Source organism: Schistocerca nitens, chromosome 5 (assembly GCF_023898315.1).
Source record: "Schistocerca nitens isolate TAMUIC-IGC-003100 chromosome 5, iqSchNite1.1, whole genome shotgun sequence".
NCBI lineage: Eukaryota > Metazoa > Arthropoda > Insecta > Orthoptera > Acrididae > Schistocerca > Schistocerca nitens.
In genome coordinates, this window is record NC_064618.1 from 473196916 (window position 1) to 473341094 (window position 144179).

The 144179-nt window shown below is 44.7% G+C and overlaps 1 pseudogene; it reads right to left on the minus strand.

Moving 5' to 3' along the window:
* Positions 1–3851: 3851 nt before the first annotated feature.
* LOC126261460 (5S ribosomal RNA) lies at positions 3852–3969 on the minus strand (annotated as a pseudogene).
* Positions 3970–144179: the final 140210 nt, after the last annotated feature.

Below are 144179 nucleotides of genomic sequence, written 5' to 3' on the forward strand. Positions count from 1 at the left end.
GTAGAATCATTTTTGGGAGTATAGCCTGCAACTTATCGTGCGGGACAATACAGACTAGCACAAATAAAAGTGTCCCGGACGAGTGGATACGAATGGAGGTGATGTATGCATATAACCACACCCCTTGACGCCACGTGCACGTCCGCCACGTGATCGACACCGGTCACAGCGTAGTGCACACTGTGTAAGTGCTAAGGACACGATGGTACTCACAGTGGAGCAGCAGGTGTTCGTTGTAGAAAGTTACGTGACAACAACGTCGTGGGAACGGTGTGGTCGTTTGTTTCCTGAGATGTGTAATGGTGTTAAAGGGCCAGCAAAGAGCGGTATGCAACGCTTAGTCCGAAAATGTCAGATACGATCTATTTGGAACAAGTCTGTAAAACATTCCGAAACGTTTCCGCACATCAGAAAATGTGGTTGCAGTTCTCCAGAAAATGCTTCAGAGTCCTACCTGTCGCAGGAGGCCGGCGTACCGCGTCGGTCATGCGGACGAATTCTCCACGTCGACCTGCACATGCTAAGAAAGCGCTAAGTGTGGAAGCATATAAGCACATTTACACCATTCTGTACTGTACGGTTCGGGCACGATGACTGCATTAGCATAACAACGCACCCTGTCATAGGCAATGCTTTGTGCACAATAACATTCCTGAAATGGACTGTCATTCTCGACCTGACCGTGATAACAGCGCTGGGCTGACTCGTACGTCGACTTTGTTCCAGCCCCCAGAGTCTAACAAGACTACCTTCTATGGTTTCGGTACTCGAGTAAGAATGGGGTGCCAGATAGTGTATGTCGGGTCTGATGGTAAAGTGTTAAACCACCTGTCTCGAAATCGAGAGTTCGCGCGATCGAATCTCCGACAGACCAAGGAAATTTTGAGTCTTCCTGTAATGTAGCCTTCAGCTGTCGACGATGTGGGAAGTAACCAGCAGCGTCACTGCATGCAGATTCCCTTTCTCTATTTGGATAACAGCTATGAAACTTCCTGGCAGATTAAAACTGTGTACCGGACCGAGACTCGAACTCGGGACCTTCGCAGAAGAGCTTCTGTGAAGTTTGAAATGTAGGAGACGAGTTACTGGTGGAATTAAAGCTGTGAGGACAGGTCGTGAGTCGTGCTTGGGTAGCTCAGTTGGTAGAGCACTTTCCTTCAAAGGTCCCGAGTTCGAGTCTCGGCCGGCACACAGTTTTAATCTACCAGAAAGTTTCATATCAACGCACACTCCGCTGCAGAGAGAAATTCTCATTCTGGATAACAGCTAGATCGGGGACACGCAAGTAGCCGAAGTGGCGTCCATTCGAATGGCTTTCATCCGGACACTGGAACGTCATAGTTATTAATGACGACTACTATACTATATCGTTTTAAATCGAAACAGGGGGAGGTGTGCCATTACATGCGTTGAAGAGACAACGATGTTGTATTGATTTTATCTCGTTACATTTATTGTTTCTGCAGTCAAGTTGTTTCATTTGCGTCTCAATACTTTATATATATAATGTAAAATGAATATATATATATATATATATATATATATATATATATATATATATATATATATATATATATATATAATGTAAAATGAATGGATGAAAATGGGAAAGAAATGGCTTTAAATATTTTTGTTATTTACTCTTTCAGTACGAACTTTGCTGGAGAACCCTTTTTTTTACGTGTGGTAATAAAAATTCGTTTAGACAAAATTAAGCACATTTAAAATTACGTGAACTTTAGCAACCCTCTCATGCTGATAAATTCAAACTAACTGATTAATAACATTTATGACTGAAAATTATTTAAATTAAATTTTTTACGTATTTCGGCGTTGGCACACGTTTTCTAAATGCAGTGGGTTTTTAAATATTTACTGAATTCTTTCCCGGCGTTAGCTATGGAACACAAGACTGTCTCTGTTAGCATAAAATGGTTAAATATTGCCAAGCCGACCTGAACGTTTAATTATCGTTGACAAAACACACTTCACTATACGTTGAAGTTATTTGCTTTAGAAATTGAAAGAACCAACAGATTAACAACTTCTACGTTAATTATCCGCCTATGAATGGACAAATGTAAAACCAGTAATAAATTCAGTCAGCCTCAGGATCGCTGTAAAAGAAAAATATTTCGTAATTCACTGCTAATTTTACCTGTTCCCGATTTACAGGTTTGGTTAATTTTATAGCGGAACAATTTTTTAAATGTGCCGCCGCTGCAAATCGTTCGGTCGCGGCACAGCCCAGCAACACCAACGATAATCGCTAAAAGTGCTGAAAATTATTTAAAGAAATATTATAGATGACATGGGCAAGCTAATTTACATTAGCAATACACAATTTTGATAATTTATAATGTATTTAGACCACAACAATAATTAAAATTACACACCTTTATAATTTCTCCTCTAATGGCGGCTAAAGACAGATACAGACAAAAGAAGTCTACTCATGCATATAATGCTGCGTCACAGGTTCCTCTCTCTCTCAGCTCTCGAGGAAGACGACAAAGAATGCACATTATGTAGTGCTATTTATACTTTTGCTGATTAGTAATATCTCTTTGTAATCTTACAACATTATTTTCCTCTGTGGCTATATTTTATATTTTTTCATCGCAGATATTAACAAAATGGCTCTGAGCACTATGGGACTCAACTGCTGAGGTCATTAGTCCCCTAGAACTTAGAACTAGTTAAACCTAACTAACCTAAGGACATCACACACATCCATGCCCGAGGCAGGATTCGAACCTGCGACCGTAGCGGTCTCGCGGTTCCAGACTGCAGCGCCACAACCGCGCGGCCACTTCGGCCGGCAGATATTAACATATTTCGTAATTACATTATGAGTATAGAAATATTAGAATCATAAATACATAGATAATATTATTACAGAAAATATTACAATAATAACCAACGTCCTTTATACAAAATTAAATAATATTTTTTGTTTAACATTTACAGTACATACGAATTGCTTCATAGCGGCGTACCTAGTACAATTAAACATCATTTCAGTTTATTAACAGTGTGTGCTGCCAGGGAACGTTACAATACGTACCGCCTCTCAGAAAATGGTTCCCGGACCTAATGCTGAATAAGGAGCTGCGTGGACATCGTTCTCGCTCTGGGCTTCCTCTAAGTTTGAACTTCTGGAGCTCCTGTTATTGCCGTCTTACGTGCGCCCTAGGTTTACACTGTACTGCACCAGACAGCTACGAGGTGCGGCTCTCTTTGACGATTCTCGTGACAGGCCCACGTGTTTTATAGAGGACTGCGCAGTCGAAGCCAATCTGAGGTGCCCGCGGCCGGAGTGTAGGGATGGCTGTATACGGGATGCGAGTCACGCGCAAAGGGGGCACAGACGCGCTTGCGCAGTCGGGCCGCTCGAGGCAGAAGCCGCTCCGTGTCTCGTCGCGTTGCCTCGCCGTGCTTCACGTCCCGCCTCGCGGAGCGTTGGCAGCTATTGTCACCGCAAGCAGGCAGCCAGGATCGAAACACCACTGCCGTCATGGGCACACCACCTCCCACGACGTCCTCAATGCCCCTACACTGCTGGATTCCATGCTACAGCAGGACAAAAATGTCCAATCGAGACACTTGTATTTCACTCGTTTGCGTACAGTAACTGAATAAAAAACTAAAAACCAAACTCCGTCTGAACAGGCCATGAAGGTCCAACGGTACCGACCGGCCGCCGTCTCATCCTCACACCGCGTCGCTGGATGCGGGTATGGAGCGGCATGCGGCCAGCACACCGCTATCCCGGCCCCATGTCATTTTACGAGACCGGAGCCGCTGCTCCTCAATCAAGTAGCTTCTCAGAGGGTTGAGTGCACCTCGCGTGCCAACAGCGCTCGGCAGAGCGGATGGTCACCCATCCAAGTGATAGCCCAGTCCAACAGCGCTTAACTTCGGTGATCTGACGGGAACCGGTGTTACCACTGCGGCAAGACCGTTTACCGTAGTATCTGAATAAGGCTGGTTCAAACCGCTTCGGTTGAATCTTCAGATTGAGTTCCATAACAGACTTGTATGTGACAGCAGGAACATACGAGGGCGCACCCAAAAGATACCGACCTTATTTTTTAAAATTTATGTCTTCTGGTTTCGAATTAAATCGGGTGATGCTGAGGGTATTAGATTAGGAAATCAGACGCTTAAAGTAGTAAATGAGTTTTGCTATTTGGGGAGCAAAATAACTGATGATGGTCGAAGTAGAGAGGATATAAAATGTAGACTGGCAATGGCAAGGAAGGCGTTTCTGAAGAAGAGAAATTTGTTAACATCGAGTATAGATTTAAGTGTCAGGAAGTCTTTTCTGAAGGTATTTGTATGGAGTGTAGCCATGTACGGAAGTGAAACGTGGAAGATAAATAGTTTAGACAAAAAGGAAATCGAAGCTTTCGAAATGTGGTGCTACAGAAGGATGCTGAAGATTAGATGGGTAGATCACATAACTAATCAGAAGGTATTGAGTAGAATTAGAGAAAAAAAATTGTGGCGCAACTTGATTAGAAGAAGGGATCGGTTGGTAGGACATATTCTAAGGCATCAAGGTTTTACCAATTTGGAATTGGAGGGCAGCACGGAGGGTAAAAATCGCAGAGGGAGACCAAGAGCTGAATACGCTAAACAGATTCAGAAGGATGTAGGTTGCAGTAGGTACTGGGAGATGAAGAAGCTTGCACAGGATAGAGTAGCATGGAGAGCTGCATCAAACCAGTCTCTGTACTGAAGACCACAACAACATCATCTGGTTGGGTACTCTGGCGGCGTGCTGCGGTATTGTGGCGCGAGGATTTTAGCGTGCACGAAAGCTGCAGACACGTGTCTGCAAACAAACAAAAACAAATTTCGTAACTTCCCATTTTTGAAGACTCATCTTCGTAGTGCCCCGTAGATCGGCACAGACTCGGATTGAAAAAGTATGGGGAATAAAAACACTCTAAGACAAAAGAAAGTGAAGCACCACGAAAGAGTAGATGTTATGGACATGTACAGGCAAAAAAGAAATGATTACAATTTCAGAAAAATAGGATGACTGATTCAAGTTAAAAGCTCCACACATTGAGCAAGTCAGTAACCCGTTGGTCCATCTCCGTCCCTTATGCAAGCAGTTATTCGCTTGGCATTGATTGATACAGTTGTTCTCCTGAGAGATGTCGTGCCAAATTTAGTCAAAATGGTGCGTTAGGTCGTCAAAACCCCAAGCTGGTTGAAGAGCACTGTCCGTAATGCTCCAAACGTTCTCAGTTCCGACGATTTTGCTCGCCAAAGTAGCGTTTGGCGAACACGAAAACGTACAGTAGAAACTCTCTCCGTGTGCGTGTGGGAATTGTGTTGCTGAAATGCAAGCCCATGGTGGCTTGCCATGAAGGGCCACAAAAGGGGGCGTAGAATATCGTAGCTGCACTGCTGTGCTGAAGGGTGTGGCGGATGACAACCAAAGTGGTCCTGCTGTAAGAGGGATGGCAGCCCAGAGCATCACTCCTGGTTGTCGAGCCTTATGGATGGCGAGAGTGAGGTTGATATCCCACTGCTGTTTAGGGAGTCTACAGACACGTCTTCCTTCAGAAATCTCATTGACTGGAGCAGAATTGTCATCAGTGGTTAATCCAGCTTAGAACTGAGCACCGATGACCAGTAAAGATGTGTCTGAAGATGCCACAGACAGCGGTGGCATACCAATCTGGCTTTCAACCGCTATATGGCCCGACAGCCAGGATTGATTGTGTGGAGTGCCTTTTGCTTTCACAGCAGGACGTCTTTTGTTGGCATCTGTGGAGCCCATACTTCGCAGCAGTGCGTCGACGATAGTCTACGCCCCGTTTTGTTGCCGTGCATGGCAAGCCATCCTGGACTTACATTTCAACAAGATAATGCCCGCTCGCACACGGCGAGAGTTTCTGTTGCGTTTCTTCGTGCTTGCCGAACGCTACCTCGGTCTGCAACGTCGTCGGATGTCTCGCCAATTGACAACGTTTGGTACATTTTGGTCATGGTCCCCCAGCCATCTCGGGATTTTGACAAGCTAAGGCGCCAGTTGCACACAATTTGCAAGGTAATTATCAGGAGGATATCCAGCAACTCCGTTAATGCCAAGGCGAATAACTGGATGCTTAAGGGCCAGAAGTGGACGAACGCGTTACTGACTTGCACAGTTTGTGAAACTCTTTCTCTTGAATCTTCTTCTTTCTTGGCTCTACAGCTCGTGATGAGACTTGGCCTCTTCTACAATTTCCTTCCATTCCTCTCGGTCCTTTGCCAATACTCTCCAGTTTCTATAGCTCATCTTCCTAAGATCTTCGATTACTCCATCTTCCCATCTGGCTCTTGGTCGACCACGTCCTCTATGCCCTCCTGGCTTTCCTTGTAATATTCTTTTTAGTACCTCTGTATCATTCATGCGAGCCACATGTCCCGCCCACCTCAGTCTGGATGATTTAACTATCCTTCTGATGGGTTGGTCTTTTTATATGATATACAACTCATGGTTGTGTCTCCTCCTCCATCTTCCTCTTTCACAAAAAAATGGTTCAAATGGCTCTGAGCACTATGGGACTCAACTGCTTAGGTCATTAGTCCCCTAGAACTTAGAACTAGTTAAACCTAACTAACCTAAGGACATCACAAACATCCATGCCCGAGGCAGGATTCGAACCTGCGACCGTAGCGGTCTTGCGGTTCCAGACTGCAGCGCCTTTAACCGCACGGCCACTTCGGCCGGCCTCTTTCACAGATTGGGCCGATAATTCGTCTAAGTACCTTTCTTTCAAATGCTTCTAGTGTTTCAATATCTTTCAAAATGGTTCCAATGGCTCTGAGCCTTATGGGACTTAACATCTGTGGTCATCGGTCCCCTAGAACTTAGAACTACTTAAACCTAACTAACCTAGGGACATCACACACATCCATGCCCGAGGCAGGATTCGAACCTGCGACCGTAGCAGTCGCGCGGTTCCGGACTGAGCGCCTAGAACCGCGAGACCACCGTGGCCGGCTTCAATATCTTTGTTAATGTCCAGACTTCAGAGGCATTTGTAAGCACTGGTCGTATAAGTGATTTACACGTAGTTAATTTCGTGGTACGAGTCAGGAGCCTTGAGATAGAAGTCTTGTTAGGGCAAAATAGGCTATGTTGGCTAGTACTAATCTCTGCTTAATTTCATAGGAGGTATCACTTGGATGTGTAACTGTCGAGCCCTGGTACTTCAAATGTTCAACTCTCTCAAATGTATAATTGCCCTGCATTTGGCATATTTTCTCTGCTTTTCCAGCTGCCATATATTTTGCTTTTTTTTTCATTAATAATTAACCCCACGTTCCTACTGGCCTGTTCAAGAGCTGTAAATGTCTCTTCCGTTGCTTTTTGGGTTCTTGCTATTATGTCTATGTAGGCCAGTATTTGCACTGATTTATAGAAGATCGTTCCCCTATTCAGAAGGTTTGCGTTTCTCATCACCTTCTCCAGGGCGGCATTAAAGAGAAAGCATGCCAGTGCATCCCCTTATCGCACTCCATTTTTAATACTTAATGTATTGGACCTCATTCCTCCTATTCTTACAGTACCTTGTGTTTCGCTCATTGTCATTCTCACCAGCCTCTTGAATAAACCATCCAAATTTTCCGAAACTGTAATCATTTGTTTGTTTGTAGTCTGTACATTCTGTACACGTACATCACATCTACCTGTTTCCGTCCCATTGGGATAATTCCTTCGTGGTGCAGCGTATTCTTTCTGTTTGCTTTCTTTTGTCTTAGAGAGTATTACGTGTTCTTTACAGCTGAATAAAAAAAAAAAGCCATATGCCTCAACTAACAGAAACTGAAGAAAAGCGTAATTCTGGATTTGAACAACCGTCCTCCAGAATGCGAGCCCATCGTTTTAATCAGCTGTGCCACCTCCCTCGGTTGGTGTTGAGGAGACAATAGTTCGGCATCGCATTACCCAGTAATTGGCTGTAAGGATGCTACGACGCAGCTCCTCCGTGCTACCAGCACCGCGTGAAGCGATCACGATTCCGGCGTGGCGTAGGCAAGCAGTCGGTATTCTGATGGCGCAGGGTGACGCCAGAGGCAGGTGGCGCCGTGCGATTGTTCTGCGTTTCCTGTTGCTCACACACACACACACACACACACACACACACACACAGCTTCTCCTCCGCCTCTTCCGCCGCCGCCGACGCGTCATGGACCGGCGATCGATGATGTCATCGTGCGCCGCCGGAAGGTGTTTAACGTGGAGGCAGTCCCAGCCGGAGCATGCGATGAGCTTCTCTGTCGTTTACCTTGCCCTTTCTCTGTCAGCACCTTAGGACAGACAATAACGTCACGAGGAAAAATTGAGGCTACCTCCACGTAACGGGAAAGTATTTTTCTAAAACCTGGTAGGCCATATATGTTACTGCTGTGTCTAAACTGTGTTGTTTAATATAGATCACTGTGATAGAGTGCTTTTCTAAAATAGTGTTTTTAAGCACTATATATATTTCGCAGTAAAACTTGCAAGGCCAGTTGTAAGTAGGCTGTTTAGGTTTTTATGTTGGTAACGCCATGTAGCGCTCTATATGAAAATCACTGACTGTGCTATGTGCAGTCTGTGGCTGGTTTACATTGTTGGAATTTGCTATTGTAGTGTTGGGCAGTTGGCTGTTAACAGCGCGTAGCGTTGCGCAGTTAGAGGTGAGCCGCCAGCAGTGATGGATGTGGGGAGTGAGATGGCGGAGTTTTGAGAGTGGACGATCTGGACGTGTGTCCATCAGAAAGAGTAAATTTATAAGACTGGATGTCATGAACTGATACATATATATATATATATATATATATATATATATATATATATATATATATATATATATATATATAATTTTTGAACACTATTAAGGTAAATACATCGTTTGTTCTCTATCAAAATCTTTCATTTGCGAACTATGCCTATCAGTAGCTAGTGCCTTCAGAAGTTAGAATCTTTTATTTAGCTGGCAGTATTGGCGCTCGCTGTATTGCAGTAGTTCGAGTAACGAAGATTTTTGTGAGGTAAGTGATTCATGAAAGTTATAGGTTATTGTTAGTCACGGCCATTCTTTTGTAGGGATTGTTGACAGTCAGATTGCGTTGCGCTAAAAATATTGTGTGTCAGTTTAGTATTGATCAGAATAAGTAAAGAGAGTAACGTTAGGAGCCGAAGAGTTTCATGGACCACGACCTTACATCCCGGAAGGTTTACCAGAAGATAAAGAGAGTAATGTCTGAGTACATTCAGTTTTGCTCAGCTGTTTGAAAAGCAAATAACGTAAGAGGTTTACCAGCACAGTAATTCATTAATTTTTCTAAGGGGATGTTTCACAGTACACTAGGAAGATGACAGAATAAACTGCAGTTACACGACTCTACTGCCCGATTAATCGGAACTGATGATGAGTATTACTAAACGCATAGCTCTGTTCATGGTTGTACAGGTTGCCTATCTAATGGGTGGAAGAGGCAACAGATATTTCATTTTAAGCATCTACATCTACTCCGCGAGCCACCTAATGGTGTCTGACCGAGCGTGCAATCGGCACCGTTATCTGATCCCTACAACCCTGTTCCATTCGCGAATAGTGCATGGGGAGAATGATTGTCGGTAAGCCTATGTATTGGCTCTAATTTCTCGAATTTTCTCCTCGTGGCCAATACGCGAGATGTATGTGGGGGAAGTAGTAAGTTGTCCGACTCCACCTGAAAAGCGGTGTACCGAAATTTCAATAGTAAATCTCTCCGTTATGCATAACGCCTCTCTTGTAACGACTGCCAGAGGAGTTTGTTTAGCATCTCCGTATTGCTCTCTCGCCAGCTAAACGATCCCGTGACGAAACGCGCCGCTCTTCGTTGGATCTTCTCTGTCTCCTCTATCAGCCCTACCTGATATGGGTCCCAGTGAGATGAACAATACTCAAGAATCGGGCGAACATGTGTGCCTTATAAGCCACTTGTCTCTTGGATGAGTTACATTTCCTTAAAATTCTTCCGATTAATCAGAGTCTCGTGTCTGCTTTTCCCACTATCTGTTTTGTGTGGTCATTCCACTTAAGGTCGCTCTGGATAGTCACGCCTGATATTGTACGGCAGACGCTGTCTCCAGCTGTTTGTCACCAATAGTGTAGCTGTATACAAGTGGATTTCTTTTCCTATCTCTTATGTAATTACTGACCGAATTTAAAAGTTAAAAATGCTGTCATAATATACGCACTTAGAGGTATAACTTTACGTTTAAGGTTTAACACAGTAAGACACATATTACAGCTAGAAACTTTGTATTTGTCGTGAGGCAGGGTAATTCACGACGCGCAGATTAGCCAGACTATATTCATCCAGTATTTGAGAAAGAGAGAACTCAGCGACTTCCAAGAGACTTTAAACTTAATTTGAAACATTTCCTAAAATCTTTCCCGCTTACATATTTAACGTCAAATATCTAATACATTAACTCATTTGCAAAGTAATCAGAAGTTTGAAGCTGTTTCATTCTTGGGAGTTAAAACTCTACTTATTAATGCTTCGGAATTAGTTATCCCTTAGATTAGCTGAAGGAAAAACAGAAAAAAGTAAGCTCGAAACTGAATATTTACCTTTGAATGTTGAAGTTAATTACACAGATAACTTTAAAAGTTACAAGCTTTTAATTATATAACTAGCTGCACTCCGCGGTATTACCCGCAGTCAAACAGTTATTTACAACGAAATGTGAAAGCCGAAAGTCACTATCGCAAAAGTTGTACTTCCAGGTATTGAGGCGCGAGCCATTTGCAACAAAGCAAATCGCGTGACATAGGGAATAATATCAAATTCTGAGACGTTGAGAGAAGCTGAAAGAATACTTGCTGCTCGCATCTCACTCACGTAAGGAAAAAATAATTACGTGAGTTAGCAGAGAATTACACAATTTACAAGGAAATAATTTCACGACTATTTGCGGCATACCTAGCACGCAATAGATCGTAACTGTCGTGGTGTGTGTATTTATCATAATCAAATCCATATTCACTAAAATTCTACCACGTTCTACATGTAAAGGCGTGACGTCTCTCTGTCGTACAACATTTAAATGACACCGTCGTTATGAGTCTTCAAGCGTTTCAGAAACTATAAGGTACGCCTTCAAGCTCAGCGGCTACAATGCAAAGGACCTGTATCGAATTATGGATTAATTCTTTGAGGATTGTATAAACAATGCATTTGTTACACTGAATCGTATTATTTAGTACATGAACCTATTAAACAGTAAAAGCATTTTCGAAAATACGATTCAGTTCGAAAATAAAAGAGTAAATAGCTCTTTCTAAGAGTAATTATTGGACGCGTTATATTCCTCAAATCAATAAATGTCTTGTACTACACATTTGTAAAAGTAGCCTATGTTTTAATACCGAGTATAAGCTAACTCCATTCCAAGTTTCTTCCAAATCGTACCAACTGTTTCAGCGCGAAAGAGCAACAAACATACTTAACAGACATATTCACATACAAACGTTCGCATTTACACTGAAGCGCCAAATAAACTGTTATACCGACGCGTATTCAAATACAGAGATATGTAAACAGGCATAAGATGGCACTGCGGTCGGCAACACCTGTATAAGAGAACAGGTGTCTGGCACAGTTGTTACATCGGTTACTGCTACAATGGCAGTTTATCAAGATTTCAATGAGTTTGAACGTGGTGTTATAGTCGACGTGCGAGTCATGGGACACAGCATCTCCTAGGTAGCGATGAAGTGGGGATTTTCCCGTACGATGTAGCGATGAAGTGCAGATTTTCCCGTGCGAACATTTCACAAGTGTACCGTGAATATCAGGAATCCGGTAAAACATCGAATCTCCGACATCGGTGCGGCCTGAAAAAGATCGTGCAAGAACGGGGTCTTTGATGACTGAAGAGAATCGTTAAACGTGACAAAAGAGCAACCCTTCAGCAGTTTGCTACAGATTTCAATACTGGGCCATCGACAAGTGTCAGCGAGCAATTCATTCAGCGAAACATCATCGATGTGTGCTTTCGGAGCTGAAGACCCACTCGTGTACCATTGATGACTGCACGACACAAAGCTTTACGCCTCACCTGGGCCCGTCAACACCGACAGTGGACTGTTGATGATTGGAAACATGTTGCCTGGTCGACGAATCTCGTTTCAAATTGCATCGAGCGGATGGCCGTGTACGGGTACGGAAACTACCTCATAAATCCATAAACCTTGCATGTTAGCAGCGGATTGTTCAGACTGGTGGAGGCCGTGTAATGGTGTATGGGGTGTGTAGTTGGAGTGATATGAGACCCGTGATATGTCTAGATACGACTCTGAGAGGTGACACGTACGTAAGCATCCTGTCTGATCACCAGCATCCATTTACGTCCTTTGTGGATTCCGACGGACTCGAGCAATTCCAGCAGGACAGTGCGACACCACACACGTCCAGAATTGCTAAAGAGTGGTTTCCAGGAACACTATTCTGAGTTTAAACACTTCCAACGGCCACCAAACTCCCCAGACGAGAACATCGTATGTGACATGCGATACGAGAGATCGTATGTGACATGCCTTGCAACGTGATGTTCAGAAGAGATCTCTACCCGCTCGTACTCTTACGGATTTATGGACAGCCCTGCACGATTCATGCTGTAATTTCCCTCCAGCACTACTTCAGACATTAGTCGAGTTCATGCCACGTCGTGTTACGGCTTTTCCGCGTGCTCACGGGGACCCTACACTATATTAGGCAGGTGTATCAGTTTATTTAGCTCTTTAGTGTATAATGTATATGGGATTGCATGGGTTACCGCGGCTCAAGTCAGTTGACACGAAACTTTTATGGGTATGGAACCGTGCCGCACTGTAAACAACTATAACCGAAGAGAGCAACTTTTCGATCACGGTTGGGGCGTCCTTCTTCTTGGTCGTCCTTTTATTACATTAATTTTCTGCAATAAAAATCTTTTCTGATTATGAAGCTAAGCCATCCCTCTGTCACTGACGAGACATATCAGGGAAAAGTGAAACAATTCGGCTGGTCCGTAGTTCAGGTTGAGTCGCCACTGGGTCTGTGGATTGCTGCGCTTTAGATGCGAATATCGGGCGTTCGTGTATGCAAAGCCTCGAAGCAGCATAACAAAGACACCAAAAGAATCGATTATGAAATTTTCCCTCCGCTTGTTCCTCATTTATTCTTATGCAAGACCAACTCTGGCCAACAAACTTTCTGAAAAACTGACGATGACCAGTTTCTGCTAGCACTGTGAAAAAAAAAAGAAAGAAGTAAAAAAGAGGGAGCGAACGAAAAACTGACAAAAACAAATTGCGAGTGATTTTTCGCACTTTGCGCAGTCCGAATATGAATGTGAATACAGAGCAGTTGAGGGTTGTAACGGACATTGAACAGGCGGAGCGATAGAGGGAAAGGGATTGGGGTGTATGTGAAAGAGAGGGGGAGACGTGTGGGAGAAGCTCTGCGGTCGAGCGTCCTTTCACGCTCAATTACTGCCTATGCCGAAGCTACTGCTGCATGAGATGAAAGTTTAAAATTGAAATGTATTTCAAATAGTGAAATATTCACGCGCGTATCTGTATGGAGGTGCAAGCGACGACAATATTAACCCAACGTGCTCTGCGGATTACATTCGCTGATGGGGTACAGACGTGTTCTGTGAACATAGAGTCTAGGCTTGTGACAGGTACCACAGTTCTCAGTGGCGATTGATAGGGAGGGGTAGTTACTCGTGGAGAATATACGAAATGAATTTCAAGTAATCATCATCAGATACTGTCGATAACTTTCTTCGACAGTTTATATACGTCACTGTCGATCAAATAACGATGCTAGCAGGAAAAATGTGTTGAAAGTTACGAAAAATCGAAAAAATCATTCCCTATAAAATGTTCAAATGTGTGCGAAATAGTATGGGACTTGACTGCTAGGGCCATCAGTCCCTAAGCTTACACAGTACTTAACCTAAATTATCCTAAGGACGAACACACACACCCATGCCCGAGGGAGGACTCGAACCTCCGCCGGGACCAGCCCCACAGTCCATGACTGCAGCGCCTAAGACCGCTCGGCTAATTCCGCGGCATTTTCCTATACTAACAAGAGAACCTCCCCATCGCAACCCCCTAAGATTTAGTGATAAGTTGGTTAAAAACTGAAAATGGACCAGGCACGAAAACAGCAAGAACGTGTACTGAACTGTGGAAAACAGGAGAAAAATAGAAGAAATATGTGTAATATCGAGAGCGGTTAACCGTCATCGTGTCGTAGTTATGTAGTCATGGTTTTGGACGGCGACGGGGGAGATACGTGTTCAGAGCTCACTCGGGCCCATTTTTTTCCCCAAAAATTCCGATCATTGACGTGTCTTTTCGCTGAATTCAAATCTGTGTACGTGTGGTGACGTAGTGTCATTTTGCAACAGCGACATGTAATGAAGGGACCCCCAGCCGTACGTACGTCCTATTTGTTCTGCACAGATCCCACAAGTTATGCCTCCTGCGTTCTGTTTTGGAAGTTTTGAGTCTCGAATTCCTTCGTTGTAACATAGTTCACAACCGTTTAATTGTTGTTTTCATTTCTGTGAGAGGTCTATGTGGCATCGGGCCTGCGCTCACTATTCATCACATTTCCTTGTGGCGGTATTCTTACCACATGACTCATATTGTGTGATGAATAGTGAGAGCAGGCGAGATGCCGCATAGACCTCTCAGAGAAATGAAAACGTGTGTGATATACGTTACAACGAAGGAATTAGAGAGTCAAATCTTGAAAAACGGAAGGCAAGAGGCACAACGTGTCGTATCTGAGTTGAACAAACAGGAGGTACGTACGTCTGGGGGTCCCTTCGTAACACGTTGCTCTTGCAAACTGACATCACGCCGCGACACACACACAGATCTGAATACAGCGAACAGACACACGTCAATGATAGGAAAGAAAGTTCGCAATTTTGTGGAAAAAAAAGAGACCGAGAGAGATTGGAACCGGGTCTTCCCCGTTGCAAAAAAATGGTTCAAATGGCTCTGAGCACTATGGGACTTAACATCTGAGGTCATCAGTCCCCTAGAACTTAGAACTACTTAAACCTTACTAACCTAAGGACATCACACACATCCATGCCCGAGGCAGGATTCGAACCTGCGACCGTAGCGGTCGCGCGGTTCCAGAATGTAGCGCCTAGAACCGATCGGCCACTCCGGCCGGCTCCCCGTTGCAGTTCGACACCATGGCCACACAACCAGGACACGATGAAGGTTAACCGTGCACGATATTGCAAATTTTCAGTTCAGGCTGTTCACTGTTCCTATTTGTCTTCTTTTTTCTAAAGTTTAAAAAAGCCTTCTTTCTATTTTCGTGCTTGATGTGTGTTCCGTCTTTGGCGGGCCATCCAATGAGCCAAAGTACCACTAAATCTGAGGGGGGTACGATGGGGAGATTCCATTGTAAGTTTTATCGAATGGCTTGTCATTGGTGCTGCATTCTAACAATGCCGAGGATTCTAGTTTGCATATGTGCTTTGCCCTAAATTTGCTTACGTGTCTTGCACTGGCGATAAAATTCATCACGACATAAATTTAGTAGATGAAGTTGATACCGAGGTATTACGTTTGAATTTTGAGAGATTATAGTGTTAGTGATTTATTTGTCACGGTCATCGACGATCAAATGGCACTCAGGAGTCCTGTTGCGCACCCTCTGTTTTGAATCTGCGGGCAGTGACTGTGCTGAATTGGTTTAGAGGTGAACGGTGTTTGCAACATTCATTCAAGCGGACAACCATGCACGGACGACGAGTACGTACTCTGTGGAACAGGTTCAGCATTTGAATGGGGTCACATTCTCGGCCCGTGGGAAGATGGATGGGCGCATCGATTGATTGCTGCTCACGATGGGTATAATGTGTCGGTGATGCGTTGCTGCTTTCCCACAGCTGTAGGCCAGGTTCTGGACGTCCAGGCCAAGATCGACGCAGTCTCCGAGCAGCAGTTGCCGACAGAACATTATTCAGGGGTGAAATCCGGGAACATGTTGCACCTGGCGTGCGAGAACCGTCTGCTTGCAGCAGGATTGAGATCACGAATGCCTGTAGCCACTGACACCGCCAAGCAAGGCTGCTGTGGTGCCGTGAAAGAGGAGACTGAAGAATGTAATGACGCTCTGTTGTCTTCAGTGATGAGAGTAGGTTCAGTGTGTATGCGAGTGATGCACGTACACGTGCATGAAGTAGACTTCGTGACCTGCCTATTCCTGAGTGGATTCGCCCGTGACACGGAGATCCAACCGCATACCTCCTGGTGTGAGGGGCCATCAGTTACAACTGACCGTCACATTTGGTGTTTCTGCAGGGTAAAGTAACTAGTGTCATCTACATTGCTCATAGTATTACCCCCGTGCTATGGACATTTCTTCGACAGCAAGGTGATGTGATTTTTCAGCAAGACAATGCACGTCAACTTGTGGCTACTGCGACACAACATGTACAACGACTGCCCTGGCCAGCGAGAGCACCAGATTTCTCGCAAGCTGAACACGTATGGGAGATGGTGAAGCTGTAACTTACTCGTTCTCCAAGGCCTGCAAGAATCATTGCCGAACTGCAACAAAAGGCACAAGATTCTTGGGATCGTCGATTGCAGAATGCACTTCGTCAACTTTATGATAGCTTTCATGCGAGAATACACGCCTGCATTGGCGCCAGAGCAAGTAAACTGAGTATTAATGCTGCCGTTCGGACGACTTTTATTATGACACGCGTTTTTAATTTGGTCTGAATTTGTTATCATATACAACGGAAATGATCAATTACATGGCACTTCGTTTGTCAATAAAATGTTCTTGAGAGGGTCGCATTTTTTCCCGGCAGTGTAGAGTTTTGTGTCGTTTTCCAGGGTTACAATTCGAACTGGAACCGAACTCGGCTGGTCCCGGCGGAGGTTCGAGTCCTCCCTCGGGCATGGGTGTGTGTGTGTGTTTGTCCTTAGGATAATTTAGGTTAAGTAATGTGTAAGCTTAGGGACTGATTACCTTAGCAGTTAAGTCCCATAAGATTAAAAAAAAACGAACTTTTCGCGTAAATACGTAGGAACTGACATTTTCATTTCACCACTTAATGTGCTTGTGTATCAGATATTTACTCCGCGGTTCTCGCCGGAGCGTTGGGGTCCGTATAGGTCGATACACGTTGGTTCTAGATAGACTGCGTATGAAAGCGAGGATAGAAGTGTAGAGAGAGAGAGAGAGAGAGTCGTCGAAGGCAAAACCGCACGGGGTGCGCACAAACGGAATATCGTACGCGCGCCACTGATTCGCAGCGCAAATTGTGGCATGAATGATGGAGCAGGCGGCTCGCGTATCGCCTGCGTCAAGCCGCTCTCAGCCCTATCAGTCAGTCAGTCAGTCAGACGAAGGGCGGCCGAGCAAGCGGACCGGTAATGGCGCCTTCCGCGCCCGCAGCTGATTGGTTGCCAGCTCGCTCCTGGCGCGGCGGTTGGCGGAACGCCACTCTGCTCCGCCGAGGTTATAGACGCCACGCGCGCGGGAACACTCGCGTGTAAACTGGCACCCGTTGCCACGCAAGCGTTTCCTGTATTTTGGAACACGTATTATGTTCGAGTATAATGACTTTTCTGGAGACTAGAAATCTACTCTGTAGGAATCAGTATGGGTTTCGAAAAAGACGATCGTGTGAAACCCACGAGACTCAGAGGGCCATAGACACGGGTTCCCAGGTAGATGCCGTGTTTCTTGACTTCCACAAGGCGTTCGTTACAATTCCCACAGTCGTCTAATGAACAAAGTAAGAGCACATGGACTATCAGACCAATTGTGTGACTGGATTGAAGAGTTCCTAGATAACAGAACGCAGCATGTCATTTTCAATGGAGAGAAGTCTTCCGAAGTAAGAGTGATTTCAGGTGTGCCGCAGGGGAGTGTCGTAGGCCCGTTGCTATTCACAATATACATAAATGACCTTGTGGATGACATCGGAAGTTCACTGAAGCTTTTTGCGGACGATGCTGTGGTATATCGAGAGGTTGTAACAATGGAAAATTGTACTGAAATGCAGGAGGATCTGCAACGAATTGACGCATGGTGCAGGGAATGGCAATTGAATCTCAATGTAGACAAGTGTAATGTGCTGCGAATACATAGAAAGATAGATCCCTTATCATTTAGCTACAAAATAGCAGGTCAGCAATTGGAAGCAGTTAATTCCATAAATTATCAGGGAGTACGCATTAGGAGTGATTTAAAATGGAATGATCATATAAAGTTGATCGTCGGTAAAGCAGATGCCACACTGAGATTCATTGGAAGAATCCTAAGGAAATGCAATCCGGAAACAAAGGAAGTAGGCTACAGTACGCTTGTTCACCCATTGCTTGAATACTGCTCAGCAGTGTGTGATCCGTACTAGATGGGGTTGATAGAAGAGATAGAGAAGATCCAACGGAGAGCAGCGCGCTTCGTTACAGGTTCATTTAGTAATCGCGAAAGCGTTACGGAGATGATAGATAAACTCCAGTGGAAGACTGCAGGAGAGACTCTCAGTAGCTCGGTATGGGCTTTTGTTGAAGTTTCGAGAACATACCTTTACCGAGGAGTCAAGCAGTATATTGCTCCCACCTACGCATATCTCGCGAAGAGACCATGAGGATAAAATCAGAGAGATTAGAGCCCACATAGAGGCATACCGACAATGCTTCTTTCCACGAACAATACGAGACTGGAATAGAAGGGAGAACCGATAGAGGTACTCAAGGTACCCTCCGCGACACAGCGTCGGTGGCTTGCGGAATATGGATGCAGATGTAGATGTAGATGTAGATGTAGATGTAGATGTAGTGGAGGCTCGTCTCCCCGTAAGGACAAGACATCTTCCAAGTGAGAACTGCTCATGTCAGAAAATAAGTGAAATAGTGCAGTACTCAGAAAACTCAATATTAATCACAAAAGAATCATGAAACCATGCCATTGAAATGGCAAAGAATAGATCTTTGCCAATTATAGACTCAATGCTACATCCAAAAATACGTATCGCTCTACTGTTGTGATGAAATATACAATCATTTAATTGATAGTGTAGCGTATATTAGCGCATTACAGCATGCTCTAAACAGATTCTTGTCCAAAATTACTAAAAAAGTAAAAAGGAATAGAAATAACCATCGTTACCTGAAGATGTGCTGACATTCCGATAAACATCTTTCTTCATGCAGACGCTGCCACCTACTGGGAGAAAGCAGGAATGGAAAAAAGTGATGCATGCATAGCACATAGTGTAATGTACGTTGAAGTGACGAAAGTCATGGGATAACTCCTGGGAAAAAGCAGGAACGGAAAGAAGTGATGCACGCAAAGCACATAGTGTAATGTACGTTGAAGTGACGAAAGTCATGGGATAACTCCTAATATTATGTCGAACCTCCTTTTGCCCGGCGTCGTGCAGAAACTGGACGTGGCGCGGACTCAACAAGTCCCTTGCAGAAATATTGAGCCTTTCTGGCTCTACAGCCGTCCACAATTGCGGAATATTGCCGGTACGATTTTGTGCACGAACTTACCTTTCGATTGTGCCCCATAAATGTTCGATGGGATTCATGTCGGACGGTCTAGGTGACCGAATGATTCAGTCGAATTGTCCAGAATGTTCTTCAAACCAATCAGTGACCTGACGTATTGTCGTCCATAAAAACTCCATTGTCGTTTGGGCACATTAAGTCCATGAATAACAATTTCCAGTCGGCGATCGCTTCACCTGTACCAGAGGACGCGGTCCACTCCATGTAAACACCATTAAGGAGCCACCACCAGCTTGTACAGTTCTTTGTTGACAATCTGGGTCTTTGGCTTCGTGGGGTTTGCGCCACACTCGCACCCCACCATCAGCTTTTACCAACTGCAATCTGAACTCATCTGACCAACTCACGGTTTCCAGTCGTCTGGCGACCAACCGATATGGTCACGAGACCAGGAGAGACGCTGCAGGCGATGTCGTGCTGTTACCAAAGGCAGTCGCGTCGGTCGTCTGCTGCCATAGCCCATTAATGCCAAATTTCACCTCTCTGACTTACCGGATAACGTCCTTGTACGTCTCCTATTGATTTCTGCAGTTATTTCACGCAGTGTTGCTTGTCTGTTAGCACCGCGAACTCTACACAAACGCCGCTGCTCTCTATCGTTAAATGAAGGCCCTCGGCCACTGCATTGTCCTTCATGAGAGGTAAACGTCTGAAATCTGGTATTCTCGGCACACTGTTGACATCATGGATTCTAAACATTCTGCGTGGTGTCTGTTTGTTCTATATCGTGTCTCCCTACAACTTTCGCGCAACGACGCTCTGAGCGTGTTTTTTAGGGAATTGACTAGTTTGAACCTGGGACCTGTTGCTGGTAAGGAGACGCCAGACCACACATGACATGTAGAATTCAGAAGAGTTCAGAGAGACTAGCGATGATATAACCAAATGCTTAATGATTTCAGCGTCAGCTCCACTGTACTCCCTGTAAAAGAATCTTAATACTAACTAAATTTAGTGGAAGGGATTCAAGGCTTTCCTATTTTTAGTTAGCTGGTAAAATAACGTCGAAAAAGCAGTTAAGTTTACCATTGGAAATTTTATTCTACTCACAAAACATTGTTTATAAATTGCACTATTGATAAAAGGAAATGTTTTAATACAGGGTGGTAAAAACCGACTGCGTTCAACAAAAATGTGAACGAATATTCCCTGAATGGGTTTCCAAGTTCTACAATGAATCGAAGGATGACCTATGCCATATCACATCTATAATCTAGGTTTAAATTAAGTTTCACTAGAGAGAAAACTATCAAAATGGTCTACAGTGACCCTCAATTATCTTGAATTACTTATCTAACTTGTAATTACAGTGGCTGATGTGGCTTCTCAATAACTATATAACAGAAAAATCATCGCGTTTCAGATTTTTACTTCAAGTGGCAAATGTGAACACCATGAGCTTTAATTGACGACCGACACTAGTTTTACGTAAAGGGGATGTAACAGATGAGACTTCTGCAGTTCTGAGTGAAGCCTTATGCGCTCAAAAATGCGGCATCGCGTGCGTTCATTACCTTGTCGGTGTTCGTCAGGGGGCGGCGGCCGGCGCAGCTCCGTCCAGCTCGCCCTCTCGGAAGCAACTCTCTAGCAACTCTCCCCTAACTTCTCCTTACTATAATTTACCGAAGTTGGTTTAAAAAAAAAACTATCTGGCTGTGTTTTCATCTGACCAATCAGGGTCTCAATGTTAACCTGTAAGCTCCGCCTACAAAAATTCTGTCTATCCAATGATAAATGTTATACTTTTCATGGTGGGGCAATGTTTTTAAAGTTTGCAACGTAACAGAGACGCGAAAAAGTCTCACGCTAAAACTTGCAGCTGGTGTGGTCCTTTTAGCGTTATCGTAAGATCTATACTGTTCTTCTGGAGGGCTCTAGCTTTTAACATGGGCTGGGGGGGTGGTCCTAACGTAACAGAGACGCGTAAAAATCTCACACTAAAACTTGCGGGTGGTGTAGCCCTTTTTGTGTTATCGTAAGATCTATACTGTTCTTCTGGAGGGCTCTAGCTTTTAACATGGGCTGGGGGGTGGTCCTAACGTAACAGAGACGCGAAAAAGTCTCACGCTAAAAACTTGCGGGTGGTGTGGTCCTAGCAGTTAGCGGGCGACGTGGGTGTCCGTCCGTCCCTTATCGTAGGGCCTTCCAGCTTAACACGGTTCTGTTCTCGGCTTCTGTTCTCGTTTCTCCCCTCGGAACTGCGTCTGTCCCACGGTGGGAAGGTATGACATGCATTTAGACATTCTTGTGTTAGTCTGTGGTATTTCATTTGCTCACTCGTTACTCGTATTACTTTGGTTAATTTAATGTCACGATTTATTCGGAGCTATGTGACATACTACTGGATTTGCTTATCATGTCAGGGTTTTCATGGAAGGTGTTGGATTTGCCTGACACCTTACAGGATCTAAGAATACTGAATTCCCTAACGGTTTCCGAAATGAATTTCCGTCGTGCGGCCATAATCACGTCGGAAACCTTTTCGCATGAATCACCTGACTACACATGACAGCTCCGCCAATACATTGCCCTTCTATATCTTGTATACGAGGTCCTCCCGTCGGCTGTATATGTGCTTATCGCTGGCCCACGACTTTTCATGCAATTATGTCAGAATCATGCACAGCGAGACTAGTATATACCCAGAGCTATGAAAATATAAAATTTGGGTGCAGCACATATGTTACATAAGACTAAGGAGGTCAGCTGAAGATATTCCGTAAGAAATACGTATTGATGCGAAACTCTTGCTTTTGCCATACATACCTCCACAGCCTCGAGGAGGCGTTCCGCGGCACACGGCGCAAGCGCAGTCCGCCTCATAACTCCGCGCGCCGACGCGGTGATAGGCCAAATGGAATAGCACTAATTTCACGAGCGGGCGGCCGCCACACGATAAGCACTCATCGCACGGCCGTCGACTGCTGTTTACTACCGCCGGCCCCCGCCAAAGCCCGCACCAGCCCGAGGCGTAAAGCCGTCGGGGCGCGTAGACGCCGGGCGGGAACTTAATTTTATTACGACGTGTAACGTGCCCGCCGCTAACAGTAATGGGATTTGCTGCTTTGTGGTGTGTTTGGCTGCGCCGCCCAGGGCGGATTAATATTAATAATCCGCTAACGGTCCCGGGTATCACCTGTCGTAAATAGGCAGTCGTGTGGTCCACGGAGAGCGCTCACCGCGCCCTTACGAGCGATTACCGAGACAGTGTGGTGCTGGTAGGCCGCCTTATGGCGGAGCTCCTAATTTATAACTCTATTCTCCTGGCCCAGCTGCTGTCAGACACGCCCCCATCGTTGCTTGGTACATAAACGACCGCACTGACATTCCCACTACGAAATTTACTCGTTCATCTCCTGCACTGAGCTGCAACAGCTTATCCCGTACCACCGACTCCTGTCTTTTCCACATACTAGCTCATTCAGGCGCGGATGCGTTATTCAAAACGTGTTTCATATCGGCCTCTTTGTTGAGGAAATGGGGATAAAGTTGTAGCATACGGCCTTACAAGATAGTATTGCCGTTGTTCAGTATCTAATATATTTTCAGTTTAGATTGTCCATTGTAACATATCATTTCTTTGCCACTTGTATGTGCTAGCCCTATCCGTAATTGCAGTCCCTCCAGTCAGTTTCCTGTTACTGGGGTAAGGGTTTTATTCGGGCTAAAGAAGGTGGCCACGGCGTTCCATAATCCTCCTAAACGGGTTGTGGTCAGAGCTTACATGTCTGTGATACAGAGAGAGAAATTTTCCAATAATGGCCCGTGTTTCAAACATCCGTTCCAGAAAAAGATCTTGTAAGTCCAGCCATAAGGAAACATTTTACAGAAGTGCTGTAAGCAGGAGCTAAAAATGGCGTATGATAACGTCCATATTCTGCTGCTGATTCTCACTGACTAAGATGCCTAGTGTCTAAATAATTCCGTTGAGTGTGTTGGGGGCCCTCGTGAAGTCGGGGAATCATATGGCAGACTTTGTGCAGTTGAGGTGCCAAGTCATGGACACTCTGGGACAGAGTTTCTTTTTGAAAATGGTCACGATTTTGGAAGTCTGGAGCTAGAGGCTGTTCATGACCAAAGATGTACAAACAATTCGAAATTAATTTAATACTTATGGACAATTTACTGTTTTTCATAGCAAGTGTTGTAGATTATTTGACGTGGACTTGTGCAGCAGAGCTCGGAGCTGTCTGCTAGCAGGAAGTGGTGTTGCATAGAAGTGAAAGACTTGGCTAGGCTATACATATGAAGCAGTGTGTGTGTGTGTGTGTGTGTGTGTGTGTGTGTGTGTGTGTGTGTGTGTGTGTGGATCTCCTCCTAAACCCACATATCGATTTCAGCCAAGTTTTGCACAAATACAGCAGAAATTACGGGTATCAGCACTGGCACTTTTTAACCTCCTGCCTACAATAGAAGCTGAGATATGAGAAACAAATGTTTTTTCAGCCCCTGCTATATAGGCTGCCCTGCGAAACTGATGTGCTACGCCAAAAGTAGTACGGGCTAGCCTAAAAGATCTACCTCGCAGGGCCACCTACATGTTAGAGGCAAAAAAATTATTTCAAGACCTTAATGTGTAAACAGCCCAGCATGACAAGCATGTTGTGGCAGTGGTATTACCCCACTTTATCGAACTGTTTTGCATGTCTTTTTGTGTGGATGTGCATGGCTGGGGGAAGCTTAAGATAGATGGAGGAGGGAACGAACAGAGAGAGGGAGCAGGATGGGATTGGTATGGAGAGATGAGGACAAGAGCGGATGGACAGAGAGAGGGGAGATGAAGGGGAGGGTCAGAAAGAGCGGGGACAGGGGAAGAGGAGGAGGAAAGGAGATGGATAGAGAGGGGAGGAGGATATAATTGGGTGAAGAAGGAGATGAATGGCGCAGAGGCAGGGAGAATGAGGATTTGTAGGCAGATGACGGCAGGAGGAGATGGGTAATGAGAGGCAGGCAGGAGAAGGTTAGAGAGATGAAGATACAGAAAGAGTGGGAGGAGGAGATTATTGAGGACAGGGGAAGAAGGAGATGAATAGGACAGAGGCATAGAGAAGGAGGGAGTGTAGGCAGATGACGGCAGTAGGAGATGGGTAATCGGAGGCAAGCAGGAGGACAAGGTTAGAGAGATGAAGAGGAAGAGGTAGAAAGAGGGGGAGGAGAAGATGGATAGAGTGAGCGAGGAGGAGTAGGGCAGACAGGTGTGCAAGGAGGGTGTGGCCAGACAGGGGGGCGAGAAGGAGATGGGCAGAGGGTAAAGATGAATATTAATGGATGAGGAAAGGAGGAGGTGTTCAGAAAAAGGGGGAGATGGATGTAGATAGGGTGGGAGGAGGAGGAAATTGACCAAGAGTGAGTGGAGGGACTGATTTGTGCAATACACGTGGGTGAAGCCACGGAGGAAAAAGGCAAGTTGACACCAATAATTTTAATTAGTTTCTGTGCGGATTTCAGTACATTCTTAGTAGGTGTGTCACCTGCAATTGTTCTGTTACGTTACTCGGGGAAGGATTCTAACATCCTTGGTCTACGAATGTGACCACTCCACGCGAATTTCTGTAAGTCATACTGCCCCACTGCGCACTTGTAGACCCGATTTCCGCCATGGAAACGGCTTATCGTCCAGTCCATAGTTGGTCACTTTCCCGCCTGAATCTCCGTGCACTGCGGTCTGCTGTATTTATGATATGTCATTTTCACACAAATTTCCCCGTCAGTTGTCACTCTTATACTGTTTTACTACTAATTAGGTTCTTGTTGATACTTCCCATATTTTCATTAATGTTTAGGCAGTCTGGATGGGTTGTGCCTGTACATTCTAACAACCCTACCACAACAAAGGTCAAAAATTAATTATTACTGTAGTGTTTCTCACGATGCTAAATGTTGCATTTTCGGGCAACAACAAAATTATATTATGTGGCAGGTGTCATTAGACCACAGTTAATAAAGTCGTTTCTTCAAATAATGGATAAACTAGGCACTCATCTTTTCGTGTTTCCCACGCTGGTCTCGTTGTGAACTCATGGCTCAGTCGTCGAAAATCTAGGTAGTGATGATTCTAAGCTCGGATGCAAAGAGGCCTAGGTGTTATTCTGCGATATTCAAAAGTTTTATACATGTGTTTCAGCGAGCATTCTTGAAGATTAAACTTTTACAAGATAGGACAATGGTGACGTAAAAATCTAATCAGCACTCCGAATTTAAGTTACACTTCTTTTTTATTACTTTTGTTACAAAATCACGTAACTCGTTCCAAAACATCACTTCACAATATAAAACATACTTGAAAATATCTTCCTCACTGTTAAAGTTCACATTTCATAAACTGACTACAATTTGCGTCTTTTTAACATGACGACCAAAGCTTGACTCTCTAATAACCGCTTACATGCCCAAAAATCAGAGTTACAAGTATGTCAAAGATTATAGTGACAAAAAAAAGAATACACCTAAGAATAATATCATTGCAATATATACATATCGATGTATCAAAGTACCTCTACATTAATGAAATCAAATCTGCATATTGTCACAGAAATATGTTAACTATTTTATAGAAACACAGTAGAATGTTGCTGGTATCGAGAGGTTGAGGTGAGGTGCCGTAATGGTTACGTAATTCAAGTACCATTACAACCTATAATGGTTAACCGTTTATGTTCGGCCTACTGTTGTTCGTTTTCATTGACTGCGTATTTTAGCCCATTATTGGCTTTTATCGCGTTAGGTTGGGAGGATATTGTTAGACGGCTCTTATAGTTAAAAGAATTAGGTACCCATGAGGAACCGTGGATGCATACTTTCCGTTTACCTGACAATCCGCTAACTGCGACGTTTACTCATAGACAAGGTATGTTCGGTCCAGTCCATGTCGCAAATTTAATGTCATGATTCACCATGTAAATAATTTCCTCTGTTTCTCAGTATATAAAAAAAAAAATGGCTCTGAGCACTATGCGACTTAACTTCTGAGGTCATCAGTCGCCTAGAACTTAGAAATAATTAAACCTACCTAACCTAAGGACATCACACACATCCATGCGCGAGGCAAGATTCGAACCTGCGACCGTAGCGGTCTCTCGGTTCCAGACTGTAGCGCCTAGAACCGCACGGCCACTCCGGCCGGCGTTTCTCAGTATCGATTGTATCTATAAATCGGAAGCAAACGCTTTTTGTGACCTGGTGATGTGGCTTCGTAGGCTACGAAACCGGTCCGAAAAGTGGTTAATATTCAAGATGTCTACTTATGGCTGCGGTTGACCCTTATACAAGATAGTGTGTAAAATTTAACTGTCTGGAGAAATTGGAGGATTTTGTGAGGCAGCAACAGTTTATTTCAGTAGTTCGCCGACAGACAGCGGAAGTGGAGCCTGCCCTTTCGGTGGGACTCGTGAACAAGCGCGTGATGCTGCAGCGGGATGGCGCCAGAGTGGAGCGGCTATCTTTGCCCACATCATAATTAATTACCCGCGCCGGCCGTACACGCCGCCACAATCAGTCATTTGCCGCAGAGATCGCCCCTCTCCCCTCCCCCTCCCCCTCCCCCACCCACCGTGCCCGCACCTCCTACACCACCGCCGGATCACCAGTCCCTAATTACGACAGCGCTGACAACGAACGGCGCAACACTACACTACAGCACACCACACCGCACCGGGCAGTACGTTGCAGTGGCTGGCATCACCCTCACCAGGGAGCAAGCTGACCCGCCAGTTTTCTCGCTGGAATCTGCGAAATAAAAACACACCCTCCCATGCAGCTGACGCGCGAGACAATGATGGGAGCTGTCAGTCATACCGCGCCGCGCGATAGCGCTATCGAAACTGAGGCGTATCTGCAGCGCACGTTGGCAAACAGGTGCGATCGAAACCCTCTCCCCTGCTGTCACGTGGCAGCCCGATGAATGAACTGTCACCACCTCGACAGTGCTCTTCTTTTCAGATGCGCTGCACTGATATCGTGTGTTTCCAAGCGAGAACATTTGAGTGCCACTACAGACTTACGATTACGGCGTAATGCACGTACCATTAACACGTGTCGGCAAGGACATAGTGTGTAAATGATAAACATTTATAACGTACTGCAGTGGTGTGGTGCAAGTCTAAACGAACAGTTTGATGTAAGACACTTGTGGTCTATCGAGGGAAAAAAACCTGGAATTTGCGCGGCGTAAGCTTTTTTTTATATTCATTCGACCTCTTACATCACCGGCTTAGTCGTACTCTTACATACTGTAAAACTGACGTTTCTGTAAATTTTATCTCACAATTTTGTGAACTTTAACAGCGTAAAATTAATAGTTAGATCGATTTGTTTCTCTGGCCTTGTTACTACACTTAATGCGCCAAAAAACTGGTATAGGCATGCGTATTCAAATACTGAGATGTGTAAACAGGCAGAATACGGAACCTATATAACACAACCAGTGTCTGGCGATTTGTTGTTAGATTGGTTACTGCTGCTACAATGGCAGGTTATCAAGATTTAAGTGACTTTGAACGTGGTGTTATAGTCGGCGCAAGAGCGATGGGACACAGCAACTTCGAGGTAGCGATGAAGTGGGGATTTTCCCGTACGGTCATTTCACGAGTATAGCGTGAATATCACAAATCTGGTAAAACATCAAATCTCCGACATCGCTGTGGCTGGAAAAAGATCCTGCAAGAACTGAACCAACGACGATTGAAGAGAATCATTCAATGCGACAAAAGTGCAATCCTTCGGCAAATTGCTGCAGATTTTAACCCTGGGACATCAACAAGTGTCAGCTTCGAACCAGTCGACGAAACATCACCGACATGGGCTTCCGGACGTGGAGGCGCACTCGTGTGCCCTTGATGACTGCACGACACGAAGTTTTACGCCTCGCATGGGCCCGTCGGCACCGAAATTGGACTGTTGATGACTGGAAGCATGTTGCCTGGTCGGACGAGTCTAGTTTCAAATCGTATCGATCGGATGGAAGTGTACGGGTAAGGAGACAACCTCATGAATCCATGGATCCTGCATGTCAGCAGGGGACTGTCCCAGCTGGTGGAGGTTCTGTTTAACTTGTGCAGTTGGAGTGGTATAGGATCAAATGGTTCAAATGGCTCTGAGCACTATCGGACTCGACTTCTGAGGTCATCAATCCCCTAGAACTTAGAACTATTTAAACCTAACTAACCTAAGGACATCACACACATCCATGCCCGAGACAGGATTCGAACCTGCGACCGTAGCGGTCGCGCGGTTCCTGACGGAAGCGCCTAGAACCGCTCGGCCACCACGGCCGGCAGATATAGGATCCCTGGTACGTCTAAATAGCACTATGACAGAGTAAAAGACGACTGTGTTCTAGGGGTTAATTTTAAATCGAATTGGGAACGTAATTAGCTTTTGCGTAACATGTTCGAAAGTCTTTTCCATTTATTGCCCTCACAGGAAATGTTAACTTACTATTGTTAACCAAAGCCGGTGACATAAAGGAACAGAGGATATTAAAAATCTCGCACAGGACGCATGCGCTGTATCGTATCTTCGATTGCCTTTGTAGTCCAGTTTGAAATTTTTTCCCGGCCTGATGGACCGCATATGGGTTATAGCAAATTGCTCGTCTCGACTTTCTGTACAACACCGCGCCAGGTTCTTTTATCGTTTACACCGTGTATAGTAGTGCTACACTGCTTGACCGTTGCTAAGGAACAGAAACATTGTTGGACAGGAATAATCACAGGCAATGATGGACGACATGAAACACAGTACATACGTAATAGAGATGGGGTGGTATATTTACAACGAAAAATGCTACAGATTTCATCACATGGCAAAGCAGGACAGCAGACATAAATAATGTTCGTGTTTGACACAGCGCAGGCTCTCAATATAAAGGTCGAAATCGGTCTCTTAGTAAGGAATATGCCCTTCCCGGGCACCATTCCATATTTTGCACCTGTTATTCACGCTGGCTACCAAACTGTCAAAATGCTCTCTACACCAACATTCTCGACGATGGCGTGGTTGGATTCATTTAACAGGCTTCCGAGCGTACAAGCCAGCCTGATTTAACTGCCGCGAAATGGTTCTGTCATCGACACCTATACGGGTAGCGGTGGCAAGGTCTGCAGCGATCTGCCTAGGAATGAGATGTCTCTCCGGTTCGCCCTTGATCTGCATATCGACCCTCTCAAAGTGTGGTGGTCCGTCTACAACCACCAGCTACTTTCGGATTGCTGTCCCCACCTTCAGCGGCCCTTTTAATCGTGGGATGACACTTTTGGACACAGCCATTATTGTGGCCGCAGTAGTGACTCCTTGGTCGGCTTCGCACCGCCCAGCTGCTCGTCCACGATCGTAAGCACTCAAATAATGTCTTCCAGACACGCTGCCTGCCATACCATACGGAATGTCGCACTAATTATTTTCACAACTTCCGTCAAACACCGTACTGCGTGAACTGTCAAATTCATACAGACTGTACATGGACAAGCTTCGTTGCAGTTAACGTGCCCCGTCTTCTACATTTCCTTTTACTATCACTGGTCGTATGTTCCGTACCAATTGTCGGCTCTCCCTTAGCAAGTGGCAGTTATTCCTTAGCAGGTGTCAGTTGTTTCTTAGCAGGTGTCAGTTGTTCCTTTAGCAATTGTCAAGCAGTGTATATTTTTCTGACTGCACGCTGGACGCGATTGATCTCGCCATTTTAATGAAGACTAGACGACAGGCAGCTGTAGGTAAATCAACAATGATCTAAATTAAGAGCTTGAGAACAAAATAAGAGAAGAGAAAAGTGGTTTATGAATCACACACATTAAAACAGACAAATGCACTGTTACTCGTATTTTCAATGAAACTAGAAAGTTAAACGTTTGCCAAAGTATCTGAGCGTGCTTGGACTGAGTGTAACATTAACTGTGAATTAATTCTGCTATATGGACCCATGAATACAGTTTTATGTCTATCTGGCAAATGGTATGTTACAGAAAGGCAGAATTTCGTTTCTAAGAGATAACAGTGGTTTTGATTTACTAGTGTATCCGTCTTTGGAGAGTGCTCTTGCTCCGAAACTATATACTGAATTAATGAATAACAACTCCACACTGTAGTTTCAGTTGTCTGAGACTGCACACGTCTGTGCAAGTTGCGTTTGCATATGTGTGTGTGTGTGTGTGTGTGTGGGTGTGTGTGTGTTCGTGTGTGTATGTGTGTCTATTGGTGACAAAGGCTTTAATGGAAATTGTGTGAATCTTTTTTTGTTGTACCTATGGCAACTCAGCATCTCCGCTATATGGTAAGTAGCAACTTTCCTTCTTTAATATTGTTAATTCCATCCTGGATTTTCAATTGTTTGATTAAAATAAAATTCCGGTGGATTCAAAAGTGACGTAGGATAAATGAGCATGTCACTGTATGAAAATTGTACATTGTTCTATGTTTCAAGTAATTTGTACACATCGCTTGCTTTCATCATAAATAGATCTCCGAGTGGTACTAAATGTTATTATTTTTACGTAAAGAAAAGTATTATGTTCCCAAGTAAAGAAAAGTACGAGGTGTGGCTAGAAAAAAAACGGACTAGTACTGGTGAAACAATAAAACGAATGCAATAAGGCTGAAAGTCGCGTGGCCTGTCACGTGACTCTCGCTCCGCCTACTGCTCGAGTTTCATCTGCCTCCTGCACTCAGTCTGCCCGTGGCGTCTGTTTTAAGTAGTTGACGTTTTGTCTGTGCGTCGGAAAATGTCGAGTGTACAGAAAGAACAGCGTGTTAACATCAAATTTTGTTTCAAACTAGGAAAATCTGCAAGTGAGACGTTTGTAATGTTACAACAAGTGTTCGGCGATGATTGTTTATCGCGAACACAAGTGTTTGAGTGGTTTAAACGATTTAAAGATGGCCGCGAAGACACCAGTGATGACACTCGCACTGGCAGACCATTGTCAGCAAAAACTGATGCAAACATTGAAAAAATCGGTAAACTTGTTCGACAAGATCGCCGTTTAACAATCAGAGCAGTGTCTGAGTTAACAGGAGTTGACAAGGAAAGTGTCGAACAAGTTTACCGATTTTTTCAATGTTTGCATCAGTTTTTGCTGACAATGGTCTGCCAGTGCGAGTGTCATCACTGGTGTCTTCGCGGCCATCTTTAAATCGTTTAAACCACTCAAACACTTGTGTTCGCGATAAACAATCATCGCCGTACACTTGTTGTAACATTACAAACGTTTCACTTGCAGATTTTCCTAGTTTGAAACAAAATTTGATGTTAACACGCTGTTCTTTCTGTACACTCGACATTTTCCGACGCACAGACAAAACGTCAACTACTTAAAACAGACGCCACGGGCAGACTGAGTGCAGGAGGCAGATGAAACTCGAGCAGTAGGCGGAGCGAGAGTCACGTGACAGGCCACGCGACTTTCAGCCTTATTGCATTCGTTTTATTGTTTCACCAGTACTAGTCCGGTTTTTTTCTAGCCACACCTCGTATTATGTTCCCAATAACCTTCAAGTCTTTATTTACGAAATTAGTGAATTTAGTCATGACACTTTTGTTGCCTATGTCTGCGGTCACTTTCAGAACTCCGATTAATGATCAAATTAGCTAATTTAATAATAGAACCTTGAATGGCCGGTGTATCACTAAAAAAAATAAAAGCAGTGAATGGTTGGAGGAGTATGAATGTGAACAGTGGCGTATTCAAGTTTACAAAGATAATGACAAGTTTTTATTCATCCTTTTGTAACCACAATCGAGCTGATAAATCTTACAAAAAAGATGAAAAATGACAAACACAAGTCAGAAAATGGACGGTGTTTGACTGGCAAAGCATTCATTGGGGTGGAAACTATAGAAATTCTCCCCCGAATTAATCCCTTTTACAACGCAATCAGACTTTGTTTACATGAATCCACTGTGAAGCCTAATTCTATTCAAATGGAATTAACTACAAGCATGTACACCACAAACTAGGGCTGCCGGAGAACATGGAGCTGTGAAAATCATTTAACAACCCTACACCGGTGCAGCAGTTCTACTTTACCCTTTCACCTTGATTCAGGCGGCAATAGAAAACGGCACGCTGTGGGCGAGGAGCAGCGCGCTGCGGCAGCTGTAATCTTCTAACACATCCATGAAAATTTGCAAACTACGCAGACTGGCGTTCTGATTATTGGAACGCGACGAACTTCCATGTCAGAGCCCTGAAATCTCGGCAGATTTCAGTGTGAGGTGCACCCGTTCGCTGGTCTGGCCAAACCAATTTTACTCACTGGCATGACAGTGCGTGTTAGAATTGTCAGCGTCGGACGGCCAATTCAGGACGAATAAGTTCACTCTCGTGCCACACTATATGTCCGAGATAATATGCAGTTGCACTGTCGGTAAAGTTGGGAACTGCCACTGGCTCATAGCCATCACAAGTTGCAGAGCAGAAGTCTCACCCAGTAGGGGAAGACCTGAAGCTCTCCACCTGGGGAGGGGCCAGCAGACGAGGGAGACAAAGAATGACCACCACTTTCCACCAGGCCTCGGTACGGGAGCCGAATTAAAAAAAAAAAAAATCCTCTGTTCATTGAATCTCCCCTCTTGACTGTTCTGTTGGCCTGGTAGCCAGTCCAGGTACAGTACGGGCCTCATATGCAAGACACACATCCCCACACATTCTGTCAACAATTGGAGGGAAAAGAAAGGAAGATTCGAGTTTAAGGTCCCGTCAAGGACGTGGTCATTAGAAATTAAGCTCAATCTTAGTTGAGAAAGGGTTATGAAGTAAAATGGTTGTGCATTTTCAAAGGTGCCATTCTGGAGTCCACCTTAAGTGATGCAGGGAAATCATTGACGGCCAGACGGAGGCCGAACACCTGTCCTCGCAGTGGCAGCACTGTGTGTTTCTTGATCGAGGTAAATTGTTGATCTAGCTATAATAACCTCGTCATCAAGACGTGTTAAACGCCATTAATTCTCTCCTTTTTAAATTTGCGAAAAGTGCCTCTGTAAATTGTGTTGTTAGGTGCCATACTCAGCGGGTGGCAAATAAACTCGAGATTAACTTCCACCATCCTATGAACGGATTGCCATCACCGTATGTTATTTCTCTGGTCAGCTCATGCTGTTACTATGGCTGCTGCAGGGAATTATCAAACACGTGAGAACCAAGATCTGAATTGATAACACAGTGTTATCAATTGTACATTTGTCAGTTACGAATAAGTTAATTATCTTGATCCACAGGTAAAGTAGGTATCGCATATTCGAAACTATGATTGGGTTCACCTACCTGACAGGCAGTTCGACAATAGTACTGTGTCTGTACTTCTTACTCTTCCTCACGAGTCATGGACATTCACACAATGGGTAGTCGAAGGACATGAAAGGAAGTCAATAACTGCGGCGGGACTGAGGGAAGGTTGTGATCTATGCCCCATGTTATTCGGTCTGTTGACAGAGCCAGTGGTGTAGGAAATAAAGGTGAAATTTGGAAAGAGATTTAAAGATCAGGGAGAAGAAATAAAAACAAGGCTCATGACTCTCCGTACATGTAAAAGGACTTGGAAAAACGCTTTGAACGATGGCGTCGTAATAAAAGGTTTGAAAAGGAAAGTAATAGAAGGGCATTGGGGGGTGATCGGATTATGCCAGGGTAATTATATCTGGAAGTGAGACATTTAAAATGGAGGTAATCGGATTAGAAAATGAGATTATTAAAATAGTATACGTGTTTTCGTATTTGAACAGCAAAAACCTGACGGCAGCATAAGTAAAAAGGATATAAAATGTCGAATGACCAATACAAGAAGAGATTTCCTAAAGAAGAGAAATATTTTCACTTTTAATATAAATTTAAGCTTTATGAAGTCTTTTCTGAATGTATTTTCCTGGAGTGTGGCCTTCTGCGGAAGCGAAATGTGGACGAGAAACAGTCCAGACAACAAGAGAATAGAAGCTTATGACATATTGTGTTACTGAATAATGCTGAAGATGACATCGGTATAGCGAATACCTGATGAAGAAATATTGAATTGGGAAGAAAATAGCTTTTATTACACAAATTTGATAAAAATGTGTACTTTAATAGAAAACACCCTGAGACGTGAAGGAAACATCAGTTTGCTTATAAAGTGAAGTGTGGTGCGATACAAATTGTAGAAGGAGATGAAGGTTTGAACACAAAAAGTACATTCAAATGAAAGTAGGCTGCAGTAGGTAGGCTGATGTCGAACAGTTCATCTACCTTACCTTATACACATGCTGTGTAAAGAAATACACTGTCACATACAATAGGCATTCATGTTTTTTTCTGGAACTTATCGACGAAGAATTAAATTAAAAGTAGTTGCCGTCTCCTGGTTCTGACGAAGGTTTTTGGATGTTTCCCTTGGCCACATGCCGAAAATGGAAATCCCGTAATAAATTTTCCCATCTGGAACAGCCTTTCCCCACTAATAATTCGCCTTGTACTTGGCTATTAGTCCCTGACTCTCTCAACCTTTCTGAGACTATTACGACTGAGTACAATCAGATATTAACTTGTACCCCCTTTCCCGTGCCCCATTAACGTCTAACTAAACTTCAGAATGGAAAAAAAAATTTCTCTGAACATTTTCATGTTTAAAACGACGAAAGATAAATAATATTTCGTTTATTTTGGTGTGTTATTAAACCACGAACTAATGAGTCAAGAAGACAATTGATACTACTTGTTTCTAATAACCATTTTTTACTAAATGATTAAGCAAGTTCTACTTATAATTCCTTCTCAGAAAAGAAAGGTAACTGTCCATTTGAGGGCAGTCACTTCTTACAAAACATACTTCTTGTGCACCATCCATTTCGCTACCGACATTTACTTCACTAACGCCTGCAACCCCATTTCAAATCAAGTGTTAAAATGTCTCCATTGTACTTAGTTCTACTGTTTGAAAATCACATGATTGCTGAACTCGTTACCTCTTAGCTGCTTTGTGTTTGCCCAGTGACACTAATGATAATAGTAATAATAATAGTAATAATAATAATGCAGTGTAGGTCCTACAGCCGCTGAGTTGCATACTAAAAGTTCTTTTGTGCTGTCAGTTAATTCCTTTATTTTCACGAAGTGAATAATGAAGCAGTTTATGGTCTATTGCTGGAATTACGTACAGCTCGGAGAAGGCATTTTTATGAGATATTTAAGCATGTGTGATGTACATGTCTCAATTTTACTGTCATAGAAGCGTGTTACAAAGTACAAAAACGTGTGTAGTGGATGGCCTGTGTAAGGAAGATGTTTTTCATACAGTCGTTTCACAGGCTGTCACCTCCATCACGCTACGTGCCGCGTTAACATTAGATTTGAAACGAAAAAGTAATTATTAGTGGCTTATACAGGGCGCACCAAGAAATTGGCGACAGACTTCGAGGTGTTGTAGAGGGTGTTCTGAGGAACAACTCTAGTAACCCATACCCGGAAACGCCTTCCAACGACGCTACAGATCGTCGAAGTTACAGGCACCGGCGCTAGCCATTAGGCCACTCATTCGACAGCAAACGTGACAATGTGCGCTGATGGACCATAGGCAGCACGCCTCTCAATGTTGTTATTCAGTGATCACGACCGAGTGCCAAGTTCGCCTGTGGAGGAGATGGAGCTGGCTGGTACTTAGACAGGCGATGCTGAGTTGCCTTGATGGATGACTGTTTCGGACACGGCTTTCCATCTGAAGTTTATGTTCTCCTGTATACCGAAAAACATTGGAAATTTTAGAGGTTACAAGATAAAAATAAGCTACGGTTGGAAACGGACCGTCGCATTCATTGGAAAAAGGTCCATTCTACGCAGCAGGTAGCTCCATCGTCTCCACTTGCGATCGTGGCAAGAAGTCGTGGTCACAGAATAACAAACACCATTGGGAGATTTTCCGCCAACAGTCCGTCAGGGAACGAAGTCACGTCAGCTGCGAAGGTGTGGCGCCTTTAACTTCGAGTCCGCAGCTAGTGGTTTAGTGGCTAGCGTTGCCACCTCTGGATCACGAGGTTCCGGGTTTGATTCCCTGACGGGTCGGGCATTTTCTCCACTTGGGGACTGGGTGTTTGTGTCGTCCGCATCATTTCATCATCATTTGTGAAAGTGGTGAGTCTGGACTGTGTAAGGATTGGGAATTTGTACAGGTGCCTATAACCGCACTGTTGAGCGCCCCACAAACCAAATATCATCATCATCATCATCATATAACTTCGACGCTCTCTAGTGTCGCTGGATGACGTTTCCAAACACGGGTTCCTATCCTCGATTTGAAATGATAATTAAATCAAGACCCTAAGCTGTCGACAGGCGTTGGTATACATAAACGGGGACAGTTGAAAATGTGTGCCCCGACCGGGACTCGAACACGGGATCTACTGCTTACATGGCAGATGCTCTATCCATCTGAGCCACCGAGGGCACAGTGGATAGTGCGACTGTCGGGATTTATCCCTTGCACGCTCTCCGTGAACCCACATTCCCAACTTAATGTCCACACGTTACATTCGTAGTGCCCCTGCCCATTACACTCATTACTCACGGTAGACAATCTTACCGAGTCCCATAAGAGTTCGGCCAGTGCGTGTGCATCCAGCACAGAACAAGAACGTCAATGGCCAGTTAGCCTTAAGTATATGACATGTCCGAAAGAACAGATACGATCTTCATATAGTTAAAGCTAACCGGCCAATGACCTCCTCCTTCGGTGCTGGATGCACACGCATTGCCCGAAATCTTATGGGACTCCGTAAGATTGTCTCGAGTATATATCAACGCCTGTCGACAACTTAGGCTCCTGACTAAATTATCATTTCATTCTAAGAGAGCTGATGTTCATGTTCGGACATGTCCGAAAGAACAGATAACATCTTCATATATCCTCGATTTGTTCCTCAAGAAACTCTCGACAACCGCTCGAACTTTGTGGCAACATTACTGGGTCGCTCTGTATAATCAGCATTGCAGTCTTACGAAATACCAGTGTTGGTTTAAATTGGTTTAAAGGTAATGATTTATTTTAGCGACCGAAACACAATTGATCGTTTTCGTTTGTCCTTTCAGAAAATTACATTTTACCCCTCAAGGAGTAATTAGCTCCTTAAATCCTTTGTTCAACAGAAAGCACATGGTAGACTTGTGTCGAAAAATGCATCAAACTATTCTTCAGACAGATGACTACGTCGAAAGCAACACGGCTTCTACTCTCTCGAAAGAGCGCATAATCATCCAAGTGGAGGCCACTCGGGAGAGCACGATTTCCCTTGTTCTTCCCTTACAGCTTGGTTAGCTTTGCTACTGGCCAGACGATGCCCGACGAAGCTGCAAACTACCTGTTTTATCTCCTGCAAGTTGGCACCCTCAGAAGTAGCGGTTGCTTTCCAGGCTGCAGACGCCGAACAACTCGCAGTGAAGCGTTCGGGATGAACATTCCCCTGGCGAACGCAGCTGTTAATTAGCGGCGAGACCTGCACTGGATTCCTGACGACGCGCCGAGCGGCGTCGTAATTATTCACGCGTCGCGACGCAGCGCGTCGGTGTGTGCTGTGGCTAGGCGAAGAGAGGAGAGGAGAAGTTAGGAGGTGAGAGGAGAGGATAGGGCAGAGTGGGAGAGAACGCCGCCCCCAGGGATGCCAGCTGACACGGACACGCGCCACCTGCCGACATCTGTCTGCGGGGCAGGTCTGTCAGCGCGTGGCGTGGCCAGCCTGATGTCTGTGCAGTCCCCTCAGGGTGACCACCCCACTGGGGGAATCCCCGCCAGCGTGTCGTGCCCGTCTGGCTGCAGCAGTTAGCCGACGCGAATTACGGCGGGCGCGATTTCCTGCAGGGAAAGATCAGTGTGCTTCGTCTACGCATAAACGGCAGTTTCTTTCACTTGTTGTATGAACATTTATACTTCTTTTTAATTATTCTTCACACATAATTTATATGACCACTTGTGGCTTGCTGTAGCGAATGTTAAACAAACAAATTTTCTTATCTACTTACGTTGGAATTCCTTTGTCATGCAAACCTTCCCACTCCTTAATTACTTTTTTTTAAACTTTGCCTTCAACTTCTTCATTATTCATGCCAATTTCTTCTATATCTTCGTGCGCTCTTCTTCATTTTTCCTGATCTTATTCCCTGTCCTCACGAGGACGGTTTGTTAAGCTGCATTTGCCAGTGTTGATGGTACAGAGTGGCTAGATACCCTTACTGTCGCCACCCCATCTCCCCTGGGACAGAATTTGAGTACTCCAGTTGCTTGCGTCTAGTGTTATCTCATATGAAAGTGTGAGAACTTTTACGAAATGTTTGCGAGTCGTGTGACTGAGGCGAGACATGGGTGCCAGCCTGGTATTCACCTAGTCGGATGCAGAAAACCGGAAGAGAACCACTTCCAGGCTAGCCCGCACACCGCCCTTCATTGTTAACCACCGAGCGAATTCGATCTGGGGCTGGGGCACCTCCCGGAATCCCGGAAGCGGCTTGCTAACGCAAGCCGCTATCCAGACTGCTTCAACAAAAAAGAAAAGAAGATTAAAAGGAGGGTCCTGCCTCCATGAGGCGGACATGGGCAACAGTGCGCGTGGACGCAAGGATTTGTTGTAGGCAGCTGTGGCTCCTCCAAGATCGGTGGTAGATCTTGCACCGACCAGCACGAGAGAAAAAAACTGGCTGTGTCCGAATGGGACTCGCGCTCTCAAGCCTCCTTACACACTTTATCTTTATAGACAGATCATCCATCCCGTGAGACGAAAACACATTTACTATCGCTACATGATAAACCAAAATCTAACGTTGAAAATTTGAGTTTTGCTATAAATATTGTTTATTCTTAAGTAACAGATGGAAGGATAAATACGGAGAATAAAAATGTTGTGTACATTACGCAGCCCTTTATATATCGTCATTCATTTACTAGACCGTTCACCATTTCCCGTTTTAGCGGAATCTAGTAAGACACTGATCGCATGTGTAAAGAAATCGATCGTTATGACTAAACGCCCGGTAGGCATGCAACACAGTCAATGGACAAGTAACGCTGATACAGTCTGAAGTGACCAAAGCTGTGTAATATTTCTGGCTTATTCAGCCATCATATTAGGCTCCAGGAAGCTAATCTCAGGGCAGTGGAGATGCAAGAAGCATAGAGATGACGCAAAGTGGGATGAGGTACCGGTGACAGATGTTAGATTCGGTATCATTCCCGTGAGAAAGCCCGCCTGCATGATGCTGCTGCTGTGATTGGCTGCTGTGTTCGGCGGTAGGGCGCCAAAACGTTAAACTTTAGTTGCTATTATTAATGAAACCTGCCATACAAATTACTTCATTTTTTAAATAAACATCTCTCAACAGCCAGCTATCAATCACTCATTTCAAAATTATTAAAATCAAAGTATTACTAAAACAAAAGACTGACGATATTACTGCCGATGCACTTCGGTGGCGTTCGGGTCACGCCTTGCTGGCTTGGCGCGTGAATTGTCTTGGGCAGTCCGGCTCTCCAGTTCTGACCGTTCCAGTATACAGACATGTTGTCTGTTACAGCAGTATTTGTTCCGTGTAATTTTATTTACTACAGTTCCGACTGTCGCTAGGTACAGACATGTTGCCTGTAATAGTAGTATTTGATTCATGTAATTAGATTCTCCAGTTCTGACGGTTCCAGTAGACAGACATGTTGTCTGTGGCAGGATGTATTTCATGTTATTTTAGCCAGATATAATGACTGTGGAAAGATATGTTGAATACGTTGTGATCAAGAATAGTTTCTCGTGTCTATATCAATAAAAACGCGAGTGGGATTCCAAATGAGTTATAGTTTACTCGTAGCAGCAGTTCCTTGCGAAGGTAATTTGAGCCTCAAGAAAAAGAATCCACGACCTGCGTGCTGTTTTCTGCGCTGGGGACATCATCATCATGAAGACAGCAGGTTAGTGAAGTGTACAAGAACTTACGTATTCCACACAGGGCAGTGGAAACAACTAGGCACCTCACGTGTACTGCATGCACAGTACAAATGTGCTCAGTGACACGTCATCTGCAGTAATGCAGAGGAGGTAAAGAAGGATGAAAGTATTAACACTATCTCAGTTTTATTCCTTTTTCTTGCCGTAGCTGCTAGGAAAACTACACTAGCCTACGCTTACTTATGGTAGTCTACGGAACCCCACTGTAGTTTTACAACTCTAACTTGTAAGTATCAGCCAAGCGTTCAGTCAGCGTGATCACGGTGTAAGACTTTCTGTTGCTGTCAGAAAATGCCGTGCAGTGAAACATTCTCTGGCGGCGTAGTCAGGAAAGAACGCACCAGGACTACAGTAATGCCCTCACAGGTTAAGACGCTGACGAAAATAGAGTCTGTCACACACTTCTGGCAGGATCTTCTCTGGAAGCCGAACTACGGTAAGCGGAGGGGCGGCGTCGCAGAGATTGTGGCGCAGCCCGGCGCCAGCGTGCTCCTTTAATTAGCTGGACCGCTCAGTGGGGAGGTCTGTGCAGCAGTATTTCCGGCCGCAGGCAGTCGGCTTATTGTGATTGCTACGGTTATGGCGAACAAAGGGCCAGAAGAAGAGCGGCTACCCAGCTAAGCGTAAGTTACAACCAATTAGAGCGAGAGCGCGTCAGCACAGCCGCCCGCCATTAACTGGGATAACGAAATTCCCCGAGGGGTAATTTGTTCCGTGTTTGGGGATGCGGCCGCTCGCTCCATAAAACGCCGGCCTGTCTGCCAGTGTCGCTCAGCTACGTCTCCTCTCGTCTCGGTGCCGCGGGGGTGGGTGCGACACCCCGGCTCAGACCCACAGTGCCTGCCTGCCTGCCTTCGATCGGGCTGATCCGCCGCTAGCGCCCCGAGCGCCAGCAGTTGAGTCGAAATATGTGCACATTGTCACTCTGTGCGGTAGATTCCCGTAGTAAATACAAAGGAACACACCTCTCCCCACCTCCTCTCTCCCCCCCCCCCCCACACACACACAGTCATATCGTTAACGAACAAGTGGTAATTGTACACAAGAAGTACATGCTTTGTACTTGCAAGCGAAACTACTCGCAAGTTGGAACTACCTGGTAGATTCAAACTGTGTTTTGGACTGGGACTCTAACCTGCGACCTTTGTCTTTCGCGGGCAGGTACTCTTCCAATTGAGTTATTCAAGAGGTACTCAACATCCGTAAGAGGCCTTCGTGAAAGCAGGCCTGTGATTGGCTCGGGGCCAACGAGACATTCGGGCCCTGCAACAAAATTGTGACGTCACAATTCGCGAACGCACGGCTCCGTGCAGGGCCCACGGGAAATCGACGTTCAATTAGAAAGATACCCACCAGAGGTCTTAATTTCCTAGTGTGATATCGACAACTTGCATAGATTTAAACACGCAGTCAAGAATTATTAAACTCGTCTGAAATAATTATTCGCTCCCCGCCCGAGACGGCTTCTGGCACTCGTCAAACCAGCAGTGTCACGTTCTATGACGTACGCGCCATGACCTGTCTTCCACGTAGGCCTCGGAGTCAGTGTAAGAGTGGGAAATAGACAAATGAGGTATGAAACTGACCACCGTGAGATCAAGCTTTTCGAATAATATTTAATTGCTTGGAAGTAATCACTACAATTAAGGAAAACTTAGTTATCTGAGGTTGTTGTTGTTGTGGTCTTCAGTCCTGAGACTGGTTTGATGCAGCTCTCCATGCTACTCTATCCTGTGAAAGCTTCTTCATCTCCCAGTACCTACTGCAGCCTACATCCTACTGAATCTGCTTAGTGTATTCATCTCTTGGTCTCCCTCTACGATTTTTACCCTCCACGCTGCCCTCCAATGCTAAATTTGTGATCCCTTGATGCCTCAAAGCATGTCCTACCAACCGATCCCTTCTTCTAGTCAAGTTGTGCGACAAACTTCTCTTCTCCCCAATCCTATTCAATACGTTCTCATTAGTTACGTGATCTACCCACCTTATCTTCAGCATTCTTCTGTAGCACCACATTTCGAAAGCTTCTATTCTCTTCTTGTCCAAACTGGTTATCGTCCATGTTTCACTTCCATACATGGCTACACTCCATACAAATACTTTCAGAAACGACTTCCTGACACTTAAATCTATACTCGATGTTAACAAATTTCTCTTCATCAGAAAAGCTTTCGTTGCCATTACCAGTCTACATTTTATATCCTCTCTACTTCGACCATCATCAGTTATTTTGCTCCCCGAATAGCAAAACTCCATTACTACTTTAAGTGTCTCATTTCCTAATCTAATCCCCTCAGCATCACCCGATTTAATTTGACTACATTCCATTATCCTCGTTTTGCTTTTGCTGATGTTCATCTTATATCCTCCTTTCAAGACACTGTCCATTCCATTCAACTGCTCTTCCAAGTCCTTTGCTGTCTCTGACAGAATTACAATGTCATCGGCGAACGTCAAAGTTTTTACTTCTTCTCCATGAATTTTAATACCTACTCCGAATTTTCTTTTGTTTCCTTTACTGCTTGCTCAATATACAGATTGAATAACATCGGGGAGAGGCTACAACCCTGTCTCACTCCCTTCCCAACCACTGCTTCCCTTTCATGCCCCTCGACTCTTATAACTGCCATCTGGTTTCTGTACAAATTGTAAATAGCCTTTCGCTCCCTGTATTTTACCCCTGCCACCTTCAGAATTTGAAAGAGAGTATTCCAGTTAACGTTGTCAAAAGCTTTCTCTAAGTCTACAAATGCTAGAAACGTAGGTTTGCCTTTCCTTAATCTTTCTTCTAAGATAAGTCGTAAGGTTAGTATTGCCTCACGTGTTCCAACATTTCTACGGAATCCAAACTGATCTTCCCCGAGGTCCGCTTCTACCAGTTTTTCCATTCGTCTGTAAAGAATTCACGTTAGTATTTTGGAGCTAAGGTAAAATCTGAGGCAAAATCGAAATATTTCTCGAACAGTTGTAAATGAAGTGACCGTGCGGTTCTAGGCACTTCAGTCTGGAACCGCTTGACCGCTACGGTCGCAGGTTCGAATCCTGCTTCTGGAATGGATGTGTGTGTATTAACACAGTTTCACAAAACATTGGACTGATTTTTTTTTTCAAATTTTTTCCTTGGAAGTGTTAGTTTGCAAGAAATCGCGCTGTGGCGTCCATTTCACGAATTTTGGTTCAACGATTGTATCGGCGACGTATTCCTACAAATATTCTGCTAGCTGTGTAGTGGACTTCTTTGGCCTTGCCTTTGATATTCGTCCTGATGAGCTTGCTTGCCAGTGTGGCTCGTGTTATCGCATCACCGCAGCCTCGTAGACACGCCGTTCCTGACGAGGCCGCAGCACACCGAATACAAAGCAGGAGTCCCATTCACGTAACACAGGGACACGATAGGAAGGGAGACGTAATTCTCGCGGTCGGGCCGTATCCTCATCTGAGCGCTACCGCGTCGCGTCGCGACGCCGTAGCTGAAGTCTCGGCGTAGGCAAACACTGTCTGTACGCGTGTCGCAGCTTTGATAGCGCCTGGTGCGAGCGCAGCCCCGGTGCACCAGCCTCGGCTATCGCAGCACGCTGCCTCGCAGGTGTTTGCCGCGCGCCCTTATTCCGTATTAAAACTTGGTTGTTTCGGCAGTTCCGCGCTGCTCTCGCTTATCCCGCGATTCATAATTAATTCGCCTCCTCGGGGAAACTTCGCAGGCCGCCTCAGTTTTGCCGTGAAGGGCTCTTCTGCCGGCAGACTCGCGGCCGTTTAATGTTGGCCGCCTCCCCGTTCCTCTGCCCCGCCTCTCTTCCTTGTTAACTCTTCTCAGTTACGCCGGGAAGCTGTCTCATAATTTAAACATTCCTCCGACGAAACAATACGCCGTTCTGATTGGCCGTCCGACTGAACGCCTAAAGGAAGACCGCCGCGCTTAACACCGCGGGCCCGCGAGGCGACGAGAATTCCAGCTAGCTCCCAAGTTTCTCTGCTATCGCACGCTCCCCATATTATTCCACGAGACGGCGTCTTAAATAATTTGTGCTCCTTATCCGCTCCTTTATTGAGTGTTCCCAGCTACTGTTGGAATTTTTGCCTGGCTCACGTGCGTTCTCCAATCTCTTCACCACGATCGCGAATTTCGATGCTTTTAATTGTGTAGCATCTCGTTGTCTCTCGGAGTACTGAACTAATACAAAGTTCTCGGGTTTCTGGGCGAGCGAGTTCGTCGAAATAGCGCAATGTTTCGATGAGGGTCACTACCTCATTTTCTGGCCAAGTGCTGAGACAGCGTTTTGGTTACTCTTCTACAGGGTGATATTCTTCACCGTGTACAAACTTAGGGTGATCGATCGACGAAGGGATACTGACCAAAAATGTCTAACGATCTTATGTCCGGAAATACATGGTGTCCATGCTAGAGACCATTTATTCAATCATTCATTGTTACAGAGATTGCGGTCTAATAAGCGCGACACCGTGCAGCCGCAGTTACAGTACGTATTGAAAATGGTTTCCGTGTGCCTCAACGCAAGCGTTTACGCGCCGCGCCGTACCTGCAGTCATAGACTGTGCGTCTGGTCCCGGCGGAGGTTCGAGTCCTCCCTCGGGCATGGCTGTGTGTGTTTGTCCTTACAAGGGAACCTCCCCATCGCACCCCCCTCAGATTTAGTTATAAGCTGGCACAGTGAGTAGATCTTGAAAAACTGAACACAGATCGATCGAGAAAACAGGAAGAAGTAGTGTGGAACTATGAAATAATAAGCAAAATATACAAACTGAGTAGTCCATGCGCAAGATATGCAATATCAAGGATTGTATGAGTTCAACAGCGCTGTGGTCCCGTGGTTAGCGTGAGCAACTGCGGAACGTGAGGTCATTGGTTCAAGTCTTTCCTCGAGTGAAAAATTTACGTTCTTTATTTTCGCAAAGTTATGATCTGTCCGTTCGATCATTGACGTCTCTGTTCACTGTAATAAGTTTAGTGTCTGTGTTTTGCGACCGCACCGCAAAACCGTGCGATTATTAGACGAAAGGACGTGCCTCTCCAATGGGAACCGAAAACATTTGATCGCAAGGTGATAGGTCAACCGATTCCTCCACAGGAAAACACGTCTGATATATTTCATACGACACTGGTGACGGCATGTGCGTCACATGACAGGAATATGTTGTCGACCCACCTAACTTGTACACTTGGCGAATGGGTAAAAACATTCTTCTGCCTCGCCCGATTTAGGTTTTCTTGTGGATGTGATAATCACTCCCAAGAAAGTGAGGAAAACATAAGAGTTTGTCACATAAACTGAAAATAAAAAATTAAAATTTTCGCTCGAGGGAAGACTTCACCCAAGGACCTCTCGTTCAGAAGTTGCTCACGCTAACCACGGGACCACAGCGCTCTTGAGTTCATACTATCCTTGATATTGCATATCTTACACATGAACTACTCAGTTTGTATATTTTGCTTATTTTTTCATAGTTCCACACGACTTCTTCCTCTTTTCTCGATTGATCTGTGTTCAGTTTTTCAAGGCCTATCCACTGTGCCAGCTTATAACTAAATCTGAGGGGGGTGCGATGGGGAGGTTCCCTTGTTAGGATAATTTAGATTAAGTAGTGTGTAAGCTAAGGGACTGATGACCTTAGCAGTTAAGTCCCATAAGATTTCACACACATTTGAACATTTTTAAGCGCCGTAGCATCTTTTGTCTCACACATTCAGATCGGCCGGGCTGCATCCGAACATGAATCGCTCCTCGAGTGTCTCCACATCTGGAATGAGCTCTGCATACACGATACGTTTGAGGTGGCTCCGTAACCAGAAATCGCATGGGTTGAGATCCGGCGGACGAGCAGGCCATGCAACTCGACCTCCTCGTCCGATCCATCGACCAGGAAGACACGATGGAGATGCCTCTTGACGTTAACGGCGAAGAGGGTTGGAGTACCATCGTGTGTCAGCCACATCGCCCTTCGAATCATCAATGGCACTTCTTCCAGGAGGGAAGGCGAAGTCACCCACAAGAACTCCCAAGTCTGTTAGGTGACGCGGAAAGAAGACTGGTCCAAAAATACGATGATCAATTATCCTGGCCCACATATTCCGACTGCACCTACGCTGATGATTCGCTGTCACCATACTATCCCACAGATGACTGTTATGAAAGTTGTTGATACCACTCCGCATAAATGATGATGACGATGATGTTTGGATTGTGGGGTGCTCAACTACGCGGTCATCAGCGCCCGTACAAAGTCCCAACCTTTTCTCAGTCCAGTCTTCCACTTGCATGAATGATGATGAAATGATGAGGACAACACAATCACCCAGTCATCTCGAGGCAGGTGAAAATCCCTGACACCGCCGGGAATCGAACCCGGGACCCCGTGCTCGAGAAGCGAGAACGCGACAGCGAGACCGCGAGCTGCGGACACACCGCGTAAAGGTGGCCGCATTTGTAAGATGGCTGACAGAAATACCGTAATCGTGGTTGCCTGGTGAACAAACCAACAAATTGCTCCCGATGTGGAAGGTCTGTCACCAGTAAGCCCTGCATATAATGTGATAAGGGTAGTAACAATTGTCATGGAGAATGTTCCACACGGTCGTTTAGCTTACCCTGCAGTGGTATTCCAACTGCTTGGTACTGACACGGCAGTCTCCTTCCACAGTGTTAATCACACTTTCCTCCAAGTCTGGTGTCCGAAAGTTTTCGGCATGTCCTTCATGATTTCCTGCTTCTTGAAACGTCCCTGTCTCAGATAAACGTCGAAACGCTGTTGCAGACACTGAATGCTGTGGTTCTTGTGGGCGGAAACGTTTGGTAAGTTCCTGTGGAACCAAACTGCAGAGGTCGTCGGTCCCTAGGCTTAAACACTACTTAAACTAACTTCAACTAATTCACGCTAAGGACAACACACACACCCATGCCCGAGGGAGGACTCGAACGTCCGACGGGGATGCCGCACGGACCGGGGCAATGCGCTTGAGACCGCACGGCTACCCCACGCGGCTACTCGCCTGAGATACGTCTTCTGATACAATCTTGCTGCCCGCCACCCGTTGGCATTAGCCTTTGCGTAAGTGAACACCATGTCGGCAGGCTCTCGATTCGAATACGGAACCATTGTGTATAACGCTGTATCACATCTACTACAAGGTGAGTCAGCAAGAGAAGTGAATCTGTCACGACACTACCAACTACTATGGCAGGAGAGGGCGCTAGGACGTATGAAGAGCAGTACCACCCTCTAGGAGGAAACAATGGATAATGTAACAGTGGCTGTATGGTACAGTGCATATTAGACCGCAGTATGTGTAACAATGTATGATTTAATAAATGGTTTCTACCATGGAAACCATGCATTTCTGGACATAAGCTCATTAGACCTTTATGTTCCGTATCCTCACATCGGTCAATCCCTAGAGTTTGTATACGGCGGAGAAAATCACCCTGTATAAACATAAAAAACATTTCAGTGACGAGAAAGGCCTGTATATGGCTTTAGAGAACAAGACCGAAGCCCGATTGCACTACTATCACTTGGTCAACTAAAGGGAGAATGAAGGGATGTAGCCGCTTGCGTATCTAAGAAAAAATGAGAAGAGTCAGTGAGGTGTAAGCGATGCACCCTGATCGGTCACTATGCTGGCTGAAGGCAAAAAAATGTCGCTGGCCCCGACGGAGTGGCCGTTCTCGTACGGAACGTACAGACAAGCTAGATTTATCGTTCGTAGAAGAATGATGGGAACGAGGTTACGAGGGACGATGCCGTGAACAGTTCCAACAAAAACATCAAACTCTGAAGCCAAATCGCGAGTATATCTTCGAACATTTATATTGTCAAGGTAAGCTGTCATCTACGACTTCGTTAACATGGCCGTGGCACGTAAATTCAATGATTCCTCTCAGCCATTGCGGAGCTAGTGCCACCAGTTAACAACAGTCCTTTTTCGTCCTCTGCTGACATGCTGCTTACTGCAGGGGCATAGAGAAAATTTTCCCCGCCCGTGTTTCCCCTGTGACTTGTACCTCTCAGGTACTAAAAGCTTTTGGACGCTGGACCTGCTTTGTATAACAGTAGTTGCCTGATAGTTGCGTTGTAAACATGCAGCCTTCACAGTTGTGTTGTACACACGCGCTACTTGCGTTTGTGAGTTCACAACGCAACCGGCAACTGGTAACACAGTGTACTGCAAAAGCAGTTCGTTTGAAAACGCCTAGCGTACAAAGGTAGCGCTGCAGGTCGCAGAAACACCTGCCAGCGACATTTCTGCCCTACACGAGCTGGTGCTGCGCCGCCCACGCGGGACGGACAAGTCCGGACGCCGTGGGCCGCGGGCAGTGGGCAGTGGGCTGTCCGTATATGCGGACCCATGGGGGCGGCGTCGCCCACGGCAGCTGCTGCAGGATGCCCTAAACGGTGCAGTGCCGGCTTCACTTTCGATGGCACGTATTTACGTCTGCACCGGAAGCCTCAGCTAAATAAGTGTGGCGCGTGAGAAGCGTGTACGACCATGTAAACAATCCGACTGTGCCTTCATCGTTTAACGTGCCGTTAGTGGCAAACGTTTAACTTCTCTGTTAGGAGTGCTGCTCGTGTGTTCTTGACTCGCAGGCGTTGTTTTATCGCTAGGAGGACATAGAGCGAACGTTCCAGAACAGTAAGCCGAATGGCATCGCTGAAGAAGGTCAGGATCAGTTTCGGCCGAGTTCATAGTGACAGCTTTTTTGTGTGATTGTCGGTTTTGCAATGGCTGATTTTCGTCAACAGCGTGCGGCGGTGAAATTCTGCTTTCTGCTCCGAAAATATCTAACAAAAACTCTTGAAATGTGAAAGTCGGCTTACAGGACGATGTTATGGGGAAAACTCAAGTATCAGAGTGGTTTTTCCACTTCAAAATGGTAGTTTGTCAATTGATGGAAAACCTCGTTCTGGTCGTCCTCCCACGGTCAGAACACATGAAAATAGTAGAAACATTCGTTCAATCAGCCACGAAGTTCAACGACGGACCGTTGAAGAAATTGTGGAGCTGTCGCGAGTGACTCGGAGTTCAGTGCGGCGAACGATGACAGAAAATTTGCGAATGAAAAGGGTGGTAAATTCGTGCCACGACTGCTGACTGCCGAAACAAAACCTTGATGACTGTTCAAAACAAAGCTTTACGCCTCGCCTGGGCCTGTCAGTACCGACATTGGACTGTTGGTGACTGGAAACATGTTGCCTGGTCGGACGAGTCTTGTTTCCAATCGTATTGAGGGGATTGACGCGTACGGGTATGGAGACAACCTCATCAATCCAAGGACCATGTATATTATCAGGGGACTGTTCAAGCTGGCGGAGGCTCTGTAATGGAGTGGGGAGTGTGCAGTTGGAGTGATATGAGACCCCTGATACGTCTAGATACGACTGTGGCAGGTGGCACGTACGTAAACCATCCTGTCTGATCACCTGCATCCATTCATGTCCATTGTGCGTTCCGACAGACTTGGGCAATTCCAGCAGGACAACGCGACACCTCACAAGTTCAGAATTGCTACAGAGTGGCTCCAGGAACACCTTTCTGAGTTTAAACACGTCCGCTGCCCATCAAACTGCCTAGACGAGAACATTATTGAGCATATCTGGAATGCCTTGCACCTTGTTGTTCGGAAGAGACCTCCACCCTCTCGTAATCTCACGTATTTATGGACGCCCTGCACGATCCATGGTCTCAGTTCCCGCCAGCATTACTTCCGCCTTTAGTCGACTCCAACCCACCTCGTGTTGCGGCACTTCTGGGCGCTCGCGGGGGCCCTACACTATATTAGGCAGGTGTACCTTGTAACGCCGGAGGGGAGGTTGCAACCTGTTTCTTTGGCTCTTCATTGTAGTTTCACACACTTCATCACATGTGAAACCTGATATTGACTACTAGTGCACTGTTTCGTTCTAGTTTGAATGGTTAATATTTGTTTTCCTAATCCAGAATACATGTTTATATTTAATGAGTCAAATTTCGGGCCCTTGCGTTGCTAAGATTGCGGTACAGTCCGTCCTTTCGACCTGCATCCGCACGTGAAGCTTTGAATAATCGATAGTCAAAGTTACCGGTTGTTCACGAGTGTAAGTAGGACCGAGACAGGTGATTCGAAAGCCATATGGTATGACATCCCCCTATTTAGGTTGCACTTCTTAGAAGAAATGAAATGAAATGTCGTGTGGCTAGGGCCTCCCGTCGGGTAGACCGTTCGCCTGGTGCAAGTCTTTCGATTTGACTCCACTTCGGCGACTTGCGCGTCGATGGGGATGAAATGATGATGATCAGGACAACTCAGCACCCAGTCCCTGAGCGGAGAAAATCTCCGACCCAGCCGGGAATCGAACCCGGGCCCTTAGGATTGACATTGTCATGCTGACCACTCAGCTACCGGGGGCGGACTTCTTAGAAGAATTGATGGGTAGCTGCAGTGCGCCACCACAAGGTATCGTAATAGTTACTACTTTAGGCCCGTATTCGAGGAGACAATAATTCAAATTCGCATTCGACCATTGTAACAAGCCAGTTTCAATAAAAGGCCAAACCACCTTATTAAATTTTAACTACAGATGTATGTCAAATTGTGCAATTTTAAAAGTGTAGAGGCTCATATTAAACAGATTTTATATCGTGCTTACGTCAGTTTGTTTCACTGATGTACTAGGTACGATATGATGTTATCTGCAGAGGCATAGCTGCACCACTAAGTGGACTACACGTATAAATTAACAATTTTGCGTCCACACGTCAACACGTGACCTGTTGCCGAGGGGAAAACAAGCATTAACCGCTTGCTCTTTCCACATGTACTTGGATGTACTACCCAGCCTAAAATCAAGCTGCTACTGGTAGCTGTAATAATTATTATCCTGCAGATGACATAAATAATGATGTAATGATGTTCAGTACACCGTTCTCAGCCACTAGTAGAAATATTTGCACTTATACCCGTTACACCCTACACTTACTTTACGTCAATAATAACATTTATTGGAAATGATGTAATAATGTAAATAACATCAAGTTTACAGTTATGTTTCTACAGATATCGAACGTAAGATGTAATGCACAAAATATGACATTTTCGTACAAATAGTTTTTTACAAATGAAATTATCGACACCAAACGGTAACAGATAGTTAATAACGTGCATTAGGTTCGTTTACATCAGACTATTTCTTTAAATGTTTTAAGGTTAACAGCGGTTTTTCAGCCCTAACTGGCCTGTATCTACATCTTCATCTATATGGATATTCCGCAATCCACCGTAAGGTGTGTGGAGGAGCATACATCGTACAACTACTTGTCGTTTCCCCTCCTGTTCCATTCGCAAATAGAGCTAGGGAAAAACGACTGTCTGTACGCCTCCGTATGAGCCCTAATTTCTCGTATCTTTCATACGCGCGATGTGTGTTGGCGGTAGTAGAATCATTCGTGAGTCAGCTTCAACTGCTGGTTCTCTAAATTTTCTCAATAGTGTTTCTCGAAAAGAACGCCGCCTTCTCTCCAGGGATTCCCATTGGAGTTCCCGAAGCATCCCCGCAACACTTAAGTTTTGATCTAATCTACCGGTAAAAAAACTTGCAGTCCTCCTCTGAATTTCTTCGATGTCTTCCTTCAATCCGATCTGGTATAGATCCCAAACACTCGAGCAGTGCTCAAGAATAGGTCGCACCAGCGTCCTATATGCGGTCTCCTTTACAGGTGAACCACTCTTTCCTAAAATCCTCCCAATAAACCGAAGTCGACCATTTGCCTACCCTACCACAGTTTTCACTTGTTCGTTCCACCTCATATCGCTTTGCAATGTTACGCCCTGATATGTAAACGACTTGACTGTGTCAAGCTGGACACTAGTAATACTGTATCCGAACATTACAGGTTTGTTCTCCCTACCCATCAGCAATAACTTACATTTTCCCACATTTAGGGCTAGCTGCTATTCATCACTCCAACTGGGAGTTTTGTCTAAGTCGTCTTGTGTATTCCTACAGTGAATCGACTTCGACACCTTACCGTACACCACGGCATGGTCAGCAAACAACCGCAGACTGCTACCCACCTTGTCCGCTAAATCATTTGTTGATATAGAGAGCAACAGCTGTCCTATCATACTACCCTGTGGCCCTCCTGACGATATATTTGTCTCTAATGAACAGTCACCGTCGGGGACAACATACTGATTTCTATTATTTACGAAGTTTTCAAGCCACTCACATATCTGTGAACTTAGTCCATATATTCCTCCGCCCCCGCCCTATTGTGCTTCGTTTCTGATGACCTCGTCGTCGATGAGACGTTTTTTTTTTATTTATTTATTACTTCTGCATTCTTGAACGATTCCATTCATTCAGGGTGAGGGCTGCTTAACGATGCGGAAAAGACAAATAACGAAAATTTACGGAATTGCAGTGCTTGGCATTAATTGCCAGTTGGTAGCTTTCACACGAGGCTAGAGATTTACGTAAATGAGACGGTCTGCTGTCACAAGCGTCTCCCGACTACAGTTCGCTGTAGATGCCAGCACCATCGCTTAGCCTTCCAAACGTACGTCGCACACGCGGGGCTCTCGCTGCAGACTGCAAGCAGGCCCTGGCGTGTCTCGCAGCTGAGTGGCTGGCCTGGGTGGTAAGGTAAGTCTCGCACGGCCAGAGTTTGGGGACTCGGCCACTTGTAGCAGGCGGCGCACCTGTCGCAGCCAAGTTGCCGGCGGGAGGGCACAATGGTCGGCTCCGCTCCTACAAACTAGCTTTATTTCAGCGCCGCCGCCGGCGTGGCGCTCCGCCCAGAAAGGGAACCGGTAAACTCCTCGGCGGAGCCAACACGCCGCACACTCAGCTCGCTCCCACACGCCCGCCGCCCTAACTCCGACAGAGGGGAAGCCAATTCTGCCGTAGTGAAGGCTCCAGATTTCCTGGGCGACGCGGCCTCCCTTCTGCTAGGACCCGAACGTAAACCTTCTCCTCTTAATTTCTACATCTACATTCATACTCCGCAAGCCACCCAACGGTGTGTGGCGGAGGGCACTTTACGTGCCACTGTCATTACCTCCCTTTCCTGTTCCAGTCGCGTATGGTTCGCGGGAAGAACGTCTGCCGGAAAGCCTCCGTGCGCGCTCGAATCTCTCTAATTTTACATTCGTGATCTCCTCGGGAGGTATAAGTAGGGGGAAGCAATATATTCGATACCTCATCCAGAAACGCACCCTCTCGAAACCTGGACAGCAAGCTACACCGCGATGCAGAGCGCCTCTCTTGCACAGTCTGCCACTTGAGTTTGCTAAACATCTCCGTAACGCTATCACGCTTACCAAATAACTCTGTGACGAAAAGCGCCGCTCTTCTTTGGATCTTCTCTATCTCCTCCGTCAACCCGATCTGGTACGGATCCCACACTCATGAGCAATACTCAAGTATAGGTCGAACGAGTGTTTTGTAAGCCACCTCCTTTGTTGATGGACTACATTTTCTAAGGACTCTCCCAATGAATCTCAACCTGGTACCCGCCTTACCAACAATTAGTTTTATATGATCATTCCACTTCAAATCGTTCCGCACGCATACTCCCAGATATTTTACAGAAGTAACTGCTACTAATTTGCGGTTAGTAGCGGCATCATGCTGTACCCAGCTCACCTTATTTTTATTTGACAATCGATTTCGGCCATAACCTGATTATCCTCGGGCCATTTGATAAAAAAAAAACTGTGTTAGGTATATACCGTAACTGGCCCAGCATCTCATAAAACGTTCTTCAAGTGGTCGATGCGGTTTGACCAATGGATGTCACGTGGTTGGACCCGTCAGTATGTGTCGAGGCTGGCAGCAGTCTATGGGGAACAATAGTCTACGGACGACCGACGGGATCGCCAGGGTATGGTAAGCGCAAGTTTCCACACAGCATAAGTTGTTGGGACCCAACTGACCTTGATGGTCATATTGGGGTGGAAGCAATGAAAGTGGCAAACGAGAGACTGGCAGCAGTCTACAGTTGAAAGTACACGACACTAGAAGCAAAAAATTCTGAGTAAACATGGGCTCAAAAACGCATACGTTAAGAGCTATGAGCACTTTTTCATCTTCTATACCGTGTAACAAATCTCTTCTAATGCAGCCTCTGTACTATCCACATCTTGGGAGGAGTTAGTGTGAAAAAAAAAAGACAAAGTAAACATGGCTCTAAAGGGCGTATCTTAAAAACTATGATTAGTTGTTCAGTAAAACAGATGTTTTGCAGTAGGGGAGATGAGCAAGTGCTCGAAGCTCTTAAAGTATGCAGAGGTATGCAGGTATGCACTTGGGAGCCCATGTTTACTAGACTTTCTTTCTTCTTTTGGTCCATACTATCACCGCTGAAAGTCTCTAGGTGGAGTACTGGTTCACTTATATGTATATATTTGTACGCGGGCAAATCTGTGGGCAAAAACGTAATGCAGAAAAAATATTTGTCTTTCATTTATTTGGTGGATGTAAATTTGTCTGCTTTCCACATGTGTACCTACTTAGGAAGAAAAAGAGGAGACAGCTAGCATTCGTATAATAAAATCGGAGGTAGCAGTAACAATCTATCGGGAACGTTGCTCTGCGTACGTGTGCACTTCAGGTCGCATACAGTGACGTTGACTTTGAGGCTGAGAGTAGGAAGGTCATTACAGTGAAACGCAAGGTCCAAATCGGATGTCTCTCGTTCGACAAATCAGCCGCCACTACCAGCTCCCCTCCGTCGTCAGCTCTAATTCGACAAACAAGGTTACCACTAATTTAACGCCAACGACGCGAACGGGGCAGGAGGGGGAAATCAGAGGGTGCGCAATGCGCGGCGCGGAATTTTTTAATAAGCTGCCACTGGATCCGGCCTGTTAACGGAGGGAGGGAGGGGCGCGGAGTTACCGCGCAGTCACTCAGCGTAATCAGATGTAAATGTTTTCCGCTGCGGCCGTGATGGCCGGGTCGCCATCTGTTTAGCACCGGCAGGACCGCATTACGGCACTCAACCTTTCCTCGCAACCGCCGCCAGCACCGCACTGCTAATGCTATTATGCAATAATTGTTCGAGAATAACCATTGTCTGCCGGCCTGCAAGCCACCATTTTAATGAAATGAAACATTCCGCCCTTTTTTTTACCGATCTTCTGGTACAGCGCTACTGTACCCTTTCTCTTTTTTCATCTCTCTTTTTTTTACGGGGCGTTTCAGTGCACCCTGCATCCACGCTCACACTCATCCAGTGGCACATTTCTTACTTCCCCATCCCCCTCTTCTCTCTCTCTCTCTCTCTCTCTCTCTCTCTCTCTCTCTCTCTCTCCCCCCCTCTTCTCCTCCCACCTCCCACCTCCCTCCCTCTCTCTCGTCAACGACCGGCATCAGCTTCCCTTTGATCGTCGTGCGCGTGATGACATTACGGAGGCTTAAATTACGTTGCGGCGGGCGTCCTTCTATGTTTTTGTTAAATAATACTAAACCCATTATGCACTACGCAATTAGACCTGCAATGAATTATAAATCGACTACGACCGTCCCTTGACAGATGTGCTTCTCCCTTCTCGATGCTCAAGTCAATCGCATTACGGCGAAATTCCTCCCCGGAGTAGGCGAACGCACCAGCGAGCTCCAGAAAAAAAGTACACAGATGGCTCTCGTGACACATTTATAACGTACTTAGTGAATTACATCTACCGAGACACAAAGAAATCAAGGACATTAGCTGCCATGGGCATTGATTTACGTATATCAATGGGACAAGTTGAAATTTGTACCGGGCCGGGATCGAACCCGGGCGTCCTGCTTTCTAGGCGGATGTACTCACCACTACGCCATTCGGACGTAAGTGTGATCACCACCGCGCAGACTGCCCCTAGCACGCCTCCCGTCAGATCAAAATTCTCAACTTGTACCACACACTATCCTGCTCATTAGCCCCATTACTCGCAGCTTCCCGCCTATGCCTTTAAGAGTTCGAGCTTAGTGTGTATCTGCATTGATGGAGTCATTGGCCGTCATCTTCTTTAGTATGGTGTACTTTCGGGCATGTTCGAAGGAACAGACACCATACATGTAACTGCATTTATGTCTAAGCGATAGTAATGCACGTAACAGTTTGATAGGAAGAGCAGAAAAGGCAGGAGATCAATTGTCTCACATTATTCTATATACGCATTACAAATTTATTCTCCTTTGGTCTTTAAAGAACAACAAAATGAACTGGGTTGTCGTGCCTGACTCTAGCAAGATATTAAACACGGACAAGCTCTCTCTTTGTCTTCTTTCTGTACTGAGCGTTAAATTCGGTCTAGTAAGAGGTCCGCTGTACTCAAGTTTTGCCAAATTTATTTTATTGAACTCCGTGGTCAGATGCTCGTGCCCCAACTGTTGGCGCAGCCGTCTCTGTGTACCGTGTTTTCTGGGATGGAAGGTGAGGGACCAGGCCAACATTTGCCTAAACGAGCGTGGGAAACCGCCTAAAAAACGCGGACAGACTGGCCGATGCACCAGCCATGATTGTTAATCTGCCACGTGGATTCGATTCCAGTTTAGCTCACCTCATTGCCTTAGAAGCTAGCGCCCTGCTCGTTACTCTACACGAGTAGGTAAACATGATTAAGCTCCAAGGCCTCAAAATAGTGGCGGCATTAAGTTCATTTTAAATAAAGTAGTTGGCGTTTGACACCTAGCGGGTTGACTGGTACCACCAGTAATACAGCAGTAGGAACCTCACATTGTGGACTCCCCCTGTGTTACCGCATTGTGGGCGCCAACAGGAGCCTTTTCTGGACGAGCAAATTTCGCGAATTTCAAGAAAAAGCTAAGTCCAGCCTTGATTAAAACTGGAAACAGATTTTTGACACGCTACATAGCATAAAAGTCTATACCATTCGCTAGATAGAAAGTTCAAATGTCATAATCGGTAGGAGTTAAGTATCGATGATACTGAAAAAACAAAAAGATTTTCAGTTGCTTATTAACAGCAAACGTAGTTCGATACGCAATTTTGGATAGATCCATTGCCAAGCGACGTATGTTGCTATCAACTAAATAAAGTTCTTTTCGTGGTGCTACTGCTGAACATTAGATGCGTAGAGCGTGTAACCAATGAGGACGTACTGAATAGAACTGGGGAGAAAAGAAATTTGTGGTGCAGATTGACTAAAATAAGGGATCGATTGATAGGACACACTCTGAGACCTCAATGGGACGACAGTGTGTGTGTGTGTGTGTGTGTGTGTGTGTGTGTGTGTGTGTGTGTGTGTGTGTGCGGGGGAGTAAATCTTATAGAGTAAGACCTAGTCATGAATGTAATAAGCAGGTTCAAATGGATGTAGGTCGCAATAGTTATTCGGTTCAAATTTTTCAAATGGCTCTGAGCACTATGCGACTTAACTTCTGAGGTCATCAGTCGCCTAGAACTTAGAACTAATTAAACCTAACTAACCTAAGGACATCACACACATCCATGCCCGAGGCAGGATTCGAACCTGCGACCGTAGCGGTCGCTCGGTTCCAGACTGCAGCGCCTAGAACCGCACGGCCACTCCGGCCGGTAACAGTTCTTCGGAGAAGAGGCTTGTACAGAACAGACTAGCATGGAGAGAAACATGAAACCAGTCTTCAAACTGCAGACCACGGCAACTCCAACATTTGTTATTTAATATAGATACAACGTGATAGTTTGAAACTGTCTTCCGGCCAGAAAAATTTTACGTGTTTCAAGAACTTTTAACATCTTCAGCTGTAATGAAAACTAAAAACGGACTTTTGACAATCTTAGAGACGCTATAGAGGTCAATATCGTACGTGGATTTCAAAATTTTTACGGAGTCTTTGTAGAAGACAGAGACTTTGAAATGAATTTCTATCGCCGCGGAGTAAATCAGACTGTCCTTTGCGGTTAGTTGACGTAGGCTTCCGAAATCGAAGTTGCTACTCCTTCCTGACCTGACTCATCCGACCCATGTGAGTTGTCCTACAAAGCAGAATCTTTGTAGCACAGATACTGATTCTGAAGACTGTCAAGCCGATTGATCAGCTAAGGAAGTGGGTTATACATGACTCCAGATCCACAGTTCCGTAATCAGGCGACAGGTCTACCCGACGGGAGGCCCTAGCCACACGACATTTCCATTTTACCAGGAATGTAGACTTGACCTTGCAAATCGCCGACTGTTTCTTGTTGCCTACAAAAATGAAGGGTTGTATGACATTTTTCCGTGGAAGACGATACAAGGTTGTTTAGTTCCGTGTTTGGGAATGATTTATATCTTTATTTCCACCAACAGCTTTCCTTCTCGAGATGCCACTCGCAACAGTGCTAATAGTTTTGTTTATTATAGTAATAGTAGTAGTAGTCGTAGTAGCAGTAGTAGTTTACGCTGTTCTAAAAACACTAAGTGCAGTAGATGATAAAGATAACTGTAAATTAAATCAACACACATTGAAATAACGAAGACCTGTGGCTCTTTTTCTGTCACGGTAAAGGAAAACCCGACTGAGATGTGGCAAAGGATGCCATTGTGTAATTATTCGTACCGATGTGTATAGACAGTCCCTTAAATGTACCAGCGATAGTTATTCCAGCTATGATAGGAGGAAAAATAGTATGATAGCTACTGTAAGCTTAGGCCAATATTCATAATAGGTTCAAATGGTTCAAATGGCTCTGAGAACTATGGCACTTAACATCTGAGGTCATCAGTCCCCTAGCCCTTAGAACTACTTAAACCTAACTAACTTAAGGACATCACACACATCCATGCCCGAAGCAGGATTCGAACCTGCGACGTAGCAGTCGTGCGGTTCCGGACTGAAGCGCCTAGAACCGCTTGGCCACCGCGGCCGGCCATTTCATAATAGGAAAAAAAAAATTAAAAAAATAGATTACCATAAACGTTCACGTAACGTAATTTTATATGTGACGTTCCATTGTTGTCATCAAGAAAGTTGTCTAGAATGAATGAATGAATGAAATAAAATCTTCCCCAACCCTTCTTACGTTTGATTACTGTTTTGTTGGAAACTGGACTGTACGGATGCAGTTGCAACTGGATGTAATGTGTACCTCGGATAGTTGTTGACCGTATGCAGCGCAACGTGGGCTATGTTTTTAACCTTTATTATCACGTCATTTAGATTGCGCTTAATGAAAGAGTTTATAGATTCGGGGGTTTCTATTTTTTAATAGATCTAACGCATTGACGACAGTGTTTATTGCACCACCACTACTCATTTGATGTGAGTTATGTATCCACGCAGAGGTAAACCGAAAAATTTGCTACATGCTGATGGTTATCACTGTTTTGCCAACGAGGGAGCATTACGGAAATATTGGAAAATATTTAATGGCACGTGACTGAAGAAAGACATTGGGTATGTATGAAAAATCTTGTTTTTAATATTTAAAATTGTTTCAAACTATTTTCAAGTCAGTGTCTCGCAGCTTTACAGCTTGCCCTTTGCTGGTAGTGTTCTTCGTGTGCGATATGGGGTAGTTAGGCCTGATACGGGGGAAACTTACGAGAATCAATCAGAACAAGACAAAAGTAAGAGAACTGGCTTTGTAGCGTGCTCTCGTGAACAAGACGTTCTGCCCGCCAAATATTCCCTTGAGTAAATAATACCGTGGACTTTCAGTAAGTAATGAAGAACATGTTTTTCTGAAAGCAGGGTGGCTTATTTCAGGATTCCAGTACACCATGCTATTCCCGATTCTTTCGACTACAAAATCCTTTTATTAAACATAATGTCCGTTCAATGTGACGGCCTTACACTATGTTACTGGAGAGGTCCTGTATGCCAGCATGGTACCATACTATTGGTCGACGTCGGCGCCAACGTCATCTGCATCAGTAAACTCCCCATCATCGACGTAGTGCATCTCGGGGAGTGCATCCTTCATTGGGCCAAACAGCTGGAAGCTCTTTATGGTCTTCTGTTAGGGGGCGAGGAAGCCAGCGGGCACACATATTTGAGTATCCCAATTGACGGCCGCTTTTCTCAGCACTACCAACAGAGACGTCCAGTTGAGCAGCGACGTGTTTAATTGTGATCCGTAGTTCACCTCGAATGAGTGTGTCCGCACGTTCCAACACTGCACGAGTAACAGCTGTGTGCGGCCGGCCGGCACGCGAGAGGTCGGACATATTTGCACAACCTTGTACCGACGGTGATAGATGCCTCGCCCAACGACTCACCGTGCTTTTGTGCACTGCCAGGTGTCCACAGACATTCTTCAAACACATATCTACGATACTCTGGTATTTCTCCAAGAGAAATTAACTTATAGTCTCTGCTTGAACGCACCTCCGCCATTTTGAAGGCTAGTCTACGTATAGCACCACAACCTATCGGACATTTATGAAAATATAGGGGCTGAGGCGGGAAAATCCCACCATGCCCCACAACAAATTCGACATTTGACAACCAAAAAGGTCCAGAAATAAAAAGTATTGTCTTACTTCTTAAACACCCTTCGCGCATTATTAACCGATTTTTGATGAGGAACACCTCTAAAACCTCAGATCCTCCCTTCAGAGCCGACTACCCTGCGAGGGCTGCCAGCTGACTCCCGATTTCCCGAGGTACCAAACACGCGTCACAAAATTATTTCGACATTTAGACCTTTTGGCCAGTCAGACTTTAGGGCGGAATGTCGGCACTTCAATTGACCATTTCCTGCTGTTAGGCATAGTACTTGCTGTTAGGTGCTAATGTCTGCCAACCCTGTCAGAAGATTCGTTTCGGAAATATGCTAAGTGTCCTGTGAAAATCATTCGCCTTGGTAACAGCATGCTGCGGCCACACCACCACCATGTAGCCGAATTAAGGGAAGCCCAGCCCATTATTTGCAGGCTAGAGAACAGGACCCTTCCCCCGTAACTGAAAAACCAGCACTGGCTTTCACAGTTACGACAAACGGTAGCCGTCAGACTCGGATGGGAATGATATGTTATAGTCCGAACTTCAACTTTTGAGTCAACATCTTTAAGAACGTATTCTCTCTGGAAAAATCCTACAGATTCCTCTCGCCGTCACACTTGGTTTCGGAGTTCTGGATCCTGATACGGAACATAAAACGAGACTCGTACATATATGTATAACGCAGACCGGCCACTATTACAATTTTATGTCCACCGCTCCGCTTTCTTGCGGGCTAAATGGCTTCTAAATTCAGCTGGGAGTAGCAATAACCTCCTTGCCTTCTTCCTGTAAACTATAAACGCCTCGAACTACTTGTTCTCACGAGGGAGGGATGGAAGGAAGCTATGAAATCTGGGCGCTCGCCGAATGGAAGAAGAATGTGGCTGGCGCGTTCGCCGAGACGACGGACAGTAAAAACTGGCGCGGTACGGCCGCCCGCCCTCCGCGTCCAAGTTTTACCGGCGCAGTTTCTCTGTTGACTCGCCGATTGAGTGATTGGCTGAGTCGTTCAATCAGTCGACGCTCCGTCCCGCTTGGTGGGAAAATTCTATCTTTGCTCCGGTTACGGGCGACGAATGCTGTCTGTGCAGCTTTGGCTCCTCCTTTCGTCCGATTTTCTTTCGTGCCGCGTGTGTTGTCTTCTATCGTCCGTGTTTATTAACTTTGTAGACTATGCTGCCCACGATCTGGAATTATGGTGAAGTCAGCAGTATCGCGAAGGACCAGGACGTTATGTGTGAAACAGTTTGTCAAAAATGGTTCAAATGGCTCTGAGCACTATGGGACTCAACTGCTGTGGTCATTAGTCCCCTAGAACTTAGAACTACTTAAAGCTAACTAACCTAAGGACATCACAAACATCCATGCCCGAGGCAGGATTCGAACCTGCGACCGTAGCAGTCGCACGGTTCCGGACTGTGCGCCTAGAACCGCGAGACCACCGCGGCCGGCAACAGTTTGTCACACCTCGACATTTCAAAGTAATCGTACTATAACTTGATTATGCAGTGTATACAGTGTGTAACAAAAAGGTAAGACAAAAATTTCAGTAAACTTTCCTCACGTATAGAGGCTGAAAATATGTTATACGGACACGGGTCCAGAAACGTTTTCTTTTCGTGTTGGAGCTCTGTTTCTACAACTCTTCAACACATTAATTATGGGAAACACACAGGAAAAGAATCTATCAGCACGTTATGAAACACTTTCCTAAAAAAATGTTCAAAATGCCCTCCATTAACAGGGCTGCATGCATTAATCCGCCGTCGCATTGACTCCCTGAAGCTCTGGGTGGATTTGGATCTCGAGAGCGTCGAGGCCAAGGAATTGGTCCACTTCTCCCTTTCCACGTGCCACGGAATGTGTTATTTAGAAGCCTACGAACATCAACACCGAAATGAGGAGCAGCTCCACCGTGCATGAAGTACATGTTTTGTCGCACATGTAAACTATTAGCCAGGAAAGAAAGTGTCTCCGACAAGTCTGTGCGGAATAACATGAGGCCCTAAGAAACAGTTGCAAACAATGGCGGCCCCAACTTTTACAGAAAATCTTTGTTGATGACATGGCTGCACAATTTCATGAGGATTCTGGAAAAGCCATAAGCGCTGCTTGTAAATATTTACGATGGGATCACGCTGAAACGAAACCTCGTCCGTGAACGCAATATTCGGACTAAAGTCAGGACTGACACATTACTGCATGAACCATTCGCAGAATTTCGTGTCAGAAAACATTTCTTGTGATGCTGGTATGTTCTATTTCTGTGTGATTTCCATGATTAGGGTTATAAGCAGGAGAAATAGAAAATAAACTCTAACATGAAAATAAATCGTTTCCGGACCCATGTCCTTGTAACACCTTTTCTTCCTCTAGGTGCGAGTAATGTTTCCTGAAACTTTGGCCGCACCTTTTTCTTACATCCTCTGTATCTGGTTGATGCTTCAAGTTAATACGTCCTGAAAGACGACATCAATACATTTTACTTATTTTAAGTATACAGTATAGTAGGAAGCGTGCACGATCGCACTTTGTTAGTGATCTGGGGGTGTGGCAGCAGCAAGGGTTGTAACTCAACTGGGCATCGAGTCGAACTGGGTTTGGATGAGAGATGTGGTTACGAAAATCGATACCTCTACAACTCAGTGGCAGAATTCTTCATTTGTAGTGACTTGCGAGTGGTACCATGCAAGTGTCTCGACACCTCAAGACCAGATGCTTTCAGTGGGTTACAGATCTGCAGAATGTTCTGACCAGAGCAACAGTCGATCAGTCTCGATATCGAGGTACGTCAGCACAGCACAGGCAGCATTCGGTCTTGCGTTATCTTGTTAAAAGGTAATGTCAGGGAGACCACGAAGACAAAGCTCAGTCACTGGTAAAAAACGTCAGAGATATAGTGGGTGCTATCCAAATTACTGAATATCAGAAACTGTGTTGATTTTGTTTACCCAAGGGCATCCTATACCATCCACGCCAGGTCCTTTGTCCGGGAGACTGCGACGAAGGCAGTCCGACAACGTTCGGGAAGTGCACAAAGTTACACTTCTCAACATTAAGAGTTGTCGACAGCTTTTTCAACAGGTTGATATTTTATCGATGTAACTGGATATTACAACGACCTTTGCTGTATAAAATTTCCTCGTAGACAACTGCGTTATACGTGAAAAGCTTACGATTACAATCTATAGCATGTAACTTCATTGACCTGTTACTTGTACAATAATGATGATATTACACCGCCCTGTGACACACCACATAGTATTTCAAGGGCTGTAAATGACTCGCTTTCCAGGACAGCGTGCGGCGTCCTACAAGCTAAGATTTGTTTCGATCCACTTAGAAGCTTACTTTGATATCCTGTGGCGACGTTATTTTATCTCCACCAAGTAGCGACGAGATTATTCTTCCAGCACGGAGGTGGAATCGATTAGTCGCTTCGATAAGGAACACAGCGTAACAATAGTGCGCCGCAACAGCAGAAAGCGCGAGAAGGCCTCAAATGGGCAAGCCCTTTGGCTCTCGGCCGCTTTAAATAAGCGCGCACCGCGTCCGGAAAACAGTTCCCGTACTTCATGAAGCATGCCTTTAACGTGCCATTACAGTACACGATGTCCATAAGGTCCAGCTATCATTTTAAAAGATCGTAACTTGGGAACTACTGGAGAGCGTAGTGGTTTGTTGTAAAACGTTTAGCAGCTCTCAAAGTTTTTTTTTTCTGTTACGGCAGACTTTCCTTCTGTGCCCATCTCATCGCTTGTAGAACAACATGGCGATATTCGAGTTCTGCCCTTGTGTGGGTCAGCATTACAGCGTCAACATTTCTGATTATTTCTTTCATCTGTGGGCGAGTGGTAGCGATGTCACTAACTGGTGTTGTGTACACGCGATCCTTGACGTACCCCACAGAAAGAAGTTTTATGGTGCGGCACCGAGAGAGTGCCGGGGACCATCCACCTCTCAGGAAATATATCAAATTCATCACATCCCACGCGTTAAGAGGTTAATGCGAGGGTACACAATTATGCTGGGAGATGATGGACAGCTCCAGATCTTCGACCTGTGGTAGCAGAAATTGTTCCAGAATGCTAAGATGAGCCGGCCGGTGTGGCCGTGCTGCTCTAGGCGCTTCAGTCTGGAACCGCGTGACCGCTACAGTCGCAGGTTCGAATCCTGCCTCGGGCATGGATGTGTGTGATGTCCTTAGGTTAGTTAGGTTTAAGTAGTTCTAAGTTCTAGGGGACTGATGACTTCAGATGTTAAGTCCAATAGAGCTCAGAGCCATTTTGAACCATGTGAAAGGTCCAGTTCCCCTTAGAAAAATTAATGAATGGCGCTGCTTAAACTGACACACAGTAATTTTAGCGCAAAGCAATCTGACTTTCAATAATCCCTACAAAAGAATGGCCGTGACTAACAATAACCTATGTTGTTGTTGTTGTGGTCTTCAGTCCTGAGACTGGTTTGATGCAGCTCTCCATGCTACTCTATCCTGTGAAAGCTTCTTCATCTCCCAGTACCTACTGCAACCTACATCCTTCTGAATCTGCTTAGTGTATTGATCTCTTGGTCTCCCTCTACGATTTTTACCCTCCACGCTGCCCTCCAATGATAAATTTGTGATCTCTTGATGCCTCAAAACATGTCCTACCAACCGATCCCTTCTTCTAGTCAAGTTGAGCCACAAACTTCTCTTCTCCCCAATCCTATTCAATACCTCCTCATTAGTTACGTGATCTACCCACCTTATCTTCTTCTGTAGCACCACATTTCGAAAGCTTCTATTCTCTTCTTGTCCAAACTGGTTATCGTCCATGTTTCACTTCCATACATGGCTACACTCCATACAAATACTTTCAGAAACGACTTCCTGACACTTAAATCTATACTCGATGTTAACAAATTTCTCTTCTTCAGAAAAGCTTTCGTTGCCATTACCAGTCTACATTTTATATCCTCTCTACTTCGACCATCATCAGTTATTTTGCTCCCCGAATAGCAAAACTCCTTTACTACTTTAAGTGTCTCATTTCCTAATCTAATCCCCTCAGCATCACCCGATTTAATTTGACTACATTCCATTATCCTCGTTTTGTTTTTGTTGATGTTCATCTTATATCCTCCTTTCAAGACACTGTCCATTCCGTTCAACTGCTCTTCCAAGTCCTTTGCTGTCTCTGACAGAATTACAATGTCATCGGCGAACGTCAAAGTTTTTACTTCTTCTCCATGAATTTTAATACCTACTCCGAATTTTCTTTTGTTTCCTTTACTGCTTGCTCAATATACAGATTGAATAACATCGGGGAGAGGCTACAACCCTGTCTCACTCCCTTCCCAACCACTGCTTCCCTTTCATGCCCCTCGACTCTTATAACTGCCATCTGGTTTCTGTACAAATTGTAAATAGCCTTTCGCTCCCTGTATTTTACCCCTGCCACCTTCAGAATTTGAAAGAGAGTATTCCAGTTAACGTTGTCAAAAGCTTTCTCTAAGTCTACAAATGCTAGAAACGTAGGTTTGCCTTTCCTTAATCTTTCTTCTAAGATAAGTCGTAAGGTTAGTATTGTCTCACATGTTCCAACATTTCTACGGAATCCAAACTGATCTTCCCCGAGGTCCGCTTCTACCAGTTTTTCCATTCGTCTGTAAAGAATTCGCGTTAGTATTTTGCAGCTGTGACTTATTAAACTGATAGTTCGGTAATTTTCACATCTGTCAGCACCTGCTTTCTTTGGTATTGGAATTATTATATTCTTCTTGAAGTCTGTGGGTATTTCGCCTGTCTCATACATCTTGCTCACCAGATGGTAGAGTTTTGTCATGACTGGCTCTCCCAAGGCCATCAGTAGTTCTAATGGAATGTTGTCTACTCCCGGGGCCTTGTTTCGACTCAGGTCTTTCAGTGCTCTGTCAAACTCTTCACGCAGTATCGTATCTCCCATTTCATCTTCATCTACATCCTCTTCCATTTCCATAATACTGTCCTCAAGTACATCGCCCTTGTATAAACCCTCTATATACTCCTTCCACCTTTCTGCCTTCCCATCTTTGCTTAGAACTGGGTTGCCATCTGAGCTCTTGATATTCATACAAGTGGTTCTCTTCTCTCCAAAGGTCTCTTTAATTTTCCTGTAGGCAGTATCTATCTTACCCCTAGTGAGACAAGCCTCTACATCCTTACATTTGTCCTCTAGCCATCCCTGCTTAGCCATTCTGCACTTTCTGTCGATCTCATTTTTGAGACGTTTGTATTCCCTTTTGCCTGCTTCATTTACTGCATTTTTATATTTTCTCCTTTCATCAATTAAATTCAATATTTCTTCTGTTACCCAAGGATTTCTATTAGCCCTCGTCTTTTTACCTACTGGATCCTCTGCTGCCTTCACTACTTCATCCCTCAGAGCTACCCATTCTTCTTCTACTGTATTTCTTTCCCCCATTCCTGTCAATTGTTCCCTTATGCTCTCCCTGAAACTCTCTACAACCTCTGGTTTTTTCAGTTTATCCAGGTCCCATCTCCTTAAATTCCCATCTTTTTGCAGTTTCTTCAGTTTCTATCTGCAGTTCATAACCAATAGATTGTGGTCAGAATCCACATCTGCCCCTGGAAATGTCTTACAATTTAAAACCTGGTTCCTAAATCTCTGTCTTACCATTATATAATCTATCTGATACCTATTAGTATCTCCAGGATTCTTCCAGGTATACAACCTTCTTTTATGATTCTTGAACCAAGTGTTAGCTATGATTAAGTTATGCTCTGTGCAAAATTCTACAAGGCGGCTTCCTCTTTCATTTCTTCCCCCCAATCCATATTCACCTACTATGTTTCCTTCTCTCCCTTTTCCTACTGACGAATTCCAGTCACCCATGACTATTAAATTTTCGTCTCCCTTCACTACCTGAATAATTTCTTTTATCTCGTCATACATTTCATCAATTTCTTCATCATCTGCAGAGCTAGTTGGCGTATAAACTTGTACTACTGTAGTAGGCATGGGCTTTGTGTCTATCTTGGCCACAATAATGCGTTCACTATGCTGTTTGTAGTAGCTAACCCGCACTCCTATTTTTTTATTCATTATTAAACCTACTCCTGCATTACCCCTATTTGATTTTGTATTTATAACCCTGTAATCACCTGACCAAAAGTCTTGTTCCTCCTGCCACCGAACTTCACTAATTCCCACTATATCTAACTTTAACCTATCCATTTCCCTTTTTAAATTTTCTAACCTACCTGCCCGATTAAGGGATCTGACATTCCACGCTCCGATCCGTAGAATGCCAGTTTTCTTTCTCCTGATAACGACGTCCTCTTGAGTAGTCCCCGCCCGGAGATCCGAATGGGGGACTATTTTACCTCCGGAATATTTTACCCAAGAGGACGCCATCATCATTTAATCGTACAGTAAAGCTGCATGTCCTCGGGAAAAATTACGGCTGTAGTTTCCCCTTGCTTTCAGCCGTTCGCAGTACCAGCACAGCAAGGCCGTTTTGGTTAATGTTACAAGGCCAGATCAGTCAATCATCCAGACTGTTGCCCCTGCAACTACTGAAAAGGCTGCTGCCCCTCATCAGGAACCACATGTTTGTCTGGCCTCTCAACAGATACCCATCCGTTGTGGTTGCACCTACGGTACGGCCATCTGTATCGCTGAGGCACGCAAGCCTCCCCACCAACGGCAAGGTCCATGGTTCATAACCTATACCTTTCATGAATCACTTACCTCACAAAAATCTTCGTTACTCAAACTACTGCAATACAGCGTGCGCCGATACTGCCAGCTGAATAAAAGATTCAAACTACTGAAGGCACTAACTACTGGTAGGCATAGTTCGCAAATGATAGATTTTGATAGAGAACAAACAATGTATTTACCTTAATAGTGTTCAAAAGTCATATATACATATATATCAGTTCGTGACATCCAGTCTTACAAATTTTACTGTCTCTGATGGGCACACGTCCAGATCATCCGCTCTCAAAACTGCGCCATCTCTCTCCCCACAACCACTGCTGGCGGCTCACCTCCAACTGCGCAACGCTAGACGCTGTTAACAGCCAACTGCCCAACGCTACAATAGTATATCTCCAACAATGCAAGTCCGCAGCTCGTGGTCGTGCAGTAGCGTTCTCGCTTCCCACGCCCGGGTTCTCGGGTTCGATTCCCGGCGGGGTCAGGGATTTTCTCTGCCTCGTGATGACTGGGTGTTGTGTGATGTTCTTAGGTTAGTTAGGTTTACGTAGTTCTAAGTTCTAGGGGACTGATGACCATAGATGTTAAGTCCCATAGTGCTCAGAGCCATTTGAACCATTTTCCAACAATGCAAACCAACCATAGCCTTCACACAGCGCAGTCAGTGATTTTCATATAGAGCGCTACGTGGCGTTACCAACATAAAAACGTAAACAGCCTACTTACACATGCTAAGCTGAACATTTCACGTTATGGTTTTCTCTGTGAAGAAAAATGGACCTGTTACCCAATCGTGAATTATTCTACACCAAATATTAAGTAGGGGGCTATCACGGAGGTTTTACGTGTGTTGTGCGGATTTCTGGAGCCCAACATCCTAGTGTTCGGGCGATTCGCATGTCCAGCAATATGGAGCATTGATTCATCTGAAGACAGGCACTATTTCGGGTAGTCAAGGTCAGCATCTTCGGAGACCAGCAAGGAACACGTGAATGCATAGAGCAGATGACGATCGTTTGGCAGCAATGGTTGGACATTTTGTACGGAAAAAGGCGCAATCCCGTATGTAAAACTTCATGCCTTCTTGCCTCCTGCAATTCGCTTGATGCACTGCCTTCTGGGGCATGCGTTGAACTTCAGCTTGCGCTCTGTCAACACGTGCTTAAGATACAGGGGAACGTCCACTTTGAGGGAAGTCTTTGACATGTCCTGTCTCTTTAAAGTTTTTGAATCACCTCTTTATGCTTATTTTTGTCGTTGGTGCACTCCCATACTGGCGTCGCTAATTCTGTAGTACAGTTGTACAGATTTCGATTCTTTGTACCAGACGAAACATTGCGCCTTCTCTTGGTCTGTTGCCATTTTAATGCACTCCATGTCGTATCTGAAACAAAGGACAAACGAAAAAAAACTTTGAGAGCTGCTAAACGTTTTACAAGAAACCACGATTCTCTGTCTGTAATAGTTTCCAAGTTACGATTTTGTCAAGTGGTAGCGGTACTATATAGATGCATTGTATCGTGCTGATTACTTTGTTTTGGACTTGGATTTCAGTTTGAATACGTCGGGGGACTATTCGTTTATTTCTTACGACTGACCTGACATACGTTTTGGAATTTATCAGCTTGCAGCTTCCTTGGTGAATTCGCAGATTGCCGCTTCCCAGCTTGTGCCGCTTATGAACATCTTGCGCACCAAATTGAACTTTACTCTGAGCACTATAGTGCGCATCAGGAACAGCTTGGGTTTGTATCCAGAGGGATACAAAGGAATTTATTTTCTTTTAAAGGCTTCGGCGTATTAGTGGACGAAAGGCTGTTCAAAAGTGTTGCGACAACGAATGAACTTGGTTTCCTCTATCCGCATAAATCGTGAATCGGCCGGCCGGAGTAGCCGAGCGGTTCAAGGCGCTACAATCTGGAACCGCGCGACCGTTACGGTCGCAGGTTCGAATGCCTCGGGCATGGATGTGTGTGATGTCCTTAGGTTAGTTACGTTTAAGTAGTTCTAAGTTCTAGGGGACTGATGACCTCAGCAGTTAAGTCCCATAGTGCTCAGAGCCATTTGAACCAAATCGTGAATCAAGGCGGAGAGTCAGTTTCCTCATGACACATATATTCGGAACCCATGATGATTTCGGTTTGTCTTATGCTAAAAATGAGCGGGTCTGTTTCAGATTCACAAAAATTCGATATTCGCTATCAGTTTGTGGATCGCACAGATCCAGTAGGTAGCGTACGTATTGATGGTCGACGTACCCTTTGTAGTTCATAGAACGGAGGAACCCAACCCGGTTGCTGAAAGGTTTAATTTTAATTGAGTTTAGTTAAGTAGCTGGGTAAGGGATTATATTCACTCACATTTTTTCATCTGAGCTTTACGTTTTGCTTGGGCGCTTAATTGTGTAACAGAGTCACGGCTGCCGGAAAAATAAGCGTACAATTAGCGTAACGTAATAACACGTGCCGGAGACGGGAACCAGTGTTGCGCTGAAGTTCCCTCTCCGGAAGAGTTACGCCGAGACCGAGAAGTGGCCACTGCTCCGCAGCCGACAGTTTTTCCCGAAGAACCAAAGCAGTCTGCAGGGACGGAAAAGGCCTGTTAAAGCTTGTTTTCTCAGTTTCGTTCCGTATTCCACTCGCCTTTTCGCGGAATTGCATTGCGGCCGCGAGAATGCTTTCGCCAGTTGTTCTAAACAGTACTTGTTGTCCTATGTTTTTAATTAACTCTTTATTAAAAAAAGAGGAGGAGGCTCCCGTGTCCGTCCGCAATTAATTTTGTCAATTTGCATTTTAATTTGGATTCAAATGAGGTGACGGGCGGCGGTAGTTTCGGCGACCGCCGTACGCTGCGCGCACTTAAGAGGGAAGCGTAAAACGGAAGCGCCTCTATAAAGAAAATTACAATGATTCGCAAATGGTCTATCAGTGACAGTATTAACGGTGGGAGTTCCACGGCGCCAACTTTATTTCGACGGCCGCCGCCGAGAGAGCGCTGGAGAAAGGGTGAGTGGAGGGGAAAGAAATTATGGTCCGGTCTTCGGAACTGAAATGAAATTGTGTGGTGTCCGCGTTCCCTTTGGATTATTATTAATATATTTTCCTTCTTTCTGGCACCATTAAGAGGGAAATGTGCAGTGTTTGGCGGCGGCCCTTACGTGAGGCATATATAAAAATGATAGGTATAACCAGGAAGGTGCACTAGGGAGGGAAGCGGCTAAGCCGTTTTCTAATTGGCGGCGAGGGAGATGGGAAGAGAGAGACGGAGATATAGGCCGTGCAATTAGTTCCAATTGCGTCGTCAGTCAGCGGCAGCAAGCAGACTTACGTCTCTTTTTTGGACTGCACGGGAGGTAGGGGGATGGAGGGGTGGATTTCCGCTGCTCCCCCTCCCCACACATCCCCTCCTCCCCCCCCTCTCCCACCATGCTGTGTTTTCGTTTCTCCTCCGTGCGCCGTTTGCACCAAACTGTCACACGTCTGGGGGACGCGGCGTCGCTCATTTCTTTCCTTCCTCGTCCCGCCGAAAAGCAAAAGATTGCTGCTTCAGCCCTCCCGGGGAATTACACCCTACGCACCAGTCCGTATCTGATTCCTACTGCAAGGACGATCTGCAGGCCCTTGCGACACTGAGCGCTATCTCTGTATTAGCAGGCTTACGGCAAGAAGCGTGAAGGGTACGCTGTTACCACATTGTATGTTTGGGAGACTGGCTGCAGGAAAAGGCACAGTGGAGCAACTTCTGAAACTCATTAATGTCATCAGAGGACTCTGTGGAGTAGCGGTCAAGCCATTAGGCCGCCATTCAAGAGGAGCGGTTTCAAATACTAGTCTAGTCCACCATCATCAGCTTTAGCGTGGCCATGATCGTTCTTGCCCGGTGTGCCTATGACCATTCTTTCCAGAAGACTTTACCATTTATGCACTGACGGAAAACAAATCGCAACACCAAGAAGGAGTTGTGTGACGTAAATGAAACTTGGTAGGCGTGTTTCTACCCCAGATCACGTAAGAAACAGATGGCCCGATCGCTTGGTCCAGCAGGCAACCCTTGTCAGGGGACGGTCACCAGGCGGCAACAGCGTCACACCCTTACTTGTAGAATCAACCACTAGATGGCACTCTGTTCTGTGAAATATGTGGCAACATCGGCCGAACGCGTGCAGCTTTCCACTATTTGGCGTCTGTGAAGTACAGCTGTTTCTGACATACCGGTGGTAGTGGATCGAGTCGTCATGCCGAGAGCCTACGAGTATATCAGCTGTGGAATGAGTAGAAGAAATCCTGAACTAAAAATGTTCAGATTTCCCGTCAAAGATAAAGAAAGGTTATGCGAGTGGATTTTAAATTCAGGTAAATCAATAAATTAGTTACGAGTAAGAATTAATAAAGAGTCCTAAGCATTCGATCCCATCTAAATTTTGTCGATCTTATATTATGATATAACGTGGCAGCCCGTCCTGTACAAGAATCATATCATATAATTTTTAAATGAAATCTTTGCTGCGATTTGGACTTTTTTAAACTGTTTATTCACTTCACTAGCGTAATTTTGGCTGTAGAGTGTGCAATGTGAAAACTGAAACCAATATAAGATATGGATAACAAAATGCAAAGCATAGTGTGGTAACATTTGGTAAACAATTTAAGAAGCATTACCTTACAAGACCTTTCCCTTGGTGCTTGAAAATGGCCCTAGAGCTGAAATCGCAACAGTGAAATAAATGAATAATAGCCGTCATCTAGCTACTAGGTCATCGGTCCCTCTAAATCCTGGTGTAACAAAGAGGAAATAGACGGCATGGAAGGCGTGTGTAAAAACTATGCGACTGCTGTACAGTCTGCATTTAAACAGTAACTCACGAGAAATATTTGTGTGTTACTTTTCATTTATTTCATTTCGCATATGATTGTGAGAAGTATCCCTACAGTAGAAATAAACTTGGTTTGTAGAATTACAGGAGCTAATCTACATCCTTCGACTGAAAACTCTGGAAAAACCATAGCCGATCATGGTCTACAGTCAGCTGTGTGACGAATGCATTTCGCGCGCAGCGCTCTAGCCGAACACAAATCAGCGTCATTTGTCACTGAAGATAGAGCGTTGCCAATTCCGCGACATGGACAGATCAGTTAGCATTATAGCGTCACCTGCGACATCTGTTGACCGACGGGAAAACTATTTTTATGGTTGCCTGTTCCGCTGTAAGAACGGTCAATCTGTTTCTTAAGTGATCTGGGGTTTCTACATCTGAAAGATGATGTCTGTAACGGTTTCAGCCAGTCGCACAAGAGTGGCGTTAGTAGCGCCGCTATGACGATGCAGACTAGGTTTGGTTTAAATATACGTTGTGACGGTGGTCAGCGTTAGTTACATCTACATCTACATACATACTGCGCAATCCACCATACAGTACGTGGCGGAGGGTACCTCGTACCACAACTAGCATCTTCTCTCCCTGTTCCACTCCCAAACAGAACGAGGGAAAAATGACTGCCTATATGCCTCTGTACGAGCCCTAATCTCTCTTATCTTATCTTTGTAGTCTTTCCGCGAAATATAAGTTGGCGGCAGTAAAATTGTACTGCAGTCAGCCTCAAATGCTGGTTCTCTAAATTTCCTCAGTAGCGATTCACGAAACGAAAGCCTCCTTTCCTCTAGAGACTCCCACCCGAGTTCCTGAAGCATTTCCGCAACACTCGCGTGATGATCAAACCTACCAGTAACAAATCTAGCAGCCCGCCTCTGAATTGCTTCTGTGCCCTCCCTCAATCCAATCTGATAGGGATTACCTTTGAGATCCGACGTGGTGGATTGATGTTAGTCAAGAAGGCCTTTCAGACGACAAAGACGCAATTATCAACACCCAACTGAGGTTGAATGAGGTCGTGTAATGCTGCTACAAGAAGCTGGATTTTCCTTCTACGATACTGCAGAAAGTCTTGGCAGGAATGTAGCCACCGTGCATGACTGCTGGCAGTGGTGGTCTCGAGAATGTACAGTTACGAGAAGACGGGGCTCCGGAAGATCACGAGGCACTACCGAGAGGGAAGACCGTCGTGTTCGGCGTATGGCTCTGCCGCATCGAACTGCATCTGCAGCAGCAATCTGAGCAGCAACTGGCACCGCAGTGACACAACGAACTGTTACAAATCGATTACTTCAAGGACAGCTCCGAGCCACACGTCATGTAGCGAGCATTTCACCTACCCCAAACTAAAGCCATTCGCGCCTTCAGTGGTATGAAGCGTGAGCTGATTGGAGGGCACGATGGAGGTCTGTTGTGTTTTATGATGAAAGATGGTTCTGCTTCAGCGCCAGTGATCGCCGTGTGTTGATTGTAAGGAGGCGAGCTTAGGGCCTGCAAAAACCTACCTGCGTGCTAGACGAACTGGACCTACACCTCGACTTAGCATCTAGGGTGCAATTTCTTATGACAGGAAAAGCTCGTGGTTATCCCACATAAATCTGTGCATCAGTCTGGTGATTCGACCTGCTGTGGTGCCATTCATGAATAGCATTCCAAGGCGTCTTTTCCAACATAATAACGCTCTCCCACATATCGCTGTTGTAGCCCAACATAGTTTAGAGAGTGTCGACATTTTGCCTTGGTCTCCTAGATCACCAGATCTGTCTCCTTTCGAGTACATATGGGACAACATCGAACGACAACTCCAGCGTCAGCCAGAAACAGCATTAACCGTCCCTATGTTGACCAACTAAGTGCAACAGGCATGGTGCTCCATATCCAGCACCTGTACACGGTGCATGTACGTTTGCATGCTTACATTCAACATTCTGGTACTTAACACTGGCTACTAATGTGCCAGCATTTCACAGTTGCAATGGCTTATCTCGCTCCTACATTAACCTGTGATCATGTAATGTCAATCACTTAAAGATGTTCCTAGACAAATGTATTCCCAACATGCGATTGCATTAATTATTATATGGTGTCTAATTTCTTCTGTCGATGTATATTCGGAGATGGAGAGATTTATACAAGATAGAGTAGCATGGACAGCTGCATCAGACCAATATTCGGACCGTGTATTACGCGGCACAGAGCTAGGTAATGGAGGATCAGACACAACTGCGAACGGGATAAGATCTGCAAGAACCCAAATATTGTAGAACTGATAACAAACGAACGGCTTGAGAACGCTGACCATGTCGTTGAAATCCGTGGATTTTATTTCCCGCGGAATAAAACCACTAGGTAGACCAAATAAAAGATTCTATAATGACTTGCAGCAGATCAACATAGAAAGTGACTGGCGGCAAACAAGTGGAAGTAGAATCTAGCAGATGAGTAGCCGTGTAGATGAGAGCGGATCAGTAGGTCCGATCGTGTAAAATGAAGCAAAGTAAGTTAGCGGAAAAGTGTCGCCTTAAGTTCCAAAATTGGAGCGCAGACATCTTCACATCTTGAGTGCCGCCTCTTCGACTCTCTTCACTAGGCGAGATGCTGTGTAACTTGTTCAAGTACGTGTGGCTGTTTACGGAAGTCAGTATGAATTGTAATTAAGTTTCGTAGTATTTCACTAGCCCCTTATCTTTCTTTTTAAACAGATTGTCTGTTGATATCGTGCCTGGCGGTAAAAGCGTATAAAATAGATCATATATGCATTGACTGTATAAATTACATAGTTTCACTATTACAGTTTCGGGTTTAAGGCCATTATCAAGTGGGACATTGCAAAAGATTGTGCTTTAGCACATGTGAAACTTCAAAAATCCTCCAATGTCGTCGTATGTCAACCTTTTAACTGTAAGAATACAGAAACATCAAACGCGCGCGAGGCTATGTACATCTAATATGTCACCAGTGTTTACATCCTTAAGCAGATGCCAAAAAACTACTGTTCCTAAACACTGTTTAAATGGGAATTATTTATTATTTTTGTCACATGGTGACTCGGTAATAACAAGAGTTCGATCACTTATGTGGACGTAGTCTGAAATGTAGAGATGTACACACAGTTGAACAGTTGTTAAGGCTTTCGTGGCCACTTGTTGACAATCTGTCTGTTGGCTTCTGTCTCAGGTTCTTCGGCCGATGTTTGTGTGACAATTTTTCTTTCACCAGCACTAGTGGCCAGTATTTTCAAAGCTTCACTCTCCATTACTGGTGTTGAAGGAGAGTCAAATTTTCAAATGTGTGTGAAATCTTATGGGACTTAACTGCTAAAGTCATCAGTCCCTAAGCTTACACACTGCTTAACCTCAATTATCCTAAGGACAAACACACACACCCATGCCCGAGGGAGGACTCGGACCTCCGCCGGGATCAGCCGCACAGTCCATGACTTCAGCGCCCTAGACCGCTCGGCTAATCCCGCGCGGCTGAAGTAGAGTCCACCTCGCGATCGCGGACTGTATGTACCAGGCGCACCAACGTGCAAGGGCTTTTCTCTTGTCATTTCCGCTGCCGTTCTCCCCTTGGTATTTGCAATGGTCGTCCTCTGCAGCTGGGGTATCCGTTATCCGCCCGCATCTCGTGGTCGTGCGGTAGCGTTCTCGCTTCCCACGCCCTGGTTCCCGGGTTCGATTCCCGGCAGGGTCAGGGATTTTCTCTGCCTCGTGATGGCTGGGTGTTGTGTGCTGTCCTTAGGTTAGTTAGGTTTAAGTAGTTCTAAGTTCTAGGGGACTTATGACCACAGCAGTTGAGTCCCATAGTGCTTAGAGCCATTTGAACCATTTTATCCGTTATCCGTTCACCTTGAGGCTTTCTTCTTTATTGTTGAAGATCAAAGAACGTCTCTGATCGGTAAAAGAGAAAAGGGATCCACTTGCAACGTCGGGATGATACCGAATACCATGTACACGTGTAATAGTCTATGTTGGAATGAATGGCCGATGATTCAGCACCAGGATCACCGAAATAAGCGGCATTGCAGATTGGGGCAGATAGAGAAAACAGGCATGACGGAGCGTGCGCTGTGTGAGACCAACTACAAAGTGAAATTCGCCGACATGGAAGTTCTTGCTGTAGAGAGCTATTGCACCCGCTTGCTCAGGGAAGATACAGAAATACACAAAGATGACAATAACTTCAGCAAGAAAGAAGAAAGCCTCAAGGTGAACCGATCCCGTATTCCAGCGCTGCAGAGATCGACGGTTACAGGTAGCAAGGGGAGAACTGCAGAGGAAATGACCAAGGAAAAGCCCTTGGACGTTGGTGCAGCAGGTACATATAATTTGTGGCCGCGAACTCGACTCCAGGCCACCACCAGCAATGAAGGGAGAAGTTTTGCCAGTGCCAACTCACTCCTATTGGCGAAACGTCAGACAAAAATATCAGACAAACGTCGGCAGGAGAACTCAAGACCGAATCCAACAGGTAATTTGCGATACTGTAAATAATCACATATAATCCACAGCTCCAATTCGGGAACAAAGCAAAGAACTTATGTATTCGTATGTGTTACCAGTGCTAACGAAGCAAGAGTAATGTAATATTTTTGGCTTAGTCAGCCATCATATTAGGCCCCAAGAAGCTGTTCCCAGAGCAGTGGAGATGTAAGAAGTATATAGATGACGAAATGTGGTGTGAGGTACCTGTGACAGATGGTAGATTCGGTACCATTCCCGTAAGAAAGACCGCCTGCATAAAGCTACTACTCTGTAATTGGCTGCTGTGTTCGGAGCAAGGGCGCCAAAACGTTGAAGTATAGTTATTATTATTAGGTAAACTACTCATTGGAATGACTTCACTTTTTAATATAAATATCTCTCAACAGCTGACTATCAGTCAGTCATTTTAGAATTATTAAAAACAATTTAAATCAAAAACAAAAGACTGCAGACGAAGCACTTCGGAAGCGTTCGGGCCACGCTTTTTCTGATATGGCGCGCGAAGTGTTTCGGGCTGTTCGTCACTCTGGATTAGGCAGTCGAGAAGAACAGACATGTTGTCTGTCGCAGGATGTGTTTGGCAGTATTCAGTATTAAAAGATTCACTCCGGTAGTCATGAGGCACAGACACGTGCCACAAATAAAGATACATTTTCGTAAACATTGTGTTCGATCATGTACTTTGCTGTGTCAGAAGGTGTTGTATTAAGATCATGTAGTCTTGTCGTGTGGCTATATTAAAATACACGAGTGGCATCCCAAAGAAGTGACACATTATTTCAGAATAGAACCCAGCTAAAAGTCAGTTTCAGCCTCAAGATACAGAACCTACGACCTGTGTGCTGTTTTCTGCGCTCGGGACATCAACTTGAAGACAGCAGGTTAGTGAACTATAACAGAACCTTCGTATTCCACACAGTGCAGCGGAAACATCTAGGCGCCTCACGTGTACTGTATGCACAGAACAAATGTGCTCAGTGACACGTTGAAACCGTCCCTTAGAAAAATTTTATAAATGACAGTACTCCACGTTATTTGGTTTTCAAACAGCTGAGCAAAACTGAATGTGCTCAGACATTACTCTCTTTACTTATTCTTATCAATACTAAACTGACACACAATATTTTTAGCGCAACGCAATCTGACTGTCAACAATCCCTACAAAAGAATGGCCGTGACTAACAATAACCTATAACTTTCATGAATCACTTACCTCACAAAAATCTTCGTTACTCGAACTACTGCAATACAGCGAGCGCCAATACTGCCAGCTAAATAAAAGGTTCTAACTTCTGAAGGCACTAACTACTGATAGGCATAGTTAGCAAATGAAAGATTTTGATAGAGAAAAAAACAATGTATTTACCTTAATAGTGTTCAAAAGTAATAATATATATATATATATATATATCAGTTCATGACATCCAGTCTTATAAATTTACTCTTTCTGATGGACACACGTCCAGATCATCCGCTCTCAAAACTCCGCCATCTCACTCCCCACATCCATCACTGCTGGCGGCTCACCTCCAACTGCGCAATAGAGTTGTGGCGATTCGTGAATGAGTCGTTCATTTGAACGACTCTAAATAAAGAACCGTAAGAATCGAATCGTGATACGGACGAATCGTCGTTCAAAAGAATCGTAAGAACGATTGCGTGTTTCCGAGTCGTGACGATTCCAAATTCCAACGATTCATCGATTCTTAGTACGCTATGCTTCGAAGGTAACTTCCAAATCATGCCGAGTCGTGCCGAATGATTACGACCGCCAGATGGCAGTCAAGTGGAGGATGCGTGTGAACAAAGGAAGCCATTTTGCACCATCTTTCGCACAAATCGACTCCTCTTCCCTGGCATACTGAAATAAAACAATAGATGCAATCAAATAAAACGTCACCTTTCATTAATTAAGCCATTACACGTATAAATCGAGAATCACACTTGTAATGTCATAGCCGGCTGGGGTGGCCGATCGGTTCTAGGCGCTACAGTCTGGAACCGCGCGACCGCTACGGTCGCAGGTTCGAATCCTGCCTCGGGCATGGATGTGTGTGATGTCCTTAGGTTAGTTAGGTTTAAGTAGTTCTAAGTTCTAGGGGACTGATGACCTTAGAAGTTAAGTCCCATAGTGCTCAGAGCCATTTTTGTAATGTCATACGCATGTTTACTCATAAATAAACTATTTCTGGCATATCTTATCATGACACAGTTCGATTCTAACCCCATTGACAATTTCAGACATGTCCTGCCATCTGAGAGTAAGATGTAGAACTTTTTGCATTCCGTAAGGATCGTGCCATCGCAGGCTAGAATGAATCTCGAACGAATCGTAGGAATCGATTCGCAATGTGAGATTGAATCGTAGGAATCGAATCAGGAAAAAGAATCGTGTTGCCCAACTCTACTGCGCAACGCTACGCGCTGTTCACATCCAACTGCCCAACACAACAGCAAATATTCCAACATTGCAAACCAGCCACTGACTTCACACAGCACAGTCAGTGATTTCCATACAGAGCGCTACGTGACGTTACCAACATAAAAACCTCAACAGCCTACTTACAACGTCATCTGCAGTAACGCAGAGGAGGTAAAGGAGGATGATCGTTATTAACACCAACAACCAATACATTCTTCCTTTCTTGCCGCAGCAAGAATGCACGAGTGTCCAACACGCTGACTCCAGAGGGGAACAGGCGCGAGGCACTTCCCCAGCGGCCTGCGCCGTCAGTTAGCGGTCGGCTCGGCCCCCCACGCCTACGGAACGCACTGCGTAACGCCGGTTTAATTATCCGGAGTTGGTACTTTTCTCGCTGAGAGGCGCGCTGTGTGCGTGCGTGCGTGTGTGTTTATGACTCGGGAGGCGGACGGCGGCAGTTGTGAAGTTTTGCGGCGCGGCGCGGCGCCCCTCTTGTGTGGCGGCGGTTGAGTTGGAGAGGCTCTGTCTGGAGGGCGCGCGAGTGGCGCAGAGGGGCGAAGCCGAGTTTCAGTTTTAGTTTCGCCCACAGAGCGCGGCGGCGCCGGCGGCGTTTGCCAGCAGCGCCAAAGCCGTGGCTGCCCTGAATGCTCTTATTGTCGCCGCCGCTGCCGTCGTAGCTCATCTTCGGCTGCCGCCTCGTGCGTCTCGCACTGCTGCGGGAGCCACGGAGAGCTTTCTGCAGCCCTGGAGCCGCAGCCAGAATCTACGGAAACCGCAGCACATTTATCTGGAGGGATTCAAAATGTTACAGGCGACAAAGCACTGATCAGCTTAGGGGACGTCCATCAGTTGCGTAAGCTCAACATGGGACGAGGGACAAAGGAGAAAGTCTGGCAGAATCTCACCAAATCTCATTACAGGGGTGGGGGTGGGGGGGGGCAAAGATTTTTAATTCAGAGAATTTACAAAAATGGTTAAAATGGCTCTGAGCACTATGGGCCATCAGTCCCCTAGAACTTAGAACTACTTAAACCTAAGTAACCTAAGGACATCACAAACATCCATTGCCGAGGCAGGATTCGAACCTGAGGCCGTAGCGGTCGCGCAGTTCCAGGCTGTAGCGCCGAGAACCGCTCGGCCACTCCGGCCGGCAGAGAATTTACACTGATGAGCCAAAACATTATGGCCACCTGCTTAATAGCTTGTTTGACCGTCTTCGGAATGAAATACATCACTGACTCTCTATATCAGGGATCCGACATTTTATTGGTAGGATTGTGGAGGTATGTGGCAGTAGATGTCTACTCACAGACCATGTAATTCGCGTAAATAGCGGGCCACTGATTTACGTACGCGGTGATGGCGCGCGATGTCGACGCAGAGGGTTACATAGTGTAAGTAGGCTGTTTAGGTTTTTATGTTGGTAACGCCACGTAGCGCTCTGTATGAAAATCACTGACTGTGCTGTGTGCAGTCTGTGGCTGATTTGCATTTTTGGAATATTTGCTATTGTAGTGTTGGGCAGTTGGATGTGAACAATGCGTAGCATTGCGCAGATGGAGGTGAGCCGCCACCAGCGGTGGATGTGGGGAGAGAGATGGCAGAATTATTTTGAGAGCGGACGATCTAGACGTGTGTCTGTCAGAAAAAAGAAATTTGACAGACTGGATGTCATGAACTGATATACACTCCTGGAAATGGAAAAAAGAACACATTGACACCGGTGTGTCAGACCCACCATACTTGCTCCGGACACTGCGAGAGGGCTGTACAAGCAATGATCACACGCACGGCATAGCGGACACACCAGGAACCGCGGTGTTGGCCGTCGAATGGCGCTAGCTGCGCAGCATTTGTGCACCGCCGCCGTCAGTGTCAGCCAGTTTGCCGTGGCATACGGAGCTCCATCGCAGTCTTTAACACTGGTAGCATGCCGCGACAGCGTGGACGTGAACCGTATGTGCAGTTGACGGACTTTGAGCGAGGGCGTATAGTGGGCATGCGGGAGGCCGGGTGGACGTACCGCCGAATTGCTCAACACGTGGGGCGTGAGGTCTCCACAGTACATCGATGTTGTCGCCAGTGGTCGGCGGAAGGTGCACGTGCCCGTCGACCTGGGACCGGACCGCAGCGACGCACGGATGCACGCCAAGACCGTAGGATCCTACGCAGTGCCGTAGGGGACCGCACCGCCACTTCCCAGCAAATTAGGGACACTGTTGCTCCTGGGGTATCGGCGAGGACCATTCGCAACCGTCTCCATGAAGCTGGGCTACGGTCCCGCACACCGTTAGGCCGTCTTCCGCTCACGCCCCAACATCGTGCAGCCCGCCTCCAGTGGTGTCGCGACAGGCGTGAATGGAGGGACGAATGGAGACGTGTCGTCTTCAGCGATGAGAGTCGCTTCTGCCTTGGGGCCAATGATGGTCGTATGCGTGTTTGGCGCCGTGCAGGTGAGCGCCACAATCAGGACTGCATACGACCGAGGCACACAGGGCCAACACCCGGCATCATGGTGTGGGGAGCGATCTCCTACACTGGCCGTACACCACTGGTGATCGTCGAGGGGACACTGAATAGTGCACGGTACATCCAAACCGTCATCGAACCCATCGTTCTACCATTCCTAGACCGGCAAGGGAACTTGCTGTTCCAACAGGACAATGCACGTCCGCATGTATCCCGTGCCACCCAACGTGCTCTAGAAGGTGTAAGTCAACTACCCTGGCCAGCAAGATCTCCGGATCTGTCCCCCATTGAGCATGTTTGGGACTGGATGAAGCGTCGTCTCACGCGGTCTGCACGTCCAGCACGAACGCTGGTCCAACTGAGGCGCCAGGTGGAAATGGCATGGCAAGCCGTTCCACAGGACTACATCCAGTATCTCTACGATCGTCTCCATGGGAGAATAGCAGCCTGCATTGCTGCGAAAGGTAGATATACACTGTACTAGTGCCGACATTGTGCATGCTCTGTTGCCTGTGTCTATGTGCCTGTGGTTCTGTCAGTGTGATCATGTGATGTATCTGACCCCAGGAATGTGTCAATAAAGTTTCCCCTTCCTGGGACAATGAATTCACGGTGTACTTATTTCAATTTCCAGGAGTGTATATATGACTTTTGAACACTATTAAGCCGGCGGGGGTTCAAGTCCACCCTCGGGCATGGGTGTGTGTGTTTGTCCTTAGGATAATTTAGGTTGAAGTGTGCAAGCTTAGTGAATGATGACCTTAGCAGTTAAGTCCCATAAGATTTCACACAGATTTGAACAACACTATTAAGGTAAATACATTGTTTGTTCTCTACCAAAATCTTTCATTCGCTAACTATGCCTGTCAGTAGTTAGTGCCTTCAGTAGTTAGAATCTTTTATTTAGCTGGCGGTACTGGCGCTCGCTGTATTGCAGTAGTTCGAGTAACGATGTTTTTTGTGAGGTAAATGAGTCATGAAAGGTATATTTTATTGTTAGTCACGGCCATTCATTTGTAGGGATTATTGAAAGCCAGATTGCGTTGCCCTAAAAATATTGTGTGTCAGTTTAGTGATGATCAGAATAAGTAAAGAGAGAAGTGTCTGAGTACGTTCACTTTTGCTCAGCTGTTTGAAAATCAAATAACGCAAGAGGTTTACCAGCACAGTAATTCATAAATTTTTCCAAGGGGACGTTTCAATAGGAATTACTTCAGGCGAATTTGGTCGCCGAGATGCCAACGTGAGTTTACTATAATGCTCCTAAAACGATTGTACCATGCTGGCTCCGAGACACGGACAATTATACTGCTGAAAGATGAAATTGTCGTCGGGAAAGACAAGCGTGAATGGATGCAGGTGGTTTGCAGTTCTCAGCGCGTTTTCGTTTACTACGAAAGGACCCATTCAAGCGCAGGAGAAAGTATTCCGTAGTACAATACTGCTCCCACCAGCCTGCGACCGTGGCGCGCTGCACGTTTCGAGCCGCCGTTCACCTCGATGACGGCGTTTGTGGAGACGACCGGCGACCTAGTATAGCGAAAATGAGATTCACCCGAAGAGCCGACACGTTTCCATTGATCGATGGTGGAATCCCGGTGGTCCCTTGCCCACTGCAATCGTAATTTACGATGTCGTTGGGTCAACATGTGAACACGTGGGGGTTGTCTGTTGCACAGCTCCGTGTTCAACAATGTACTGTGAACAGTGTGCTCCGAAAAACCTGTACGGGCATCAGCATTCTCCTCTTTCGGTGAAAAGTTACGTGTAACCATCCATCCTGCTTTACAGAGCAGATAATCCTCTGAACCCCAAATTCTGGGAAGAGTCGTGGATGTCCAACCATTTAGCGCCTAGTGGTAGTTTCACTGTCCTTCTACCTCTTTCCATAGATGCTCACGACAGTAGCACGTGAACATTCGACCAGATTCGCCGTTTCCGAGGTACTCGTTCACAGGCTCTGCGTAATAACAATCTGCCCTTTGTCAAAGTCTCTTATCTCAATGGATTTCCCCATTTGCACCTCATTTCTTCGCTAAGGTGATGCGCCGTCCCCGTCTGCTCCGCTTGCATACTTTTTTTTACCGCGTCACGTGCCTGCAACGCTACCAGGCGGCATCCAAAGTTGCAATGGCCATTGTAAAAGAAATGGCTCTGAGCACTATGGGACTACTTAAACCTAACTAACCTAAGGACATCACACACATCTATGCACGAGGCACCTGTGACCGTAGCGGTCGCGCGGTGCCAGACTGAAGCGCCTAGAACCACACGGCCACAATGGCCGGTAATGGCCATTGTATTTTGTCTTATCAGTGTACATTATTAAGATGAACAACATCTTACTTTATATAACTAATCATGCAGACAAACAGTATTAAATGGGCTCACCAATCTTTATGGCCTCTCTGAACTGAACTGAATGCTTTTACATGTGTGCATGGCTGGGAGTCTCCGATTTGAAACAAGTGCCGCACATGTATCAAATTTCATTCGGGGAGTTTTCTGCCGTGTGGTCTAAATCTCTGTGTGTCAGTCGTGATACCCTGCAAAGCATATAAAGCCAATGTTATTGTGTTCAGCATGAATTTTTATCAAAACTTTTACAGTGCGTCTGCTAAGCCGAAAGTCGACAAGTCGAAAGCGGTTAATCGTTTCTCGAAGCTAAGCCGAAGTTCACCGACAAGAGTTCTCTTAGTGATCATACTGGTGTAAGTCACGTGACTGAAAAGCTACGTAATCGTGCAGTTCACAGGAAGTTATTAGGGATCCGTTTAAACGGTTAGTACTATTTTTGAGGAGCCTTTTTGTCTGTGTCTGAATGTCCGTCCTAATACTACTCAGGTTTGGCACGTTGAAAGTAGTGTTTTCAATCATGTTTTAAAAAATCTGTTTAATGCACTTAATAAATAAAAATGATTTTATTGAAGTGTTTTAATCAGTGTTTTTGAAACAAATATAAAAATTTATTTTTGCCCAGTTACAGCGTAAACTTCATTTTTGAGATGGTGTTCGGAGTGGGGTGTTGCACCACATTTTAACGAGTCTCATGAAGGAGGGAGGGGCTACAATTTTTGTAAAAAAACGCTCACGTATTTCCCCTTACGAGGGCAGGAGCTGGAAGCGGCTCATCGAGGTCACTTTAGAGCTAACGTTTATCTTTTTAAATACGTGATGATTCTGATCAAATGGTTTTCAGCGTTACTTAGATAATAATAAGTAAAAGGAATATTTATATAGATAGGTGGACGTAAGTGACTTACGGTGTACTCCAAGGGAATGTTTAGCGCCATTGCTTTCTCAATACATACAAAATGTTAAAAAATGTGCTAAATATTCCTACAGCAGGCAGTAATGGTCAACATTAGAAGAAAAGTTTCTATAACTTTATATCTGGAAACCAATATCTGTTGGGATATGAGCCAGTCTGTCCCCCCATCCCCGTCTGTCTGATCTGGAGATAAGGTTAAAAGCTGAACTCTGAGTTATATTTAGCCGTACATTTTAACCTAAAAGACGGATTATCCGTTTTAAACAAGAACTGAGTCATCCGGGTATTTTCAATTGCTCAGTTTGTGTAGGTCTTTCTCTACGAAATTGCTATGATTTGTTTGTCTGTACATGTATATCGCACCTGCCCATTTCTGCCCCATTGGGATAATTCCTTATTATTACAATTACTATTATTATTATTATTATTTAGTGTACGATGTTTCAACAGAACTACCGAAGGGTCTTCTCCGAATATCGGGTCTCATTGTACCCAGTAGGTTTTTGGTGAGAACGATGTCGCCTTATCTTAGGAAAATAATAGTATTTCGCAGCTGTTGCCGATGATATTGGATTTTCTTGCATATTGGTACCACGAGGTTCTTGCATAATCTTCCCATTCGACCTTTCCGTACAATGTGTAGCCAGCTCCTGGGAGAAGACCTTAGTAATTTTATTAACGAGGTCGTGAACGGTAAAATATAGCCAGCAGCCACCCAGACAAATCTGCGTGCAAGCCAGAACTTTATGTACAGACATCACATATTCTATACTTAGTGTCCTATTATCCATGTGCTGCGGGTATAAGTACACGGAACACATCAAAGAACAGTCGAAAGGGCCACAAGTCGCCTGACCGTTGAAGAGGTTACGTTCTGATGTGACAAGTGGAGCCGTAACGGGATCTTTGGTTGTGGCAAGCGTCGGCACTCTTCAGTCGTCTCACATTTGCCACCATTCCTGTGACGTCATCAGTTCGTATTTTGGCCTTTCATATGTTGTCGTACTGTGCAGGAAAAAAATCCACGTGGCAGGAAATACTTCGTAGACGTATTACCGGGCACTAATTTCAAATACAGTTTTCTTTGTTTGGTAGTTTCCACTACTTTATTTTGTCAACAGCAAACCTAGGATAGTAGAAGGACTATGCCGTGGCGTTAGTTTTTGTCCTTTTTGGTTGTGGAAAATTCATATACCTGAGCAGTGAGAGCAAGCTTTATAAAATGTCCCACATTATTCAGAGGTCACGTGTAATGCAGCTAGCAAATTTGTAAAATGTTTTCGAAATGAAGTTATGGAAATGTAATGTCTGTTAATGACACTCAGAGAATGCGTTGCGTACAAGTTTTTCAACAGCTTGTAAAATGGATGTTATGTTCTGATTGACTTATCCTGTTACGCCAAACGAATCGGCTTGAAGCTTTCATCTCATTCAATACTTTTTAATGAAATGAATAAGTTGCAGTCTATAATTTCAGAAAGGACACTATCACATCTACCTCTGTTCTCGGACCACTGTAAAAAGGACGCAAGAGAGATTATTAAGTGTAATTTTTGGATCATAGCTGCCCATTTCATCAGAAGGGCTTCTTTCCGAGAAAGCCAGTGTCTGTCCGCCTCTGTGTGTGCACGTGTGTGTGTGTGTGTGTGTGTGTGTGTGTGTGTGTGTGTGTGAGAGAGAGAGAGAGAGAACTCGCGCTCGCTCGCTTGCTCGCTCGCCCCTTAATGTTTGTTTGAGTGCCTTCGTTTACACTGTACAACGTGATACGCCTGACGCGAGCTCAGATTTCGTGTGTGACTCTCCCTCTTCGCAGAGCATCAGTCAGAATGAGGCCAAGCAGAACAAAGCGTCGAGAAGATAAACCCGGAGCTGCACTTGCATTCGGCTGCCGGAAACTGCCAGTAGGAAAGTGTGATGTATGTGTTCGCATAGACGCCGTAGACTGGAGTGCAGTAAGTAATGATATTCGAAATATTTCGAAGTATTGTTCAGGTGTATATGCATTGACGACAGATATGTCGAGCCGCAGTTGTCGTTATGAAACTCTTTGTCAATGAAAGAGTAAATTTATTCCTTGTTTGTTACACACTCCCTTGGGTTTCCTTGTGAGAGCGGTAGTTTCTGTGCGAGCACACAATATTTGTTGTTAGTCTATAAGCTTCCAGAAGCAATTAAAAAATACACTGACGAGCCAGAGAATTATGACTATCTGCTTAATGGGGTGTTTATCTACCCTTGAACGCAAAACGGCAGCGATTCTTCTGCATGACATGGACTCAACAAGTCCTTGATAGATTTCCGGAGATATGTGCGTCAGATGTTTACGGACAGATCACGCAGTTCCCTCCGTAAATCATTGTAGCAAGATTCTGATCATATCACACGGTCAGTTATCTATCTGGAAGATTCCATTGCCGTCGAGGAAGACGCCAACCGTGAAGGGATGCAGGTGGTTCGTAATAATATTTACTTAGTGCATAGCTGACATGATGCTTTCGAATACTACCACAGTTATCGTGCAAGCCCAGGCGGATATTCCCGATACCATATTACTGCCCTCGTCAGCTTGCATCCATGGCACAGTGCATGTTCCGAACAACCATTCGCCTGAGTGAGGTCGTGTCCGGACTCGATCATCGACATGATTTTACAAGAAACGTGGTTGATCTGATTAGATATCACGTTTCCACTGATATATGGTCCAATCTCGATGATCCCGAACACTGTCCAGTGAAAATTGGTGATGTCGTATGGTCAACACGGGAACACTTTGGAGTCGTCTGTTGTGGAGCCCCCTGTTTAACAATACGCCCTGAACTGTGTGTTCTGAAACACTTGCATCTGCATCAGCAATGAACTATGTCATCAGATCTGCCACAGATCGCAGTCTACCCTACTTTCCACAGCAGGCAGGCCTTCGACCTCAACGTTCTGTGATGAGGCGTGGACTTCCAACGCCTATTCCAGGTGCCATCATCCTTCGACCAATTTCCGTAGATGCACACGATAGCAGCAAATGAACAGCCTACCTGCTTCACTGTTTCCGAGATGCTCATTCCCAGATAATTGGCTGTAACAATCTGCTCTTTATCAAAGTCGCTTATCTTATCATTAGAATGATTCCTCCATCATCTCTGCTCAACTTGCAGAGTGTGATTAGTTGCCTCTGTCTATGGGATTTATGCAACTAGCAGCGCCTTCAAATACGACAAAAAATGGTTCAAATGGCTCTGAGCACTATGGGACTTAACTTCTGAGGTCATCAGTCCCCTAGAACTTAGAACTACTTAAACCTAACTAACCTAAAGACATCACACATATCCATGCCCGAGGCAGGATTCGAACCTGCGACCGCAGCGGTCACGCGGTTCCAGACTGTAGCGCCTAGAACCGCTCGGCCACTCCGGCTGGCTCAAATACGACATGCACAAGATTTTCGTATTATCTTGCTCGCAATGTGGAAACTTCTCGTCCTACAGAAAAAAGGAATAGGACCAATTTTTAAGAAATTTTATGTAGTTGAGCCTTCAACCTGGATATGTTTTCGCTAGAGGCTGTAGTTTGCGAATTGTTCAAGAAAAGTGCAAAAGTGACCAAAATGCGGTTTTCGTGAATAGCTCGAAAGCTGTGGGCTCCAGTGAAAACGTATCCCCGTAAAAATTTTAACTATACTAAATTTCCTCTGAAGTCCAGTTCATTTTTTTCTGTAGACTAATAGTTTGCTTATAGCGAGCGAAAAACTCGCTCATGGTTTTTGAATGTGTTGCAGGTTGCATGGAGCCCGTAGTTAGGGGCAACTGAACCGCCCTGTACACTTCCCTCACGCATCATGCGGCTGCAGTGCTACCAGGTGGCATTCGGTCTCGCAGTGGATTGCGGTCATAGTGTTATGGCTCTCGAATCAGTGAGGGGAAAGAGGTTTAATAAGAAAGAAAAAGAAAATGACGGGACTTGGAGTGTTGGTATGGAGTTATTGAGGGCCGTAGTATTCTGTCACCAGCCTGCTTACCTGGTAAAGTAGAAAATCTGTCGGCGTGTCCTCCGCTCTTGGTCGGAGCAGTCTCGGCGCGACGGCGTGTAGCATCGTCAGCAGCGATTCGGCGCGCTGTAAGAGCGTTCCGGCTGAGCGCTGTCTGAAACATTCAGGCCGAAAGCTGCCGCTGCCGCTGCCCGCGCCCGCGGGTTAAGCACGCGGCTCAATAATTCAAGAGGGGCGCTGATACCGGCAGACAGACAGGCAGCCTCCGCCACGCCGGCACGGCCGACGCTCCCACGCTTCTCATTCCTCGCAATTTATCATTTAGCATCTCCATTAGCGTCCGCCTGTTTCCGTGACTTGAAGAATAAACGAAAGATGAAAGGATAACTTCTTCGCCGGCCCTCGCACCCTCCCTCCACACACCACCTCTCTCTCTCTCTCTCTCTCTCTCTCTCTCTCTCCCTCACTCCATCCCTCCTTACCCCTCCCTACCTCCCTCCCCCTCCCATTTCCCCTTCCCCCTCACCTTCACCGTTTCCGTTACAAGCTTCAACTGCCGTCAGACATGCGACGCTAAAGTAAATATTCAGAAAAGTTTATTTCCTTTCTTTTTGTGTAACAGAGTACGCCGGAGTCGTAATTCTGATTACGTGCTATTGTTTCGACAGCGTCCTTATGGCGACGAACATGCAAAGACCCAAGGCCCTCGTCTACACGACTTTATGTCGTAGGCAGGTGGTGAATAGCTCAAGCTCTAAATCAGAGTCTTCTTTGATACTCAACGGCACACGCTGGTGATATGCCCTCATATACGGGGATCGCCAACTCTTAAATACAGAGTTAACTCCTACCCTCTCTAAGGGCCATCGACGCTTTTGTTGGACAAACCAGGGACGTACATATGAGCAGTAGACCCCTACGCTGATCCTCTAGTGTGCGACATACAAGGGGAAATTTTTCTGACGATTAACTCACAAAAATAGCGTTTTAGAGCAATTAACGTTTATTATTTAATTTTGTAAAGTTTTACTAAACTGTTGACGGTTCAAACAATTGAAATTTGTAACATATTCAATTAAATCTCTTAAAATCGCTATGAACAATAAAATTACTAAGGCCTTCTCCCAGGAGCTGGCTACACATTGTACGGAAAGGTCGAATGGGAAGATTATGCAAGAACCTCGTGGTACCAATATGCAAGAAAATCCAATATCATCGACAACAGCTGCGAAATACTATTATTTTCGTAAGATAAGGTGACATCGTTCTCACCAAAACCCTACTGGGTACATTGAGATCCGATATTCGGGGAAGACCCTTCGGTAGTTCTGTTGAAACATCGTACACTAAATAATAATAATAAGGAATTATCCGAATGGAATGAAAAGTCAGATTCGTATCCATCCAAAAATAGTCACTCAGTTTTAAAAATAACATCTGTATTACTAAACAGCTAACTGTGAACACGATCCCAGTTGCAACTTGCCTCTTTGACTTCCGGAGCAACAAAATTTTGATTTTTAATATTTCGTACACTTGTCGGTCGAGTTTAAAAAATTGAAATCGTGTCATAATCTACTCATTAAGGGCTATAATATTATGTTATACTCGCAGATCTAACACAGCAAGTCAAGTTTAAAGTTAGGAACTGTGTATACACTGAGAAGGGAAAATATTATGAGCACCTACTTAATTGTTTTTTCTCTGTCTTTGGAACGAAATACGTCTCTGATTCTGTGCATCATGGGTCCGACAGTTTGTTGGTAGGTTTGTGAAGGTATGTGCCATTAGATGTCTATGCACAACTCACGCGCAATTCCCGTAAGTAAAGGATCGCTGTTTTGCGTGCGCGATTATGGCGCCCGATAGCGACCCACATGGGTTCCATAGGATTTACATGAGGCGGATTTGGTCGCCGAGATACCAGCGTGATCTTTCTGTAATGCTCCTCAAACCACTGCAGCACGGTTCTGGCTCCGAGACGCGGACAATTATACTGTTGAAAGATGGCATCGCCGTCGGGAAAGACATCAAGCGTGAAGGGAAGCTGGTAGTTGGCAGGAGAATATGTCCCATAGCATTGTACTGCTCTCACCAATCTGCGTCCGTGGCGAGCCTCACGTTTCGAGCCGCCAGTCACGCCGATATCGGCTTTTGTGGAGACGACCAGCGACCTAGTGTAGCAAAAATGTGATTCATCCGAAGAGCCGACTCGTTTCCATTGATCGACTGTGGAATCCCAATGGTACCCTGCGCACTGCAATAGTTAATTGACGACATTGTTGGGTCAAGATGTGAACATGTATGAGTGGTCTGCTATGGAGCTCCATGTTCAACAGCCTACGATGAACGGTGTCCTCCGAAACACTTGTGCGTTCACCAGCATTCTGCTCTTTCGCCAGGGATGCCACAGATGGCCATATATCCTACGTTACAGAAGAGTCGTGGACATCCAACCATTTCGCCTAGCCCGGCACTAAAGGCATTTCGTATGTAACTCTTGCTCCTTTATTTTCTGAAACGTTTCAGACACACCTCACAAAATGTGTATTATTTGCTTTTTGCAGCTCTAAAATATATTTACGTTCTTTGCTTCTAGCAGCTCTAAAATATATTTACTGCTACAACGGAACAAACGATCCTGCTTCCACGATGAGATGACTCACACAGCAGTAACTTGTTTTGCAATGCATTCCACTGACAGTGAGAGAGAGCACCTGTAGCGAAACTGGAGAAGGCGTCGTGTTTCCACATGTTGCTCAAAATAGGGAACACTGCTACATTGGATGGGTTCACACAGCACGCGTATGACAAAATACTGCAAAATTACCTCTCCTTAGGTTACCCCAGGGGAGTTCTTTCAATTTTTTTTAAAGAAATCCTCGTAAGAAACATTTATTTTCTTGCATCTGATTATGAAGTAAAGCTTATCCTTCCGTAACAGGCACATGTGATTTACAATATCTTTCGGAAACACAGTGTGGTTGATGCTGACTCGATCTCGGTGCTGGGCTTGGGCTTCGACCCGTACGTAGCCGTGGCCGTACAGAGACGGACAGTGGGCGGTTGGCGGCCCTGACCGCACAGCGCAAACGCGGGGCACGCCGGGATTGTGACGCGGCTTGGCCTCCAGGTGCGCAAACATTTGCCAATTAGGCGCGCGTCGCTCCACCGCGGTGCCGATTGGCGGCCCTGTCGGCTGCCCGGCACAGTGAGTGTAAACACCAGCACCGGCTTATCCTGGGATTCCCCGCGTAACCCACTGCTGCCAGCCGTCGCAAGCGTATCGCTGGCAAGACAGCTAATTAGATTCTCAGTACTACCATAAAGTGAAACACAGAAGCCGAAGCCACAGAGACAATTTCAGACTGTTCAGTGACATTTCCTCGGTATTTAGGTGTAACAAAAGTGGTGTCTCTGATGGCTTGTTACAGAGTGATTGAATTTTGTTTGTAAAAGACATCAAATGTTCAAATGTATGTGAATTCTTATGGAACTTAAATGCTAAGGTCATCAGTCCCTAAGCTTACATACTACTTAACCTAAATTATCCTAAGGACAAACACACACACCCATGCCCGAGGGAGGACTCGAACCTTCGCCGGGACCAGCCGCACAGTCCATGACTATAGTGCCTAAGACCGCTCGGCTAATCGCGCGCGGCAAAAGACATCATATTTACGCCAGTGACTATAACACTTTCTTTATTTCACGATTGCAATTTCGGCCTTAGGCCATTATCAAGTGAAGATGTTATGGCTATTAGGCCATGTCAACCTAAAATGAGCTGACACATTTATATAGTAATGACAACGACATATAAATGTGTCAGCTCATTTTAGGTTGACATGGCCTAATAGCCATAACATCTTCACTTGATAATGGCCTAAGGCCGACATTGCAATCGTGAAATAAGGAAAGTGTTACAGTCACTGGCGTAAATATGATGTTTTTTTTTAATATAAAGTTCTACATGACTATGAATTCCAGGCATAAAAAATTTAAAAAAGCATTTTGTTTGATTTCTTAGCCCCATATATATTGCACTGGAACTATTGGTGCTGCAGTGAAAGTATCGACGATATGCGCTGCGTGTCTTGATTGGAAACCAACTTGTTCCTGTCACTCACGTTACTTGCTGTTGTAAACATTAAAGCCTACTTCACTCATCGCCCTCAATCATTCAATACTCGTCGGTTCTGTTTCGGAATTGTTTTCGCGGCAGTGTTAGCTTTACGTCAACAGTGATACCCAGGAGTATGGTTAGGTTTACTAGTGAAGAGTATCTCAGTGCGCACCTTGTTTATGGGTTGATTCAATGCACTGAAACAGCTGCACCATGATGCTTTGCTGAGATTGCCTACAGCGATAGCAACGACATCACATCTGAAGGTTTCTGCATTACTCTATATTTTCTCTTGTACTTTTTGATGTTTACTTTTTCAAACAAAGGTAATTACACTATTACTCCACTTTAGACCACGGGTCTCTTATACCAACAACCTCTGAAATTTTGTCGGTGGAGATCGCGTTCGCCCTGTATATTGCGAGCATTATATCTAAGAAATCCAGTCCCCAATCTGTCCAGCATGACGTCACATAGTACGATGCGATAGAGGAATCCCAAGTTGATTAAATATGTGGTTTTCTGCGCTAGTGTAACATGTGTGATTGTTACGATTTATTTCGCAAAATGTAGCACGCGGACAAACTTTTCATTCTTTTCCTCTTGGGTCATAAAACGGAACCGGGTGGTATAGTGCGTCAGACACGACTGGAATTCGTCAGACGCTATGCACAACAACACAAATTAGATTTTTCTTTATTTTACTAATTCAGTAAAGGCCGTGGATAGTGAACCCACTTTCCGGTTTCCCGTGGAGTGTCTAAAATATATTTGGTGAAAGCCATCAAGGCCCCATCAAATATCGTGATGTCTCAATTCTTTTACACGTCTGTGTCGAATTAAAGTTCCAAATATTTATTTTTAGACACCGCTTTTAAATGTTCTTTTTGTAAGGATAGGTGAAAGGTTACAACCTGAGTTGCTTCAAGAGACAAAAAGGCACATGAAATTTTAATCAATATTGTTCAGTAAATGAAAAATGATCAATAAAATTTGAGAAGCAAAAATCTAGAAATATCTGCTTCGTAGGTTAGTTTACGAACTATGTTTTCCAGTCAGAACAAGTATATTCCTACCGCTGCTGCAGCTTGTAACACAGCTGATTTTAACGACGTGGATTTGTATATCACTTTGCCCCATGACACACACACACACACACACACACACACACACACACACACACACACACACTGAGTTGTGAAATAATTTAACTGCTGGTCGCCATCGACGACGCTCATTTTAGGAATAGAACTGATTTACACTGATGGACGATAGTCTAGTGTACACAAGGCATAAAAACTCAGTGCATTGGCGAAGCTGTCATTTGTTCTCAGATGATTCATATGAAAAGGTTTATGACGTGGTTATGGCCGCATGACGGGAATTAATAGACATGGGACATTCCATTTCGTAAATAGAGATTTAAGTATTCCGAGAGCCACAGCGTCAAGGGTACGCCGAGAATATCAAATTTCAGCCATTACCTCTCACCAAGGGTTATACGGTGGTCGACGGCCTTTTCTCAACTACTGAGTGCAGCGGCTTTTGCCTAGAGTTGTCAGTGCTAACAGACAAGCAACACTTACTGAAATAAGCGGAGAAATCAATATAGGACGCACGACGAACGTATCCGTTAAGAGAGTACGGCGGAATTTGGCGTTAATGGGCTATGGCAGCAGGCGACCGACGCGGGTGCCTTTTCTAACACGATATCGCCTGCACCGCCTCTGCTGGGCTGGTGACCATATCGGTTGGACCCTATCCGGCTGGAAAACCATAGCCTGATCAGATGAGTCATGATTTCTGTTGCTAAAAGATGATAGTAGGGTTCGAGTGTGACGCAGACCCAACGAAGCCATGTTGCGAACAAAACACTGTGGAATCTGGTGATGGCTCCATAATGGTGTGGACTGTGTTTACGTGGAATGGACTGGGTTCTCTGGTCCAACTGAACCGATCAATGATTACGTTCAGCCACTTGGAGAGCATTTCCGGCCATTCGACGACAACATTTCTATGGATGACAATGCGCCATGTCATCGGACCACCCTTGTTCATAACTGGTTGAAGAACATTCTGGATAATTCTAGCGATTGATTTGACCACCCAATCCCCTGACATGAATCTCATCGAACATTTATGGGACATAATCAAGAGGTCAGTTCATGCAAAATATTCTGTACCGGCAACACTTTCGCTATTATGGGCGACTATAGAGTTAGCATGGCTCAATATTACTGGAGACGACTTCTAAGAACTTGTTGAGTCCATGTCACGTCGAGGTGCTGGACTATGCCGGGCAAAAGGAGGTCCGACACGATATTACGAGGTATCCCATGACTTTTGTCATCTCGGTGTACTCCTGACCGGCAAATGCAGTATTTGTGATCATTTCATTGATGTGTTACCTGCGTGTATTTTTCGTATCTCGGGCATCTAAGCTGATAATGAATTCTATAAATCCGTATAGTTAAAAATCGAAGTGCAACGTTACTAAATACGTATAGAATTTGATGGTGTAAAACATGTAATAATAAATTTAAATTCTTTCTCGTGATTAGTTATAGTTAATACAACGAAACTGTTCTTTCAGTGTTACCAAATCTGTTACTGAAGTTTCAAAAATCTAAATAAGGTCAGGAAACTTAAGCTGTGACCTTAGTGTCTTCATTACGTTATTCAGCGATGCAACGTCTTAGCGAGTGGTAACGCGGTTTCGCGTAAGCTAGATATCGTTGATAGGTTTATTCGCTCAGGGGCTTTGCTCACCGATACGGCAGCGGCAGGCGTTAAGTACCGTGTTACCTTATGCCGTCACACAACGTGGCTGTCAAGATTATTATCTAATGACTTACATAACGGCGGTTGATTACGGTATCCGCATGCACGAAGCCTGTGTATAAAGTAACCCTTCATACGGTAACACCTTAACTCGCGTGGTCCTTCTCAATTACGGCTGGCAGCTGATAAAACACTCCAGTACGTAAACTTCTAATTTGAGCTATTCTTTTTTCCAAAGATATTACACAACGAACACTTCAGTTCAAAAGCGCGCACTGGTGAATACAGAATAGGGCTTCTTCAGTACTGTAGTTCAGAGTATGCTCTTCACAGTACGAATGTTAATTGTGTTTAGTGTCTTACGTTAGGATGGAATTATGTGTTAAATGGTAGCTTAACGATCGCAATTGAAAGAGAATTTGATTGTCTTATGATTTTAGATTCTTGCAGTGTGTGAAACTGTTCGCAGTACACCAGACATTACAGAGTGAGTACGCCAATGGATATTGCTTAGGAATACAGTGTGCTTCTAACACTGAAAGTAACTTTACTTGTTTACTTTTAGCATTATCGTAATAATTGTACCTACTGTTTCAAACTTATTTATTGGTTCAATAGGCGATTCTTGATTCCTTTCATTTTACTGCTGTGTTGGTTTTCCCCCCTTTTCTTTGTCAAAACCGTATTGTTAGTCACCCATCTGATACGCAACATTGTTTTGTAGTACCACATTTCAAAAGCTTGTTGTGCCTTCTTGTCCGAAGTGCTTATCGTCCACATTTGACTTCCCAATAAGGCTGCAGATGATATAAATACCTTCAGAAGAAACTTCTGAACACTTAAATTTATGTAAGATTTTAACAAATAACTCTTTTCCAGAAACGCTTTTCTTTCTATTGCCAGTTTACACTTTAGATGCTCCCTACTTCGGTCGTCGTCAGTTATTTTGTTCGCCACAAAAGTAAAACTCATCTACTACACTTAGTGTCTCATTTCCTAACCTAATTCTGTCAACATCGCCTGATTAAATTCCTCTAAATTATATTACCGTTGTTTTAATTTAGTTTGTATTCATCTTATAACATTCATTAGCCTTTCGTTTGTATTCATTAGCCTTTATTATACTGTTCAGCTGGAATTTTAATGGTACATTTTGTCACCCACTTTTACTTAATCTGTGACTACATATAAATGGATAAGCGAATGTTAGTGAAGATGGGAGAATTGTGGCTCAAGTGAGCTTGTTTTCTTTGTTTTCCTTTTTCTTTTTATTTGTTTATTTGACTACCTTATCTAACAACTTTCAATTCACACTAGGATAGCAAGGGCACTAATAACACCACCGTTGAGCGCTCTAAGCACAAACACACACACACACACACACACACACACACACACACACACTGATCTGTATTGTTAAGTGGCAACGATGTCGGGTCGAAATAGCGTTTGGCGTCATGATGGTTTCGGCTGCATACTGTGGCTCATTCTAGTGTCTTGATTGCTCAGATTAATAACTAACCTGTGGATTAATGCAAAATATGTTGGTGTCATTGAATTTCTGAACCAGTTACTCTTTCTCCTTCTGCTGAAACGATATGCTAAGTGTTGACTTGGAAGTGTTACTATTTTCACCTGATACTGACTGTCCCTCTGTTTTATGTTGCAGGTGAGGCTGGCCTAGGCGCGTTCTTGGTGTGTTCAGCGTCTGGTAAGAAAAGCATATACCGTATATTTCTTTAGTGAGAGGAATAGCGCTCACTGCGAATCGCTTCTCACAGGCGTTGCCAACGTCGTTTTTGTGACTGCGAGTCTAGCCACGAACAAACTGTGTGTTGGGTTACGAGGTGGAGCGATACAGGCGCATACCGAAATAGTAGAAGCACCTAAATGGGAATAAGTGATACGCGACTGACGTATAGCTGCGCAGTTTATTCGTATGGCAGGTAAATTGTCACTGGTAAGAAGAAAAGAAGTCAGCAAAACCAAGACAGTTGTCGTAGGGTAGTTGTTACAGAACACTTGGGTAACAATCCTATGAGAGAAGGAAGAGAAGTACGTGTAACTGAAGTTTATGGTTGCTGTTGCTAAATGATGGAGTTCACATGTAATCGAGACGTGGAAAAGGAAGAAATAAGAAAAAAAAGTAGTAGGTACGATGTGGGAATTCATGAACGAATTATTAGTTGTGTACATAGCCGTCCACAAGGCAGTGGGTAGGGGTGTGGCAAGAGCGGGCCCTTGGATACATGGCTTCTCGAACCCCCCCCCCCCCCCTTCGCACCCCCCTCCCCTCTGCCCCCCCCCCCCCCCCCCGACACAAACACACCTAAACCCTTAAGCTTCCTGGCAGGTTAAAACTGTGTACCGGGGCCGGAACTCGAGCATAGGAACAATGCATTTCGGAATCAAGTGCTCTACCGACTGAGCTATCCAAGCACGACTCCGAGCTACCTCCACAGTTTTACTTCCGCCAGTAGCTCGTCTCCAACCATGCAAACGTCACAAAAGTTCTCCTGCATACCTTGCGGAACTAGCACTTCTGGGAGGATGTACTCACACTACTAAGAATTCCGCAGTTCGATTGACATGACCACAGAATAATAGTCATAAACTGGAGAGACGAGGGCTGCCTTGGTTCAGTCCTAAACTGTAATGTCTGTTCTGTCAATCAGTATGAGGGGTGGTTTCGGGAGACATATCACGTTCATAGAGTCATCCAGTGACTCAAGACAACTCATTACCTAACTAACCAAAAACAGTAAATCTTTAAAAAGGATTTTGCTCAGCTTTGTTTATGTCAGTGTGCATTAAAAAATAAGATGCCCGAAAGTAATGTAATAAATCCATTAACGTGATCAAACGCGAAGTACAGTACAAAATAGTGTTACAAATGGCATCGAAGTTGAATATGCCTTTTTTAAATATTTACTATTAAAAAAAGTCTTGACCACAATTTATTTAGTATGGTGATCGATTTCGACCACTACTGTGGTCTTCTTCAGACCAATGAGTAAGAACCTCCTTCTGCTAGTGATTCTATTTTGGTCAAGACTATTTTTAATAGTAAATATTTGTAACATATAGATCACTGTCACTCCCATAATGTATTCAAAAGTAATTAATGCCTTTTTTAAATTTTATTTCGTGTTTCTCCACTTCGAGAAGTATTAATATGACATTTTTTATTATTTATTTTTGTTGATAAGCAGTAGGCTAATATCAGTCGGCCTCATTCTTTTCCTATTTCAGATTTTTAATATTCAGTTTCAACTTAACAGAATGGGGCTATGGCTAATTTCTTAGGAGTATTTTCTAGCTTTATTTCCAAACTCGATGGATATCATGAATTTAATCATATGAGGAAGTAATTTCAGATCGTTGAATAAAATAGGTGGTACCCATAAAACGTAAATAACATAAAACGATGAAATTTGCATATACTATGTAAATATGCTTACTGTTTCGGTATCAAAATAATCTACCTAAACGAATTGAGTGAATAACTATACGTCATACGAGCTGGGGGAGGGTGGGGGGGGGGAGGTGGGGGGGGGGGGACAGGGCAGGTTCTAAAACTCATTGGCAATTTTAGAATCTTGTTGCGGATGCCCAGTGTTGTGTATATAACAGTCCATATCCTCAGCTTTCTTTAGTACCATTGACGTAATTCCCTGATGTCTTAACACATGTCACGACACGTTGCTTCCTCTAGTTGGTGATTTCCAATATTCGTCTCGTCGTCAATTCCATAGAGAATCTTCTCGTTTCTCATATGGTTTTCAGCGTTCTTCTGTAATACCACGTCTCAGACACTTACATACTTTTCTCTTTCGTTTTCCCACAGTTCATGATTTTCCTCCGTCATATAGTTAGCTGCAAGCAGGCATTGAGAAATTTGTGTTTCAGATGGAGGCTATTTTTTGGTACCAGCAGAATTCTTATAGCGAGAATTGCACTTTATTTCCTGTGCTAGTCTTCCTCTTATATCCTTGCTTCATCCGTCATGCGTTGTTTTCGTGTCAAGGTGGCAGATTTCATCACTTCGCCTGCATGGTCCCCTATTTTATGTCGGCAATCTCATGTCTGTTCCTCTTCAGTAGTTTTCTCCTTTCTTTGGTGTACTATCAATCTGCAGTCTGTGAGCAATGGAAAGATCATTCCATTAAAGAACATAAAAATAAAAATGGCTTCCGCTGACATTGTCTCCTTCAGTAAAATGTTTCTGACTACCCGAGCAACGTTTCGGCTATGACTGAAAATGGTTTTCGCCGGGAGATATTTAACTGAAGTTTTATTGAAGACATCATTGTGCATGTGTTCAAGTGTAAGAAGAGGATTTTGACACTGTAATCAACTGTTACAGCTCCAACCACTTCATTATGAGCAAAGCTCTGTGGGTGTGCTTAATCTTGTTTGTTGGCTTATGTGCATAAAAGTATGAAATATAGTTCGCAGTAAATTTACGGTTAGGACTAATGGAAATACGCCACAAAACCTCACTGACACACCAAACAGCAACAACACCATCAGACTTAGCGGAAATGTAATCGCAATAATTTATAATTAGTAGACAGTCATCTTATGGTGGTAGCATGCTGCCGAAACATGTCGTACCATACTAAATATTGGTACAGAAATTTGAATGTAGTAGAAAACTGTGTTGTTTATAAAATTTATAAGGCATTCTTATATCTCATCCGTTACCATATAAAACGGAAAAAATATTCTATAGGGTTCCGTTACAAACTTTTAGGACTTCTAGAGGGGAGTGAATACGCAATATTTTGAACAGGAACCCTTTCGCGGAAAGGTCATCCAACGACGCTACAGAGTGTCAAAGATACAGGTGCAGGAGCCTGAAATTGTTTGTATATACTGGGTGATTCCGTGATGATATTACAGACTTGCGAGGATGTTGCAGACGGATAAATGTATCAGCTTGAGGTAATGGTTCCTGGTTTGGAAAGGAACGAGTCGGAATTTGCAAGCGAAAATCTTTCTGATACTTCTGACACTGAAATACATGTAGTCCTACGGGTACTGTTGTTGCTAAACATATAGGGTACGCAACTTTCAGATAACCAAGACAAAAAAAAGTCTCGTAAACATGGCCTGTAAAGTGCATGCCTGAGAAGCTATGAGCACTTGTTCATCTTCGCTAGAGTGAAACACGTTTCCCCTATTCAACAAGTGTTCATCGCTCTTAAGGTATGCATTCTAGAGTGCCATGTTTACTGGACAGTTTTTTTTTCCTTTTTTGGTCCATACCACCACCTCTGAAAGTTGCCTACCCTACCAACTTAGCAACAACAGTACCAGTACATGTATTCCAATGTCATAGATGTCAGAACGGTTATCGCTTATAACTTTCGACTCGTTGGTTTCCTGTGCAGGGACCTTTATCTCAGATTGATACATTTCTCCACCGTCCTAGAAAATTTGTAATATCATCACGGAATTACCCTGTATGTATATACATACTCGTACATTTACAGGCGCCGCAATGTAACGTCGTTGGATGAAGTTTCCGGACATAGGTTACATTCTAAAACTTGATCTACTAAGTTCCCTCTACAATCTATCGAAGTGCGTAACATGAATTGTGAAATGACCTGTATATTGTAGTGTACCTACTGCACTGTATGAAAGCAGTTTCAGCTGGGATTAGGTTTATTGTCGCTACAAAAATTTTCGCAATATTAGAGTATATTTTGACGGTGATATTAGGTGTCAGTCCGTTGCGTCCACACTCGTAAGCAGCGTTGAGAGAGTCCGCTGGCTGTGTGGCACCGCGCCTTCGGCGTCCACCGACCTGCTGGCAACTCGCCAGGCGCCCTCCGTATCTGCCGGCGCCTCAGCTCGGCTGACAGCAGGCGAGACCAGGCGGGACACGCCTGCATCTCAACGGCTGCCTGCCTGCCTCATTTACGAGCGCAACAGTCTGCGGCACTGCCAAAACATAGATACCGGCTGGCATTGTAAAGGCTCGTGTCTTCTCTGGAACGTTTCCTCGCACTACTTCACACATTTCGTCTGCATTACACATGTCTTTCCCTGATTTTAACAACTATCACTCCTTAAACTGAATTAAGACCATCTTGTACGGAGTGTCTCAAAAGATACTGCACAACTTCAAGGTATCATCGGAACTAAGTAACATACACGGTTTTTGTCATATATAAATCACAAACTCGTAGAAGTTTATAATTTATTTATAAAAGTGAGTCATCTGTCTGTGATTTATAGGGAGGGTTTGAGAGAAGAGGGAGGTGAGAGAAAAGGAGATGTTAAGTGAGGTGAAAAGAGGAGATGTGAAGAGAGGTAAAGAGAGGAGAGGTGAAGAGAGGAAGTATGAAGAGAGGTGCATAGAAGAGAAGAAAGATGAAGAGAGGTGCAACGGACAAGAGAAAATGAAGAAAGATAAAGTGGAGAAGAGAGATCAAGATAGGTGAAGAGGAGAAGAGACATGAGAGGTGAAGAAGAGAGATGACGAGAGAAGAAGAGAAGAGGAGAGGAGAGATGAAGGGGGTGAAGAGGAGATGAGAGGTGAAGAGACGTGAAGGGGTGGTGAAGGGTGATGAAAGTGTTGAAGAGAGCTGAAGAGAGGTGATATGAAGAGATGTGAAGAGAGGTGAAGGGAGGAGAAGAGGGGAGAGGAGAGGAGAGGAGAGGAGAGGAGAGGAGAGGAGAGGAGTGGAGTGGAGTGGAGTGGAGTGGAGAGGAGAGGAGAGGAGAGGAGAAGAGAGGAGAGGAGAGGAGAGGAGAGGAGAGGAGAGGAGAGGAGAGGAGAGGAGAGGAGAGGAGAGGAGAGGAGAGGAGAGGAGAGGAGAGGAGAGGAGAGGAGAGGAGAGGAGAGGAGAGGAGAGGAGAGGAGAGGAGAGGAGAGGAGAGGAGAGGAGAGGAGAGGAGAGGAGAGGAGAGGAGAGGAGAGGAGAGGAGAGGAGAGGAGAGGAGAGGAGAGGAGAGGAGAGGAGAGGAGAGGAGAGGTGATGTAGGATGAGGGGTAGAGGAGAGGAGAGGAGAGGTGATGTAGGATGAGGGGTAGAGGAGAGGAGAGGAGAGGTGATGTAGGATGAGGGGTAGAGGAGAGGAGAGGTGAGGAAAAGTGAGGGAAGGAAAAGAGAGGAGTGGAGAGGACAGGTGAAGTGAGGTGAGAACACAAATTAATACAACAATTCTCACACGAATCACGTTCATAGCAGTGTGTTCTGTCTTTTCTGGCAGCCTACAATGTATTACTGTGAACTCATACACGAGGTATATTGCGGCTAACTTCCAGTAAATCTAGATTTTCTCCTGTCTATCACTGTTATGGCACAACTTTTTTGCTTTCGGGCTGAACACGATTCAGCCATCAATCAGAGTTTTAGAAATTTTCTAGAATTTTAGGGGGTATGACTACACTTTAAAAAAGTCATTGTTAGTTTCAAAATTAATGTATTATTTTGATGAAGAACAGTTGCAATATTAGTTGGTAATTATTAATGAGATCCATTTAATTGTTGTGTGAAATTGATTTGCTTGTATGCATATAGTTTACATTCGAGAAAAATTTGGTTGCTATCTCCTACTGCTGCTCTATCAAATTCACGGTCAGGTTTATCTGGAACTGTATTCGGCGAAGATGGCTGGTTGGTCGGTTGGTTGGTTGATTTTGGGGAGGGACCAAACAGCGGGCCATCGACCTCATCGGATTAGAGAAGGCAGTTGGCTGCGCCCTTTCGAAGGAACCATCCTGGCATTTCACCGAAACGATTTAGGTAAATCATGGAAAAGCTAAATCAGGATGGCGGGACGCGGGTTTGTACCGCCGACCTCCGGAATGCAAGTCCAGCGTACTATCCACCTTGCTCGGTAAGATGGTTGGGTTAAGTCTCACATGAATTATGGAACTTACGACACTTTATTTGCCTTAATTGTGGGAAGCAGGGCCAACATACAAGTAACAGTGCGGGAAAAACAACCCCGAGATAGAAGCGAGCAGTATTTGATGCGAGCATGATGGCGACGAATAACGTGGGCAATACTCTTGTACAAGTTTTTTTTTTCCAAAGAAGTCATAAGGCGCAACCCTCGACTTTTGCACTTCTGTGAGGATATTTTCATTGCATTACAGATACAAAGATAAATGGAGTAAGCAATTAAATGAAATTCAATTACCTTGAAACGAGCCACATGGCATCAAGCGTCCCTTTTCAAAAAAAAAAAAAACAAAAAAACAAAAAAAAAGGAAAAAAGCCTCAAGAAATTTTTCTGAATTTCTTCCGAAATTTAGTTATGTTTCGGCATAATTCTGCATATATGACCATAGGGACATGACGCCTGACGACGATCATGATGTAGAATATGACCAGTAGTAAATAATAAGACAAATAGCTGGCAGGATCTGCGTAATCGTGACGTCTTTTAACCGGTATTTTTGGCTGTGAACTCAAACATAAGGAAACGTATTGAAGATAATATGCTAAAACTGGAAACTCACTGTGTTACAAGAACACCGTGGAAGAGCGCCACTGTAAACTGCATGACACTAGCTAAGTCTTGTCACTTCCATTGCGCAGATAACGCTCTTCACAAAGAAAACTGAAACTGAGGTCTGCTTTTGTTTTACAAATGTTTTCATCCATAATGGTAAATAAAAGACATTTATTTCCAATTATATACTACAAAAATGAAACAATATAATAAATATACTATTCAACATGGAGATCGCACCAGTTCAGCTTCTTACCTCAGTACTGTAGGGGATAGTGATAGTGATTTGCTCTTATGGCTTGTTGTGAAGTGATTTGTATATAATTCAGGACAAAATTTTTAAAGGAAATGAATCACGGAGGTCAGGCCTGTAAGCACTTGAGAGAAAAATTTCACGATCGAATGAATCAAGTCAAAGAGATGATCTTCGTTCGCCCACAGTTTCGAGACCTTTTCGGAGACAAGCAGTTTGATGAAATTTTGTATGGCGATGAAAGGCTTCCTGGGAAAGATATAAAAATATTTCAGTTTCTTAGGAAACAAGAAAGCCAAAAAATTCCCGGTCGGGGTGGCCGAGCGGTTCTAGGCGCTACACTCTGGAACCGCGCGACCGCTACGGTCGCAGGTTCGAATCCTGCCTCGGGCATGGATGTGTGTGATGTCCTTTAGGTTAGTTAGGATTAAGTAGTTCTGAGTTCTAGGGGACTGATGACCTCAGAAGTTAAGTCCCATAGTGCCCAGAGCCATTTGAACCATTTGAGACTGTGCGACTGTGGAGTCTTAGGGCAGCCTTTGCCCTGGACAAGAATCGTGTTGGTAGACACCTGGACTACCCGTCAGTGCTGGCTGCTGTGCTGACTTCAGTACTGGATGCTGGATGTCTTCATCTGTGGCTACGGATCGCTGATCTTCTCGTAAGGCAACACGTTGAGACGAACATTAAAATAATCTCGCACACAAGATGTTACCATACCATAACCAGAGAACCGAGTGCGAACGACATAAACGCCGTCGATCCTACAGCTCGAGTGCTATAATCTAGTGTGGGTGGGGGTACTTTTGTGATCGACGAGAGGCACCACTCTATGACGTCATTGACAATGACAGAATCAGTTGTGCTCTTCTCCAATTGTCCGCTACATTTGCTTAACGAATTCGTTACAGTGTCTTTGCAGCTTATTCGGGCTCCCGCTAGGCGATGTTGCATCCTACGTAGTGTCTCTGATATAATGTTAGCAGAGTAACGAAGGCGGTTCGGTCCGTGCTCTTCTGAACACTTTCTGATGAGCTCCCTTGCAGTCACGCACAAGAGTGTTGAGGTTGCTATCTTCCTGACCTGTTTATATTTCCATGTGATTGAGTAACGTCAGCTATTCCAACTTAGAAAATGTGTCTCTACCGTTCCCTTACTAATTTGTCACTTAACACTATCATGAAAGTTACTTATATTTATTTATAGACATTTTAGATAAAAAACATTAATTGAAATTTTGTCTTTTAAGTGTAACTAATTGTCAGAAGCGAGGTCTTTTGACCTCATGCTTCGACAGAAATATATAAACTACTTCAAAAAGCATTAGTTAAAAACAGTCTTTGATGAAATTTTAGTTTTTTTGTTTTTCAACGACGCATTTCGCCTTGTTTAGGCATCTTCAGGTTATCTTTTCTAGATGGACGCCAGAGGCACCAAGATCTGCATAACGCGTTCCCGTTCACAGGATCGAGTAACATAAAGATGGGGGCTTAGGTAGTAAGCATTATACTCGCGTCCATCTAGGAAAGATAACCTGAAGGTGCCTAAATAAGGCGAAACGCGTCGTTGAAAAATTGCTACCGAGACTGTTTTTAACCATTACTGTCAAGCACTGGTTTGCTGTATGCCACATATGGATTGCAAGTACTTCAAAAAGCCTTTCTAAAAATTTGTAAAAATTAAGATGAGCAGTGTTCGCATATCAGGCTTTGCAGCGTTAGCTGGAAAGCTATCCCTATCATGTCACTGCAAATAAGAGGTGGCTCTGGCTTCCAGTGTACGTAGTAAATGTGACAATAATTTCTAAAAGAAAAGCCAAGTATGAAAACCTTAGCCACACGAATCAATCTCGCATTTGCGGAAAGAGCGAAGAGTTGCACAGAATTATATCACAACTCAAGTTGTATCTATGTTTGTCGTATTCAGTCTGTTGGTACTATACTACTGACCTTTAAAATTGCTACACCACGAAGATGACGTGCTACAGTCGCGAAATTGAAACGACAGGAAGACGATGGTGTGACATGCAAATGATTAGCTTTTCAGAGCATTCACACAAGGTTGGCGCCGGTGGCGCCACCTTCAACGTGCTGACATGAGGAAAGTTTCCAACCGATTTCTCATACACAAACAGCAGTTGACCGGCGTTTCCTAGTGAAACGTTGTTGTGATGCCTCGTGTAAGGAGGAGAAATGTCTACCATCATGTTTCCGACTTTGATAAAGATCGGAATGTAGCCTGTCGCGATTGCTGTTCATCGTATCGCGACATTCCTGCTCGCGTTGGTCGAGATCCAATGACTGTTACCAGAATATGGAATCGGTGGGTTCAGGAGGGTAATAGCGAACGCCATGCTGGATCCCAACGGCCTCGTATCACTAGCAGTCGAGATGACAGGCATCTTATCCGCATGGCTGTAACGGATCGTGCAGCCACGTCTCGATCCCTGAGTCAACAGATGGGGACGTTTGCAAGACAACAACAATCTGCACGAACAGTTCGACTACGTTTGCAGCAGCATGGACTAAAAGCTCGGAGACCATGCCTGCGGTTACCCTTGACGCTGCATCACAGACAGGAGCGCCTGAGATGGTGTACTCAACGACGAACCTGGGTGCACGAATGGCAAGACGTAATTTTTTCGGAGGTTCCAGGTTCTGTTTACAGCACTATGATGGTCGCATTCGTATTTGGCGACATCGCGGTGAACTCACATTGGAAGCGTGTATTCGTCATCGCCAAACTGGCGTATTACCCTGCGTGATTGTATGGGGTACCATTGGCTACACATCTCGGTCACCTCTTGTTCGCATTGACGGCACTTTGAACAGTGGACGTTACATTTCAGATGTGTTACGACCCGTGGCTCTACCCTTCATTCGATCCCTGCGAAACCCTACATTTCAGCAGTATAATGCACGACCGCATGTTGCAGGTCCTGTACGGGCCTTTCTGGATACAGGAAATGTCGACTGCTGCCGTGGCCTTCACATTCTCCAGATCTCTCACCAATTGAAAACGTCTGGTCAATGGTGGCCGAGCAACTGGTTCGTCACAATACGACAGTCACTACTCTTGATGAACTGTGGTATCGTGTTGAAGCTGCATGGGCAGCTGTACCTGTACACGCCATCCAAGCCCTGTTTGACTCAATGCCCAGGTGTATCAGGGCCGTTATTACGGCCAGAGGTGGTTGTTCTGGGTACTGATTTCTCAGGATCTACGCACCCAAATTGCGTGAAAATGTAATCACATGTCAGTTCTAGTATAATATATTTCTCCAATGAATACCCGTTTATCATCTGTATTTCTTCTTGGTGTAGCAATTTTAATTGCCAGTAATGTATTTCAGTTCTTCAGTTGTCTTCCGCTTTGCCTGTGTTTCTACACTGGAGCAAAACTTAAGGTCGTATTGAACGAAGATTTGTTTTCGCAGCTGATGTGTGCCTTCCATCATATAAGTGGGTCGAGGGTCACAGTGCGGAGAATAGGTTGCGGCGAGTAATGGGGTGCGGGTTCCCGCTCTGGGAGACGGGAGACGGCGCCAGCTGGCGAGTATTTTCCGCGAGGCGAGACGCCGGCAGCCACGGGAGCGGCGCGCCGCCTCGCGCAGCCGCGTTCCTTTCCGTTCGGGTCGGCGCCTCCGGAAAGGAGCGAGAAATAGAACGACGCGATCCGTTCCGTCGCAGTTAATTAACCTCCGAGCTGCCTTAATTAAAAGCTGTCGTTTCCGTGCGGAGCTCTTGACGGTGCCAGCTCCTCGCGTCTGGACGCTGTGCGGTGAATGCGCCACACCTCCGTCCAGTCCCGTCGCGTCCCTCGTCACCATTCACGGGAGCGCCATAAACTCAGGGGGATTCCCGCTCTGCAGCCGTCCTGCCTCCATTGTGCATTACTCTGGGGTAATAACTCGCACAAAATGAAGAAATCTGGCCTTGATGAACACGTGGGTGCCTACGGTTGATATCACAATGGGACAAGTGCGGTAGAGATGGGCAGCTTTTCTTCTTCAGCTTAAAATTTGTGGTTTTATTCAACTTTCTTTTTTTTTCTTCTGTCAGCAAGTTCAAATAGAGTGTCACATAATCTAAACTACACTACAGGGTGAGAAGTATTTAAACCGACAAACTTTGGGAGGTTGTAGGGGACATCAAAACAAATATTTTTCCCTAATGTCATTTTTTCCTATGAGGAGTATTTAAACCGGCAGAGGAAGATTTCTCTGGCGACAAATTAATTAAACCAACAAAAAAGTTCAGAGGGGACATATCTGGGTATCGAGCAGGCCATGGTACAGAACCACCTCTGCCAATCCACGTTTCTGGGAACCGTCGGTCCAGGAATCGACACACACGACGACTGAAATGTGCCGGCGCCCCGTCGTGTTGGAACCACATGCGTTGTCTTGTAGGGAGCGGGACGTTTTCCAGCAATTCTGGCAATGCTCTGGCGAGAAAATTGTAATAGTGACTGCCATTTAACGGCCTAGGTAGCAGATACGGGCCCCAACAACACCGACCCACACATTAACGAAGAACCGCACTTGATGAGCGCTAGTAACTGTGGCATGTGGGTTATCCTCACTCCAAACATGTGAAGTGTGCATGTTGAAGACTCCATCACGTCCGAACGCTGCTTCATCGGTAAACAACACAGAGGATGGAAATGTAGGATACATTACACAGCGTCCCAGGTACCACTACGAAAGGTGTGCTCTGGGTGTATAATCAACTGGTTCCAGGTTGTGGACACGCTGTAAGTGAAATGGACGTAACAATTGCTCTCGGAGGACTGTCTGGTTCGTCCCCATGTTACTTGAAATTGAACGAGTGCTGATTGAAGGATCCCGCTCCACATGCTGCAAGACAGCTTCCTCAAATTGCAGCGTTCTTACCGTGCGACGGCGTCCCTGTCCTGGTAATATGCTAAACGACCCGGGCTCACGCAGACGTTGGTACACAGCAGCAAAGGTCGTATGATGCGGGATACGGCGATTAGGATATTGTTGTTGATAAACCCGCTGTGCAGCTCATCCGTTGTGATGCGCTACGTAGTATGCACCAACCATATCAGTGTACTTACTACAGGTGTATCGCTCCATTAGTGAACAGAGACAATGCATTACTACACTAGTGGACAGCAGTTGCCTACAACTGAAGAGTGTAATACGACCTCTAACAACTGAAGAGCCTAATACGGCCTCCATCGGTTTAAATAGTCCTCATAGGAAAAAATGACTTTAGGGAAAAATATTTGTTTTGATGTACCCTACAACCTCCCAGAGTTTGTCAGTTTAAATACTTTTCACCCTGTATAAAGGGTGTTTCAGAAGTGATGGTCAATAATTCACACATGGAAATTGCGTGCTAAAAGTAGCTAAAAAAACTCCAATAAACATGGTTCCGCTGATGAACTGTTGCCAAGGTATCGCATTAATTCTGGTTGGGAGCCAACTGTAAACGGCCCTGGATACCGCTGTATAGACGTTGGTATCTCAAGGGCTGGGATCGACTATCTGTTTACGCATGGGCAACTACGTCCCTTTCCCCCTCCGTGCACTGAGCCGTACTAGCCTCATGATCAGTTACGAAAGTGAAGACAGCATGGACAGAGGTTACAGCAATGAAGAGTACGCTGACATGCACTTCGCGTATGGCAAAGCGGATGGCAGTGCCCTTGAGACTGTACGATTGTATGAAGAAGCTGTTCCTCTCCGCAGGCAGCCCTACGGGAGTACATTTAGCCGGCTACATCAGCGACTTAGAGAAACCGGGAGTTTCGCACGCCATGTACCAGAAGGTCGACCCAGATCCATAACACCCGATGTTGAGGAAAGGGTGTTACGCACTGTACAGCAACGAGCAGGATTGCTACCCAAGAGCGTGTCCTGAGTTTACATCTACATCTACATGGATACTCTGCAAATCACATTTAAGTGCCTGGCAGAGGGTTCATCGAACCACCTTCACAATTCTCTATTATTCCAGTCTCGTATAGCGCGCGGAGAGAATGAACACCTATATCTTTCCGTACGAGCTCTGATTTCCCTTATTTTATCGTGGTGATCGTTCCGCCCTATGTAGGTCGGTGTCAACAAAATGTTTTTGCATTCTAAGGAGAAAGTTGGTGATTGGAATTTCGTGAGAAGATTCCGTCGCAACGAAAAACGCCTTTCTTTTAATGGTGTCCATCCCAAATCCTGCATCATTTTTGTGACACACTCTCCCGTATTTCGCGATAATACAAAACGTGCTACCTTTCTTTGAACTTTTTCGATGTACTCAGTCAGTCCTACCTGGTAACGATCTCACAGCGCCGGCCGGAGTGGCCGAGCGGTTAAAGGCGCTACAGTCTGGAACCGCACGACCGCTACGGTCGCAGGTTCGAATCCTGCCTCGGGCATGGATGTGTGTGATGTCCTTAGGTTGGTTAGGTTTAAGTAGTTCTAAGTTCTAGGGGACTTACGACCACAGCAGTTGAGTCCCATAGTGCTCAGAGCCATTTGAACCATTTTTTTGATCCCACAGCGCGCAGCAGTATTCTGAAAGAGGACGGACAAGGATAGTGTAGGTAGTCTCCTTAGCAGGTTTGTTACATTTTCTAACTGTCCTGCCAATAAAACGCAGCCTTTGGTTACCCTTCCCCTCAACATTTTCTATGTGTTCTTTCCTATTTAAGTTGTTCGTAATTCTAATACCTAAATATTTAATTGAATTTACGGCTTTTAGATTAGACTGATTTATCGTGTAACCGAAGTTTAACGAGTTCCTTTTAGTACTCATTTGGATAACCTCACACTTTTCGTTTTTTAGGGTCAACTGCCACTTTTCGCACCATTCAGATATTTTTTCTAAACCTTTTTGCGGTTTGTTTTGATCTTCTGGTGACTTTATTAGTCGATAAACGACAGCGTCATCTGCAAACAACCGAAGACGGCTGTTCAGATTGTCTCGCAAATCGTTTATATAGGTAAGGAACAGCAAACGGCCTATAACACTACCTTGGGGAACGCCTGAAATCACTTCTGTTTTACTCGATGACTTTCCGTCAGTTACTACGAGCTGTGACCTCTCCGACAGGAAATCGCAAATCCAGTCACATAACTGAGACGTTATTCCATAAGCACGCAATTTTAATACGAGCCGCTTGTATGGTACAGTGTCAAAAGCCTTCCGGAAATCCAGAAATACGGAATCGATCTGAAATCCCTTGTCAATAGCACTCAGCACTTGATGTGAATAAAGAGCTAGTTGTGTTTCACAGGAACCATGTTTTCTAATTCCATGTTGACTGTGTGTCAATAGACCGTTTCCTTCGATATAATTCATAATGTTCGAACACAATATATCTTCTAAAATCTTGCTGCATATCGACGTTAACAATATGGGCCTGTAATTTAGTGGATTACTCCTACTACTTTCTTGAATATTGGTGTGACCTGTGCAACTTTCCAGTCCAAGGTATGGATCTTTCGTCGAGCGAACAGTTGTATATGATTGCTAATGCATCAGCATACTCCGAAACGAACCTAACTGGTATCCAGTCTGGACCAGAAGACTTGCTTTCATTAAGTGATTTGACTTGCTTCACTCTTCCGATGACATTTACTTCTACGTTTCTCGTGTTGGCAGCTGTTCTCTATTCGAATTCGGCACAACAGTGAGTGGCAGATTTTACATCGGTAATCACACTATCCATATCATCTCCAGAGAGTGCAAGCCGTCAGCAATGCAGACTTCCCTCCTAGAGAGAATATCTGCCAGTGGGTGCAACAACAGTGAACACTGAATCCCCTGTTTGTAAGCAGTATTCTGTTCACGGATGAGGCTGGATCTGCCTCCGACGGTATTTTGAACTACCATAACTGTCACATTTGGACCGATGTCAATCCTAATGCAACGTATCACGACATCAGACTAACCGGACAGCGGTACATGCGGTTTCTGCAGACTGTACTTCCAGATGTACATGATGCTGCCCCACTGAACCAACGCCTGAATATATGGTTCATGCATGACAGTGCTCCAGCACATTTTCATTTGACAGTGCGCCGACTTCTAATTTGGACGTATGGTTAACAGTGATGGATAGGGATGGCCTGTGCCATGGCCTGGAAGGTCTCCGGATTTAAATCCCATGGATTTCTGCGTGTGGGGGCATGCCAAAAGCCTGCTCTACGCTAACGTGGTCAACTCTCTTGAGGAATAACCCTTGCGGATGGAAGCATTTACAGAATTCCCAAAGACTGCCTGAGAGGATTCGCAACTCATTTTAGAGACGGGTTCAATGTTGCATTCAGACGCATGGACGACATTTCGTACACCTACGTCAACGTTAAGAAATGCCATGTGTTTCTACGCGCTGATGAACCGCAACAGAAAATGTGTTGTACCCGACAACGGTTGATTTGTCGACCCATGTTTATTGGAGCTTTATAGCTACTTTTGGCCTGTACTTTCCATGTGTGAATTGCCCGCATCTCGTGGTCGTGCGGTAGCGTTCTCGCTTCCCACGCCTGGGTTCCCGGGTTCGATTGCCGACGGGGTCAGGGATTTTCTCTGCCTCGTGATGGCTGGGTGTTGTGTGCTGTCCTTAGGTTAGTTAGGTTTAAGTAGTTCTAAGTTCTAGGGGACTTATGACCACAGCAGTTGAGTCCCATAGTGCTCAGAGCCATTTGAACCATTGAACCATGTGTGAATTATTGACCATCACTTCTGAAGCACACTGTATTATTGAGGTACTGCCACTTTGTGGATAGAACTGCTGAAAACACTTATTTTGAATCATAAATGCGGGACACAAAAAATGGATAGAACTATCCGGCAAATCAGAATTCGACCACATTGGTAACCGATTCACAGCCTTCTTTACTGAGTCGTCACATTTAGTTACACCGGCACAAGTTGCCGACGCATGTGACAATTCAGTTTACGCGAACCTAATAAGAACACCGTGCACAGATTGGTAACACGTCCGTCTTGACTAGTGCCTGTTTGTTCATCTCGTTTCACAGCGGAATCAAAAACAAGTTCTGAAAATTATGGACCGGCTCACAGCTGGTGTCGCGACGTTTGTTTTTCCCTTCGCGCTCCGTGGGCCACGAGAGTGAAAGTACACACACACACACACACACACACACACACACACACACACACACGGCGCGCTGTGAACTGTTGCCCGCGTCTGGTCTCCCATTCCCTAACCTCGCCCGCTCCCTCCGCTGTATCCAGATTACACTAGTTTTATGGCCCCGGCTGTTTTCCTGGACTTGTCTTCACACAAGTAAAATAAACACACAGTACAGAACGACAGATGGAGCAGCTGTCAGCACGTGATACATTGTTCCTGTTCACAGCAGAGATGAAATGAAAACAAGTGGCATAACACGTCGGACCTGTATAAGTTTGTATGAAATTGTCTGGGTTTTCCCGCCGTGACATGTATGAGTGATAATCTTTCGACAGCCTTCTTTGTCGTCATTGTTGGAAGCCGACTATCGTATTTTATACAACCATGAGGTGTTTCGCAAGGGATTTGTTGTATTAATATTCTCTGATGGTTTGCCTAGTTGTCTACAAAATTCCGAGCTTTCGAGAGTATCCACCATCGTCATCGTCAGGAAAGCGACTGACTGTCGAAGAAGTTTAGACTATAATACACACAGATAGCACACGCCCCTACCTGTGCCGTACTAAGGTTTGAAACAAACATTTTAGTCACGTGACGAAGAGCAAAAGGCGGAATTTCCGTCATGTTAGATTATGTGAAGTGGAGTCGATATTTACTACGTTTCTCATTTACAACTCAAATCAGGCATTGATTTTAGTAGTTAAACGACTTTTCGTATTAATGTTACACGTGTTGTGGTAACCAGTTTCTCCAAAAATCCCTAGTAATAATACGATGGTTGTCGTTTTTGTATTTGGCCTGGCGAGAGAGTAACACATAGTTTTAAACATTGTGTTTATAGTGTTTTTTTTTCCTTTTTACAGCCGCCAGAACTACAGTTCTACAGTGTGTTCCTGTATTTCTTCTTGCGTTGCGACTAATTTATTTAATTCACTGCTTCCACAGCAGATGAGAAGAAAACATCAGTTTGGCAAGAAGCATTCAGCTTGATAATAATTCATCAATAATACGTGGGATATGTTTTATTGCGCGTTTAAAAGGAATGATATCCGTTTCTATGAGAGCCGGTTTTTACACAAAATGAGCGTTTATATTTATGAAATTTCCTTAATCCAGTACAGATTCCGAAAAATATCAAAATGAGCAGCATGATATATTAGATTATGGACAGAACTTATGAAGAGCTAGTTATTAACATTCTGTCGTCTTGAAATCTTCTCATTCAGCGAGTTTTAGACCCGACGATCGATGTATTTCTACGAGATGTCTGTATTAACCCCTACCATTCAGTTCATATTTTTAAGCAAAGTAATTACTTTCAAGTTGGAGGACATTTGCACCTACGTGATAACGATATCACACCTTAGTTTCAGTCTGTAAATTCACTGATTTAATGCGAAAAAAGTGTTTGCAAATTTTTCTCATGTTTTTCAAACAACTTTACCTGTGGAACGAAATATTACTTCCTTTCACATATCTTTCGTTGGAACAAAACGTAGCATAAGATTTCACCATTGTAATTAAGAAACGCTTGCTGAAAATATTACAATTACGATAAACTGAATAGTATTCTGGAGGTTTGCTGCAAATATTTTACGCTACTAGTCGTCTGAAGTGACAGCTATCGGCCAAACCGCTTCAGTTTTTTGCAGTGCACCTGCAAGCAAAGTATGTTGACAATGACGCCATTCTGCAGATCATTTGTGTTTATCGCAGTTTTATTATCTTTATACATCTTTTGATTAGGAAGTTAGATATCTTGCCATGTAGCTGCTTCTCAGGGCATTTAGGTTAACGATGTTACCGATCCCGTTGTATGCTGTAGTACTGTTCTCATTGATAAGTTTCCACATCTTTTTGTATTTTTTACACGGATCTGATCATAATCTCATAAATCTATCCGCGAATAAGATAAACAGGGAAAATTGCGTTGGAAGCCTGTTTAGAATTCCAAAAATTTTAACTACAAGATCTTGTTTGAACAAGCAAAGATTCTTGCCAAATTTCAATCTACTGGGACTCAGTCATCAAATGCCTGCGAAAATTAGTGTGTGTGTGTGTCAACAACTTGAGCCGAGATTCAGATTATATACACAGCTGTGCGTAAAAGAGGACATTCGTTATACTGGCGACATGCAGGAGGTAAAAAATTTGCATGTTTCTGTAGAGATTGCCGGCCGCGGTGGCCGTGCGGTTCTAGGCGCTGCCGTCCGGAACCGCAGGACTGCTACGGCCGCAGGTTCGAATCCAGCCTCGGGCATGGATGTGTGTGACGTCCTTAGGTTAGTTAGGTTTAAGTAGTTCTAAGTCCTAGGGGACTGATGACGTAAGATGTTAAGTCCCATAGTGCTGAGCCATTTGAACCATTTTGAACCTGTAGAGATTATGTCGACGTCTGTGCTGGAAGTCCCACTGGTAAGTAAACAATGCATTCAGCTTATATTCCAACCGCACAATATGATGGAAGACATGCTGTGACTGGTTAAACACAGTCTTGATACCGCAGCTCCTGGTATTTATGGGATTTCTTGTGAGTGCGGGTGCAGCTGTACTGGTTAGTTCATACACAGACCTTCGGTGTCAGAAATTCGTCAAAACACCCAAGTCACATTAAATACTCAGATTACAAAAATCAGTCGCTGAAAGGCATGGCTTCAGTAACACGTGTGGAACTATGTATGATTAGACAATAAGCTTGTCGCATGCATAGAGCTATTGGTATTCTGTTTGAAGTAAGTCGTTGAGAAGAGAATTTACAACAATGATTTCACTTTGACAGTAGTGTAGTTGGCTCTTGGAATCGGACTCTCGACACTAAAGGGCTGTAGAGAAATATGCTGAATTGTTAGCATTCCACCTGGATCGAAGTCTGTTCAGGGACCTATCGCCGACAGCGACGTAATCTCTGGTGGTATCAGCAAATTTCTTGGCTTCTTCAAGACACCTGAAATAATCGAAAGCATGTATTCTCACTCAGACATGACGCGGCGAGAAAACTGAGAGAATTTTATGCACAACGTCGCCGAGAGCAGTTGCTTTCCACTGGGAATAATTTGTCAGACATTCGACAGAGCAGTGCAAATCGGCCCGAAGAAGGCATTCTAGAGAACCTTAACTGTGATGAAGCATCTGATTTGCATTTGCAGATCGCTTTCTGCCCACCTTGCTGAAGCGGAATTTCCGTCATTTCAGCGAATCACCGGATACTCCTCTCGTGTTTCCGACAAATTCAGGCACCAACAATGGTCTGTTTTATCTCGGCCTGTTTCGCAACCAACGTAACCGAAAAGTTCAGTGTTTCAAGAGGCACCATATCGAAGATTTATACCGTTTACAAGGAAACTGGGAAAAACGTCATCCACTAAGCTGCAACTCAGACGGATGTGTGTGTTGAGTGATCGTGACAGGCGGTCATTGAAGAGGACTGTGACGGAAAATAACAGCTGCGAAAGTCACTGCATAACTGAATGTCGCACTCGCGAAACTTGTCAACACAAAACGACACAAAGAGAGCTCCACAAGCGACGAATTGCAGGGAGAATTGGAATTCCAAAACCGATCATCAGTGATGGAAATGGCTGTAATAGAGAAACGTGGTCCAGAAGCCATAAAACCTGGACTGTTGGCCAGTCGAAGAAAGTTATTTGATCTGATGAATCTTCTTTTACGCTGTTTCTAACTTCTGGGCGAGTTTACATCCAAAGAGCGGGGCTTCGGTATTGATTTGGGCAGCCATACCACGGCGTTCAATGGACACCATAGCTATTCTGCAAGATCGCATTACTGCCTAGAAATATCTGATAATTTTGGTTGACCCGGTTCATCTCCTGGTACAATGTTTGTTGCCTAATGGTGATGCATTGTTCCAAGTCGACAGACCCTCTGTTCATACAGCTCGCATCATCCACAACTGATTTTGTGAGCACCATGATAAAGTGTATCTCCCCTAACCGTATTAATGAGCCTCTGTGGTTTACTTTGGAGAGAAGGGTGCAGTACCGCTATCCAGCTCTATCATCTCTTGCTGAACTGGCCTCACTTTGTAGGAAGAACGGTATAAGTTTTCTTAAAAACCATACAGTACATGTATTTATCCTATTTATCCATTTCGAGGCGACTGGAAGCTGTTTTGAATGCCAACCGTTTTCCTACACCGCATGGTAACGTATCGTGCTTTTGGTGTTTCCATATTTTTGTATACCTTCAAAAATTATCACTGTGACAGTGGTATAGACAGGAAATTTTATGGGATATATATATATATATATATATATATATATATATATATATATATATATATATATGAAACATAAAACGAATGAAATTCAGCAAACTGTAGCTGAATTTCATTCGTTTTATGTTTCATATGCCATGAGAAAATGGGAATTGAGGAAAAGCTTAATCTGTAATGTCACGCTAAAGAAGGGCACCACAAATCAAACAGAGAGATAACTCAGATATTAAGGTGTCTGAAGGAGTAGGCAGTGACAGCAACAAATGGGGGAAGCGAACGAAAGCAGAAATACCATAAGTTTAGACAACATTACCTATGGAGTGCAGCGGTCTGGTTACACGGTCGTCGTATTACGAGAAAACCGACGAGCCGCCAGCACCGGTCGCAGGGGGCCAAAAATTCTGAGGATGGCCTTTACATAAGCTGAAACTGGTAAATAAACAAATATTATTGCCAAATGATTGTTGATTGCAACCTAAAAAAAGTGGAAATAGTTCAGCTAAATAAAGACTGTGGAATTGTGACGTAGTAAATCTTACGGTAGGTGGACTAGCGGAGAGAGAGAGAGAGAGAGAGAGAGAGAGAGAAACCAACAGTGGTCGATTAAGTAATGACAAATGTAACAAAAATTTAATTTCAGTGAAGACCTTAGCACCGATGACGAGATTAGCTCATGGAATGACTTGACGTAGGTGAAAAAAAAAAAAAGCTCTGAGCACAATGGGACTTAACATCTGAGGTCATGTCCCCTAGAACTAACTTAGAACTACTTAAACTTAACTAACCTAAGGATATGACACACATCCATGCCCAAGACAGGATTCGAACCTGCGACCGTAGCGGTCGCGCGGTTCCAGACTGAAGTGCCGAGAACCGCTCGGCCGCACTGGCCGGCGTGTCGTAGGTCAGCATGGAACAAGTCGATAGGGTACTTATATACAGTAATGTACTTCGTGTACCTCTTAAATGAATGATTTTTCTTTCTTATCTCTAAATGATTTGGTTCTTCTGCGTCTTCTTTCGTTCCACAATACTATCACACCACTGCGCCATTCTTTCATTTCTTTCCTTTCCTGTTTTAGGAGTATCACAGGGATGTCAAACATTCCAACGACATGGACAGCGAGGTAATTAGAAGAGGACCGGTAATTTAATGGCTTGTTGTCTCAGCGGAGTGGCTCGTCGGAATCTCGTGTCGGAGAATTTATAGGCTCCGAGCGTAATTCATTCAGTCAGACCGCAATTTCCAGGCTAGATCGTAATAGCTGGACGGTTTCAGTGTGTTACTAAGTTGCAAGGCACGGCAGAATGCGTCTGTCGAGCGTGGCGTTATTGAGAGGAACTACGGGACAATGGAGCCTCCGGTCTGCGACGAGTGGACGGATGTTTGCCGTCGAAAGAGAAGCGGTAAGAGTTTCACGGCTGGCGAACCCCTACGATCGCTTTTAGGCAGTCTCTGCAGTGGAACGGAGATGGTCGTGCGCAGCTGCGGACTCTGCAGACTGTCTGGATTCAACAGCTGCGTATCCGGCGGACGTGATCTTTGGCGTTCCGAGAGCGAGCCTTCCGTGAAATGAGGTCACCAGGGAAGCGGACGGGTGATGCAAGCCGCAGATAATGCGCTCAGTCTTGGCTGCCAGCACTGCTTCTCCCACTCTGTCCCGCCATTCTGTTCTGTCGGCACAGCTGCGGCATACAGTGCTGAGCATTTGATTACTTTACAAAGTATTAAAGCAAAATCCGTTGTCCTGAAGAGCCGATAAGAAACGGCTCGTTACCCACCTTCTGCAAGAACCGTTGAGTGTTCTCCAGCTAGTGCTTTAATCGTCCAGTTTCCATATGAACTCTCAGGTTTTCTCGGCGTGATTGATTAATAGTGAGCTTCACAGTGTTTAGTCGATTTCTTGTTTCCATTTCCCGCGTAATACACTATAAGGCAAGTTTCATGAAACACAACAGCGTGACTCTACGATGATTGGCGACGATCGGATGACCCGACCTAGCGCGGTTTCTTGACAGCATTTCCTGCTTGCTAATCTCGTTTCCGTTAGAAAATCAAGTGTCAAAACCTTTGTAGCTTCTGAGGCTGTCTCCTTCGGTAGGAGACGAAAAGTTAGGCAACAAGCTTAAGAGAACAGCGTAATGTCCACGTAATAAATTCACCAAGGATGAAATCACGAACGAATGACAGTTTCTATGATACACTGAAGAGCCAAAGAAACTGGTAACCTGCCTAATATAGTGTAAGGCCCGCGCGAGCATGCAGAAGTGCTGCAACACAAAATTGACACCATGAATCGTGCAGTGCTGTCCATAAATCCGTAAGAGTACGAGGGGGTGGAGATATCTTCTGAACAGCACTTTCCAAGCCATCCCAGATATGCTCAATAATGCTAATGTTTGGGGAGTTTGGTGGCCAGCGGAAGTATTTGAACTCAGAAGAGTGTTCCTGGAACTACTCTGTAGCAATTCTGGGCGTGTGGGGTATCGCATTGTCCTGCTGGAATCGCCCAAGTCCGTCAGAATGCACAATGGACGTGAATTGGTGCAGGTGATCAGATAGGATGCTTAGGTACGTATTGCCTGTCAGAGTCGTTTCTAGACGTATCAGGGGCCGCATATCACTCCAACTGTACACGCCCCACACCATTACAGAGCCTCCGCCAGCATGAACAGTCCCTGCTGACATGCAGGGTCCATGGATTCATGAGGTTGTCTCCATACCAGTAGACGTCCGTCTGCTGGATAAGATTTGAAACTAGACTCGTCCGACCAGGCAGCATGTTTCGTCATCAACAGTCCAATGTCGGTGGCAAGGTGTGAAGCTTCGTGTCCGCAGTCATCAAGGGTACACGAGTAGGACGTCGGCTCCGAAAGCTCATATCGACGATGTTTCGTTGAATGGTTCGCACGCTGACACTTGTTCATGGCCCAGCATTGAAATCTGCAGCAATTTGCGGAAGGGCTACACTTCTGTCATGTTGAACGATTCCCTTCGGTCGTCATTGGTCCTGTTCTTGATGTTTTACCTGATTCCTTATACTCACTGTACACTCCCACTTCATTGCTACCTCGGAGATGCTGTGTCCCATCGCTCAAGCGCCGACTATAACAACACGTTCAACTCATTTAAATCTTGATAACCTGCCATTGTGGCAGCATTGACCAATCTGCGCCAGACTTGTTTTCTTATACAGTATAGACGTTGCCGACTGCAGCGCCGTATTCAGGCTGTTTATACATCTGTGTATTTGAAGACGCGTGGCTATACCAGTTTCATTGGCGCTTCAGAGTATTTCCTTTCAGTGGTCGCTCGAGACTCAAGCAGGTCAGATACAAAAATCTAGCGCCACTAAAAGCTTCATAATTTTGCATTTACACAGAAATCACCAGAAACCCCCCCCCCCCCCCCCACCTTCTTTTAAACATTTCGAATGTCAGCACTAGTAAGAAAGAGATCTTCTCCGTGCACTTAGAACCATTTGTATGTGACAACAGCCCACACACCGAGGCGAACAGAGGCGATTTGTACATCTGTTTCCAGGTTTTGCATTCACGCTATACACGAAAAACGTTATCAATAGGATAAACAGAAGATATTCAATAGAAGTTTTAAGCGTAGTTCGATAAGTATGCTTTCTGAAAGTCTTGAGATTTGGGTTGCGCGAGGAATAATATCCACTGTAGTCCGCACTTTGAGATACCGGAAATCTGGAACGTGTGGGAGTGCCAGTGAGGTAATTCACAATAAAATGAGTAGATTTTATCGCCACACTGAATCTGCGTTGAGTCACGAATGGACTGCGTGCAGTTGCAGCACCTGTTCACCTGATGGCGGACTGTGTCGTAACTTCGCGTCAGGGCGGGCTTGGCAGACGAAAGCTGCGGCTGTGACAGCGGGCCACCGGTTTCTCCTCGCGACCCACCTTCCGATGCGCCCCGCGATGACGCTACACTTTGAAGAACCGGCTCCCCAAGACTTCCGCGCTGCTGTTAATGCACCTCTGTAACATCAAGTCGCTTACTACTGAAGACCATTGCGAGATTCATCCGGATGAGTGAGGTGGCGCCGTGGTTGCAACACAGGAATCGTGCTGCTTACAAGACGCTGGTATTGGGGACTTCGGCTGTAAATTATTTTGTTGTGCCGCACAAAGGCTATTTTCAAATTAATTTTCCCCTCAGCTGTGTTTGCTGTTTACTTTATGTGCAACTGGTATTTCATCGAAAAGCAACGTATGTTGTTGGGAAAACGTATATTGCTCCAACAATGCGCACCATTTACGACAGATATATTAAGCACCATCGCCACACCCGGTTATTGCAACCCGAGAAAACTGCGCTGACGGAGCACACATTGTTGCGCTGACGGACACAGATTGTTGAATGATGAGACACCAACTGCTCACCATACATTTCTCTACTGGCACTGTGTTGAAGTACAAAATCGAAATTTGAAAAAAAAATGGCTCTGAGCACTGTGGGACATAACTGCTGAGGTCATCAGTCCCCTAGAACTTAGAACTACTTAAACCTAACTAACCTAAGGACATCACACACATCCATGCCCGAGGCAGGATTCGAACCTGCGACCGTAGCGGTCACGCGGTTCCAGACTGTAGCGCCTAGAACCACTCCTCGAAATTTGACTGGTAGACATTAAAAATAGAGAAAATGGTTACCCTTCAAGTAAAATTTGGAGTCCTGCATCAACTTACGATGATTCTGCCTGCAGAACGTTTGACAGTGGTACTTGATAGTGATTCATCAGTTTTATTAGCTTCCACCATTGTGGCTCTGTGCTTTTACACGTACTTGCTTTGCGTGGCAGCAGCGTCGATTTGTGGTGAACACGCTGTTGCTCTCCCGCGGCGTACAAAAGGGCCGCTATTCATGGTATGAATCAGTTCCGGGGGCAGGAGAAAACGTTCTTACCTGAGGATAGTGGAGCTGTGAATCTAATAGCTGAAATATTGTGTCTGGATGATTGTACGATCCGGCTGCAGACCCGACAAGAATATCACCAGTTTTAGGGGTGCGCATTTCATCTCTTTCGAACCAAAAAAGTATTGCTGATCATTTTTGTTTCTATTGTTGAACTTGCGAATATCTGTTACTCTCAGATACATTGTTGATAACAAATTTCATAAGTGAAGAAATGTTCTCTAATTCTGTAGTTAACACTCGCAACAGTTTAAAGACATACCTGCAAGAAGTATGTGTGTTAACCCCCTAACTGGATGAGTTACGTTTTTGAAAAAGTTAAAGCAAGCCTATTTGTGCAAATCCAGTTCGTTAACTTCACAAAAACATCAATTACTGTTTTCTCTGTAGATGCTTCTTTGCTCGTCTTCAGAACGAAGCTTGTGTAACCTGCAGACAGGACGAATGCTCCACCTGATTCAAATAAAATAGTGGATCAATAATTCACTGCCTGAAAAAAGATGAAACAACATGAGGATCTGTCAATTTCGTACGCATACACACCTTTTTCGGGTATGTGTATGATCAGAATTGGAATTCTCTGTAATAGGTAGAACGACCACGAGAGTCTAATAACCTTTTTCATGTGTAGAGTAGTTGCTAGGCCTCATAGGGAAAATAAGGGGCGTGAAAAGAGCCAGGTGTCAAATTATCAGTGTGAAGGACAGAGAGAGAGAGAGAGAGAGAGAGAGAGAGAGAGAGAGAGAGGCCAAGCACTCGTTTGAGACAGCGTTGTCAGCAACTGGCTGAGTTTGAAAGAGACTTCGTTGTAGGTCTCCATTTGGCCGTCTAATCGAATCGCGCAATTTAAAAATTTTGGGGTATTCAGATGTGACATTGGCCCAGTGTTGGATTGCAGGGAAGCGTGAGCGCAGGCATACTCACCGTCAAGGTTCAATGTCGACCATGTCTGACAACCACAAGGCAGTATCACGCACGTCTACGCCTACCATCCTAGAACAAGTACTGAACTTCCTACACCATTGGTTGGACAAGTAGCAGTCGGACTACGGAATTACCATCCAATGCGTAGTCTGCCGTTAGTACCACAGCGTGAAGAACTGTATTTGGAGTAGCACTGTCACCGGAAAGCGTAAATTGCTGGTGCACGGCGCCACATCGTGTTCAGCGATGAACTGCAGTTCTACACTTCCCCACATGACCATCGTCGACAAGTATGGCGCCGAGATTGGGAGAGGACTCAATCTTCCTGTGTTGTGGAAAGGCACGGCGATGTTACTCTTGGCGTCATGATGTGGAGAGTCATCGTGTATGACTTAAGGGCACGGCTGGGCGTGATCGACGGCACAGTGGTATGTCATTGAAATCCTACGTTCTGGTGTGTTAGACGTATGACGGTATCACGGCGTCATTTTTCAACACGACAGTGTTCGTCCACACACGGCACCTGTATGTGTGAATCGTCTTCGTGATGATGAGGCACTCCTGTGGCCAGTAATATTCCCAGTTCCTGTCCCAACAGGACGTGTGTGGGACAAGCGGGGGTGTCAGCTCTATCGCAGTGCCACTGTCCAGGATATGAACGACCAATTACAACAGTTGTGGTCCAGCTTGTCTCAGGAGAGGATACAATGACTTTATGAGTCAGTTTCTCAACCGAATCAGTGCATGCGTCCAGATCAAAGGGCTGTAACACACGAGTACGAAAAGAAATCCGTTCAATTTCGATTACGCGGAAAGTCACACAGATCTGAAGGCTGTAAATTCAACTAAATGCTTAGGGATTACACTTACAAATAACCTAAATTGGAACGATCACGTAGGTAATGTTGTGGGTAGAGCAAACCAAAGACTGCGATTCATTGGCAGAACACTGAAGGTGCAACCGGTCTACTAAAGAGACTGCTTAAACCCCGCTTGTCCGCCCTATTCTGGAGTATTGGTACGCGGTGTGGGATCCGCATCAGGTGGGACTGACGGATGACATCGAAAAAGTTCAAAGAAGGGGCGCTCGTTTTGTACTATCGAGAAATAGGAGAGATAGTGCCACAGACATGATACGTGAGTAGGAGTGGCAATCATTGAAACAAAGGTGTTTTTCCGCTGCGACGGGATCTTCTCATGAAATTTCAATAACCAGTTTTGTCCTCCGATTGCTAAAACATTCTGTTAGCACCCACCTCATGATCATCACGATAAAATAAGAGGGCTCGCAGAGAAAAATTTAAGTGCTGGTTTTTCCCGAGCGCCACTAGAGAGTGGAACGATAGAGAGACAGCTTGAAGGTGGTTCATTGAACCCTCTGCCAGGCACTTATTGTGAATAGCAGAATAATCACGTAGATGTAGGTGTGGATGAATGTTATGTTGATATGTAGGCTCATATTGTCACGTACTCGGTAAATTTGACTCGATTTTGTAGTCAGTGAAATGAAATCACATTCCCCCTCAGCCCGTGGACGTACATTAGGTTCTTCTTCTGCTTTTGGATACTTTTCTCTTTTATCAGGCAGTGAGTAAAGCAGTGATTCCCAGTCTTTCTTTAGACCATTATCTATGAGTGCAATCAGACTTTGCTAGTAACCCCCCCCCCCCCCTCCACCGCATTATCACCAACTTTAGCACCCAACTAAACTGTACAGCGAGAGACTTTTCTTGGAACATTTTTTATATTTTTAAAATGATTGAATATCACTGATATTGAGAGTGTGTTTGTGCTTTTGTGTGTGTGTGTGTGTGTGTGTGTGTTTGTTAGAAATTCGTGGTGCATCGAACGTGCTACCCACAACTCCTTCTCAGACAGAGACTGATGACCTCGCTGTCTGATCTCCTCACCCAAACAACCCAATCCAATCAGATAAGAAAGGTAACTATCCACAGTGAGGGTAGACACTTGTCACAAGACTTACTTCCCCTGCATTACTCCTCTCCACTGCGGCACGTGCTTGGTTTGCACACTGGAACCCCATATAAAATCAAACAATTTCAGATGTGTGCACTATTCTTACTGTTTGTAAATCAATTGATTTCTGCACTCCTTACTTCTCAACTGGCAGAAATTGGGCAGGTGGCAGAAATTTGACAGGTTCTTAATGCTTTTTGTCTAACCACTGTAATAATAATAATAATAATAATTATAATAATATGTACAGCACTGTAGTAGCCTGTTGGAGTTACTGCTGTGTCGTGCTGTCAATTAATTCAGTTATGTATTTCGAAACGAGTAATGAAGAAATTTCTGGACTACTGCGGGTACTAGCTGCAACTTGGAGAACATATTTTCTTGAGACATTTAGCATTTATTACGTATATGTCGGACTTCTATCATCAGCGATGTACGGGTCAAAGCACAACATATGTGTGTTGTGGGTGGACTATGTGAGGAACCTGTAACCTGCACCGAATTAATGGTCCTAATTGAGAAAAAATAATTATTGGTAACTTATAAAATCAACATTAATCTTACAGAATTGTAGTAATAATCTTTTGAAAAGAACCAGTTTCGTGACTGAAACAGAATCGAATCGTTTAGCCTGTACCTCTGAGGCGGTAATTGCCATTAGGCTGGGAACCACTGGTGCAAAGCAAGAACAGTAGTGGGATAGTTATGGAACTCTGTGGGAACTCTCACAGCAACATCTTCCCATGAGGTTATGTTATGACCCTCTTCGTATTACTTGGAAGGCCTGAGGTGATTTCTACATTCCTCGAGAAGGATAGAAGCTTTAGAGACGAATTAAAATTTGTGCCAGGCCCAGGGCTTGAACCCAGGCCTCGTGCTTACTAGGCGAGATGTGCTAACCACTGCTCCACTATGGTATTGTGTCTAAAACAGCTGCACGGCCTATCCTGGTCCAGTGCCCTCCCTAACACAATTTTAATTCATTTCTTCAGCCTCTGTCCTTATCAAAGATAAAATTGAGAGTCGTATGTCTCCAAGAAAAAGGAATTTCTGCATTGCATTTTAAAAATAACAAACGAATCACTTTGAAGTCGGGTCCAGTAATATGACAACTCGTTCGGGCACTTGGCATCAGCAGCTGTACACTTGTTCAGGTACTGATCTGTACGGCTGAGAGGAAGTCTTTCTCCCTAAGCCACTGGCCGCACAGCAATGTGTAGTGTAGCGCGGCTGTGGCGGCGGCGGAGGGCAGACGCAGCCGGCGGGCGGCTGATGGATTGAGATCGCGTGGCCGACTCGGCGGCGTGCCTCGCGTTCTGCCCATTGTGGCGGCCAGAGAGCGGCCCGCGGCTCTGATGGACGGCTCCGCATTCCGCAATGGTCCCAGGCCGGCCGCCGGCAGCCCGGGGGAACGCGCCCTGCCTCTGCCGCTGCCGCCGCCGCCGCTAAGGAACCCTCCGCCACACTGCACAATCCACCACCACCACTCACCACATTTGCTGGCAAACACTACCCACACGCTGCCCAGTTTCAGCTCCACCACAGGGAAGTATCCCCAATGGACGACCGTAAAAAACTGCAAAAAATGTGTAAGAACTGTCTCGGTTTACTTGTCGCTTCTCATTTGAGAACAGTTTTGAAGTTTCGACGAAATCCTCAATCTTTTTCTATACCTGCATCAACATCTACACTGAAGAGCAAATGAAACAGGTATACCTGCCCAATATCGTGTAGCGCCCTCGCGAGCACGCAGAAGTGCCGCAGCACGACGTGGCAAGAACTCGCCTAATGTCTGAAGTGGTGCTGGAGGGAACCGACACCATGAATCCTGCAGGGCTGTCCATAAATCCGTAGGAGTAGCAGAGGGTGGAGATCTCTTCTGAACAGTACGTTGCAAGGCATCCCAGATATGTTCAATAATGTTCATGTCTGGGGAGTTCGGTGGCCAGCGGAAGTGTTTAAACTTAGAAGAGTGTTCCTGGAGCCGCTCTGTAGCAATTATGGACGTATGGGGTGGCGCATTGTCCTGTTGGAACTACCCAAGTCCGTCGGAATGCACAATGGGCAAGGATGGATGCAGGTCATCAGACAGGATGCTTACGTATGTGTCACCTGTCAGAGTCGTGTCTACACGTATCAGGGGTCCCAAATCACTCCAACTGCACACGCCCCAAACCATTCCAGAGGCTCGGGCAGCTTGAACAGTCCCCTGCTGACATGCATGGTACATGGATTCGTGAGGTTGTCTCGATACCTGTACACGTCCATCTGCTCGATACAATTTGAAATGAGACTCTTCCGGCCAGGCAACATGTTTCCAGTCATCAACAGTCCAGCGTCGGTGCTGACAGGCCCTGGCGAGGCGTACAGCTTTGTGTCGTGCACTCATCAAGCGTGTACGAGTGGGCCTTCGGCTCCGAAAGCCCATATCGATGACATTTCGTTGAATGGTTCGCACTCTAAAACCTGTTGATCGCCCAGCATAGAAATCTGCAGCAATTTGTGGAAGGATTGCACTTTTGTCACGCTGAACGATTCTGTTCAGTCGTCGTTGGTCCCATTCTTGCAGGACTCGTTTTCCAGTATCAGCGATGTCGGAGATTTGATGTTTTATCGGTTCCTGATATTCACGGTACACCCGTGAAATGGTCGTCCGGGAAAATCCCCGCTTCATCGCTACCTCGGAGAAACTGTGTCCCATCGCTCGTGCGCCGACCATAACACCACGTTCAAACTCACTTCAATCTTGATAACCTGCCATATCAGCAGCAATAACCGATCTAACAACTGCGCCAGACACTGGTTGTCTTACATAGGTGTTGCCGATCGCAGCGCCCTATTCTGCCTGTTTACGTATTTCTTTATTTGAATACGAATGCTTATACCAGTGTCTGTGGCGCTTCATTGTATGTGACTACTCTGTAATTCACTCTTAAGTTCGTGGCAGATTGTTAATAGAACCGCTTCCAGATTATTTCCCTACCGTTTCACCCTCGAACAGCACGCGGGAAAAACGAACAGTTAAATATTTCTGTGCAAGTTCTGATTTCGCTCATTTTATTGCGATGATCATTTCTTCGTCAGGAACAGCTGACAATCGTGGCTGCTGTTGAGCTAACCATTAATAGCCCATACAAGCGATTGATCGTCGTACGTCATTATTACGTCAAGCTGCCCTGTTTACGTCTGTGGTGGAGAGCTCTGTCGTAAGAATGTAAATAGTTAAACGCTCTCAAAAAAATTTTCAAATGTGTGTGAAATCTTATGGGACTTAACTGCTAAGGTCATCAGTCCCTTAGCTTACACACTACTTAACGTAAATTGTCCTAAGGACAAACACACACAGCCATGCCCGAGGGAGGACTCGAACCTCCGCCGGGACCAGCCGCACAGTTTTGTTCGCTTTAGTTCGTTGCATCTGTTCGGGGCGGACGTCGAATGACATCCATTCAAGTTCGTTGTTGGTCTGTTAACTCAGTTTTTTTATTACAGAGGGCACGTTACCCTCTGACCGAACATGCTGAGCTACCGTGCCGGCAACCGCTCGGCTAATCCCGCGCGGCAGTTAAACGTTCTAGATCTCGCTCTGATGCACTACTACGATAACACCTGCTGTCCCCATTGAAGCTGTTCTCGCACATTATATTTTCTGCGGCTTCTTTAACAACGGAATCACAGTACGCAGAAGCGCGGAACAATATTTTACAATCTGTGTTTACATGTAATGTTCCTTTAGTGTTGTAACACCACATGTTAATAACCCTACCAAAACCGCCACGTGCCGGCACTTTCTTACATCTTCCGAGAGCGATCAGCAACTGCCGCCTTGTCAGTGTTGCGTCTTGCTGTACGCGCTCGTTGCTTTGCAATGGTACAGTTGCCTGTTCATTTCTTCGAACAGAGATCAGCAGAGTTGCTCGATTTCGGTCGCTGTTTCGTTTGCTTGGTCATCGCGAGTATTTCGCGATGAGACGGCGGAGCAATGACACCAGCCATTCGGTAAGATTCATCGAAGTCCGCCGGCCGGTGTGGCCGAGCGGTTCTATGCGCTTCAGTCTGGAACCGCGCGACCGCTACGGTCACAGGTTCGAATTCTGCTTCGGGCATGGATGTGTGTGATGTCTTTAGGTTAGTTAGGTTTAGGTAGTTCTAAGCTCTAGGGGACTGATGACCTCAGATGTTAAGTCCCATAGTGCTCAGAGCCATTTAAACCATTTTTTTTAATCGAAGTCCCTCTCTCTCTCTCTCTCTGTCTTGCCGCCCCCCCCCCCCCCCCTGTCTTGCCGCTTTGATTTGCTTCTCATGGCTCACCATTCTCTCTCCGATTTACTTTTACCTGTGTGTGTGTGTGTGTGTGTGTGTGTGTGTGTGTGTGTGTGTGTGTTCGTATGTGCAGCCATGGCTATCCTCCTTATCGGATTGTGTAACGCCAGTAAAAGCTACCCTCGACTTAACTGTGTTCTGTTCCATTTTGATTTGAGAATATATCTGTTTTTAGTACTTCTGAATCTTTTTCTTATTACCATTCTGAATTCCTACCAATTTTTCCGGATATTCAAACAGCCGGGATCTTCCTGCTAGTAGGAACGTAGTCATTGCCTTACACACTCGGATTCCCGATCGGAAATTAGTCTGATTTCCTGGCGGTCTGTTAATATTTATCTCGCCGCCAAACTGGGGCAAGTTCCTTTTTCATTTACTTCACCTAGGATTACTAGAGCCGTTTCACGCAGTAAAATAAGGGCAATGGAATGTAATCGAGTTAAATCAGATGATGCTCAGGGAATTAGATTAGGAAGGGAGATACTGAAAGCAGTACATGAAATTTGTATGGCCAAATTATAGAGGATAACAATTACCGACTGCCGGTAGCGAGAAAGGCGTTTCTGTAAAACAGAAATTGGTTACATCGAATATCCGAGGGCGTGGTGAAAATTAATGCCTCCGGATTTTTTATTCTGTTATCAGTATCGGTTGAGGTATTACTTGTCATGCATATCACTCGGTCGACTTTCCCGCTTCGCTGATACACGCTGCGACCCTCTGCCTCTAGAGGGCTTCGAATTGTAGCGTCTGACATGGCGATGCGTCACGTAAGTACGTCACTGCGTGAGAAACAGTATGTTGTAATCGAGTTTCGAATTTGAAGAGTTCGTTGTCGCTTCGATCACCCTGTCCTGCAGCTTGAGAATGCCAGGTTACACACTAGCGTTACGGCGTCTGCAATAATCCCACGCCTGGAGTTCGCTGTCTTCCCTCTTCCTCCATAAAGTTCGGAGGCATTACTTTTCAGCACGCTCTTGTAAATTTAAGTGTGTGGAAATCTTATCTGGAGGTATTGGTCTGGAGTGTAGCATGGTCTGGAAGTGAAAACTGGACGTTTAACAGTTGATAGAAAAAGGGAAGGCAAACGTTTGAATGTGGTGCTACAGAAGAAAGTTGAAGATAAGATGGATGAGCGAATAGCTAATGAGAAGGTACTAAATCGAGTTATGGGAAAAAGAAGTCTGTGACGCAACGTGACTAAAAGAATCGATCGACGCAACGTGACTAAAAGAAGCGATCGTTTGATAGGACACATCCTGAGATGTCAAGGATGGGACATCAAATTTCAGTGAATTAGCTCAGCATGAAGAATAATTTGCTGATACTGCGGTGATGTTTCAGTTAACAAAGTAATGATCCAAGTGCACTAAACGGACGAACTATTAATTTGTATCCTTCAAGTTACTTCCTCCTTTCCCAGAGCCACGGACTCTTTTTATTCTGGTCCGTCAACTGAGAAACTAAATTTGTGCTAGTTATCCTCATCTACGTAATGACTTACGCTACACGTAAACTACCTCATTATTGCTCAGTATACATCTTACACACGGTGTGGAACCAGGATTTGTCCACTCAGTCACACGCCTGCCCGAAGATTAATTACCTATTAAGTTCTTGTCTTGAACGACAAATGGAGAAATTATTACGCAGTCCTTAGAGGACTCACTCCTCTTCGCCACTGAACTCGTATAACGTACTTTTCTGCCTGTGTAGAGCTCTGTAGTCTACTGAGAAAGGCCATTAAACGGAGTAGTCGGGAGCTGTGCTGGCCTTATTCACGTTGTCCCCTCTGAATGGAAGAGCTCGCAGCACTGCATCAAGCGGGCGCGTCTTTCTTTTGTGCATCCATCGAACGACAAAGTTTTTATTCCGTCGGACGACATTTGCGTCTTGCGTGTTCTCTGTTTACGGCGCCTCGAGCAAGCAATTTCCAATTCTTCAGATGCCCAGAGATGCTTTTTATGTTCTCTGGGTACGAGAGCTGTCCACTTTTGTTCTTGCTACGAATTTGTGTCACCGACCTTTGCAATTTCCGCTCTTGGGTGTCCTGCGTAGTTGACAAACGAAACCAGGGCATAATTTGATTGTTAATTGCTATTGAATCCTGCGAGTTGAATGGTCGTGGTCAAAGAAACTTTTTTGTTCCTGGCGTTTTCTCCAGAGCTGCGTCGGACGTCTTCAGAAGTGCTTCTGGTTTCGCCAGTCTTGCGGCTGACCCGACATCGGAGAGCGATATAAATACCGTGAGAAGGGACCGTAGCTGAAATTTAAACTTGCTAAGCAGAGATAATTCTTGTCAAAGATAAAACGTAACAATCGAACTACCGTGTCTCTTTCTGTAGAGCTGCTGTACATATACCCCTAAGTTCGTTGACTTTTTCTTTTCTGTTAGATCGTCCCAATGTTTATGTATTTCGATGGTTTCTTTATGAAGCAGTGGGTAATATTTCGGCATTGTAGATAAAATTTTGGCGAAAGAAAACTTAAATTCACGGTTCGCGAGTGAAGAGCATGCTTATCTACAGCAGATTTTTCTACTTTTTCCACTCGGCAAAGAATTTTGTGTTCTTTCAGTCGTGCATTCACGCTTTCCTTTGTTGTTCCAGTGTAGACCTTACCACAGGTACATGGGAGTTGACATAACCGAGATGTCGACAGAGGAGGGCGTTTAGCCTTTATAGAACTGAGGGCTTGACTTATTTTCTTTGTCGGTCTACAAGTGAATCTGATGTTACGTTTCTGTGGAATCTTATCATTAGTTATTTTTTAAATAAATTCATCTTTTTCCTTCGGCCTAGTGTTATTTGGTCAGAGTTCTTCCTATTCCTTTTCCTGAAAAGCCATTTTCCCGGAAAGCCTGCTTCAAATGTTTTAATTCGCCCTATAGATGTGCAAATTCCTTGTGGCATGTCGCGAGTTTTTCCGCAGGCACTATCGAGTTCCTGCAGGGGAATTCTCTGTGTTATTTTATTCCCCTCCAATAGGTTTAAGGATCTTGCCTAGGTACCTGAAGTACGGGAGTTCGTCATTTGATCACACGTTGTGGACAATTTCTGGGCACGTGAATTGAGACTGTTGGGAGGAAATTTGTAAGCTAGCTTTTTCAGTGCATTCTTTTACTGTTACGTCTGAATGCAGTGGTCTCGTCATACGCTAACAAGGCTAAGTCGTTTGCAAAGGCCAGACAAACATTTGTGCTATCATCTTTCTGTCGTCCTAGTTGTATAATTTTCCGGTATTTAAGAACTTTCAATGCTTTTTTCGCTGTCGGATGATTTTGTTCAGAGCAATGGTGGAAAGGAATAGAGGCAGAGATCGTCGCCCTGTCTGAGGCCGGTTTATGTTTACTATTATTGTCACTATGTGTGCTCATTTACCATACACATTGCAGTGTTAACTGCAAACAGAATGGGTAAGGTTCCTGGTGTGATGTGCAGAAGCTCTGTACCCTTGGACCTTACGATATAAAGTAGTTACATAAACAAGTAATAAATTGTTTCACAACATTATATCAAGAGAAATCAAAATGGTTTTTGGCATTAGCGTGTCTCATACTTCTATCGTTTGTGAGTAGTCCGGGAAGACCTAGAGAACATTATTTTCGGTTTAGTTGCAGCTTCGAATCATTTTAAAACTAAGAATATGTTCTACTTGGGCTGTTTTTATATTTAAATTTATTTATTTACGAACGTATTTCGACTGTAGTGCTATCAAGTAATAGTGTCAATGCATATTCATTCCAATTAAAAAACGTAGTCCTCCTGTAAACGACATTTCGTATTATACGCACAAGAAAAGAGATTTTCTCGTTCCTGCTACAGATGTGACTTATGAGGACAGTGAAAATTAAGGGTGTAGTCTTGAATGTAAGACGGTAAGCCGTATGAATTATTATATGAAGTAATACGTCCTTTTAAACGTATGTTGAGGAATGCTGTATCCTTGCGCATAAGGCATAAAATAAGTGACTATGATTGATACAAAGACTACGTCCTCATACTTGAGACTGGGGCAACGGCCAAAACCACAGTCATAAATAAATCAGAATCCACGCAGGACTTATTGTTACTTTGAGAAAATGTCACTGTCAAGAGACTTATGAACATGATGTGTGTAACTAGTAGTGTAGCAAATATTAGCTTTATTTAACATCTGAACTGTGTTAGGAAACACATTAATTATGCTGTTCGGGTTATGACGCTACCCGCCTGCTTCCATTTTTGTATGACGGTACAAACCAAGTTGCATCATATTAACTCCCTAAGGCTGCTGCTTATAACGTGACTCAGTTTTCAATTAATTATTTTTATAGTTATTTGTAACTGGACGGACGAAAGGCTCCTAATTCAAACGAAATGTTTCACTCTATTTCACAGAAACTTCGGTCTGTAGAAGAGGGGTCTAAATAAGTGAACACGTGTCTCAGCTAATCCGTAGATACTAGTAGAACGGTTCTGAAAAATAGACGTTCAAAGTTTTAGAGACATTCTGGGGTACTTTATGTGCCTCTTACCATGCTTTGGTGGCTCTGTGGTTAGCTTCGCAGGTACTTAATTTTGCGCCCCATGTTCGATACCCGATTATTGTTTTGTAACTATTGTTGTCATTTATTTTGTTTTATTTATTTAATTATTGTTTTCATGTATCTAGTCATGTCTGTAGATGTTTATTAGAAGAATGTTTCTTACCAAATTAGCGATACAAGGGCGTTATATTAATTGTAAAACTACAATTGGATTTCACAACAAGAGTCATGCATTTATTATATAATATACGTGTGTTTAGTTTGTTGAGGGGTTGTAATCTTTTCAGATTCTCATAACCTGACATTTCTTTCTCATGTTGGCAATAATCTTGTGGCAAACCATGCATAACGGATCACTTTCCCGAAAACTGGCGCTCGTAATTGACTATGAGAGAAGGTACACTAAAGGAATTTCACCGAAAACAATTTCGAATAATTTTCTCGTTCTTTTTTATTCATTCATCTGACATACAATTAAGAGACGAATAAGAAAAACGGTATATGAGTGTACACTGGAAAACATTTTTATAATAATCTTCTACACATGTGTGTGTATAAATTAAAAACAAAAATAAAAGTAATAATCGGATTTTGAACATGCGGGGCAAAATTAAGAAGCCGCGATTCCAACCACTGTGCACATTTCTTCTAATAATATTGCGCGGAAAAAGGCACATAAACTACCTGGAAAACTAAGAGTGCCGGTTTTTTTTTTTTTTTTCAAACGGTCGAGGATCTATGGATAAAGGGAGACATGTGATCGCTTATTTTGACCCGTCTGCCACCGAGTGAGGTTTCTAGAAAATCGGTTTATGTCCAGGTTTTCCACATGAGACGAATAACTAACTCTGGTATTTTTTCATAATTAGGTTAACTGAAGAACAAATCACAAAGTATTTGAATATTTCCAGCAATCAATCTTAAAATACGTCACTAGCGATTACTCCATTTCACTTATGAATTCTGCTAACAGGCTCCACTACACCGACTCGACTCTACCGGATCTGTGATTCCCGCGCAAATACGCTTTAACACTGTTGACCCACATTTCAGTTTTGTTTTATTTGCAAAAATGTTCAAATGCGTGTGAAATCTTATGGGACTTAACTGCTAAGGTCATCAGTCCCTAAGCTTACACACTACTTAACCTAAATTATCCTAAGAACAAACACACACACCCATGCTCGAGGGAGGACTCGAACCTCCGCTATGTTTTATTTGCAGCTTCTTCTACCAGAGGTAGTGTACGCTATTAAAACTCCAGTGAAACTGGACGTGTGAGGTACAGAAACCTTATAAGGTGTAACGGTAGTTATTCTCACCTCGGTCCACCTGGTATTGGATTGTAACTTGTGGTGAAATCCCCTTTTACGTGCACTTGACATTCATTTGTGGACTGGGAATGCCGATGTAGGTATAGCTACACATTCTACTGTCGGACATCATTGCACGGAAAATAACAAATGGAAGATGTATCCTCTTCTGTCGTTACGCTAGTAATTAGAGATCGTTCGTTGTTACGCTGTCTTAATTCACGTTGCCGGAAGACAGCAAGAATCTGGCGCTGTAATTCCTTCTTTCTTTTCCCCAGGCCAGGATAAGAACGCAGACGGCGCACTGTTAGCCAGGGGAAGAAGCAGTGCTCGTTTTACGCGAACTTTACGTTCCAGTAACGACCAAGTTTAAAGCAGTGCGGCGTGCGCTAATTTTTAATTAAAACGCTTCTAATATAAAAGCAATTAGTGCTCGCGATGTAGAAAGACGAGGAGAACTGCGCCCATCAATTATCTCAACTTAATTGCGACTCGCTTTTGTCGAGCGGAACCAACAGTAAATTCGCGACGCCATGTGACGCGAGTTTTATCCGGCGCGTGCTGCGAACTCGCCATCTTTGTTTTGTCTCCGGAAAAAGCTGCAGTTGGTGAGCTATCTTCGGATGTGTGGCCTTTCGAAGCAGTGCTGTTCTTCCAAGTCGTGCTCGCGACTCAAGCCAAATAACAGTCACGAACACTGGATCGTTCTTAACTGAGTTATTGTAGTAGTTACACATTTCATATGTACCTTTGTTTCCAGAATGAAGACCGAGCGTGGTGGTGCAGTGGTTAGCAGACTTGACTAGCTTTCGGTTCAAACCCGTGTCCGGCCATTCCGGTTTAGGTTTTCCGTGATTTCTCTAAATCGCTTCAGACATATTCCGGGATGGTTCCTTTGAAAGGGCACGGCCGACTTCCTTCCCCACCCTTCCCTCACCCGATAGGACCGATGATCTCGGTGTTAGGTCCTCTATTCCAAATCAACCAACTAACCAGAGTAAAGAAAGTTAAGTCTGTATACGTTTCTTCTATACTGCGCCCACGTTGATGCACTGCACATTTTTTCATGTCTACAGACAGAACCCATACTCAACCAGTAAAATGTTGGAGGTTTTAAAGGTATATAGCCTGCCATGGTGGCCAAGCGGTTCTAGGCGCTTCAGCCCGGAACAGCGCGGCTGCTACGGTTGCAGGTTCGAATCCTGCCTCGGGCATGGATGTGTGTGATGTCCTAAGGTTAGTTAGGTTTAATTAGTTCTAAGATCTCGGGGACTGATGACCTCAGATGTTAAATCCCGTAGTGCTCAGAGCCATTTGAACCATTTTTAAGGTATATATTATGTATATTTTGTTACAAAGGGTCCCGTTAAGAGAAATAATGTAATTGTGATTTATTCGTTTTGTTACCCTATTTACCTTTGTTTCTGTGAAACAGCCGTCAAAACGGTGAGAAAATTTACAATATCCGTTAACCAAACGTACAACACAAAACACAGAATAATACAACAAATCTGAGTAATAGCACGTACACTTATATGACAGTGTGCTGAATATATGTAGGCAGTTTACAGTATGCAGTAAATATAGAACTTGTCTCTTACAGGAGTTGTTCAAAATGTACATCACTATGTTCACGACATAGTACACAGCGAACAATCATCGACTTCCTCATGAGTTCAAGAATCCCAGGAGTTTGGAGTGTTACTTCCGCGGCTGTAACAATCCTAGCTGCCAGATGATTATGGCTGGATTTTAATAAGCCAGGATCTTCGCATGGCTCCAGAAGAAGTAGTCTGTTGGTGTAAAGTCTGGTGGCCAAGTTGACCATAGAACAGGACCGTGAGACCAGCTGCTCTGTAACGCGCCGCTGGACACTACGGGTCTCTTGTACCAGAATACTTAGAATATATCTCTGCACATCCTCCAAAAATTCGACGGTAGAATTCAGGTTTACTACGTAGATTAACCGGGTCACGTATTTGCCCATACGTTGGTATCATACCAACCAAACCTTGATGCGGCCAGAAGATTCTTCTGACGAGAAATGTGACATGAATTATAGGAAGCGTGTTGCCCTGCTCACTTCTATAGTATCCAAGGGAGAGACTTTGGCACGTGCATTGAACATCCAAACGACGACGGAGGCGTAAACGACGTCATATTGGGAGGCACTCAATATGCTCCACACCAAAATAAACTGAGGTAATTTCCAGAAGAAAGGTCAATAGGCCTATGTACTGCTTTTGTTGGGGAAATTGTTTAGAATTAATCAGCGCGTTTTTATATAATATCCTACAAACGTTGTGTTTCATGACCTCAGTGTTCGAGCTAAGGGCAGCGTTTTCTTGATGTGTGCTCGCGCAGCATTCCTCATTCGGTTTTATGGAGCGAGTTCTTAAGTGCAGGTCAGCTTACTTGGAGCATTGCCATAGTGTTGTGTTTACATTAGGAAGAAAGAAGAAACCATTCCTATTGCGAAGCCCTATTTATCAGCAATGGTGGTGTGCAGAATTTGTCCATCGCCCTTTATTGTTTTTATGGACAGAATCCTGATAAAACAATTGAAAAACGGTGTTGACAAATATAACTTGGTGAAAACTATCGCCAAGGGAACTATGTTTAAAATTTCGAAATATTTTGTTCCGAAATACAGAACAGATGGTCCAGTAGAAGACTTACTAAAATACAAAGATGCATATACATCATTCCGACTTTCGAAACAGAAATACAGTAATGGAGTTTTGAAAAACCTGAGACTGTCAACAGTGGCGTTTAATCCAGTGAAGCCAGAAACAGAAAAGAACGTCAGGGATTTATTTATGTACATGGATGATAAAAGTAGGAGTTACTTAGAAAATAGGTATCCAGAACAGGAAGAAAAGAAGAAGAAGAAGAAGAAGAAGAAGAGGGAGAATAAGAGAAAGAGAGGCTCTTTCAGTAACGGGAAACCATACCAGAGAAACTGTCCTTCATATTGTATGGACCACAGGAGAAAACTGTAGTGTTTTAATTGCATGGTTGTTATTATGTCATTAATTTCATTTCTGCTAGTTTACTTTTGTGCCTTTCGAAGGATTCCCTGGTCGTGAGTATTATTAAGAATAACTTTACTGTTAAGCTTTAATGTGTTCTGAAGGTTAAAATGACATTTCGTGAAAGAAACGTTTGCTCGTTACAAGCTACTGACACTGATTTATGGGAAAAAGGCCTATAAATGTTTCTCAGAAATATTATTTTGCACATTAAAAACACCAGTTAAAATATCTAGTATTGTGGCAACATTTACTTAATAGTAGTAAACATCCTATTGAAATATACTTGTGTGTTAGAATCATGTTGTCACTCAGTTATATTAAAGTAAGTACTTAAACTGTCCTACCGCAAATAACCGTTTTGCTCTATCAGCCTTTCTTCCGGAAAATGCCTCATTTGTGAGAAAGACTCGCAACAGTGCGAATTCCCATAATAACAACTGAAACACTAATGATTCATAACAGTACCGAAATTAACAGTTTAATAAGGAGTTATCTACAAGGATCAGTGATCCACCCGGATGGCCGGCAGCGTTAACACTCCGCCTCTGCGATTCGGGGAGACAAATCTACCTCGAAGATTAATGACGAGTGGTCGTGAGTTGGCCAGCCTGGATGTGGTTTTGAGGCGGTTTACCCACATCCAGCTAGGTAAATACTGGGCTGGTATCCACGTCCAGCCTCAGTACACTAAACGCAAACACGTAGAAAACGGTCTCACACCTGAAGATGTGATTTATTCTATATGTAAAGGTTATTCTATACGAAAAGGCGTACGTAGGTTCCGTCCCGGGGCAAGGCGTCATCTGGGAACCAACCGATATAACAACGCCGACTACGCAGAGAAAGGGAACAAGCGTGGAAGACGGAGAAGATGTGCAGGAACAGACTTAAATCTCTGATACATCAAATACTGACGTGTGCAAAATTATACATCACTAAAATAAGTGAATAGTTCAGATTTAACTGTCTTCGCTAACCCTAAACGGGAACGACAGGGTGACGATCGAGAAAAACTTGAATTATTTTTATGACGGAATTCGAATGTATATACATTGAAGAATTAGTCCTCAAAATATTATACGTGAACTCCAAAAAGTAACGATTCTGTGTGCGTTTGAAGCCGAGTATGCATGGCACGCGCCAGCGTTAGAGAAAACTGTTGCCACAACTCGTTATCGATGCCATCACTCATATTTATACCGACTTGAGTAAACCAAATTTTCTGGAGCGTTGTTTGCGCCGTTTTACTCAAAATGTGAACGAAAGTTTCAGTAGTCTTATTTGGAGATACACTCCAAAAGTAACATCCAGCCGAAGCGAAATTGTCAACATTACTTCAAATCTGTCCGTATCTACATTCAATGTAGGGCATACTGCATTAATGAACGTGGCAGATGCCCTGCAAATCAAAATCGACGATGAAGTGCGCCGATTCTGTGAAAATAGAGACGCCAGCGGCGATATGCTCAGCGACGAAAAGGGCTTTGAGGACGAAAACGAGGACTTGTCAGGTCAAAGTAGCAGAAAGCCGCCATCCACTAGCCGTGGCGATAGTTATTATGGACCAGACGTCGATGATATCCCGTAAGTTTCAAGCTTTGTCTCCTTTTTTATATCATAACTATTTGTCAAACTTTAAACGCGTTTTTCTCAAAACAATGTTTTACGGAATGGTTGTCGTCGCCCACGCTACAATTTTCATCTAATTTTAACGATTTTCAGTCTCTCTTGAAGCAATTTTAATTCTCTTCAATATATCGTAGCCGATTTTCTTTTCTGTTGAGTTTTGGTATTTTTTTCGGCAAAATAAGAGTCGTCCAAAAATGGCCATTTGTTTCATATATCTATAATTTAGCAAAAAAAAAAAAAAAAATCTACGATGACCTAAAATTACATCCGTAAGGATCAGGGTGATGTGTTAATGTTATGTTTCAGATAATCACAACCACAGTTAGAGCGACAACCGTCGATCTACCTCCTTTCAGAGCTGCCTTGGGAGAATCCCAATTTGAAAATATTAATATCTTTCAATAAAAATACTAATATAAACTTCAGTATATGGTTTATTAATTGCAGCAAATCCCATTTGTCTACCACATTTCAGTACAGCGAAAAAAAGTCCTGAATTTCAGCAATATCTTCGTCGTCCGCCCTTGAGAAGCTCTCATAAATGACCACGCTGCTTGCAGCAAAGAAAAAAGAAAAAAAGAGGAGAGAGAGAAAGTAGAGAGGTAAAGGAAGGGAACAGAGAGAAAGAAGAGGAGAGCGAGAAACAGAACAGGAGATAAGGAGAAGAAAGCGGGGGGGAGAGAGAAAAGAATAAAAGGGGGGTGAGGAAGAGGGAGGGAGGGAGAGAGAGAGAGAGAGAGAGAGAGAGAGAGAGAGAGAGAGAGAAGGGGGGATAGAGAGAGATAAACGTCAGTAACATAAAAATAAAGAACTGTCCAGTGACCTCCTGCTAGCTTTTAGCTTCTGATAAAGAAGCGAACTCAGTCATTGAAAGCTTGAGAATTTCTCAGAATTAGCGTACACACCGAGAAAATGACACTTCTGAGTATAACATTGGTTTCCTCTGAAAGGGCCACAGACAGCTTTTGTGACCAACGCGTTGACATTGAAGGAATAATTGTCGCGCTAGTTTAGGCGGCAGTAGGTTGGGGATTGTCACAACTGGAAAAGTGCACTTCAGCTTTACGCTTTAGGAAAGAAAGAATTCTAAAAACACTCATTAGATGCGTCTGATCTCTTTCAGCGTACAAACTGAAATCGATACTGTCCATTCCGCGACTGTTCCACTCTGTTGTTTTGGCAGGGATACACCGACAGATGCGCTTACGTTTAATTATAGAGTCACGTAATGGAAAAGTGTAGTAATCGATAACAACAAATTTGATTACTTAGGTAAATTGAGTGTGCACTGTGGTACCGATGCTTTTGTAAGAAAATTATTGTGCCCTTCCTTGTTCGAGAGAGTAATGGAAATAGAGGGTAAGCGCGATGACCTTGTGACCTTATGGGAACATGCGCACTCTGTGCAAACGGGCCCTTGTCAATAAATACGCTAATGGCCGGTCCCGGTGTTACGGTCGCTCAGTAATTTAAAAACAACGCTCTCCCTGCCGTAGTCAGCTGCAGTAAAAGCATAGTCGACAATGACGTCCTTTCAATAAAGACAATGCTTTATACTAGGCACCACAAACACCTTTCTTCCCGTGTGAGCCGAAGTTTCGTGTTCAGGGACATGGGCAGATGTCTGAGTTGGTACCTACCGTTATTCGCGAGGTTAATGAGTAGGACCACGAGAAGTTTCCCAATATACAATGAAGCGCCAAAGAAACGGCATGCGTATTTAAATACAGAGATATATAAACAGGCACAATACGGCGCTGCGGTCGGCAACGCCCATATAAGGCAAGTGTCTGGCGCAGTTGTTACATCGGTTACTGCTGCTACCATGGCAGGTTATCAAGCTTTAAGAGTGTGTTACAGTCGGCGCACGTGAGATGCGACACAGCGTTTCGGAGGTAGTGATGAAGTGGGAATTTTCCCATACGATCATTTCACGAGTGTATCGTAAAAATCAGGAATCCCGTAAAACATCCAATCTCCGACATCCCTGCGGCTGGCAAAAAGATCCTGCAGGAACGGGACGAACGACGACTCAATAGAACCGTTCAAGGTGACAGAAGGGCAACACTTACGCAAATTGCTGCAGATTTCAATGATGGGTCATCAACAAGTATCAGCGTGCAACCATTCAACGAAGTATTATCGATATGGACTTTCGGAGCCGAAGGCCAACTAGTGTATCCATGATGACTGCACGACAGAAAGCTTTACGCGTCGCCTGGACCCGTCAACACCGACAATGGACTGTTGATGACTGGAAACATTTTGCGTGGTCGGACGAGTCTAGTTTCAAATTGTATCGAGCGGATGGACGTGTACAGGTATGGAGATAGCCTCA